Below are 118,228 nucleotides of genomic sequence, written 5' to 3' on the forward strand. Positions count from 1 at the left end.
TATCAGAGGAGTCCAGTGTCTCCCAGGAATAGGCATCACTTAATATCCTTGCCATGCTCGGTGATTGGCTAGGAGCAGCCCATGGGAAGTGTGGCCTCAGTGCAAATGTCACAGTGGGTTTCACGGTGCAGCAGTGGGGCCCCTGGTCAGTTACACTTCCCATAGTGGGAAGTACACAAGGCACATCCTCATGGCTTTCACACAGAGACAGTGTTTACTTCTGAAGTCCTTTCCTGTTCCCCCTTCATTTTCTTCCTTGTTGGTTATAATTTTTGAATTTAGTGATTGTCTTTGCATTCTTTTCCCTAATATAAAAAAATGGAAACAGCAAAGGATTTCCAGTCAGAAGGACCTGGGTTAAATTACTACCACTAGAGCAGGACTTGAGGACAACCTCTGGTTTGCAATTTCCTCATTTAAAAAATAGTGAAGTAGCAAGATTGTGTTGAGAATGAAGGAAACCAGGTCTGTAACTAGACATAATATTATATACTAATTTATTTGTTCTTTGTCTCACTTCCTTTTCCCCTTCCCTAACCTCATGCTCCCTCCACTGGAATGTAAGATCCATGAGTCCCAGGGGCATTTCTGAATCTTTTACTTCTATATGTCACCAGCACCAGAACTATACCTGCCACACTTAAACAGTATTTGTTGAGTGGATGGATTAACTTGTTTAGCTTAACATTTGAGATACAGTAGGTTTCCAATACGTAAAATTTCTCATTTTTCCCCAGAGTCTGAACAAGTACATTTTCCTCCTGTGTATATTATTGTTATTGCACAAACCAAGAATGAATTTTCTGATAGAAAAAAATTCAAGAAAATGGTGTAAGACACTTCCATGATGGCCAGAGATTTCTGAGCCCATTTGAACAGTGTTGTGAAAATCATGAATGTGGATAAATCACAGTGATAATTTTGGGGATTTTACTTTAGAATTTAATCATTTTATAATTTGAGGCTGAATACTGGGATTATTGTTGATATAGAATATTTTATTTCAAACACATTTTTAATTTGCTTCACCATTCAACAAGTACTTCCCACATTTCAGGCACTGTGCTAGACTTTTTTTTTTTTTTTTTGCGGTACGCGGGCCTTCACTGCTGTGGCCTCTCCCGTTGTGGAGCACAGGCTCCAGACCCGCAGGCTCAGCGGCCATGGCTCATGGGCCTAGCCGCTCTACGGCATGTGGGATCTTCCCGGACCGGGGCACGAACCTGTGTCCCCTGCATCTGCAGGCGGACTCCCAACCACTGCGCCACCAGGGAAGCCCCTGTTTGTTTGTTTTTGAAGGATACTTGACCTACAGCACATTTAGTACCTGTTACACACATAATGATTCAATATTTCTATATATTTCACAATGATTACCATGGTAAGTCTAGTTACAATATGCAACCACACAAAGATATGACATAGTTTTTGACTATCATCCCCACAATGTATATTTCATACCCCTGACATTTATTTTGCAACTGGAAATTTGTACCTCTTAATCTTCCTCACCTATTTCTTTCCTCCCCACTCCTCCTCCCCTCTGACAATCACCTGTTTGTTCTCTGAATCCATAATTCTGTTTCTGTTTTGTTATATTTGTTCATTTGATTTTTAGATTCCACATATAAGTGAAATCATATAGTATTTGTCTTTCTCTATCTGACTTGTTTCACTTAGCATAATACCCTCTATATCCATCCATGTTGTCACAAATGGCGACATTTCATTCGTTTTATAGCTGAGCAGTATTCCATCACACATATACACACGTACCACATCTTCCTTATCCATTCATCTATTGATGAGCATTTAGGCTGCTTCCATATCTTGGCTATTGTAAATAATGTTGCAATGTGTCCTTTCTAATTAGTGTTTTCATTTTCTTCAGATGTATATCCAGGAGTGGAATTGCTGGGTCATATGGTAGTTTTATCGTTCATGTTTTGAGAAATCTCCATACTGTTTTCCATAGTGGCTGCAGCAGTTTACATTCCCACCAACAGTGCACAGGGTTCCCTTTTCTCTACATCCTCGCCAGCACTTCTTATTTGTTGTCTTTTGGATGACGGCCATTCTGACAGGTGTGAGGTGATATCTCATTGTGGTTTTGATTTGCATTTCTCTGATGATTATTGATGTTGAGCATCTTTTCATGTGCCTGTGAGCCATCTGTATATCTTCTTTGGAAAAATGTCTATTCAGATCCTCTATTTTTTAATCAGGTTGTGTTTTTCTTTTTGATGTTGAGTTATATGAGTTCTTTGATATTAACTCTTTATCTTATATATTGTCTGCAAATATCTTCTCCCATTCAGTAGGTCCCCTTTTCATTTTGTTTATAGTTTCCTTCACTGTACGAAAGCTTTTTAGTTTGATGTAGTCCCATTTGTTTATTTTTGCTTTTGTTTCCTTTGCCTGAGGAGACACATCCAAAATAATATTACCAAGACCTGTGTCAAAGAGCTTACTGTATATGTTTTCTTCTAGAAGTTTTATGGTTTCAGGTCTTACATTTAAGTCTTCAATCCACTTTGAATTTATTTGTGTGCATAGTGTTGAGAGAGTGGTAGTCCAGCTTGATTCTTTTGCAAGAAGCTACAAGCTGCCCAGTTTTCCCAACACCACTTATTGAAGAAAATTTTTTAAAAATTCCTTGCTGAGTAGTGGTATGTATATTATTGTGGTGAATCTATAATATTTTCCCACTGTTAAAACCTTTTTCTTAGGATAATACACTTTATTAAACTAGCTTTTAAAAAATTATGCTTAAAAAGACAACTTTTGGGGCTTCCCTGGTGGCGCAGTTGTTGAGAGTCCGCCTGCCGATGCAGGGGACACGGGTTCGTGCCCCGGTCCGGGAAGATCCCACATGCCGCGGAGCGGGTGGGCCCATGAGCCATGGCCGCTGAGCCTGCGCGTCCGGAGCCTGTGCTCCGCAACGGGAGAGGCCACAACAGTGAGAGGCCCGCGTACCGCAAAAAAAAATAAAGACAACTTTTTACTACTGAGTAGTATTCCATTGAGTGTATATACCATAATTTGTTTATTCTTTCTTCTGTTAATAGACATTTGGATTGTTTCTAATTGTGGCTGTTATAAATGATATGTTTCTAGTTCAGCTACCATGGTCATTTGTATACATATCTTTTTGTAGACATATGTTTTCATTTCTTTTGGATAAATACCTAAGAGTTGAGTTGCTGAGTCATATGATAAGTATTTGTTTAACTTAATAAGAACCTCCAAATTGTTTTCTAAATTGACTAAACCATCTTATATTCCCTTTGGTGGGATGTGAAATTTTGAGTCCCTCCACTTTCTCACCAACACTCGATATCATAAATCTTTTTATTTTTAGCCATTCTGGAGTATATATAATGGCATCCCAAACTGATACACGCAACAACATGGACAAAGCTCACAAATTTTAAGCTGAGTGAAATAATCATTTACAAAAGAGTATATACTGTATGATTCCATTTATATGAAATTCTAGAAGGCAAATATGATCTATAGTGACATACAGCAGATCAATATTTGCTTGGTGCCAGGGATGGGGCTAAAGATTACCTACAAAGGACACAGTGCAAAGGAACTTTTGAGGATCATGGAAATAATCTGTATTTTTATTAAAATAGTGTATCAATGTAAATATTTGTTAGCATTCATCAAAATATACACTTAAAATAATACGTCCATAAAATTGATTTAATAAGAAACATATTAAATTCGCTTTTGATTATTATCAAAAAGTCTTAAACATATCAGCTTACTATTAGGAATACAAGGCATTTTAAAAATATGAAATAAGTACATAGGCAATCCACAAAATCAGGCACTGTGCTTTCCAGGGAAGCATGTCTGTAAAAGCTATCTGAATATCCTTCATTCGGTCAGACTCATTCAAGTCCTTACACTTACAGAGTAAAATTCTAATCAGATGGTCAGTTGAGTCAGGTTATGATATTTCTAATTTACCAAAATACGAGTATTTGTTAATTATTATTAAATTATTAAATTAATACATGTTCTTTATAAAAAGCAATGCATGGGAGATTATTCATCATTCCACCACCCAAGGGCAATTATCATTCATATTTTGGAGTATTCCTTTATTTTTAATGCAATTTTTACATGTCTCATGTAATATGGTAAGTGATATTTTGTAAGTGCAATTTTACTCAGTATTATATCATTAACATTTTCCCAAGTCATTAAACATTCCATTAAAATCGTTTTAATAACTACATAATAGTTCATCATATGCATGTACCATAATTAACGATTACTCTTTTAATGGCATTTAGGTTTTTTCTAAATAGCAGACACGTTGCCTAGCCCACTGAAATTTCTCCAGAAATTTTATCGAATGAATGAATGAGTCATAAACAATGTTGTGAAGAACATCTTTGTGTCACAATTTTTATATTTTGTGAGAAATTTTAAGATAAATTCCCAGAACTAGAATGTCTGTGGCAAATACATAAAAAATGTTAGAGGTACTGATTCAATTGTCAGAAGCTTTTATCTTGGGAGAAAAGACAAAAATGATACTATGTGTGGATCTTCAAAAATTAACTAAGGCACATTTTAAAATAATTAAATGTATTTTAGAGAGTTATGGTTCACTTTCGACTGGCTATTTCTCTTAATGGTGTTTTAGTAAGATCAATTAAAGGTAAAACTGTGGCCCTTTTCTTTCTTTCTTTTTTAAAATAACCTCACGGTAGTCCTATCTCTAACAACATCTTTTAGATCATCTCTGATCCTACCACATTATTTAAGTCCACTTTATAAATTCCAGAGTTTTTGTCTTGTTTACAGCTTCTGTTCGTACATTTTGCCATTACTGTCTTTTTTCATCCAGTTTGGTCATTATGTAAATTTGTTTCCACTCTGGCACTTACTGAGTAGCAGACGCTAAGAAAACACATAACTACTCTGTTGTGGTGATGGTGACAGAGTTGACACTTTCTACTTGGTGCTCTACATTAATCTGCCCTGGCTTATTTTCCCAATGTAACCTCAAGAATGAAGCCACAATCTCTTTTAGTGTTGATTCCTTTTTACATCTATTTCTCAAGGTAAACTTTCTCACTACCTAAAGGAGCAGGCCTTAGGGCTTACTGAACACATTTCAGGTCTTGCTAGTCAAGCTGGCCATGAAAGCGAGAGTACTGGCTGATGATCTGGCTCCAAGGCTAGAGCCTTGCTCCATGCTGGCCAGTGCTCCTTCCTATTCTGATCCAGATTTCAGCCCTTAGTGGGAGTGGCTTTGCCTTGTGCAATGATATGGAGCTGGAAAAAAGATTCTCTTTCCATATTGCTTCTAGGACATTAATCCCTGGAAAGCTCTTAATTTCTTTGTGGCCTTTTCTAGTTTCTTCATTTCCAGTTCTCCTATTTCTTCATAATTTGGGGCAGTTGCTTAACATAAAAATATTGTGGTTTATTTTCAAAAGCCTGCTTTCCTGGGAGAGAAGTCTCTTTTTCAATACTAACTAGATAATTACATTATGTCATACACCTTGTATAAGTCATGCCTAGGACTTAAATCCATATCCATATGACCAAAATAACCCAACTGGTATGTCTTCTTGATAGTTTGGCGTTATAAGAACCAAATACATATGATGCACACATAGTCTGCCTGGATGACTTTGGTAAAGATGAGTCTGAAAAAAGTAAATAAAATGACTGGAGCAGCTTAAATGCCTAAGTGGCAGCATCTCAGTATTTTCTGTATGTTTCAGTTTAGGAAGGAACATTTATTCTTTCACTTCCTTAAACAGAATCAAGTAATTTTCTGTTATATTGAAAATTTAAAATTTTAATGCAGATTTATAAAACCTATGAGAAAAAACTGGCTCACTGTTTCTTTCTGGGTTATGTATTACAACTGAGGTACCAAAATCGGAATGCTTTTGCAGAAAGTCTCAAATATTTTACAAGTCACATTGCTGAGATGTGGCAGTGAATAAAGCTGTGATACCTTGAAACCCAATTTAAATCTTTTTAGACTAATCAATACTGCTCTTCAATTTTAAAAATGCATTTCTCTTCATCACAAATGAGGTGAGAGTTAACATATAAGTGGTTAGTCAAAAAGTATGGCACAGTTCCCCTGGCAACTGCCCATTTCCTTGACTCCATTGCTATGCACTGCATGAGGGCGTGTCAGAGCTGCAGGCCAAGTAAGGGTCAAGGGTTTGGGGAAAACAGGTGTCGCTCAGACCATTTTACTTGACAGTAGTGAGCACTGAGGTCACTAACCCAGTGGAAGGAAAATAGGCCTAACAACAGTGACAAGTTGTAGATGTGACATTTTTTGCCCTCCTTTTTACTTTCATTTCCTTTTTGATTCACACTAAATCTTTTCTTTTTCAACAACACGGGGAGGAATGCCTTTGCTTCTGGGCCCTACAAGGACTCAGATCTAAAGATACCTGTGGAATTTTGAAATTTCATGACAGGACGAAAAATTATATTAAGCCAGTGTTGGATGATTTGGTGATAAATTCTGGCTTCCATCAAGAGGTGTAAATAAAATAAAATGTACAGATGAATTAGACAATGAAATAACTTTTTTTTCTTTTTTCCTTTGGTTTAATATGCTTTGGCTTTAATTTTCCTAAAACATGAAATAGACACGATGCTTTATTTTTCATTTGACTTCTTATTTACTTGTTTTTCATTTTCTTCTAATTTCTATTTCTCTCTCTCTCTTTATCTTTCACACTCAGGCTCACTTATACACACACACGCACACACACACACACACACACACACAAAATCACATTTCCTTCTTTGAATAAAGGAGCAGGTTTTATACAATGTTTCAAGATTTTTATTTCAAGAGTATTACTTCTCTTGAAAGTTGGGCACATTTTATAATATTCCTTGAAAAATAGCTGTAAGTCATCTTTCTACTTGATGCTTACTGCACAAAATTAAAATACTCCTGCTTTTTACTGTATTTATCAATTTCTTTTAAAGTAGCAGTCCTCTATAAAGGTGCCGTCAGGAGGCATTGTGACATTAAATAATTTTGTAAAATGTCATAAAAAGTAGATATTTCACTAGATACTCCTAATAATATTTTATAGCTCATGTAGTTGGCATCCTTCTAATACTCTAGAGTATTTATGAAGACAACTGGGAATTAATTTACAAGTATTGAGTTTAAACCCACTACAGCATATTGTGTTGCTTGTGTAATACCAGAATAAATGAAAAAAAAAATGTTAAAGAGTGTATCAAGATGCAAATGGTAGTTAAAAAAATATCATGATGTACTGTGATGAAATGGTAATGTTATGAATATCTGTTGGTATATTCTAGCAATTAAAAGAATAAAATATCACAATATACTGTGATGAAATGTTAATGTTATGAATATCTTTGGGTATATTCTAGCAATTAAAAGAATCTGTTTTTTGTAAATGCAATTGATACATTTAATACACATCTGTCAGATTCAGACCTGAAAAGCTAAGGGAAAAAATAAAGGCAATGACAGTGGATTTTTTATATTTATAAGGAAATGTTATATGGATCAATTTGTAAGCTTGCTTCTTTTTTGATAAAATGAGAAATATCAATTGTTTTCTATAAAACAGGCTTTACTTTTACATTTGACATTAGTTCATACGTTTCTTTGTTTTACTTTTCAGGCTCAACTTTCCTGCATAATTAAGAATTTGCAGCTTGGTAATGCCAAGAACCACATCTGCACTGAAATCAATTATCTATTTGGTAAGTGAGGCAGAAAATATTTGATAAATATTTTTTATCTGCAGTCACTCTGATGTTCACAATATATCTATGATTTTATTGAAGATCTTAAGAAAATTTCTAAGTATCACTTAAGATTATTTTGTTCAAACTGCTTTGTATTCTGGCAAAGTAGGGGACCCGCCTTTATGGATATGTTTAATCAATTGTGTTTAAAAATAGGAAGTTTTATATGCTGCCATTCTTAAAAAGTGGGAAAGACTGAAAATACATGCATTTATATAATCCATTTTTGAATCTAGCACTTTAACTTTTTATCAAAGTCAAGCTCAAAGCAAAATACTTCTAATTGATCACATGGAAAAATTAAACCTCACTTGTCTTAGCATGTTCTGGCTTCTATAACAGAATACCACAGACCAAGTAGCTTATAAATATGGAAATTTACTTCTCATAGTTCTGTGGGCTGGGAAGTTCAAGAGTAAGGCACTGGCAGTTTTGTTTTCTGGTGCAGGTTCATAGAGTTGTCTTCTCATAGTATCCTCACATGGCAAAGCAGCAAGGTCTCTGGGGTCTCCTTTGTAAGGGCCCTAATCGCATTCATGAGAGCTCTTCCCTTATGACCTAATCACCTCCCAAAGCCCTGCTTCCAAATACCGACATATTGGGGATTTGGTTTCAACATATGAATATTTTTTTGTGGGGGGGGGCACAAACATTCAGCCTATAATATCATTCTACGGTAATATTTTTTTCATCACTTAATTTTATAAAGATTAGGAATTTAGCAGCCCAGGACGTTTTACTTCAACTGTTCATCCAATCTTCCTTAGAGAGTAAGAACTTCCCAAACACCTAACCTAAGTATTCTCTTGTTATACTTGGCCCTTGGCCTCTGTTTTTCCCTTTAGCATTTTCTGTTAATAATTTTTTTTTTTTTTACTGAAGACTGAAAAATAAAATTGAATGCAATTTTAATCTTTGATAATATCAAATGTATAAAATTCCTCAGTATATTATTGTCATTAGTTAAATCTTTACAAAAATGGTGACAAAGCAGTGAGCAACAGTTTAAAAAGCATTTAGAAAGATTGTGAAGAAATTAATCCAAGACATTAGGATATAGAAACAAAGTGTAAGAAAACAAAAGGTTGAGAAAGAGAAAACACAATAAAATGTAAAAGAATTAATATTGAGTGCTAATCATTTATTCAATATTATTGAACAACTATTTCGTTCTAAAAACTGATCTATTTCTGATTTGCCACTAATCACTTTGTACTGAAAATATTTGATATTAAATATTTTTATATCAAAATAATGGCTTTGATATAAAAATATTTATAAGTAGAAAATTTCTAATATAGAAAAATGTCTAAATAGAAAAATTTTTTAATCTTTAATAATATCAAGTACAAAACATTACTAACATTTAGCATCTTGTCTTTTTTCTGTGCACATAAACTGTTTTTACTGAATTACAAATCTTCTAAATATTGAGCTGTATACTCTACTTTTAAAAGTTAACTTAATTTTTTATTATTTTCCATTATATTAAATATCTAAAATATGATTTTAAATGACTCTATGATATTTCAACAAGTGTAGGTACCAAAATTTATTTAATATTTCCCCTACTCTTGGGCATGTAGGTTGTTTACCATGTTTTGTTGCTTTAGGTGATGTTACAGTCAATATTCTCATTCACAAATCTTTGGTTTGCTTCACCACGTTTCCACAGAATAAATCCCCAAAAGTGTAACTATGAGTGTAAAACTGATATCCAGCAAAATTATGTCAACTTAAATGTCTACCAGTAGTTTGAAATTATGCCTAATTCTTGGTTCCTCCTCACCCGACTAAGTATAATACTGAAAAAAAAAAAGTTATTACTTGAGAAATCTTTGCCACTATAATGGATGAAAACAGAGTATTTTGTTTTAATTTGCATTTATTTGATTACAAACATGGTTGAATATTTTTCATATGCTTATTAAACATTCCTTCTCATATCATAGTAGCTCTTTTGAACTATTAGTTTTTTTCTTATTGATTACAAAGAACTTTTTACATGTTAATATTATAAATCTCTTTTTAATTTGTAACATTTCCTCAAACACTGTTTGCCTTTTATTGTTCTTTATATATATTTAACATACTTAATATTGACCAAACTCAAATCCTTGGAGTTTTCTATCATAATTTTTTTTTTAAATGTTTTTACTGAAGTATAGTTGATTTACATGTTGTGTTAGTTTCAGGTGTACAGCAAAGTGACTCAGTTGTATGTATATATGTATAGGAAAGAATATATATTTTTTCAGATTCTTTTCCTTTATAGGTTATTACAAAATACTGAGTATAGTTCCCTGTGCTATACAGTAGGTTCTTGTTGGTTATCTACTTTATATATAGTAGTGTGCATATGTCAATCCTGAACTCCTGATTTATCCCTCCCCCACCCCTCTCCCCTTTGGTAACCATCGTTTGCTTTCTATGTCTGTGGATCTATTTCTATTTTGTATATACATTCATTTGTATCTTTTTATTAGATTCCACATATAAGCCATATAATTGATATTTGTCTTTCTCTGTTTGACTTGCTTCACTTAGTATGATAAGCTCTAGGTGCATCCATGTTCTGCAAATGGCATTATTTCATTCATTTTTATGGCTGAGTAATATTTCACCATATATATATATATACATATATATATATATATATGTATATATATATACACACACACACACCACATCTTCTTTATCCATTCATCTGTCAATAGACATTTAGGTTGCTTCCATGTTTTTGCTATTGTAAATAGTGTTGCAATGAACATTGGGATGCATGTACCTTTTCGAATTATGATTTTCTCTGGATATATGCCCAGGAATAGGATTGCAGGATCATATGGTAGCTCTATTTTTAGATTTTAAAGGAACCTCCATATCGTTCTCCCTAGTGGCTATACCAATTCACATTCCCACCAACAGTGTAAGGGGGTTCCTTTTTCTTCACACCCTCTCCAGCATTTATTATTTGTTCACATTTTGATGATGTCCATTCTGACCAGTGTGAGGTGATACCTCATTGTAGTTTTGATTTGCATTTCTCTAATAATTAGTGATGTTGAGCATTTTTTCATGTGCCTTTCAGCCATCTGTATGTGTTCTTTGGAGAAATGTCTATTTAGATCTTCTGCTCATTTTTTTTATTGCATTCTTTGTTTTTTTAATATTGAGCTGTATGAGTTGTTTGTATATTTTGGAGATTAATCTCTCATCAGTCACATCATTTGCAAAGATTTTCTCCCATTCTGTAGGTTGTGTTTTTGTTTTGTTTACAGTTTCTTTTGCTGTGCAAAAGCTTTTAAGTTTAGTTAGGTCCCATTGTTTATTTTTGCTTTTATTTTCATTACTCTAAGAGATGGATCCAAAAAGATATTGCTGCAATTTATGTCAATGAGTGTTCTGCCTACGTTTTCCCCTAGGAGTTTTATAGTATCCAGTCTTACATTTAGGTCTTTAATGCATTTTGAGTTTTTTTTATCTATGGTGTTAGAGAATGTTCTAATTTCATTATTTTACATGTAGCTGTCTAGTTTTCCCAGCACCACTTATTGAAGAGACTGGCTTTTCTCCATTGTACATTCTTGCCTCCTTTGTCATAGATTAATTGACCATAGGTGCATGGGTTTATTTCTGGGCTTTCTATCCTGTTCCATTGATCTATATGTCTGTTTTTGTGCCAGTACTATATTGTTTTGATTACTATAGCTTTGTAGTATAGTCTGAAGTCAGGGAGTATGACATCAATCAAATGGTAAATAATAGTATTACTTTCAAATTTACAGGGATAAAATTGAATGAAAACAATATACATTAAAGATATGCATCCCAAATATGTAAAATACATTTAAAAATCAATAATAAAAGAATAATTATTTAAAATGGAAGGATTTTAACCCTTTAAAATTAGTTTTAAAAAATTGAACAAAACATTCACAAAATAGAGTATACAAGCTAATAAGAATATGGAAATTTGATCGACATTTTTTATCCACCAGAGAAATGCAAATAATTGAAACTCAGTGGACCATTCCTTCACACCTATTAGAACAAAAAAACAAAATAATAAATAAATAAAATGAAAGAAAAGGAAAGAAACAAAAGTTGACAGTGCCAATTATTAGCAAAGTTTCAGAGCAATAGGTTCTTTCTTATATTTCCAGTGGAAGTAGAAAACCTAGGAAAACTATTTGGCAATTTCAATCCTATATGTTTATGAAATGAATTAAAAATGTATATTTATACAATACTTGTGCAAGGATATACATAGCAGCTTTATTCATGACATATAAAACCTGAAATCAATAAAATGAGTCATAATATGTGAATTTGTAAACAAACTATGATGTACTCATACAATGAATTACTACTCAGCAGTATAAAAGTTATAAATTACTGAGACATCCAAAAATATGGATGAATCTCTAAAAAGAAGAATTTTTTTTTTTTTTCTGCTAAGGAGAGGCTACATACAAATGCCAGACACAAAAGAGTACTTTCTGTATTCTGAGGACATGGAAATGTTCTATTACTTGATCAATGTTGTGGTTACATAGATGTATGTATTTGTCAACTAGGACACATGTAAGAGTATAAACTAGAGAACTACTAACCCATCTCATTTATTAGTCTTGAGTTAATATGGTAAAAATGTTAATTCTTCAAATTTTGATTATTAAATTTAATGAAATTCCAATAGAACTCAAACAGAACTATTATGTGAATTGGATAAAATGATCTTAAACTGTATGTGGAAGACTAAATAAAGGAATGTAAGTAGAAGTAATTAATTAATAAATTGGACTACTATAATACAACATGTACAAAATAAATTCTAGATGGTTTTTAAAAGAGTCTGCACAAATATCTCAGAGATTATATATACAATCTGGGTTTCTGTGAGAGGTCTTCCTAAGCAAGAATGGAAATCCAGTTACCAAAAAAAATAATAGATAAGCATGTTTGATAATATAAAAATGAAAACTTTGTATAGCAAAAGATTTCCAAAATTTGAGAAGAAATATGAACTTAGAATAAGATAAATGAGGACCTCATTTACATTGTTTCTAATCATGCTCACTAGAATATTATATATTAGCTTTGAACAAATTATTTAATTATTATAATTAGATGAAAGTTTTCAACTCAAATTAAGTTATTATTCATTCATCTAATTTATTCAACAAATATGTTTTGGGCACCTATTATACTCTAGCCATGTCCTAGTTGCTGAAGATACAGCAGTAAATAGAACCAAAGAGAGAAAACCAGCTCTCATGGAACTCACATTCTAAATAAGTAAAATTAATAGATAATAAGTAAAATATATAATAAATAATGAGTAAAATAATAAATAAAATAAGTAAAATAGGTGTTAAAGAACATAATATGTAAAATATATAGTATGTTAGAGAGTGATAAGTGTAGTGGTGCAAAACCAGAGTAGTGATATAGGAAGCATGTCGTGTGTGTGTGTGTGTGTGTGTGTGCACTGAGTTAGACAAGGTGTCCAGGGAGTTGCTCACTGAGAAGGTGACAGGTGACTAAAGAGCTGAAGGAAAGGAAAAAGCAAATCACGTGAATATTGAAGTCCAGATTATAGAGGAATAGGAAACAGAAAGTTTGAAGGCAGTGAATTGGGAGCATGCTCGTTTGTTTGAGAATAACAGAGAAGCCAATGTGGTTATAGGGGTAATGAGCTGAGTTGGCAGGGTAGGGGAAGTTTAGGTAACAAGCCCAAAGAGGTAATAGGGGTCCAAAACAGGACCTTATACATTGTGAAGTCTTTGGCTTTTACTGTGAGTAGGAAAGGGAAATTTGAGCATAAAAGTGTGACGGTATATTCTACCTTATCATGGAATGGCTCTGGCTGCAGTGAGGCATAGACTGTAGGGGGCAACGAAGGAGCAAAGAGAACAGCTGAAAGTTTTTGTAATAATCTAGATGGGAGATCATGGTGGTTTGATTTGAGGTAGCAATGGATTTGAAAACTGTCAAATATTACCTATAGCTGAAATACAATAGATGGCAAGAGTTGACCACTAGATTTGGCAAAATAGAGTTCATTGGTGACCTAGTTTTGGTGTAGTGGATAGTGGCAAAAACTTTTTGGAGTGTTTCAAATGGAAATGGGAGGAGAAAATGAGAGTAGATGTCTTTAAAGGAGGAATTCTGCTGTAAAAGGAAGGAGAGAAATTGGACAGAAGTTGGAAAGGGAAATGGGGCCCAGAGATGGAAGAGCTGTAGAGAAAATAAGATGAGTGATATGAGAAAGAGAAAAGTACTGTTTGAATAATAAAATTGATTAGGCCATATGTGATGCAATCCAATGGCCAAATGGAGGAGTTGGCCTTATGTGGTAGTAAGGACAAGTCATCCACAGTAATAGAAGAAAAGGCAAAATATATAGTCACTAAAGCAGGTTGCTAGAATTATGAAGAAAGTGGGATAAACTTGTGGAAATTGTCTTCCGTGTGTTTTTACTTTCCCAGTCATTGCTGTGAGCGAATATGGGGGAGGAAATACTGGAGAACTGGAGGAGGTGGAGGTGTGAAGAAGTCATCATTCTAGGTGATGGAGAGAGTGGAGTGCATGAAAATATGGTATCATTGAGCACTGAGAACACAATTGAGGTTTGTGATTATAAATGCAAAGTGAGTTCAGAAAGCACTGGGTGTGTGTGTCTGTGTGTTTCTCCAGTTTCATTCAGTACAAACATATGTGCCAGAATAGGCAGAATTGAATCTAACCAGGTTGGTGGTTTTTCCATCCGGTACAATGAATTAAAAGAGGAGCGAGGGAGTTGGAAGTATATGTGAGGAAGAAAATATAACTGGCTGAGGAAGTTAGCTGTGTAAGGAGGAAAGTGGGGACATGAAGGTGATTAGGACCATGATAATCAAGTAGAATCAATGGATCATATGTCCTCTGGGGTCAAGGGTTGTTGAAAATGGGGTTTAAGAGAGTGAGCTGAAAACATTAGGTGTGGTAGTTATAGATTGACAAAATCAGCATGGGGTGATAGAAGAAAACAGTTGGAATTCTCACGAAGTTTAAACAGAAAAATAATATCTTTGTTATTCATGAAAGTTCCAATTCAGTAGTTTGTTTTGGACATAGGTTCCAAGAGATTCTTTGCACAATATTTAGTTGTGCTACTCAATATTGAGCTCCTTCAAAAACCTGCTCAATGTACTATTAATCCACCATAGATCTATTTTTATCATTTTTTCCTAAATCATTTTAGGAGCCATTGATATAATTTTTGAGGGTGACATCATTTTATGACCTCTGAGTATGAGGTTATTTTATATACCTTAAAAGTATTCCTTTCAAGTTTCAATACCCATTTGTTACATATATTTATCTATACATTTTTGTCTATGTCTATGTATGTGTATATACAACAACCCAGGGGATTAGGGGGGCCAACACTCTGTGCAATTAAGAATCCAAGTATAACTTTTCAGTCAGCCCTCCCTATGTATCCGTGTTTCCACATCCGGGGATTCAACCAACCGATGATCAAGTAGTACTGTAGTATTTACTATTGGAAGAAAAAAAAAGCAAACGCATTTAAGTGGAGTTGCGGAGTTCAAACCCGTGTTGTTCAAGGGTCAACTATCTATCTATCTATCTATCTATCTATACCTTTTATGATTGATAATATTTTGTAACATTAATTCTGAAACTCATATTCAAATACTGAAACATCTTTAAAAACATATGTTCCCATAAAATAGCCCTTTCTATCTATTCTCATCTGCTTACGGTGGTTCATTTTTCTACTCTGTTCACTTTCCATCCTTCACATGTGTCTTGTAAGGTTTCAATACCAGAGTGTCAGTCCTAATCTAACATTTGTTTTTGGCTATTGAAGCCAACATGTAGATCTTCTGTTTTTAGAGAACTTAAAGTCATTTTGTTATGCTATAAACGTTTGCAGAAATAAAGATTTCTGTAAGCATTGTTAGAGTTATTTTTTCTATAAAGTTTTAATTTATACTAAACTCCTATTTCCTCTATGCACATGACCTCTAAACAGAAAAACCTCTTTAGAATTTCATAGTTCCATAGGGAGGAGGGAACTTAGATTGCTTGGTTTAGCATTTTGCATACTCTATGCAAGATGATAATAAATGTTCTATTTGTTGTATACTCTATTTTCCTATAAGGTAGAAATGAAATGTATTAGCATGTTAAAAATTCTCGGAAGTCCTATAGTAAAGAAATCTGACCAAATTTGATATAGCTTTTCCAAAATATATTTGATATAAAAATATTACCCATCTTCCTTTTTTTCTGAACACCTATTAATGTCTCATTGAAAGAATGCTTCTCAGAACTGTTTGAGAAATGCTGTTCTCCCTGTAGATGAGTAAACAGAGACATGCTATATTGATAGATTTTTTTTCTAAAGTTAAATGGCTATTTATTGGCAGAAATGATCAGAACTAATTTGGACTCCCAATTAAGTGCTCTTCCTTCCTGCCATTTGTCTTCTGGTACTTTCTTATCCCCAGCGCCATGCTGAGCCATATTGGAGCCTGAAGCAAAAGGAAAAATCTGTAACACTAATCCTGTCTTTATTTAAAATACTGATATTTTGTTTTCCATTGATTTATCTGTATAAATTTTAATTAAGAAAAATATTGTTAAAAATATTATGTATCTTGATTACTGAGTTTTTTGTTGCCCTTTATATTTTGTGCTGGAGAGAGGTCATTTGCCTAACTAGACATGGCTTGCATTGTCCCAACAAAACTACATGTATCTCTAGATTTGGAATATCCAAATCATTCCATATTCCAAATTATTTAAAAGCATGATGAGCTAGTCAAGTCCCCACATCAAAACCCAACCTTTGGTAGCTCCGATTCTTCACATTTATAGATAGAAATGTGCCAACCATCCTCCGCCCTTTTGTTCCTGAGAATTTTAGAGTGTCTCTCCAGTTTTTTGGTATATTAATTTATAAATACTGTGTAGATTATACCATACTTTCTGAAAGTCTGCAATTTTAATTAAATTATAATTAACAGCCCAAATCTTCCATTAACCAGTTCCTATGTACAAGGGAATAAGCTTGGGGCTGAGATTACATCTACTAGTTCCACTTCATGAAAATGCATGTCACTTGCTCAGTGAACTCTAACATTACAGCATTTCCCAAAATGTGTTTCAGAGAAGGGGATGTTAATAGACTCAGGGGAGAAAAAATAATATAGTCATAAAATTAACTAGATGGAGAAAGATCTTAAGGAAACTAAAATGGGTCTTTATTTCAGGACTTTTCAGAGCCTTTAATATGCTAATGTCCTTCAGGCATATACAAAGAACTTAGAATGCAGTATTTTTAAATGTATCTGACTGCAGAATATATATATATATATATATATATATATATGTCTGAATGTGTGTGAGCTTTGGCATAGAACATCTGTCATGGCACTATTATTTCACAGATATCTTTGGAAAGTGCATCTCTAATAGACTAGTCAAGATGGGATTTTCTTTTATAGAAAGTATTTTTTAGATGATGTGTAATTCAGTGTTCAATGATACCGCTTTATCTTCCAGTAATGGTTGACTTATCCCAAAGATCAGCCGAGACTCTTCTTGGGCATGGGAGAAATATTGAAAATTAATTAACTGCTTTACCAAGTGGCCATTTATGAGAATAGATTTTAATTTTCTGATCAATACGCCAACCTTTACACAGCTAAATATTTTTTGTAACTCTCAGGTAGCTATTATCCACTTAATGAAAGAGTTACCCCTAATCAATCATATTTGGAACAGCTTACATGTTTATCCTTGTTGGCTCAGCTATCTCTGACCTGTTTACTTCAAAAGAAATTTTGAATATCTAATCCTCCTTTCCTGTTACACCTTTATTGTTTTCCATATATAGTGCATCCCATCCCTTCTCATCTGACCATCCCTGAGGCCTGGGAGAACTGTTATTTTGCTTTTCTTCCTTACTCTCAGAGATGCTGACAAAAATAATTCCTTGCCCCCAATTACTAATTGAAAAAAATCAATATTGATCTGCTGAAAATTGAATAGAAAGTCTAAACTTGGTATTCCTGAAAATAAATTTGAAAATAATTTTATATTTTAAAGAAATTTTGGCTAAGTGTGGTAATAGTGCTTTCAACTTCAAAGATTGAATAATTGATCATAATTTAAAACCATAGCCTCTAACGCCTTCTCCATCTCTTTTGTTTTAGGTGTAGACACTTACATAATATGTCAAAGTCTGTAGTGATATACTATCTTTCAATAGCATCACAGCAACTACCCATATCATGCCCAGGCTTATTTTCATAAGTTCGTTTCCATCTCTGAGCATCCCGTTCATAGTCCATTCGTTGGCCACACACGTGGACTCTATTTGGATTAGAAAGTAATTTTCTTATCTTTAGCGGCATCTCTATCAGCACACTTTAAGAGTATGAGTTTTTCCAAATGAAATAGGTAATTGTCGTTTATGAAATATTATGATGGCACCGAGTCTGTACAACTAAAAACACTCCGGTGTTTGCTGCAAGGCACGAGGAGACAGTGACACAGCTCATTTCCTCAGCCGAGCTCTCTTTGCTGCCTTGTACAACACTCATTTCAAAGCACGCCACAGCTTAGAACTGTCGTGATCCCCATTAATATAAAATCATTGACCTCTGCTCCCGCTGGTGCGACTAAATTACATTCTGCTGCTCAGCGGCAGCCGCCCATGGGGCCAGGGCTTGTAGTCATCGCCAGGTGCCTTGATGCCAGCACAGCCCCTCCTACACCCAGGGTTTGCCTTTAATGAGGATTAGGCACCTTCAAAGATCTAGGAGGACCCGCTCCCAGGATGGAAGCCTTTCTAATGGCATCTGGGCTTATCGTAGGCAGTAATTTAGTATCTCAGAGGAGAAAGGAGAGAGATTCATTTCTCGCCTCTAAGAAATTGTGGGAATGTGTGGTTTTGTAATTGACATTTTTTTCCTCTTCCTCTCTACCAGCACAAATTCAAGAGCATTATGCCTAACACTATCATCTTTTTATGACACCTGGAAGTTGGGTGTGGTAAATTATGACGTATCTCAGGTAGGGAAATTCCTCTTTGACACTATTATTATGTGATGTGCTACTAACAAGACTAAACCCACTCACAGATGACCCACACTCAGTTCATCTTTGTATTTCTGGTGGTGGAATTTCTTTACAAAAGGGTGGATGACCTGATTCCAAATGTGGTCTGTTTTCTCACTGTGTGGTCTCCTTTGCATCAGAGCCTGACCCTTTCAGACCTGCCCTTTCACGCGGTACATTTGCTCTCTGAGAGTGAGGCCATCAGGGGTCTGAACCTTCCTACAGTGGGTTTGGAATTTGCAGGAATGCTTTCCGCTGCTACAGTAGTCATTCTTGCCTTGATTATTAAGGAACAAAGCAGGAGAGTTAGGTAGAGAAATGCAGAAAATAGCCATTGAACACAGAAAACATTTTATGTATTCAAACTCCTCCCTTACATAAACCTCAGAAAAATGAAAAAACAGAACTAAAAATTACTCATACATATGGTATCAAAATAAGTGTGATTATGTGAATGTACGTACATTCACACTATTATTTGCAGTATGTTTAGATGAGTTCTTTATATAACAACCTGTTATTCAATAAAAAGCTCAGAAATAATTTATCATCAGAATAAAATCTGGTGTTTGAAGTATCATTTGTGGAAAAATCAGATGTTTTTTTCTGGTGAGGGAAGGAATCTACATATTAGAGTAAAACAGGTTTAATCTGGGAGAATTTGTAATCATAAATCAGTTGATTTTCTCTCTGTTTTTAGTTGTGAGACCAAATCATGAAATTTTCTCAATCTAGTAACCTTCAACAGGTTTTAGTTTTTAAATATATTCTGGTAAGAAACTGTGCCTTAGCTCAGCCCATGTGCATGCCGTAACCAGTTAGAGGTGTAAACTGGGACAGAGTTTAGTCAGTACTGTGCTGGTCACAGACTTTGTCTGAATTTTCTACCCTATGATTCCTATCAGAAGAAACAAATTAAGTTTTATGGCCCTAGGGTGTATCTGCAGAGAGTTCTCACTAACTGCAGAGAGGTTAAATGGTCTACACTATTTAATTATAAAATTTACTAATACTATTTGTTGATAAAAATCTGTTTTAAATAAAAATGCACCAAACCAAACAATAATAAGAATTTCTGAAGATTGAATTTATCTCCATGATATATAAATATAGATAAAAGTAAATTTGCTCACTATACTTTTTAAAAGACTTATTTTTTGTTTCCGAAATTATTTTTTCCCTGAGGTTTAATTGTTTCATGAAATTCAGTATCTGCCTTAACAACTTGCTCTTGAAAGCTGATACCCAAACAGAGGGCTTTCTTTCCAGAAGGGTGTCCTAACCCCAGTCACACGTCTGCTAATTTGGCTTTTCTCTTAATCTCGGAAGAACTTGCTGAACAGAAGTGAAACTATGCACGTGCTAATGGCTCGCGCTCTGCAAACTCCCCTCTCTCCCCGAGAGTGTCTGGTGTGCAAAGCTGAGCTGGAACAAAGATACACTAATTATTCCCCATTAATTTGTCTGCTTGAATGGTCCTAAATACCAGAGTGATTAATTAGCGCAAGGCAGCCGGGGCAGGATGTCACACCCTTCTCTGCATTTAAGTGTCGGCAAGGTTGTGCTCAAGTGTTGACAACAGCATATCTTTAATTTTCTCCAAGAAGAAAAGTTTAGTCAGTACAATTAATTTGAGCTTGGCTGGCTTGCAGGAATAAATGTAACATGTGGAATGATATTACTGCTGTATAGGCATTTTTTTGCCTCCTTAGGGTACAGTAAAACTTTTTTGGCAACTCCGCTATTGAATAGTGTATTTCTATAATTGGTTCAGTTTAGCTTAATTACTTTTGTGCATTTTGCAGAAAAAAAAAACAGCATGGATCATAAAATAGAAATTATTATTCATAATAGGTTAAGAATATAGATAAATGAATGCGTAGATAAGAATTAGAAGCAGATAAAGAATGGCATTAAATTTGGTATCTTTTTAATGTATGCAATTTTCTCTCATGAACTAAAATGTACAGCAATGTTATAAAAAGAATTTGAGACCACTTAACCCCTGAAGGTTATAAATCAGTTTACTTAAAAATATATAACTGAAAAGTTGCTTATTTGACCTCATTTTTTGGAAGTGGGTTTTGCTGAGATTTTAAGCTTTATGAACAATATTTTGCCTAGATTAGTCTTCTAACTAGTAACATGTATAAATCACTTGTAAAGAATAATAGAGTAATAGGTGATATTTAGCACTTTCATTCTATTCTTTATTTTTTGTAACTTTATTTGTCAGTGTTTTTCATAAGAAAAAATTAACTCCATTTTAAAACAATTATATACTGTTTAGAGAAATGAAATGAATCAAATAAAGTAGCTGCTTGCTCATACCGTTTTCCCTGTTTTAAGATTGAACTACAAACATAATTCTGAAATAGAAACGTAATACTTATATAATTAGGAAGTAGCATGTTTCATTTGTTACATTATATTTCTTGGCTGTTACTGAAATTTTAAATTAATTCATTTTGCTATGGGCATGCTGTTTTGTTTTGTTTTGTTTTCAAACAGTGGGAAGAGAAAAAAATCAGAGAGTGCCATGCAGCCGGCAGCATGGATGTTCTCATCTTTTCTTTCACAGCCTTCCTCAAGCTCTATACAAACCCAAAAGGCTATTCAGCAGCAGGGGTGGGAGCACCGAGGGAGGGAAGGGGTCACCTCTCCCATCTCTCCATGTATCTCATTGTTCATCACTTGTCAGTGTATTTCCCACACACCATCTCCAGCCACTTGGAGCCTCATCCTGGCTGCTGGTTCCATGACCTCCACGACATTATTCTCTCTTCCTCCACTCCCCACATCTACAGTCTTGTTTTGTTTTTTAATTTTTCCCAGACAGTGGTTGCTATAAGACTGTCACTCTGGGTATATAGGGTTGTAGAAAATATTTGTTGGAACAATTAAGAGTAAAACAAAAGTTTCTCGGTACAGTGATCCCTGGCTTATACTTCATCGTATTCTTCCCCTCCAACTTCACTCTTTCACCTCCAATGTCTCCACAGGTTTTCACAGTGGTTGTTAACTTTTCATTGAAGCAGCATATGTAGTGAAAAAATCCACAATCCTCAGGCTGGAAGTTTTATTTCCAGTAGTAGTTTTACTACACATTAATAGTGCAATTTAAGGGGAAAAAAGTCACTTAACCTATTGAGCCTCTTCTGCAAAATTACTATTTGCTCCATGGAGATGTAAATGAAATAAGAAATATGATTCTTCATCCACTTTGTTTAATAGTCTGTTACTCTTGGTAGAACAGAGGTAGATGTATTTTCTTGGTGCTTCACAGTTTATTAAATATTTGCCATATTTGCCCATCTATGGCAGGGCATAAAATTATTGACAATGTTTATACTTGATTGAAATGAGGTTAAATCCTGTTCGTAGGTTTTGCTAATTCTCCTCTGCCTCAGCAGATAAACATGGAAAGAGTTGGAAGGGTGTTAGACCTCTTTATATCAAAAGAAAGAACTCTTTTCACTGAAATATCTTTGAGACTTTTATATCTTTGAAGAGAGAAGAACAATTAAAAAGTTATAGTCAAGCTAAATACCTTTAATTCCTTGCCTTCCCTGTGTGTATACACTGCTTCCCACATCAAGAGATGGAGTCTAGTTCTTCGCTTCTTGAATATAGCCTGGATTTAGTGACTTGCCTTTTTCTATGGTTGCAGCAAAGTGATGTCCCAGGACTTTCAAACTAGGTTGTAAGAAGCTTTGCAGTTTCCCTGGATCACTTGGTATACTTGTACTTTCGATGTATCCTCTAAGAATCTACATAAGAGAGCTACATGGATGTTATAAAGCAGAAACTAACACACCATTGTAAAGCAATTATACCCCAATAAAGATGTTAAAAAAAAGAGGGAGAGCTACGTGGAGAGGCCACATGTAAATGCTCTAGTCAACAGCTCTAGCTGAGCTCCCATGTGACATCCAGCATGAACTGACCACCATCTTGGATGTCTAGACCAATCAAACCTTTAGATGACACCAGCACTAGCCACCATTTGTTTGCAACCCCATGAGAGCCTCCAAGTGAAAATCATCCAGCTGAGTCCATTTGATCCACAGTAATGTGAGAGATGATAATAAAGTATTACTTTAAACCACTAAGACTGGGGATGATTTGTTATATAGATAGAATGATGAAACAACAACAAAGCAGCATATTAGCATAATTTAAACTTTTTACATCACAGTGGCAAATCAAGATAAAATTCACAGCTAGAACTTGAATAATTGAGCGAGGAATTGTATTTGGGTATATCAGCTATCTTCACTCATTCATTCATCCATCCATCATTTGGCTACCATGAGCCAGAATTTTGCTTGTTACATACACTGAAGAATTTTTATAAACAAAAGGTTTAGTTCCTCGAAGTATATTGGTTCAGAAATGTGTGTTATCAAAATAATTTTTACAAATAACAAAATGAGATTTAAGATGTACATTTTTTAATAAACCATTATAAATTATTTTAAGAACTGATATGAGATACCAGATTTTGAATTGTGGTGATTTATTAACTCTGAATTGCACTCATTCCTTCAAGAATTCTTTGAACAGAGGCTTTAGTTTTGTCAGTGTTTCTCACATTCTAGTGAGAAGTAGAATGGAAAACTCTGGCGAACTATTAGGACAATAACATCTATTTCCCCCACAATTCCTTTATAAAATTATCCTAAGAGCAGTGGTGCTACTCTTGATCTTTTAGAAAGATCAGTGTCAATACCATCTTATGTGCTGTGGACAACACTGGTCACACAAATCATACCTTTTGGGAAAAAAGTAGATGAAAACAATTTAATTTATGGACTTGACTTTTTCAAAAAATACACATTTTTCCTTTTGCTCCTTGCCTTTGGCCTTCTTTGACAGTTCCATCTCCTTTTCTTTATCACCTTTGTGGGCTTGTTTCCTGCTATACCTAAAGTTGTAAAACTCAAAGAGTGGAAATAGTTTATCAAAACAGCCTGTGTATCTTAGAAAGTGGAAGCGACATAGGGTGGAATGTTTAGTATTTAGACACCAGCAGCTTGTAATAGCTAAAGCAATGATACGCTTCCCCTAGTTTCTCTTTAGTGAGTACTTGGCTTCTTGGAACCTGGGAGAGGAAGAGAGATAGAAGGTGATTTTGTGGGGAGGGAAAAAAGAAAAGGCCTAATGGAATGCTGAAAGCAGCAGTGAGCAGTGCAGATGACAACCGTGCTAAGTGTAACCAGACACATCTCTTCAACTTTAACTAACATCCTCCTTCTTCTTTCCCGCCAGATTGTTAACATTGTTATGATGTTAAGAAGAGCATTGCCCAAGTAATGAAAATTTTTCTCTCTTCCAACAGAGGGTATTTAAAAAAAAATTTTATTGCATTATAGTTGATTTACAATGTTCTGTTAGTTTCTGCTGTACAGCAAAGTAAATCAGTTTTATATATATATATATATATATATATATATACCCATTTTTAGATTCTTTTAGAGTATATATACTCTTTTTTAGATTCTTTTCACATATAGGTCATTACAGAGTATTGAGTAGAGTTTCCTGTGCTATACAATAGGTCTTTATTTGTCATCTATTTTATATATAGTAGTGGGTATATGTCAATCCCAATCTCCCAACAGCAGAGGGTATTTTTGAAAAGCATTCACTTTCTTCTGCCCATTGAGAGGCTTTCTAAAAAATGGTTTAATGTCTAGTATTATATTGAAACTAGTATCTGTAAACCTTGATTCACCTGTAGCATCTAAATGTAAATTCAGCTTTAGTATCAGAGATTCTCAAATATCTGTCCAAGGTCTGATGCCAGGCAGTTACATTGAAATCACAGGAGAGTGTGTTTAAAATCTGGAATTCTAGATCCACACCTTGCTGGAATGGGACCTGAGAATCTGCTATTGTTCTCATCTACCATCACATGTGGCCCAAGCTTTCTTCCATGAAACTACAGTGCCTTGAGATGCTCTGTAAAAGGAACATTCTCTCCTAGAGAGACACAATGCACATGGTCATATTAAATTCGGAAATGTATTTAACTTGACTTAACCAAGTATTTCCAGACTTATTGGACCTTCAAAACATTTTTTAACATAGCATTCCATGGAGCACACTTTGAGAAAAGAAAGTTTAGAGGAATGCTGAGATGTTCCTTCAATTAAAATTAAACAAAACTTTCTTTGGTTTGCAAAATTTATATTTTCTCACATACTCATAACATTTCCTGTAAGCTTGACCTTTTTTTTCTTTCCAATTGCTTACTCTCTGCTGTAAACTAATATATATTTTCGAATATAATGGTTTTTAAAAAATAGAAATTACCTTAAAATTGTACGTGTGCCTGAAGTGTTCAGTGTTTTCCAAGGAACATATGTATTACTCATTACTTCAAAGGTCTAATTCTAAGAATTTACAAGAAAGAATCAAAATATTTCATTATAAAGTAAATGGTCTCTAGAATAACTCGCCATGTCCTGGCTTGTATTATAATTAGTTATCGACATGAATTTTCCCTCACTCAACTACAGGCTACTCGAGGGAAAAGATATCTTGCTCACCTTTGTTTAAAAGCCTTTCCTGAGTTGTGTTGATTCCTATAACCAGGTTTCCCTGAACCATGATATCAATGTCCAGATGTTGTTCAATGTGAAGAATTCACACACTTCAGTAGTTTGCTGACCTTATCAGGTTTATGTGTTTTGTTTTGTTTTTCAAAGATAAAGTGATACTTCACCCTCAATTTGCATATTGGAAACATCAGTAACCAACATCCACTCATCATCCACTTCAGTACAAAACCCCAATCTGTCAAATTCTTGATAAGCTCCTTGAGGACAGGGATTATATTTTTACTTCTTTTTGTCCCTCCTAGACCTTCAAAAACATTCAAGAAGTAGTTGTGGAGTGGATATGAATCACCAAAAGGGAAAAATGTTGAGCAATCTGTGACCATTATGACTTCCTCAATATAATGTTTTTCTGAAAACCAAGATCCCAGACTTGACGTTTATGGCAACATAGGTGCCAACCGTGGGCTGCTTTCTGCACTAAATGGAATTTCTCTGTTTGCTTTTTCTGTCCCTTGCTCTTATTCCTACTCATTTCCAAAGCTCTGAATATTCAGCTTATGTAGTTAAAAGTTAAATTTCAAAGATACCGAATTTCAGAGTGGAGGTTTTATTAAGGGCAGTAATAAACAAGTGAGAGTTGCACTGCACTATGACAAAAGTTCTGCAGCTTCTATGGCCCTTGTGTTCATAGATGAAGAGCCAAATGGAAATGTTCAATAAAACATGTGCGAGACTGCACAATGGAACAGTCCTTACATTTTACATCAAGCTGCATCAGGGTCACGGGAGGTGTTTTATTAGCGCAGTCAACAATAATATCGTGATTTTTTATTAGGAAAAGATAGTGAGAGACTCCTAATTATTTTTCAGCCTGAGGGGCATTTTTTCTTAAAATGAGTGTTAATTTGATCATTGTCGTGCAGTTCACAGATTTACATGAACTTATTTCACTGTGACACATGGTTAAGAGCCAGACTAAGATTGTTGCTTTATTAATGGTTTTCAGTAAATGTATTCAAAAGTGCTAACTGTGTGGGTGTATGGATGATATTGATAGCACTCGGAAGGTTGAATCCTTTTGGAAGTAGCTAGCCTGAAGCTCTTTTCACATGATATTTTCTTTGTTCATGCAGTGAGATGTTAAGCCTACAAGAATGAAATAAAATCCCAGTGAAATAAGAATGGCTTTGTCTCAGATATTACCAAAATGGCTTTTCTAGAAATGTTTCCTTTCTTGTTTTCCCCTTCCCCCAGTAAGGCAAGCATTAGAGACCTGAAAAAGCTAGTGATTTTTCAAAACTCTTGCTTTAGCATAATCAACAAAATACTGCACAACGTTTTTGTTGTTAAATGTTATCTAATAAGCATAATCTACTAACGCTTACACTAACAATTCTTGCCAAGTGTATTTCTGAAGCTTATTTATTATGATTTTCTTTTTGATCTGCACAGATTATGCTAAACTGAAAGCAAGAATCTTAAGCTAGTAGCGACCAGGCTCATTTTTATTTTATCTGTCTTTTTTACAAACATCATTAATTTAGTAAAAAATCTTGATACCGTAAGAGATTCCACATCAGACATAATTTTAACGTAGAAAAATTCTTCAAAAAGGGCAAAAGTTTAATATGTAGAAGGAGAGAACCTGCGATTTATTCTGTAGGGTCTTCTATTTAATTTATAACTGACTTGTTCTAAATAATTTAGTGCATTTGGAAAAAAATCCTGAATTGGACTGAGAAAATTGGCAGAGTTTTTTTTTTTTTTGACATAAGAATCTTATTAATTTGAGGAAAAATCCCCATTTTTTAAGATAAATTTTAAAAATTATATTACAAGTATACAGGTGATTTGTAAGTTATAAAGTGTATCAAGATTTTAAGTTACTATCCTTATTTAATGAACTATTAATCTGTATGTCGGCCGTAAAGACCACTTGGTGTCTTTATATATTTTAACATGATTAAAAACTACAGAAAATTTGTCACATATTGTTCATAACAGAGTAATCTTAAAAGAAGTATGGTGATTGGGGCCAGTAAAAAAATTAATGCTTATCCCATGGCAAATCTAATACATAATTGATATTTTTAAGGACATCCTCATTGTTAAGACTGCTTGAGACAGCTGCTTTTAACTCTTACTAATGGGAATTGGATTTGACAAAAAATGGATTGAAACTTAAATTTAACCTTGCTCCAAATGAGTAAATACAGCACAACATTCAAGTATTATTATTGGTCAAAAATAATTTTAAAGTATTGTGAGGAAATAATCCCAATTAAACTTTTGCCTTTCTTTATAGGGGGAAAGGATGACTTTTTTCCCAAGTGCAATTTATATGCTTGGTTGATGAGTAGATTTTCCTTTGAATTATTTTTGCATATTGGGGAATGTACCTATATGAAAAAGAAAATTTTCCATGTGTATATCACTCATCATTAACCAATCCTGTTTTTAAAGCATGTTTAGAATTCCAATTTTCCAAGAATTCAAAATCACAATTACAGATTTTTGGCACATGCAGAGACCTGAAAACTCATTGAATCCATTTGTCAGATTCTCAGCAGGACTTGGGAAATTTTGTTTATTTTTTCATTGCACTTTTCCATAACTCCTTTCGAAAATCTCATAGCTTTGCATTGTAGCAATAGCTTTTGATCAAGGCATCAATGACCTGTTTATACTTGAGTAATATTAGCCTCCTTGAAAAGGTAGACCTCCAATATTCTGAGTCCCATAGAGTCTCTGTGCACGGGACTGGGCCACATCTGTCTATGAACAGTTCCTGATATAATTCACACTCTTATCCTTAAAAAAAAATTTGATTGTGAACATCGTGAAGTCACTTCAATTGTTTCTCATAAACCTCACAATAAATCAGGTATATATTAAGTTTAAAGGTCATCTGAAGGTCTCACCAAAGATATTTTGATAGAGAAAAGCCTGTATTGTACACACTGATTTGGCTAACAAGTAGTCGTGATTGAATAATGCCTCTTGTGTTATATTAGTATAAAAGAGACTTTTAACTTATCCCATTGCTGATGTTGACACATACTTTGTTATTCAGGGCCATTTGTCACCAAGAAGTCTGACTGTTGCAAAAAGAAAGAAAAATTCTTGGCCAAGTCTTGAACCACACTAAATTAGGACAAAAGTCAAAACCAGAACCGAAGCTTTACACTAAGACAAAAACCATCACATAGCCTGCATTGCTTCTAGATTCTTTCATGCACTTGTTAAATTTTCATTTAGTCCATACGCTTAAGATAACTTAGAAACAAGTATGGGTGCTTTGAAAACTTACTTTGACTTTTTATTTACAGAGGAGAGAATTAAGAAGTTTACCTTTTAAATTAAAGAAGCTAATACTACCTAAAATATCTATGTAATTTGGATTTTCGCTTTATTATCACTGCCATTCATGAGTAAAACCTACAAATATTACCACTGTCATTGTATGCTTTCCTTCTAAAGCAACTTTCATTTCCCTATGAGACTTGCAAGAACTGAAGGATGATTTTTCCCGGCATCAAGTTGCAAGGTGCTTTTATCTTGAATATATAGAAGAGCAACAAGAGACAGCTGATAATCACAGCAATAATTGACAAAGCTTTCACTCTGTGCTAGGTCCTGTGCTCAGTAATGTACATTCATTGTTGTATCACATGACACAGACATTAAAATGAAAGAAAGTTCATTCTTAAAATCCTGAAACTCAACTGCATTCAGTGTGATGGTGGTTAGTAATTTGAACAGCATAGTTTTTCTTGTGAACACATGTAAACTTATGCAACATACACTCAGGAAGGTTTGTTTGGCCATCAATATAATCTTCACTTTCGAGCATTTCCTGCACTTGAATAAGAAGCCATGAGAACAGCCTATGTATGTTGCTTGAGGAGGAAAGTTAACAAGCAATGAAGGAAAAAGATGTTTCAACTGTGCTCCAGATGGTAGACAGAAAAGAGAAGTGCTGAAGGGACCACATCAGCAAAAAGCCAGGGAAGAGCCAAAGTCCTTTTCATGAAACCATCAGAGCACCAGGAACTGCAAATACTGTGTTCTGGGAGGACGTTCTTCCATTGCTGTGTCTACATTGTAATGTAGATTAAGAAGTATCTTCAGAGAGTTGGTCTCTCTTTTGCTCTCTCTCTCTGCATTACTCTGAGTTACATCTCTGTAAGGTTATAATAGTGATTTGTGGTCATGTGCCTGACCCTATGTATGGAAAGCAACAGCTACCAAAGACAGACTCAGTCAGGTGTGTTGTAGTAGCAGTGCAAGAATAAGCAGCATTGCCCTAGTTATGAAATATGTTGCTAAATGGTAAATAACTTTTATTAGTCTGGAATAAATAAAGGGCATACTTCCATCACTTTATATAATGGCTCAATTCCTAGAAAGTTCCAGTGATGTTGAAACTATACAAATAATAGCTTGAGTTTATTTATAAAAGTGATGTAGGTTCTAGGTGCCGTTCACACCCATATTAGTATCTTGGCAATGCATTAAAACTTGTGCAGGGCTCAGGGCTATATTTCACAGGATATCTAGAATCTCTAGTCTCTACTCAATGCCAAAAGTCCCCCCCGTCATTGTGACAGCCAAAAAACCCCTCTATGAATTTCCATCGTCACTCTTATTATGACAATGAAACTTCTGATCTATTTGAAAGGATTGGCCACTGATTCTCTTCATGCAAACAGGAAATTTCACTTTCATATGCTTTAAGATACAGTTTCCCTAAGTGGTATTATTTGCCTTTCAGCCAACTTTATCCAAATAATTGAGAGCTTTTGTAAAGTGAAAGCTGCGAAACAAAGTTTACGATAAATTCACTGGCTGATATGGTATTTGGTTTTTTAACAAATGTAATCATTCCAAAGCTCTATAGCTACACACATCTGTTTACCACTCATTCACTTTCTGCTGCATAAAGAGTTATTTATTACAACTAAATTTGTGACAAAGCAAAGAATGCAACTTTAGTTATATTTTATATGAAGAATTCCATGGAAGTTCTATTTTCAAATGTCTCTATTCAGGCAAAATCCAGGGGTGTCACACAGTTCCCTTTGGTCATTAAGATGCTCTGTAATGCATGTTTCTTCTTTTCTCTGGTTTGCTAGTTCTTTCTGAAGGCTTGCCTTTACAACCTCAGTAGGAATTCCTAGATTTAGACTAGTAAGTTGTCCTCACTTCAGGACATCTTGTCAGTCAATATCTTGAATGGGGAAAGCCCTTTATGTGGAAAAGTGTCCTTGACTAAGTACTCCTGCTAAATTCCTGAAATAGCCCTATTTTCTAGAAGTTTCTACTGTAGTGAGTTTCTATTATAAGCATTATATAAAATTGTATTCATTCAACAAGCATTTGTCAAGCAGGTGATATGAGCCTTGAACTAGGGCAGGCACTTCTTAAATCCTTTGCTTGATGGACCAAATAATGAAATATAATTTCAAGTTGATTATTACAATTATTACTAAAAATCGATAGGTTAATTCATAGCCATTGCAACATTTATTATTTATATTCATTGTATAATAACAATAATATAATATAATATAGTATAATATAATAATATGTAATAATATAATAGAGGGGGCAAGCAGAGTGGGTTCAAAGTTTCTGGTGTTTCCAGTGCACTGAGGTGAGTCCTAGATGATTACTAGGGAACAAAATTCCAGCATCTCCAGTTTCTTCTTCTTGGCCCAAAGCAGCCTGGCTGAGACAGACTGACTTAAACATCCAGAGCATTGCAAACAGACTAGACAGACTTACGTGTGGCCTGTAGTAAACATATTTTGAATAATTTATTTTCTGGCCACAAAACTGCAGTGAAAAAGCAAAATTGTCATCTTGTCCTGCCTGCATTATGACTGAGCATATTGTAGCTCAGAAATAAAAATGAAGCAAACAAACAAAAAAACCCACCTTTGCATTATGGGGTAAACTAAAACAAATAAAACAGAAAACCCGTCTAGCGCCAGTCCTTCAAATCAATGAAGACTTTAGTCCTTTCCCCAAAGTGGCCAACTTCCTAGCAAAGTTAATCCTACCTTTGCAGTACTGATACCTACAGATAGGTGAAGACTCTTAGAAATAGGGTAATTATTTGAGGAAATAACTGTTTTTCTTCCACCTTGGTAACCTTACATTTGGATGTTAAGTTTCCCTTTACACATCCATTTCAAACTGTGTTCAAGAAGCCAGTTTTTCAGAAGACTTCCTCATAAACAGTTTGCTTTTGCAAATAAATATGGATTTTTTCTTAATAGGTTTTTCCTTTGACACTAATCTTGTGACATATATTCAAAAGAGAGCATTAATTTATAAACAAATAGAGAGAATTACAAACTCTGTGTAACCTTAACTGTGAATACTACACTCTTTAAGGAGGACCAGCTTTTAAACCTCTTTTCTAAAGTGAATTTCAGTTTATTTAACTCTGTTGAAATATGAAATAAAATATTCTGTTCCTCTCCATATATTTAGGCAGCTGCAGAAAATTATATCAAATTCGGTCTTTTCATCATTTGTTTATTTATTCAACAAACAACAAATATATATTATGTGCCAGACACTATTTCAACCACTGAAGGTGAAGGAGTGAGCAAAACAGACACAGGACCTCTCCCCGTGGGGCTCACATTCTAATAAACTATTAATATATCATAAATTGCATGTAATATTAAGGTTAGTTGATTTTATGTAGCACAAACATAGCTAAGCAATTGGGACTTCAGATTTCATTCAGAAATTACTTTCTACTATTTTCATAGGAAATGTTACTTGAAAAGCAAACTCTGAAGTAGAGGATCTATTAATTACACAGAGAGTAGAAGCACTTAGTGACCCCTTTTGAATGTGATGGCTGTTAAGATGGCTGATACCTATTTTTAAACCTTTGCATTTTGAGATAAGATTGAAAAATGGAACAGTCCAGCAAGGAAAGTCATTAACAAATTAGGTAACAACTTCATGAAAAAGTTTTAGACGTTAGGGTGACTCCATTCACTCCATTAAAACAAATGCTAAGTCAGTTTTAGAAGTATCTAGGAAGCAACTTGCTCACTGACTGAATTTGGCTCAATATTTATGCAGAAATCTTTGCAAACCCCATTTTCATTTGGGGGAAAAAGAAAAAATACTAACACAATGATATTTACACCTTCCCTTATTATGAGCTTCCTGAACTTATTTTCTGAGATGGATATAGTTAGAGAATAGCAATAGTCTTTAGAAGGGCTTGTGTTACTTGAAAAAGAAAAGCAAAGTGATTTTTATTGGCCTTACTAAATGTTAGTAATACAGAAATAAAGCTTATTCAGCCACTCTTTGTGCTTGTTCACGAGATATCCACCGTACAGAGCATAGATGTGCCCGTATAAAGATTATCTTTGCTCATTAGCTGACTAGAACCTCCAGTTTACATCATTCCTTTTGGAGTTAGGGAACTTGGGGTGCAATCTATAGAGTCATTAGAATACTTGCCCTATGCATAAATTGTCTCAATGGCTCTGTCACGTGTTTCCGATTCTTCTTTCCTATCCTAATAGGCAGTCAGATGAGGGCGGCTCTGTTCTTCTGATGAAATGATCAGTGAGGTCAGAGCCAAGTTGTTAAGGATGCCGGTAGGGTCTGGGGGAGTTTGAGGTATCCTGCAGGGCTCTGAGGAGGGTGCTGGAGCTCACAGATTGTTGTAGGTTTCACCTCCGATGGTTTACCGAGCACTTTGGGATGGCTGAGGTGAAAATTACAGCAATTTTAAGAGTCTGACACACTTTCCAGCTGATAGCACTAAAAACATGACTTGTAGCCTCCTCGCCTTTCCTTGTTTCCTTCTTTGAATGAAGATAGCAGAAATGCTCTGTATGAACTATTACCCATTTTGTGAGTTTTTATGAATTGAACTGATTTATCTTATAAAAATCCATTTATTTTTTCCTTCTTTGAGAGCAACTTATACAGTGGAGCAGATCCATGTTTATCAAAGTTATTAGAGCCCTGGGTTTTTAATTACTGGTTTGGACCACAGCCTTTCTAGTAGAATGTGGACTGCATACTGAAGGGGAAAAAAAAGAAAAAAGGAAATAACAGGTTATGCAATATGCAAAGAGGATATCAGCAACTCATTCTCATCTAAGACAATGTTTAATGCAATCATAGTTGCTCTGGACCCCATATCCCTTTTATTTTGCTTTATTTGGGGGAGGGGGATTCTGATGTTACCAACCAGAACAATTAATTGCAGCCTCAGATGACATACTGTTCTTAACAGAATTTAAATTGTGAAGAGTATAATGTTGCCTGCATAAAAAATTGAATGTTTTTAAGTACAAGCAAAAACTTTAGCCTGCACTGGAAGTTTTAAGTGCATTTCTTCTTAGAATGAAATTATATGCCTGAAAAGAATTTATCTTACTCTTATTTTTATAACCTATCGCATCACAGAATTGCATTTGTCAGAATTTACTCTTAATGATTTGGAATTATTCTTTCAAAGTATATGAACAACCTATTGTTTCTTTCCTAGAACTTTAGAATCTATGAAAACCCCCAAATGAGCATGAAGAAACTATTATAAAATGAGCCAGACCTGAGGGCACATTAAGCTATTCCTGTGGACAGTTTTGTGCAATACTCAAAAGTTAGACCTCTAGGTAAATGTGAATTACATTTGTAATTCTAACATTAGAATCGATGTGTTAGTTTGAAAGCTTCCACATCAAGGACTGATTTTTTTCCCCCATTCTTATGGTTCCTCAACAATATAATAAGGTAAATAGTAAGTACTTTATGGGTAAATCTAAAAATAGCTAGTAAAAGCCATATGATTTTTTAAATAATAAAAGAAAACACATTTAATATAAAATACCTTTAGTTATATGTTACAAGGAAGCTGAATTCAACTGTGAAAACTAAATTCAGCTGTGAAAAATGATACAGTTTGTTCTGGTTCTCAACATTCCATATTTCTTATATGCATGGATACATCAAAGAGATTTAGTGAATGAATATCTTATAACAAATGGGTTCTTCCTGCTGTCTACTATGGCTATTTCTTCATCTCTCAACCTTAATTCTGCTCTTTGCTTTCCCGCAAAGTCTGCTAATCTATTAGCTCTTCCTCTCCACATTTCTTTTATAGATTTCTTAATATTAGTAGGAATCAGCCCTCAGCAACCACATCATAAATCTAAGAGTGTAATCTGAAATCTAATTGTTTCACTGTTGTCAAACAAGAATGACCAGTAAGAAAGGTCTATGACTAAAATTTCCACCTGTGAGTGTATCTTCAGCTCTTGATATAGTCAAACATTTTAATTCATAAAATATCAGTACAAAGAACAAAATGCAACTTTGCAATTATTTGCATAGAAGTTACCACTTAAAATGAGCACCAATACCTGTGACATTTGGGCTGTCTAGACAAAGGTTGTTTACCCAAACTAAATCCATTAAAGGTATGTCTCACACTGTTAGCTAAATCCTACTAAAAATATTCATACTGAGTCCGGCATGCCCTGGTGCCTAGCTCCATGGCATAAATTAAGGTTCAGAGAAAGTCTCTTAACTCTTTCAGATCATTAAAGCAGTATTCAAAAGGAGCAATTCAGATGATCATTGAGTTAATCCAAAGTGCAAATATCTACATGTTAAGGTTTATTTATCACTGCAAGTTTTCATCTACATTAAAGACATGAAATTTCACACTTGAAAATAGAGCCACAAAAAAATAGCTATTTACTAAAGCAAAAAGGAGTAAGATTGTGAGTATGTGTGTATGTGTTATAGTTTGGGTAGAAAAAAAGTTTGTGAGGTTTACCCTATAGGAGTGGTTTGTAGACGAAATGGTTGATGATCATAGCAAAATAATAACAGTAAGTACTAAACGTGCAAGAAAGGAATAGCAGGACTTGACAGCTACCCTGAGTTGTAATTGTATATCCTAAACACTTAGATTTACTTCTTTCATGAAATTTAAAAATTAGATGGTTTTCCATTTCCTTGTCCTTTTTTTTTTTCTCTCATGTTCCACAGACTAGTCCTGTAGCTTTTATTTCATAGTTACTGCACCTTGTATCTTGCCATTATTTTCTTGCTGAGAACACAGTCTAAAACAGATGGAACCAAAACTCTTTAACTAAAGTTAAGAAAAGGCTGTTGCATTATCAGTGAATTTAGTACCAGAGGTATTACCATGTAAAAAATCTCACCATTTGACAAAAATGTGATGAATATAGAAAAAGCTGGGCTTGAGAATCCACATAATCTAATTGCTCTTTCATTGTCACTTTGATTTTCTTGCTACTCATTTGATTTTTTTCAAAATATTTTAAAACTGCATTTCTTCCCCCAAATCCTGAACTTCTGGGATTGTCTCTTCATATCAGAACATGCACCAGTGTACCCAGTTCCTCATCTACCCAGACTCAACCAAAAACAACTGCTTGAAAAATATTTGGGTAGAGTAATTGTAATCGTTATTGGTTTGGTTTTTGTTAACCTTTATTTTTTGTTTGGGGAAGATTAAGTCAATCCACCTGGAGTTTAATACTGTATGTTACTATAGTAACTTTATAGCCTGTTTGGCTGTGACAAAGGGGCTTCATCTCGTCCATTTCATGCTCCTGTGTCGACCTACTCCCTCCCAGTGTTTTATTATATCTGTCTTTAAGGGTATCTGCGGGAACCACAGCTGCTGTGCTTTTGTAACAGAAAGCAGCTTTCACTGTGTGAAATGCTGGGCTCTAAGAGGTCTTACAGGCTGATGGCATTATTGAATTTCAAAGCAAAGACAAACAACATCAAATTGTTTAAAGCGAATATTCATGTTTTCCTGTATACCATGTATTTTTCTAGAAATAGTATATGATCTATTTTCCAGAAAAAATATATAATTGCTATCTAATGGAATTATAAATGAAAAGGTAGGAAATAACCCTAAAGTAAGATAAGTTGAAAAAACAAACCCAAAGTATATTCGAGTCAGGATATTTATCAACATGGTATACAGTCTTTTAAAGGGGATGTTTTTCTTTTAATCAGTAATTGGATTGCTTTATTCTTTTCAAGTTTTATAGATATCTAAATGTTGTTTACTGAGCAACTTCTGAATATGTTCTTATAGTTTATATAGAGATGCTGACTAATTTTACTCACGTTAGCACAACTTTGCCTATTTAGGTTCTGTTCTTAGACCAAGTTTTCGTCCTGATCACTTTTGAAAAAAATGATGACTGTTATTCCCCAAGATAATATAGTTTTAGTGTACTCACAAATTATTTTTAGAAATGGACCGAGAAAATACTTTTGATAGTAGTTTTTTTTTCCCCCCTGTTTCTCACATTTATTTAGCCAAAGCATCTGTCCAACTTGAAACTTCAAAACACTCCTCTCCCCAAAGTGGTCCAATATTTATTTGTCTCTATTCCATAGAAGGCTACTTTGGTGAGATTCTTTTTCAGAATATCAGTGCAGTGATCTTCCAGTTGTGTTAATTGCTGTGTTGGAAAAGTGGTGAATGCTCAATGCTATCTTGTTAACTTGCTAAGCATCTGGTCAGCAGGGTAGTTCAGCTCCACCGAGGCTCTTGACACCTCTGTCAAGGGTTATTGATACCTCGCACACCCCAGCTGAGGCAGATTGTTTCAGTTGGGCTTCAGATCCATAGCGTAGCCTGTAGTTAGGAAAAAAAAAAAAAAAAAAGAAAACAACAAAAAAAAAAAACCCCGAGTGATTGACAGCCCACACCTCCTGGGCCCTTCTTACTACCAGACACAACATCTGCTATGCCCTGTGGAGCAGTGAACCAACACACACCGAGAGAGAACTGTTTCTAGTATTGTCAGGGTGGATTTTGCTTAACCCTTTGTAGTTACTCTCTGGAGAAAAGTGTGAGATGGCTTTTATTTGGGGGCAAGGATGGGGGTAAATATAGATTTGGGGGGAGATTAGAATGCCTTACTTTAAAAGGAATTTTACTTAATAAAATATTACTGAAAGTGACAAAAAAAAAGAGAAAGTCTAGTATAAGTGCCTAGAAATAACCTCATTGCTGTGCTTTTTTTTGTTGTCAAATGAAAGATTTGTCATATCCTTTCCCAGCACTATCTCAGAATCAGAGAAACTGAACTCATGCAGAATAATGAATTAGTGGCAAATGGTTTTGGTTTTCATTCACATGGTACCTTCAAGCCTATAAGATTTTCATTGCTTCTAGATTTATAAAAATTATTCTCAATAATTCAGAAGAGATTAGAAAGCCAGTATATTTGTTAAGTAGATAGAAAAGCCACAATGTGTCCATGCCAGACCTTTAAAAGGCAAGGGTACTGTGCATCTAGTATTCTGTGACTTCCGAAGTTATAATGCTGAAATATGGGAGTCTATATATCATTTTAGGAAAACTTGTTTTTTGTTATTGCCAACTCAACTACCCTGCTGATAGAATGCGAAATCCTATATTTGATAGTAAATGTGATTCATTAAAAATGCATCAAGAAGCTTTTGTAGACTGCCAGCAATATATGGGAACATTTAAAGGTTCCCCATAGCAATTTCCAGGTTAAAATTGTTTTGACATTTTTTGAAGGGCTCATTTTTGTGTCTGGATATTTTAAGATATCTTCTGAAACAATTTTTCACACTTTGGGCATATTAGTTAAAAAGGTAAAGAATAGGGAATAATGTTGGGGTAAAATTATCTAATTTCTTTATATATGTGTTCTCTGATACTGACATGAATAAAAATTTAAAAACAGAGCTTACATATTGAAAAAATACAGCAATGGATCTAAGAGTAATTTAATACATCTCTTTTCACGTAGGCCAGTATTTGTCAGACTAGCTCTCCATCATAATACCACGCATCAAGGCTAATACTTAATGGCCATAATATCTCTGTTTACAATGCTTTAAGGATGAGCTATGGTACAGAATAGTTGTAGCATTTCTATTCTGCTTTTATTACAGCAAGGTAATTAGCAATATTATTATTTTTATGCGTAGTCTCACCTCTTGTCAGCATTATGTTACTTCTACATAATTCACCCAATATTACGAAGGCAAAGAAATTGTTCCTTCAGTTATATGATATTATTATATTTTTATCACTTGGATTTATATTAGTGAATGAGTATGTACATATCTGGTATTTAAGATCCATTTGTTTCCAACAAACTTGTTCTCATGTCAAAAGTTTTAGCCAAAGATAGATTACCTTCTAATAATCAAAATTTAAAAATACTTATATGCAGACAATTTAAGTAAGACTTTTTTTTTTTTTTTTTTTACTATTTTGAAACTTTATTATATGCCATGTGCGTGCCCATGTGCACTTATGGCTTACTTCTGTTTCATTGATCTATTTATCCATTACTGATTCAATGCCACACAATTCTCATTATTATAGCTTTACATTATGTCTAGACATGTGCTTGGAAAATACCTTAAATTTGTCCTTTTTTGTCATTTTTTTCTTGGCTGTTTATGCACACGTACTTTTCCATAGAAATACAAAAGAAAGGGAAAAGAAATTTAGGCATAGTAGTTTGGTTTCTTATATGTGATCCCATCATATAGTCTGTCGGGGAATAGGAGAATTTAGCTCATTTACAGTCGGGCCGATCAGCGATTACTATGTCATCTCATTTTGTGTTTTTTCTTTATCATACGTTAGACTCTATGTTTCCCTACTTTTTACTAGAAGAACTGAATTTCATATGGTCCCTATTTTGATAGCTCTATATTCTATTTCTATTCTTTCAGTTATGCTTAATTTTCAATACTCATACTTAAATATATTTTTTGAAAAAAGGTCAAGAGTTTATCATTATCTTCCTCCCTCTTTTCCTTTCTCTCCCTCTCCTTGATCCTGTCACCTTTCCCCAACTCATTTATAACTCTCATCTTGAATCTTATTTTCAGATTAATATTAAAAACATCTTCCTTAGTTTCTTTGCCTCCTCCTCCTCTCTTCCTCTTTTTCTCTTCTTCCTTCTCTGTCATCTTCTAATTTATACTTATTGAGTTTTAACAATCAATTTATTTAATTTTATGCTCATCATTCTCTCTCCTCCTTGTACCCTTATAAATTCATTTTACCTTGTGGAGGAATATTTTTTTTTTTTTAACATCTTTATTGGAGTATAATTGCTTCACGATACTGTGTTAGTTTCTGTTGTACAACAAAGTGAATCAGCCAAATGCATGCATACATCCCCATATCCCCTCCCTCTTGAGCCTCCCTCCCACGCTCCCTATCCCACCCCTCTAGGTGGACATAAAGCATCAAGCCCAAGCTGACTTCCCTGTGCTATGCAGCTGCTTCCCTCTAGCTATCTATTTTACATTTGGTAGTGTGTATGTGTCAATGCCACTCTCTCACTTCATCCCAGCTTACCCTTCCCCCTCCCTGTGTCCTAAAGTCCATTATCTACGTCTGCATCTTTATTCCTGTCCTGTCCCTAGGTTCTTCAGAACCTTTTTCTTTTTTTTGGATTCCATATATATGTGTTAGCATACAGTATTTGTTTTTCTCTTTCTGACTTACTTCACTCTGTATGACAGACTCTAGGTCCATCCACCTCACTACAAATAGCTCGATTTTATTTCTTTTTATGGCTGAGAAATATTTCATTGTATACATGTGCCACATCTTTATCCATTCATCTGTCGATGGACACTTAGGTTGCTTCCATGTCCTGGCTATTGTAAATAGTGCTGCAATGAACATTGTGGTACATGTCTCTTTTTGAATTATGGTTTTCTCAGGGTATATGCCCAGTAGTGGGATTGCTGGATCATCTGGTAGTTCTATTTTTAGTTTTTAAGGAACCTCCATACTGTTCTCCATAGTGACTGTATCAATTTACATTCCCACCAACAGTGCAAGAGGGTTCCCTTTCTCCACACCCTCTCCAGCATTTATTGTTTGTAGATTTTTTGATGATGGCCATTCTGACCAGTGTGAGGTGATACCTCATTGTAGTTTTGATTTGCATTTCTCTAATGATTAATGATGTTGGGCATCCTTTCATGTGTTTGTTGGCAATCTGTATATCTTCTTTGGAGAAATGTCTATTAAGGTCTTCCACCCATGTTTGGATTGGGTTATTTGTTTTTTTGATATTGAGCTGCATGAGCTGCTTATATATTTTGGAGATTAATCCTTTGTCAGTTGCTTCATTTGCAAATATGTTCTCCCATTCTGAGGGTTGTCTTTTTGTCTTGTTTATGGTTTCCTTTGCTGTGCAAAAGCTTTTAAGTTTCACTAGGTTCCATTTGTTTATTTTTGTTTTTATTTCTATCTCTCTAGGAGGTGGGTCAAAAAGGATCTTGCGGTGATTTATGTCATAGAGTGTTCTGCCTATGTTTTCCTTGGAGGAATATATTCTTGAATGTTTGCTCTTTTTCATTCAGAGAGGCTCTCATTTTACTCTTGAGAATAGATTTATTTAAATATTTCCTTATGTACATGCTCTTATATTCTACTTTAGACAGTAGATAAATAAGAATGTTTTCCTCTGTTCTTCTTAATAATTCCATTTATAAAGTCTTTTGACATGTTTCTTCACCTTGATCATTTATTTCTCTAACTTGCTTTTTACCAGTGTGCAGTTGTTGTTCTCTATTTATTTAAAAGTAATTATATTTTTCATACCAAAACTCTAACATTCATTTATGATGATCTGTTTTTATCTCATGAATCCTAGTTTCTCCCTTATTTTTCCACATATTAAAATATACTTATTTTGAAGTTATTTTCTGACTTTTCTATTAACTTTGTTTCTTTGGAAAATAATTTATTTGCATTCTTTGAATTTTCTTTCTTTTATGGGTCAATGACCCTCTGAGTTTGTTTATTTTTTAATAGTATTTCATCTGTATCTATTATTTTCCAGTGCAGTGGTATCTTCGTTTTCTATGGCTGCTGTAACAAATAACCATAAATTTAGTGGCTTAAAATAAAAATATATTGCCTTACAGTTCTGTAATTCAGAAGTCTGAAATGGTTCTCACTAGGCTAAAAACAAGGTGTTGGCAGATCTGATTGACAAAGACTAACATTAATATAATACCAGATGATTATAACCTACAAAAAAAAATATGTATTTTACATAAACAATGCAATCCTAACAAAATTGATTTAGTCCACAAAAAACCTCAAATTCTACAGACTACATGCAGATCACATTCTCTAACCATAATGCAGTAAAAGGAAACGTTAATATAAAATATTTAAACAAAAATCACTCATAACATATAGTTTTTTAAAATGTATTATGAAATTGCTTAAAAAAGGAAACAAAAATATAATTAGAAGCTCTTGAAAAAGAACAAAATAGGAATATTTTTGTCATCACTCATGGAATATTGCCAAAGTTTACTCAAATGAATATCCATAACTTTGAATATGTTATCAAATAAAAATATGGAAATGAATAATTAGACATTGAACACTGGAAAGCAAGAGCAAAAGAAACATAAATATAAAAATGCAATAAAAGACACCAAGCATTCAAAAAAATCCAAAAATATAAAGTTGGTAAATCCAAAAACTTGATTTTTGTAGGGGAAATAGAATAAGAAATTTTTATATAGTCCACACCCCAAAATTTGGTCTAAAAAGAGAATAAATTTTTCAAAATGAGATTAAAAATTGTGGGCCTATGTGTATAGATATTTTCTAATTAATTTGAAAACACGTTATATTGGATTTATTTGTTTAAAATATGAATGACCATATTTCATAAAAAACAAAAATTCAAAAGAGAACTGGAAAATTTTCAAAGAATTACCCCTAAAAGAATGTACCCATTTTTCACAATTTTTCAAATATGGGAACTACTATATCTTATTGTTAATATTGTAGCCAAACATGGAAGGAAGTTGTCATTAATGACACAAGAAATTTATAAAAATTAAAAGGTAGACCTTTATCTTTTGTGTAAATTATTAAAAATCATAAAATATGTCCAGACTACAAGAACCATATATTAAAAAATAATACATCAAGTCCAACTAAGTTTATCTCTGAAATGTATTTTTTAAAAACATTGCCAGTTACTACAATGTAATAATATACGTGTAAATCTTATACAGAATATTTCAGAAAGTTTGAGATGGAGAGAACACTTTCAAACTTATTTTATGAGGGCAGCATTATCTAAAACCTGATTAAAACATTACAAAAGAAAAAAACTAAGACCAGTATTCTTCATGAATAAAAATGTAAAAATTCCTAACTGAATGTTAGCAAAAGGAAACCAGTAATTATATATGAAAGATAAAACATGAGTAAATGTGGTTTCTCAAAAAAATACAAGGTTGTCTTAACACTCAAAAATCAATTATTATAATTTACTATATTAATAGACTGAAGGAGAAATAGCTTGACATCTTTGAATAGACGCAGAGAATGATTTTTTTTCAATTGTATATAGGGCATATCAAAAATACTTACAGCTAATATCATGCATAATGGTGAAATATTGACTGATTTTCCATAAAATTAGAAATAGGTGAGATGTCTGTTTTTACCACTTCTATTCCACATCTTGCCAATAAGGCAATCAAAAGAAATAAATAAAGCTTGGAAACAAAAAATAAAATCTGTCTTTAATTATACATAACATAATCATTTACATAGGAAATCACAAGGAATTTATAAAAGAATTACTAGAGCCAGTAGGTGAATTTAGCAAAGTTGCAGGTACAAGGTTAATATATCAGCAGCATAGAAAATACATTAAAAATCAGTCCCATATACAATTGTGTCTAAAAACATGAACTTTAACAAAGGACTGCAAAACCTCTATACTAAAAATTATAAAGCATTCCTGAAAGAAATTAAGACAAATCTTAATTAATGGAGCAACACACCATGTTTGTGGATTAGAGCATTCAAGTTTGTTAAAATGTTCATTCTCCATCCTCCCCTAATTGGACTATAGATTCAATACAATCCCAATGTAAATCACAGCAGACTTTTTTGCAGAAATATACTCAAAATTTATTTGGAAATGCAACACAGCCAAAAATTCTTAAGGAAATCAAAAGATGGAGTACTTATATCATCCAACTTTAAAACTTGCTATAAAGTTACAGTAATTAAGACATCTTAACTTTGTTTAATAATAATAACTAGATCAATGGAAGGACTAGAGAGTCCAGAAATAGACTCACATTTATACAGTACATTGCATTTCCACAAAGACACTAAAGCAAATCATTGGGGAAAGGATTTTCAACAGAGGAAGTTGAACAACTGAATATCATATGGAAAAACATGAAACTCAAACTCTACTCAACACCAAATATAAAAATTAATTTAAGATACAGTATAATTCAAAATGCTCAAGCTAAAGTCATAATGGTTCTAAAGGCAAACCAAGGAGATTATCTTGGCAAAATGGGTAGACAAATATTTTCTCAGACAGGATACAATAAACAATTACTATAAGGAAGTAAAATGAACAATTTGGAGAATATAATTTGCAGCCATAATGAGATGCCAGTCAAATTACTGAACTTAAAAAAATGAAAATACCAAATGTAGGTGAAGATTTGAAGCAACTGGAACTCTCACACATTGCCACTGAGAATGCAAATGGTACAACCATTTAGGAAAAGACTTTAACAGTTTCTTACAAAGTTAAACTTATACCTACCATATGACTCAGTAATTTCATTACTAGGTACTTTCCAAGAGAAGTAGAAACATATGTGTACAAAAAGATGTTTTAAAGAATGATTTTGGCATTTTAGTCATAAAAGATGAAACAGTCCAGAAAAGCCACTGAGGCATAAGAATTATTTTGAGCTGAAGGCATTTGAAATCCCTTATCTGCCTAAAAGCAGAACTTCCCAAAAGAGCTCAGTTGTCATAAATCCCCTCCCCCAGGAGCAAATCTAATCTTCTAATCTTCTTGAGATAAGAAGTTGTTGGCACCACACTCAACATACATTGTCACAAAACTATCATATCTCCCATCTATTCTTTTAAGGGCCCATTTGTCTTTCCAAGAAGTCATCTGTTTTTCCGTAAACTCTCCTTTCTCTTCTCTCTTCTAAAAAGTCATTTGTTCTCCCAGATGTGCCCTCTGCTCCTTGCCATTCCCTATTAAAATGGTATATAAGCCCCAAATTCTAACCTCCTTGAGTCACATTTCTTTGTGAACTCCCATGTTATATGTTTTCCCTCTTACTAGTCTTCTTTTGTTTGTTTAATTTGCAGAACACCAAAGACTGCATCTAAAAGGGTTCAGGAAAGTTTTACTTCCTGACAAAGCCAAACCAAACCAAACCAAACAAACAAAAAAACCCAAGTGTTCATTAAGAGGAGAATGAATAATGAGTAGTACATTATATATAAGAATGCTAATCAGAAATAAAATGGAAAAAGACTCCTAATAGAGCGAGCAACAGGAACAAATCTTACCAACATTATACTGAGTTAAAGTCAAACACCAAAGAGACATACTGTATATTCCATCATACTTTATGACATAAATATTCTAAATTTTGATAGAAGTGTGGGTTTCATGAGTGTACCATTTTCAAAACTCATAGAATTTTGTACTTATGATTTGTAAATTTCACTGTATATAAGTTTTACCTATAAATTAATACAAACTTTGAATTTTCAGTAGGCTTGCTTTTTACAGTGGTATGGATTAGCAATTCTGAAAGTATATTCTATGTATTCTAGGCATTAGTGAATGAGTAATTATATTAAGGGTAATGGAAGACAGGCTTCTCTGTTGAAGAAGCAAGTTGTAAATACAGAAAGGGGGAACACTAAATGTATCCTGTGGCATTGGATTAGAATTGAAACGTATCAGTATAAAATAATTCCATGTGTATTTTCAATATAAAATACACATATGTATGAATGTATTTACATACATATTACATATAGTAATACATATTACATATAGTATGTATTACATATAGTATGTATTACGTATAAATATACCTATATTTATATATTTATTTATATTACATAAACACACACAGGTGCACACTTACATATGTTTGCTAGCTCTATCAACTAATAGCTAACACTGATAGCAATTATGACAACCTTGTTTTCTAAATATCATTTTCCAGTAAAAAGAACCAGGGATGTTTGGAAAAATGGTTGAATCTTAGGTCTTTGGCAGACAAAGGGCACGATAAGCCTGAACACCTTCTTGCAGCACAATTAATCAAGGGCTGGGAGAATATTGGGGACATGTCCAAAAGACACAAGAGGTAAGTTGAAGTGTCTCAAACTTGGTCAAATCTGGGGCAAATTGAGTATTGTAATAAACTCAATTAATAAATAAATAACAATACTAGTAGATTATAAATCATTGAATGAAATAAGAACCCATAAGTCTGTTTAAATGAATGAATAAACGGGTGAATAAATTCTATTGTAAATAGAACTCTGATGGTTATAGAAGAAATGATGGAGTTGGAAAATCATAACGGATGCTGAAGTTAGTGGATAAAACTTTGATCAGGGACAAAAAACTTACATAGACATAAAGTATCTCACCACAAATTAAATTCAAAGTATCTCCATAGAAGTTACATTACAAAGAAGAAAATAGTAACTTTATCATGGAGAAACCTAATTATATAATTTTGGGGAGGAAAAATTTTCATTCTACCCTTCTAGGTTCTTTGGCTGGTCTAATAACCAAATTGACATAAGACATTAACAGGAGAATAAAAATTAAATACATGTATAAGAGTTCTCCATAAAAATGTAGGACCCAAGGGCAAATCTGGCAATTGAGGCTAGTGTGCAATCCTGAGCTAAGGAATGGGGCCTGGAGCTTCAAAGGGGAGTAGGGTAATTCACTGGACCATGAGAAGAAATGTTTAGTAATTAGATGTTTACCCTGCCATACAGATAGGTCATTCAGGTACAAGTTATCTCGGGTAATAGCTCTCTTTCTGAGCCAGGCCACCTATCTAAATTATTTTAAGTAGTTAAACTCTTCATGAGTCTTTTGGGCCTTGATTGCCTTCAGCTCGAAATAATCCCACATGCCAAAGTGGCATATTTTGGGGAGGCTCATTATGAGCCTCTTCAATAACAGAATACAATATTTATTAAATGATCAAAGTTAACATCACTGATGTTGGGTTTGGGGCTTCCAGTTATAACTGCACTAAGGAAAATACAACATCTGTATTATTCATGCCAAAGATGGAAAGTCTAAATTTCATTATAAGGAAATATTAGACAATCCCAAATTGAGGAATATTTTACAAAATAATGACTTTGTACTCTTTATAATGTCAAGATGAGCAAATAAAAGGACTAAGCAACTCTTCCAGGGTAAAGGATTCTAATGATCAATAGCACTGTGTGATGCCAGACTGCACCTAGACTGGGGAAAAAAGTGTTATAAAGAGCAGCCTTGAGTCAGTTTACAGAATTTGAATATGAACTATTGATTATGTAATAATCATATTATTTCACATTACTGTGAAATTTTGTGGTTTTGATCATTTTATTGTAGTTAGAATGCCTTTGTTCTTTAGAAAACATACTAAAATATTTAGGGGTAATAAGGAACAATGTCTCCAACTCTGTTTCAAACAGTTCGGAAAAAATTATGTATACATACAGATAATAGAACGATAGAATCATAAAATAATTGGGGCAAAAAGTAAGTAATTAGTAAATTGGGATAAAGGGCTCATTGGGGTCTTAGAAATATCCTTGCAAATTTTCTGTAAGTCTGACATAATATTAAAATAAAAACTAACAAGTAATACACAATCCCTCATTTGAGGATTCATAAGTACCTTTCCAATCTTGCTAATTATAATCTTAACTTCTGTGAACACTAGAAAGGGATATCAAAGATCACCCTAAAGCTTACTGATAATTGTATGTAAATTTTATAGGGACATTTTTAACACTGCAGCATATATGCATATTATTTACTGAATTATATTTTTATTTTATTAAAAAATTTGTACTTAAAGGGGGATTCCTCTGTAATTTGCACCTTGTTTCCCCTATAATTTGTCTGTAATATGATGATTTTTTTCATGGACACTATTTTAATATCATATGGAAAATTTAGAAACTGTGATTCATCGTCTGCTAGATTTCCTGTTTTTATATGATTTCCAAATTCAGATTATGTTATTCTACTACTTTTTAATTTATCCCATGCACTTTATTCATTCATAACTTTACTGTTCTATTGTTTATCCAGTAATATATGCTGGTTGGTAATAAAATATGTTGTGATTCAACAATACAGATTTTCTTCAAAACTCAGAGGTCAGAGCAGAACAGATGAGTTGAACAACATTGGATTAAAGAGAACATTGAAATAACCTATTCTTATGTCTCACAATTCTCTTTTCCTAGACCACAACTTCCTTTAGTTGATTCAAGCTAAATAATGCATTGTTTATTAAGTATAGTCATTCGTAAAGCAAACATACAATGCTGTGCTTATTGCATTAAAGTTTAATATGGCATGGTGTATGAGTCAGGGAGTATATTCATAGACAGTAATAGCAATATTAAAAAATAGAAATTAGCATATTTAAACACATCTATGTCTTTTAAAAGTAAAATCGGGTTCATCGTTTTCATTGTTAAGTGAATTAAAGAGATTTCAAAATAACCATTTTGTCCTCCATTAACTTATTTTTCTATAGTGTCCATAACTTGTCATATGTACATGAAGTTATTCTTAACTATTCCAAAATTTGATATTATCTTTGTCGCAGGTACTGCTTCTAAATTGACAGCTATCAAGGACAGTGTCTGTGTCCAGAGCATATGACGTAGATATAGAGATAATTAGCTCTGCTACTTATCATTCCTGAATAAGGAAAATAATAAAAGTACACTAAACATTCTTCTTGACTATATGTGCTATAAGAATATATCTTCACACTCTACCTTCTATACTTAACTCAATTAAATGCTATTGATACATACCTGATAGGTTTTCCTTTTTAGATTCCAATTTTCTACTGTTTCTGTAGGAAAGTAATGATAGTTAAACCCTCATCTCTCACAAGTAATGTTTCTGATGATCAGGGTGACCTTCTCTGATTAATTAATTCAAGATCTAAGCTGCCTCATTTTAAGCTATCTTCATTTATACAGGATATAACTACTTTTATGTTGAGTTCTGTTTTACTTTTTATTTAAATTACATTATATTTGAAGAGTAAAATGATGAGTGTTTTCCCCTGGAAATTACCAGGGGAAATATTATCCTGGTGATATTGGTAAAATATTACCAATTTATGCACATTTTTTTCTGAAATGTAGTAATGGTATACTTGTAAATACAATTTACATTATTAACATATTACCTCACCCCATATTTTCATATTCATGCTATTGCATTATTTTACCTCTGTATGAGGAAGTTTCAAAACTAGACTGTTTTAAGATAGGACCTGTATTTTCCCCATCTTTCACCCTGCTCCTTCTAGCGGCTAACACACCACACTATCAGCCAATTAGTGTCTTCCAAATTGGAAGTTCCTACTTCATTCTAACCTAATTTATATAGTGCTGGGATGTGAAAAGATATCACCATCAAAGCTCAGAAGAAAGTTCTGAAAGTGATGTATAAAGACCCACCAAAACGATTTTGTTAAGAAGGTATATTTGAAATGCCTCTTCATTTAAGTGAAATAGCCTTAGTTCCCAGTATCTTCCATCCAACAATATGTTTATTACTTGGGAACAAACAATGGACACACATGCTTTGTTGGGAAAGACACTATGTTTGCATTTGGTGATATGTCTGTCTATCACAGAGCTTTTCATATCATTATTCAGAAGCTCCTGTTATTTACCGTAATGGAACAAGGAGTAAAGTAGGGGGCAATGACAATAAATTGAGCGCTTAAGCGGCACCATATTTGAGCTAAGCATTTATCAAGTGCCATAATTATTATGTATATTAGGTATATAGTGTTTGATTTACATGCTCAAATTTGAAGAAAAGTGTCCTTTTCATGTAAACTTTTGGGTAACAATAGTCAACATTTATAATTTACTAAATGCAAGCTAAATGCAATATTAATAGCTTCATTTTGAAGATAAGGAAGCTAAATCACAGAGTTTAAATGACTTGTGAATAAAAACTGAAGCCAGAAATCTGTCTCTGGGACTCATGCTTTTAACTTCTAGAATCTCTTGGTCTATCATTTCCCAAAACTAGTTGGAGGAATGGGCAAATGGAAAGATAATCATGCTCACACAATGAAAGAGATATCATTTATTTTTGCAATTTAACATAGTTCAATTACATTTGTAAGCATTTATTAAGAATTTACTATATACCTGGGAACGCTCAAAACAGAGAAAAAAGGGAGAATTTCTTTTGGGGCCACCTAGCATATTTCAATTAAAGCCAATAAGCATGTAATGAAGGCTAACTGTGCGCCAACTAATATCCTCATCCCAATAGATAGAAAGACCTTTGTCTAGTAGAGGAGCTTGTAATGTAGTTGGAGATAAATGAATATCCATCACGTAGAGGGGTAGGTACAGTAGGACATCAGAAAAGATGGGAGTGATCAGGGAAAGCTATGTGAGTCTCAAAGGAAAGATAAAAGTTTTGAGTTGGGAATGGTGGTAAGGGAATACCAGATATCAGAAACAGTAAATTGAAAAGCATAGAAGTGTGAATTAGCATGGCATGTTCAGAGGTGACCAGAATATAGGGTGTTGGATGAAAGGTTAAGTGATTATCAAATAAATCTGGAGAGCAGAGAGGAGCCAGAAATAGCAACCGGAAATAATGAGCCATGGTATTGGTTAGCTTTGCTCAGAAAGGATATTCTGTCTTAAAATGATTGACTGGCAGACACAGTATGGTGGTCAGCAGAAACAGCAAGAATTGACCAGCAGGACATATCCAGCTGGCTGTTGGATACTCAATTCAGTATGCGTGTCCTGATCGTTGGCTTCAGAAAAGGCCAGCAATTCTATAAAAAAGCTAGAAGGGAAGTCCTCTCCCACCCCACCTCAGAAAACGAGTCCCAATACTTTTATTCCTAGCATCTTCATCCAATAAGGCTCAATCATCCCCCGTCTAGACCTAAGGTGCCGACAGCATCTTAGATAACTCCAATCAATTCTCTCCATGAGCCCTTAGGCCCACGATAGTGTTTCCTTTGGATTTAGTTTCTTTGTCTTGTTACTCTCATTGCTTTGAAGCTTTGCAAATGTGACCCCAAACTGTAGTCTTGTCAGCATTGGGACTGTCACACATGTCTTGGTCGACAAATACATGACTTTGAGACTTGGAGTCCATATCACTATGTTTCACCCATGTGATAAGAACTCTGCTATCTCCTCTCAGAAATCACTGAGCTCACTATTATCTCAGTCACCACTAAACTTGCTTTTCAATATGGAATCTTGACACATTCCTTCAAATTTTCTCAGCATTTCCGTTTCACCTGCCCTCGTATCCAACTCTATTGTGTGGGCTGCGTGAAATGACTTACTCCCCTTTCCTTACTTTCCTTTGCTTCTAACGTAAATTATCGTGCCTCATATCAAGTTCAAGATAGGGAAAATTACACTATCTTGTTGTGTGACTCTTGCAATCTCAAGGACATTATGCTGTGATAAATTTGCGTCTTCTTACACCAAAGACATGGACGGACCTTTCCTAGGGCAGATTCCACAACTGGAACAGACAAAAGAGAGTATTACTGGGAATGCTGCCCATCATGACATCAGCTAAAAATCTTCTGCAAAACTCAGAGCATCTGGTAACAGTTTGACTTGCTGAGAAATATCATTTATTACAGAAATATTAATAACACCAACAACAAAATGGAAGCCGTCACCTTTAACTCTTACCAAAAGGACATGGTATTTAACTCTGACCAGAAGAACCTCATGATAAAGTAGAAGTGATCTCAGTATTTTATCTTAGTCTTTCTCACATTTTTATTCTCCTCACCCAGAAGTACAGATAAGTAAACTCTGCTGAGGGCAATTCTCAACAAATCAGAGATAGAAGTCAGTGGATAAACAGAATCTCCCTGTCCTCCAGCAGGACAATTCTGGACAATTCCACATGGTTTCTCAGAGTATTCATAGAAGAATTGACCCCAGTTGCTCATAGCACTAACCCACTCTTCTACAGACATTCTACTGATCTCTCTCTTTCAGGTCTCACTTCTCTTCTCTCACTTGGTAAACCCTGGGATCTTCTCTCAAATAAACCACCTGCACTCACTCATCTTACATCTGTTCTTAAGAGAGCCACACTAAGATAAGTGATTACCTTTGGAGTTAGTGATAACTAGATGGGGGTGCTGCTAACATTCTTGCTCTTACTCTGGGTAAGGTTAAACGAAATTGTTTAATTTATAAAAGTGCACTGACTGTGCATACATAATTTATTCACTTCTTGTTATATTTGGTATAAACCAATAAATGGTTTTATACAAAGCAGTAAATGTATATTAAAATGTGTAGGGGCTTTCCTGGTGGCGCAGTGGTTGAGAGTCCGCCTGCCGATGCAGGGGACACGGGTTCGTGCCCCGGTCCGGGAGGATCCCGTGTGCCGCGGAGCGGCTGGGCCCGTGAGCCATGGCCGCTGAGCCTGCGCGTCCAGAGCCTGTGCTCCACAGCGGGAGAGGCCACAACAGTGAGAGGCCCGCGTACCGGAAAAATAAAAAAAATTAAAAAATGTGTAATAAGAAATGTTCAATTCAAATAAAAATAAATAGTCACATTGGGTGATTTTTGATGTATTGCTTATGGTATTAGAATAATAAAGTAATCTAGCTTATAAAATAGCCACCTTTAATTTTTCATTTTGGATTTTTCCTAAATTTCTGTGAATTAAAAAGAATATACATACACATATATATGTGTGTATATAAGTACATACTTATGTTATTTTTAATTAAATTTAATTATTTAATTGAATTAAATAATTAAAAATTGAATGAGCACACATATGACTCTAGTTATGTATTGATAAGAAATTAATAAGCTATATGACTTAAATTTTATATCCACAGTATTCATTTCAGGTCATATCAAATATTTAATACCAGCTATTCTTTGGGATTTGTTAGCATATCTTTTAAAACTTGCCTGCGGCAGTTACAAGAATGAATGTAAAAAGTGGTTTTGATTATCGTTTTAGATTGTCAACCTTGACAGTTTGGGTGGGATTTATAGGCATGAAGAAAGAATACACAGACACTCACACCAGTGTGTGTACCTTTATCCTTTTCCTGGGAAATATTCTCTCCCAAAATAACCAAAGAGCTTGTTATTTGTTAGAAGAATTAGAGTAGAGCTCTTTAGGAGTAACCTGGGACATGAGAGCCTGGAAACCAGAATCTACTAGTGATCAGTTTGGATCTATAGGCACGTACTAAGACATTATTTTAATTTGCTTTGTAGCAGAGTTAAAACCTCATTTATTTTATTTTATATTCATAGTCAAGAAAAATATGATACTTTAAACTTTCATTTCTTTTTATATTACTCAGAAACATAAGATTTTTAATTCAAAAGTGGAAGACAAAAACAAAATAGGTTAATATGTGTCTCACTCTTAAGGAAAACGAAAACCAAGTCATTAATTTATTGCTTGGATATAATCAGAAAGTGAACTTTCTGCATTCAGATGGTTTAGAGAGGCTACTCAGGGCTATTGTCCCCTCTAGGGAAGGACCAAAAATAAACAGAACTATGAACTTTCTGACTATAGAAATCAGTGTCCCTGAAAGAATGTGTGTATTCTCTTACCTAAGCCTAACCAACGCTTTAATAATTCATCAGAATGGGGGTTCCAAAGGGTTGGCTGTTGAAATGCCCATCTTGTTTTCAAGGGGGTCAGTTTCTGACTAAGCTCTGCTCTGATGTTAAAGCATGAATAAAATATGTTGGGAAGAGGATGATGGTGCCAGAGTAACAGAACTGAAGAATACTGCATTCAGGTTTTTCCTTAAACTCTTTCACAATTTGATTGGAAGCTGAATTTCAAGATTCTTTGTTACTAACACCCATGCATCATAATTGCTGAGGCGTATTATCATCCATCCTTACATTGAGTCTGCATATAGCTTTACACTGAAATCCACATGTCTTTGTGAGGCATACATTTTTTTTTTCTTTTTTCATTTAAGTCCTTTTATTACAGTGGTGCCAGCTACTGCTGCTATCGTTAAATGCCTGTCAGCATTTCCATTATAAACCTTATTTTCAGGGGATTTATAACCTAGCCATTTTAATTCACATTCGGCTGAAAGTTGCCATCGAAATTCTCAACATACAGTAGGTGCTGTTTTCTTTTATCACCAAATTTTATTTGAATCTGTTTATCTGCCTGAGATTTAGCAATGTGTAAAACCATAACACTGAGATGGAAGAAAAGTAGAGATATTTTGGTGGCTGTTTTCTAAAGTAAAGATATACACATGCAAAGCTAGAAAGGAGTTGCAAAAATTGTCAGACCTTTGAAAAGCAAAAGTCTTAATGGAGAATTTGAAACCATTATTATTTGTAGTGCACTAATATTTTATACTCATAGTTTTTAAAATACGTTTTACTGTGAACACCAACTCATAACATGAAAAAGTTATGGTCAATTCTGCATAGCATCCTGTTCTCTATAATAGGCTTATTGGCATCATGAAAAATAATATAAAGCCATATTCCTTTTATAGTAAAATAAAAAGTTTTACTGTACAAATTTGACATCTAATTTTTTTTTAGAAATCCTATCTAACTTTGCTTTTATTCTTCATGAAGGAAACCATGCTTTAATTATTTTTTCCAAAATATAAAATGCTTTTACATCACCTGGCTTCTTTAATTCATTTTTATTGTTGGAATAAGCATACATCAGTCATTTTTAAGCATTCTAAAAACAATAATTCAGATTTTGAATAAGCACAGAAAAAAAAGCAGGTCACCTCTGATCTTATTGCTGCTTAATACAAAAAAAAAAACATATGAACAGGCAATCTAAACTTGTAAAGATTACATAACAATGAATAAAACAGGTATGGTAAACAATGCCCAGGATGAACATGGACAGCTAAATGACTAAAAAAAAATTTTTGTGTAAACATACAAAATAGGCATAAAAAATGTGTTGAAGGGAAATAGATGTGAGGATATTGCCACGTTTGACTTTATTACCATTTAGAATTTGCCCAATGTTTGGAACTGATTATATGCTTTACGCCACCGCATTTAAGAATTATAACTTTTTGACATGGGAATTATTATTATGCTCATTTCACATATGAAGAAACTGAGGCTAAGTAAATTAAAATTGTTGGCCCAAAGTCAGACAGAATGAGGTGACAGAGCCAAAACGTAACCCAGACCAGCTTAATTCTTCAGGCTGTGACCCCTTGGCCAAAAGGTATAAAAACTGAATGCAAGAAAGGTATTCATCTTGCAAATGCATGTGTGTGCATATAAAAGTAAAAGTCAAACTAAAATACAGTTAACTGGCCCTCCGCTTCTCCACTTCTTCATGTCTAGAACACACTGGCTAGACACATAGGTGAGAGCATTCCGCATGAGTCAGTGAACCAGCAATCTGCTGCCCAGAATCCCATGCCCTATTGTGCTTTACTTCATAGACTGTCGAGCATGGAAACTTCTTCTACTGATGTCTTTTTACAAAATTATTCTTTTCAACGTCTGGAATTTGCTTCTGGAATTTGATATTTCCCCACCTATATCTGTACAGATTTCGCACAACCTTGAGTGTTGATTCCTAAACACAATTTCAGGTTAAACCCAATAAAATGAGTTGCTGTCACCATTTTTCAAATCTGAGATCTACTTCTGGCCATTTTCAATGTGGGAACTGAATTTAATTGCAATATTAGGATCAGATTCCTCATCCTTCAAAGATTTTGACCATCCCCCTGAGTCTGTAGATTCAAAGCTTGATCTTTCACAGTACCACATTTCTCTGTTAGACCTATGTCTCTACTTACTTCGTTAGATACCAGACATCTTTGTCCTGATTCTAGAATGGAATTCAGTGAATGCTTCCGCTCTGATCTTTATTAAAAAGTTTAGCTTTTAGAGTTTTTTGGTCTGTTTTCTTTAGACCAAAATTTTCTTTCATGGTACAAAGCAAACTATGTCCTGCTAGGGCTTTTCTTGTTGGCATGTGCTTTAAGATTTTGTTCGTTAGCACAATATCAACGTATATTAACAACTTCTGTATAACCATTTTAAGAACACTGGTTAAGGTCAGAGCATAATCAGAGTTCTTCACCTTGTTTTGAGCGTGTTAAGTTTCTTACATGGTCTCATCAAGTTGATCTTAGGAAACCACCTGATCACTCTCACTTTAGGACTCAGATTATTTGAACAGCACGCCACCAGGGTTAGTCTTACTGAAGACATCTTCAAATCTGCTAAGGCAGTTTTGAGAATCAAAACTACTATTGTAGAGAAGCTATTTATTCTAAGTTTTTCCTTCCATCTTTTCCTCTCTCCTCCTTTTCTCCTTATCCATTTCCCTCCTTACCCAATCATGGTTAGTTGAGGTGCACCAAACTTCTCAGAGCTTTTGATTATATTTTTATCTCAATGAAAAACATGTGGTTATTACACTCTTAGAAAATAAAAAAACTGCTCTTTTCCCCTGACATAATGTATTTTTTATAGTTTTATCACCTTTCTGTCATTCTAATATTTTTCTTATGGAGGTGGGGATTCATATGAACCTCTGCTTCTATAATACTATATTTGTTGTAGACCATCTTGCCAACCCTCCATGGAACTCGTTACATGGTATTATAGTTACCTAAGTAGCTGTTTCTCACTTTATTTTTCATCACTGTAACCATAAAATAGTCTCCGGTACTAAATCAATACTTAAAAACTTTATATTTATTTATTTGAAAAATATTCCCCAAAATGAGGAAAAAAAGAACATTTTAAAAAGCATATATCAGAGAAATGGCTAAATAAATAAGACTACTTTTATAGGATTATGTAACATAAAAAGAATGGAACATATTCCTGGTATATTCTTTAGAGGTAAAGCAAGTTGCAGAATTATAACAGGAATTCATTTGGTTAAAGACACCCATACACAGACATGCAGAGACACAAACACACATCTCATTACGTACCACACACACAAATACAAACATGTATACATACACCTGCTTAATAGTTATCTATAAGTGTTGAACTCGAGGAGTGTGATGTGAGGGCATCCTGCTGGGTGGTGTTGCCTTCTTTTTCTTTCTCGCCAATGTTATTCACGGACATGGTTTTAAGTGAAAATTTTCTGAAGCTTATAATTAAAGACAAGCAGCCCCATACCCCTCCCCCCTTCTGCCCTTTATCAGAGGTAATTTTTAAAAAAGGTAATTTCTTACCATGCCACATTTAGCCATTTCTGTTTCTCATAAAATACAATTATACTTCTAAATAATTTGATAACTATTATTTCATGATTTTTCAGTTTAGTATTAGGTATCAAATTTTTACTGTGGACTTCTCTGACTGCATGCCATCGCTCCCATCTTTTCATTGTAATTACATCATACTTTTGTCTACGTCAATATTCAGTCTTTTCATGATCATAAGTTTGAGATCTGAGGCCTAGGGCAGGACACTGGCAAGGAGGGTCCTTTCGTTTTTCTACTCCAAGACTGGCTCTAATAAAATAGGCAATGTTTACATCTGGCATCCTCTTATCTTCCTTTCTAGTTTGGTCTCCCAACATCAAGTGGCAATGTTTCCCGACACCTACTGCTCTCCTGGGACGGTGCATCTCTTCAGCTCAGATCGGAAATGCAGGGTGGAGAAGGCTCTAATGCACAAAGTGCTCCAGAATCTTGAGTTTCTTTAATTCTTCCCGCTTCTCCCTTCTACGTCTGTCCTCCCTCCTCTTCCTCCTTTTCTCCACCCCTCCTCCATCCCCTACTCACCTTCCTCCCCCTTCCTCTCTTCCTCCTTCTCCTTCTTCTTCCTTCCTGATGCAAGTATAACTGTAAAACCTTCAGTGAGGATTTTGTTAGTTAGACGTTGGGAGGAAGCAGCTTGATAAAGGTTAGTTCATGCAAAGTTTGGCTAAAAGTTCCTCAATAGTAAAAGTACGTTTGCATTTCCCAACAAGGATCCCAGTTAACTGCAGAAAACCTCTGCCTGATTTGATTTGTGGTGGCACATCAAAAGTATCACTAAAGCCTCAGTGGAGAGGTGGAGAGGTACATTGGGACAGAGAGGTATCTTAGACATTCTCGTGGTTACAACAGAAGAGACTCAAACTGATTTGAGGAAATTATAAAAGCTTATCAGTTCATGCAGTCCTGGCTGGATTCAGTGGCTTAATTATGTAATCAGGAGTCCAGCTGTCTCAATGTAAATTGCAACCACAGTGAGACATCACCTCATACCCACTAGGATCGCTACTGTCAAAACAAACAAAACCAGAAAATAACAAGTGTTGGTGAGAATGTGGATAAATTGGAACCCTGGCACGCTGTTAGTGGGATTGTAAAATGGTGCAACAGCTTAGAAAACAATATTACAATTCATCAAGAAATTACAATTAGAACTACCATATCATCTAGCAATCTCACTTCTTAGTATATGTCCCAAAAAATTGAAAGTAGGGTCTCTAAGAGATACATCCACATTTATAGCAGCATTATTTACAATAGCGAAGAGGTAGAAACAACCCATATGCCCATTGATGGATGAATAAAGAATATGTGGTATTATATATATATATATATATATATATATATATATATATATATATACACAATGGAATGTTATTCAGCCTTAAAAACAAAGGAAATCCTGCCACATGCTACAACACAGATAAACCTTGAAGACATTGTGCTAAGTGAAATAAGTCAATCACAGAAAGACAAATACTGTATGATTCCACTCATATGAGTTACTTAGAACAGTCAAGTTCATGTAAACAAAAATTAGAATGTTGGTTATCAGGGGCTGGGGAGAGCGGGGGAAGGGGGAATTGTTGTTTAATGGATATATAGTTGCAGTTTCCAAGATGAAAAAGTTCTGGAGATGCGTGAATATATAAATCTATTTAATACTAATATGTGAATAATGTGAATATACTTAACACTACTAAACCATACACTTAAAAATGGTTAACATGGTATATTTTACATTATGTGTTTTTTTATTACAATTGAAAATTTAAAAGAAAATTTTTTGAAAAGAGTTTATCTCTTATTGACTTCAGTCTTCTATAGGTCTCTTCCATATAGTAACTGGATAGATACTATCCCTCCAATATATGTGTTCTTGAAAACTCATTATTCTAGAAGAAAAGAGATCATCTTTCCTGATGGCTTATGGAAAAGCTCAGGTTAAGAACTGACTGGAGAACCCTGAGACACATGACTGGGGAGGTGGAGTTAGAGCAGATACAATCCTTGCAAACCCCATAGAGCAGCATTACTATGGAATGGGGAGTGTGGTTCTTCCAAAGACACAAATCTACTACGAAGACTAACTTCAGGGAGACAATTCCATTTTGGCAAGAAATATAACCAAAGCCTTGAGTCTTCAAAGCTGTGATGGATCTTGCTTTTGATTCCCTTTTCCCAATTCTTCCTTTCCTAAGTGGTAGATTTACTAATGGTTCTTAGTTCTACCCTCTACTCCCAAGACAATTGAACATTTATTCAACAAATCATTCTAAGTGCTTATTTGTGTCAGACACTGTACTGAGAGCTAAGAATTAGGGGTTTGGTGTTAAAAGTCATAGCCCTGGGAACTGTATCTTATTGCAGTGTAAAAACAAGTAAAGTAATATCTATAGTACAACATCGTTATAGGTTTTGATAGAGATGTGAGCAGAGAGTTATGAGAGCACATAAGAGGGATGCTTCCCTCAGCCAGGGAATGGGGACATTGAAGATGATTGGGGAGGAAAGTTGAACAAGGACTATTAGAACTGAACCTTGAGGAGAAAGGCTTATGTGAGAGTTCCAAAACAGATAAAATGGAGAAGTTCAAAGAGGAAGTTAAAAATGAAGGGACATTTCAGGTAGTATGTGCAAGGCATGGAGAGGTGAGAGAGCAAAGCATATTCAAATATCTTCAAATAGTTCCAACCATATTAAGGTTGGAACATAGAAAGAGTGGGAAGTGAGAGCCAGGAGATGGGATCCAGACCTTAGTCCAAGAAAAGCAACATAGATTTTATTCTGAAAATTATGACAGTTCACTGAAAGTAGAAATTATAAGGAACACCAAATTATAAATGGTTAGCTTAGAAGTTTAGGAAAGTGACATAATCGGTTTCCCAGTGTAGAAAAAGTAATTTCTGTTCCATGGGAAAGGATTTCTTGGAGAAGACAGTGAAACTTGACAGATGCTTCCTGATTCCAAAGATTGTTCTTCATTTTTGCAGGTGCCTCTCCTGAGCTTTCAGACAAAATTGATAGTTTATCCTGGTGCCTTAGCTCAGCTGATAACCATGAAAGAATTAGCTAGTTCCCCTACCCTGATCCCCACCCCCCAGCTCACCCAAGGTATTCCTAAGAATCCTCCAAAAGAGAAAATGGCTTTGTCATAACTACACTGAATCTCTTTGACTTCTGCACAGTTAATGTAAGCTGCAATGTAAGCCCAAGTCCAGAGTCAGATTCTAGTACTTCATCATACCTGGACTGGCTTCTAGAACGTACAAATAAGACCATGCTTGAAGCATGCAGTGTTTAAAAACACCAACTCATTCATAATTTAGTATTCCTCAATATATTTCTACCAGTCTTTTCATCTTTTCTCTACACTGTATGCTTTAATGACTTAAATTTACTTTAGAGTCTGCTTCTCAGTACAGTTTCAAGAACTTATTATTTGAACTCCTTTTTTTTTTCTTTCCAGTTATAAAAGCATTCCCTGGTCATTCGCCTGTGAACATACACATTAATACATACTTAAAATATTGAATGATAAGCCAGGTGGAAAATTTTCAGTAACACTTAACTTTGATAACTTAATATGTTATATTAAGAGACGGAGCCCTATTCAAAATAAAAGAATTATTCCATTGATCCGTAGACAAGTCAGACTATTCATGAACCAAAATTCTGGCGAAAAGTTTAAATTGATGTTCTTTATTTGATCTTTTCAGAAGGTTTTTATTATTTAACATGTGGTGGGATTTATATGAGTTGATAACGTATTGGTTTTCAAACCTTAAATTGGTTGCTTATTGAGCGTGGTAGATATAATGTGTTTTTCATCAATATACTGTACCATAAATCTGCAGTATTTTGCCATTTACTTTAAAATCAGCAAAGCAAGCAAAATACTTGTATATTAGTTTATGTAGTCAGCACTGACCTCCCAAACTGGTCAGAGAGTGAATACATCATTCTATTTGGGATTAAGCAAAATGTACATAAAGTGAGACCCTATATTAAATTAGATCTTTGCTACAGAGTTTCTAAAATAATGCCGTCAATAACATTTCTTGCATGATAATCATGAAAAAGCAATACTGTTTACCCAAGATTAGTGTGATAATTGAACACAGAATTTGGATTTGAACTTGAAATTTTAGTATGGCAAATTCTATTGAAACTTCAATTATTAAAATACATCTAAAAACATGAAGCAAAAACATAAAGAAGTTGTGCTTTAGAAATTCACTATCTTAATATTTTTGGTTATTTTCCAAAATATGGCTTTACTCTAAGGTGAAAAGTCTGGAGAGGTGTGTTCAAAGCCTCATATTAGCTACAAAACAATCTAAAATTAACTGCCTCCTTAAGTCTTTATCAGTGAGAACATTCGTTTTTTTTGTTTTTCTTTCAGGACAGAATACAATTTCAAAAATAGGCATGCTTTTTATTTATTTTGGTTTTGTAATTCAGGAGCTTGAATTTAGAATAAACTAAACTCATTCTGTGAAAACGACATCTCTATTTCAAGTTAATATCTTCTATTTAAATAAATTATTTAATCAAGGGGTACAGATTAAGAAATACTCTTCAGTTCTTCTACTTGACGTGCATAACCAATTGTATCAGCATTCAGTAAGACAGGGATTCCTATTAAAGGGTTAACAGAGAGACATTGATGAATTCTGGCTTCATGATTCTTATCTCCACTATTTTGAATATATAAGGAGGAAAAAATAGGTCAAATAACTATGTTTTCTCCTATTAGTTACTCATTTCACTTTAATTCACAGTGAATTTCACATACTGTGAAATGTCAAAAGCAACCTTAGATTGTTTCATGCAGTAATGATATAGTTACGCAGCTCCTTTAAATAAATGTGTCAAGTTTCATTCATCTTAGATCCAGATGATACGAGAAAACTTCCCATTCTCATGGGGAATGATGGGTGGAAGAAAAATTACTCATTTCTATTGCACTGATGGTAAACACAGATGAGAGTCAGAATCTTGGATTTTAGCCAAAATGGATTCCTACAGTGAAAGAAGAGAAGTGGGTATAAGAAAAATACTCATAAAAGATCAAAAATTAAAATACTCTTAATAATCATCAACGATTACTATCCTAACCAAAAGTTATTATAATGTGTATACCCAATACCAGTAACGTCAATGAGATTGAACCATGCTAATTTTCAAACAAGAAACTTGCAATTATCAAATTGCTATATAAAATATAATTTTTTTCAAAAAAATCTGATTTCTATACTTCAAATGAGTTTCAAATTATAGTAATACTCAGTAGTGATGAAACTGAAACCTCCAAATTATTAATTCATTCTTTACCTCCTTTAAAGGGGTCCCTTTCCATAATTTTTAATCTCTGAAATTTGACCTTTGGAAGATTAGCAGGTAACACATATGAGCCAGAAAGAGCACTTTGTCCCAGAAACTGAAAGAACTTCATTCTGTGTAAAACCATGAAGAATAGTGACTGGTATAACTGTGGGATCCTGTTGTTAGGGAACAACTGATTCATTAGGAACTCGAATGACATAATGCCTTAGTTTCATGTTCCATTGACCAAACCTATTGTCTTCCTGTCTATGATTTCAGGACCACAGATGAGAGAGATTATAGTCATATGCCACTAAGGTAGTTTGTAAAATGGAAAAGTGAAGAAACGTGCTCTGAATCCATTGCCATATTGTTTTATGGGGGAGCTGTGGAGGTAACCCAGAACAATGAAGGCTGATTTATACACTAACATCCAATTCAAAACATCCATCCCAGACCAATTAGAAATCTTTCTTCTACCTCCAGGGCTACCTTTGCACATATCAGTGTGAAGCTCTCAAAGGAAGCCTGTATCTATTTTCTATCCATCAACCTCTTTCTTTCTCAGGAAGTGGACAATGTAAGTAGAAAGTGTTGCCCAGAATATCCTCAAGGTTACAAATTATATAGCAGAGATAATAAGCAATGTCTCAGCTAAAAATGAAGATATGGCTAAAGAGCCAGACTTAAAAGAGTTAATTCCATAGGCTTAAGAAAATTATAATAGCAAAGATTTTGGTGCAGTAGACAAAAATGGTGGCTACTTGAAATTTGATGGATTAATGCTAATAAAATTACTGTAAGACTGCTGATTTTCATGCTTGCAAAAATTTGTAGTTCTAACACTGACTAAATTTAAATTGCAAAATATTGTTTATCCATATTACAGATGAACTGAGGGTTGGAAATAAGAGAGACAAAAATTGATGTAATTTCTCTAATTCTTTCCAAATATTTTAAAGAATATTAAATTATTACAATATTTATGAATTTAAAGATACCAAAATACTATTCTGTTGGAGATACTGGATGTTCTATAAACATATCTACTGTTTATGGTTTATAGTAATACTAGATTAACCCCAGGGCCGCAGAATTTGGTCTTATGTGGTCTTTTATGTACACTATAAAGGACTCACTTATAAATCAATATGGGAGATATGAGATTGTGAAAAGGTTTATAATTATTAAAATGAAAGATTTTCCAACAAACAAAAGCCCAGGACCAGATGGCTTCACAGGCAAATTCTATCAAACATTTAGAGAACCTATCCTTCTCAAACTCTTCCAAAATATAGCAGAGGGAGGAACCCTCCCAAACTCATTCTACAGGGCCACCATCACCCTGATACCAAAACCAGACAAAGATGTCACAAAGAAAACTACAGGCCAATACCACTGATGAACATAGATGCAAAAATACTCAACAAAATATTAGCAAAGAGAATCCAACAGCACATTAAAAGGATCATGCACCATGATCAAGTGGGGTTTATCCCAGGAATGCAAGGATACTTCAATATATGCAAATCAATCAATGTGATAAACCATATTAACAAATTGAAGGAGAAAAACCACATGATCATCTCAATAGATGGCAGAAAAAGCTTCTGACAAAATTCAACACCCACTTATGATAAAAAACCCTCCAGAAAGTAGGCATAGAGGGAACTTATATCAACATAATAAAAGCCATATATGACAAACCCACAGCCAACATCATTCTCAATGGTGAAAAATTGAAACCATTTCCACTAAGATCAGGAACAAGACAAGGTTGTCCACTCTTACCACTATTATTCAACATAGTTTTGGAAGTTTTAGCCACAACAATCAGAGAAGAAAAAGAAATAAAAGAAATACAAATCAGAAAAGAAGAAGTAAAGCTGTCACTGCAGATGACATGATACTCTACATAAAGAATCCTAAAGATGCTACCAGAAAACTACTAGAGCTACTCAATGAATTTGGTAAAGTAGCAGGATACAAAATTAATGCACAGAAATCTCTTGCATTCCTATACACTAATAATGAAAAATCTGAAAGAGAAATTAAGGAAGCACTCCCATTTACCATTGCAACAAAAAAGAATAAAATACCTAGGAATAAACCTACCGAAGGAGACAAAAGACCTGTATGCAGAAAACTATAAGACACTGAGGAAAGAAATTAAAGATGATACAAAGAGATGGAGAGATATACCATGTTCTTGGATCGGAAGAATCAACATTGTGAAAATGACTATACTACCCAAAGCAATCAACAGATTCAGTGCAATCCCTATCAAACTACCAATGGCATTTTTCACAGAACTAGAACAAAAAATTTCACAATTTGTATGGAAACACAAAAGACCCCGAATAGCCAAAGCAATCTTGAGAAAGAAAAACAGAGCTGGAGGATTCAGGCTCCTGGACTTCAGACTATACTACAAAGGTACAGTAATGAACACAGTATGGTACTGGCACAAAAACAGAAAAATAGATCAATGGAACAGGTTAGAAAACCCAGAGGTAAACCCATGCACATATGGTCACCTTATTTTTGATAAACGAGGCAAGAATATACAATGGAGAAAAGACAGCCTCTTCAGTAAGTGGTGCTGGGAAAACTGGACAGTTACAGGTAAAAGAATGAAATTAGAACACTTCTTAACGCCATACACAAAAATAAAGATGTTAAATAAATAAATACATATATAAATATTTAAATACATAAAATGAAATTTTTATTTTATTTAATCATTTTTTTATTTGGTTAACAACTTTATTGGAGTATAATTGCTTTACAATGGTGTGTTAGTTTCTGTTGTATAACAGAGTTAATCAGCTATACCTATATATTTATCCCCATATCTCCTCCCTCTTGCATCTCCCTCCCTCCCACCCTCCCTATCCCACCCCTTAGGTGGTCACAAAGCACTGAGCTGATCTCCCTGTGCTATGCGGCTGCGTCCCCCTAGCTATCTATTTTACATTTGCTAGTGTATATATGTCCATGCCACTCTCTTCCTTTGTCCCATCTTACCCTTCCCGCTCCCTCTATCCTCACGTCCATTCTCTAGTAGGTCTGTATCTTTATTCCCGTCTTACTCCTAGGTTCTTCATGATATATATATATTTTTTTAGATTCCATATATATGTGTTAGCATACAGTATTTGTTTTTCTCTTTCTGACTTACTTCACTCTGTATGACAGACTCTAGGTCCATCCACCTCACTACAAATAACTCAATTTCGTGAAATGTTTCTTTAACTCACAGTGAACCGTATCCTTAAAATACTCAGTGATATGATTAATTCAATTCAATATGTGGCTTTAATCCATCACATATTGCTTGTACTACTCTTTTTTGGTTTTTTTACATCTTTATTGGAGTATAATTGCTTTACAATGGTGTGTTAGTTTCTGCTTTATAACAAAGTGAATCAGTTATACATATACATATGTTCCCATATCTCTTCCCTCTTGCGTCTCCCTCCCTCCCACCCTCCCTATCCCACCCCTCCAGGCGGTCACAAAGCACCGAGCTGATCTCCCTGTGCTATGCAGCTGCTTCCCACTAGCTATCTACCTTACATTTGGTAATGTATATATGTCCATGCCTCTCTCTCACTTTGTCACAGCTTACCCTTCCCCCTCCCTATATCCTCAAGTGCATTCTCTAGTAGGTCTGTGTCTTTATTCCTGTCTTACTGCTAGGTTCTTCATGACATTTTTTTTTTCTTAAATTCCATATATATGTGTTAGCATACGGTATTTGTCTTTCTCTTTCTGACTTACTTCACTCTGTATGTACTACTCTTTTATTAGGATGCTACTGTTTTAATGGCAAGTCTTAGTTTGAAATTAATCTGGAGACTGAATAAAGCAAATTTAAACACAAAGTCTAAATACATAGAGAATAAATCGTTTTATTTTTTTCTTTATCCTTGGGCATTACAGAAGAATTAATTTATTTCACATGATAAAGTGCATTTTTCTACGGAGTAGATATGGTTGTATTACCCATATCTACTGAAATTATTGTTAATGTTAATGTCAAGTGATTCAGACATAGTGTGTCTATGGAAATGGAAATATTTATGATGATGATCATAATGTTCCACCAAACATTAAAAGCTTTGTTATGTTTTTAAAATAAGATATTTATGGTTACAAAATAAAGCTGTAACAATTTAACTTTTTATATAACTGGGAACATTAACATTCTCTGAAACAAATTATACATTTCTATATAAGAATTGTATCCTGGAAGATAATAATTGTTAGAATATTTTGAACCTTCGTTTTTGTAATGTGATACTATGATTCACAATCTTCACCATTCATTAAGTATATCTATCCCCAAGTTTTCAATAATTCTGAAATAGTTTTGATTTTGTATCTAAGGGAATGTGTGGTCAATAGACTTTTGCTAGGAAAAGAGTCATCTCTAAGATAACATATAAAATCACGTGCCTTTCCTCTCTGCAAAAACTAACATTCTGTATAGTTAATGTTTTACACTCTGCTAATGGAGAAGAATGGCATTTCACCTCAAAAAAGAAGTATTTTCTATGACTAAATATTCTCCTTATTAAATGTCAAACATTTCATTTGGCATTTTTAAAAATCTTATTTATCACGTGCAAAAAGTTGAGTTTCACACTTACAACAATGCTCATAATACCAAAGAATTTTTATTTTAGACTGATATTCCTATGCCTCAGAGAAGTATTAAAAATGTTTAATTATGAGTATGAGTTACACAGAAGAGAGAGTTAATGGCTCTTCTATTACTAATTTGTACACGTGAGGAGAAATGGAATAACTTGTGTGATTGCTTCGTGAATGAGTTATTTGTATTTTCTGACTTGTTAAAATAAAATTTATATGCTATTCTATTTTAATAAACTACCTTATATAGGGGTTAATATAAATAGGTAAGAAAAAAAAGAATCAACTTCACATACATGAATCTGTCTGGTAAAGTTGTACCCAATAATACTTAGTAGCAAATTCCCTCAGGATGATTATTTAAATTCCCTTGTATAACTGTTTTGTATATAAAACAGACTTTGATTTTAAGCCACACTCTAATGTTTTTGAGATGGTACTGTGCTAATTGGCCAGTGGGTTTCCCTTTCTGATGATAAATAAGAGGAAAGAATGAAAGAAATAAAGAAAACAGAAAGAGTTATGATGGAAAGAAAAAAGAATCTTTGCTTTTAGTATAAAATCACTGCCTCTTTTCAACTTACATTAATATTGCATTTGTATTCACCATGCATACTATTTTAGCATTTATATATATCATAATCACGAATGTCTGATAACCCAGATTTTAGTTTGCATTGATTTCAAAAAGTACCTCAGTGATTTTCTGAGAAACTAGGCAACATGCACACCTCTCTAGAAAAAAAAAATCCAAGAGTTCTTAGTTGTAGATTAAAAAGCCTATGTTAAGCCATCTTTGCTGAATGTTACAGATATTACTGGTTGCTATTATTTGGAACAAGTAACAACATATGAGATCCATTAAATCTACAATGGACACATTAAAAGACAATACAATTTTTGTTTAAAATGTATTTTAATGATCTAGACAATTTTCTGTTTAAAATTAGGGATTTTTGTGCATTGTTGTATTTTTCTATAAGGGATCCTGTTTGAGATTGTCAAAATACTACTATATTTAGACATATTCTTCTTTTTCAGTCACACTTTGTCCATTGTTGGCATCAGTCTTTTTTTCTTAATGACTTAGAATTCAGACTCAGAATATTGTATTACTACTGGATAAATCAGGCATAAGAAATAGAATTCTATTTATAAATGCATCTCCTGCTACTCTGAAATTAATAGAAAGGAAGTACAGAAAAAGCACATGCCAGTCTTACAGAGAAATATTAATGTGGTAAAATATATTTACTTTGTTACCTAAAATGTGACAGTAGTCCCTTAATCTATAAGAATAATCTCCTCTGCTGTAGCAGCAAATAAAAAGAAAGATACATATTATGGATTCTTTGAGTATCAGCATATCACTCTGCTATAATATATCATGCTTCATTGTGACACATTCCCCCATTTGTCACTTTCTGTCATGTTACTGTATCTCAAAAGACACAACATTGCCCAACCTTTTTTTTTTTAAGTGTAGCAAATGGACATCAAATGTTTGACACTGAAAACAGAACTATTTTAAAATCCAGGTAGTCATAGCCAAAGGCTATTTAAATGGATATTTCAAGGACTGGATACCAGGGAAAGTAGCTATTTAAATGTATATTTGTACAGGTTGAATATACAGTAGAAACAAGTATTTCCCCTTCCTTGTGAGCATTTTATTCTTAAACAATGAAAACTCATTTCCTTCCTATTTGATTGAACTCCAAAAAAAAAGATTATCTTTCTATTTGTTTCCTACCAAAAAACTAAGTTTTAATTTTTATCTGTATAAAAATTCTGAAATAGTCAAACTGCCTTTATCAGCTTTTATATTTAAATATTTCAAGTTAATGTTCTAAAATTGTCCTTTGAAACAATACATAAGCCTATGCACATGTATTAAAAATTTAAGACTTCTTGTTTCAATTCAGGCAATAGAAGCTGTAAGAAGTGCAGAGCTATCAGCCATCTTGCTGATGCCACCACTGAGAACTATAAATTTCATTTGATAGAATAAAATGGAAATACTTAAGTAAATAGAAAGAAATTGTTATAATTCATCTACCTTCCCATTTAATCCTATCTCATGCATCTTTTTGTACAGATTATGATTTTCTAGCATCAGTGGTTATCTCAAACTAATTTGAAACATATTTTGAACTTCAATCACATTATTTAGTCTCTTGGAATTTTCTGTAACCATTCGGATGAGTACCAAGGAGAGCTCCCAGATTTTCTTCTCCCAGGCTGACCATGCACTAACAGTGTTGATAGCTGACATTTAGCCCTCCCACTGTACCAAGTCCTGTGCTAAGGGCTTTGCATAGATTATTTTTATCATTTTATTATTTAAACCTCATAATATTATTGTGAGATCACTCCTAGTATTTTTTGTTGATGAATACCTTGGCTTGGAGAGTTTATCAGAGGCTGATTTTGTAACTTGTACTTTAATGCATGCTGATCCCTTAGAAACATCATTGTACAAATTGCAGTTTTTATTGTTTTGTTAGATAACATGGTATTTGTTAATACAACATATTTATGTTAATATAATATAAATAATTGTGCTAAGTATAGTATAAATGATTTAATTTTGTGTAAATTTAGAACAGAATATTTTTTGGTCTTCATTTCTGAGACTAAAATCTATTGCAAGTAAGATATTTTGGTAAAATTGTCATGAAGAAAATTTCATTTGACTATGGATTTTGTAATATTTACAATGTCCAGCTCTGTTAAAGTCATTCTTCTGTTTGAAAACCTTCAGTCCTCTCCACTGAATATAAACTAGGCTCAAACTATGCCAGGATCTTTGTTTTACACATGAAAATATTTTCTCTGTTGCTTGTCTTTTTAAATTTTTATTTATTTATTTTTATTGAAGTACAGTTGATTTACAGTGTGTTGTTAGTTTCAGGTATACATCAAAGTGATTCAGCTTTACATACATATATAATTTTTTTTCAGATTCTTTTCCCTTATAGGTTATTACAAAATATTAAGTATAGTTCCCTGTGCTGTACAGTAGGTCCTTGTTGGTAATCTATTTTATATACAGTAGTGTGTGCTTATTAATCTCAAACTCCTAATTTATCCCTCCCCCCACCCCTTTCCCCTTTGGTAACCATGTTTGTTTTTGAAGACTGTGAGACTGTTTCTGTTTTGTATATAGGTTCATTTGTATCTTTTTTTTTGGTTCCACATATAAGCGGTATCATATGATATTTGTCTTTCTATGTCTGGCTGACTTCACTTAGTATGAGAATTGCCAGGTCCATCCATGTTGCTGCAAATGGCATTATTTCATTCCTTCTTATGGCTGAGTGATATTTCACTGTATATATATATACCACATCTTTACCCGTTCATCTGTCAATAGACATTTAGGTTGCTTCCATGTCTTTGCTATTGTGAATAGTGCTGCAATGAATGTTAGGGTGCATGTATCTTTTTAATTATGGTTTTCTCTGGATATATGCCCAGGAGTGGGATTGCAGGATCATATGGTAGCTCTATTTTCAGTTTCTTAAGGAAACTCCATACTGTTCTTCATGGTGACTGTACAAATTTACATTCTACCAACAGTGTACAGGGGTTCCTTTTTCTCCACATCCTCTCCAGCATTTATTATTTGTACACTTTTTGATGATGGCCATTCTGACCGGTGTGAGGTAATACCTCATTGTAGTTTTGATTTGCATTTCACTAATAACTGATGATGTTGAGCATCTTTTCATGTGCCTTTTGGCAATCTGTATGTCTTCTTTGGATAAATGTCTATTTAGATCTTCTGACCATTTTTTGATTGGGTTGTTTGGTTTCTGATATTGAGCTGTATGAGCTGTTTGTATATTTTGGAGATTAATCCCTGGTCAGCTGCATTGTTTGCAAATATTTTCTCCCATTCTGTTGGTTGTGTTTTTGTTTTGTTTATGGTTTACTTTGCTGTGCAAAAGCTTTTAAATTTAGTTAGGTCCCATTTGTCTATTTTTGTTTTTATTTTCATTACTCTAGGAGCTGGATCCAAAAAGATGTTACTGCAATTTATGTCAAGGAGTGTTCGGCCTATGTTTTCCTCTAGGAGTTTTATAGTTTAGGTCTTTAATCCATTTTGAGTTTATTTTTATGTATGGTGTTAGAGAATGTTCTACTTTCATTTTTTACATGTAGCTGTCCAGTTTTCCCAACATCCCTTATTGAAGAGACTGTCTTTTCTCCATTGTATATTCTTGCCTCCTTTTTGGTAGATTAACTGGCTATAAGTGTGAGGTTTTATTTCTGGGCTTTCTATCCTGTTCAATTAATCTATATGTTTGTTTTTGTACCAGTACCATACTGCTTTGATTACTGTAGCTTTGTAGTATAGTCTGAAGTCAGGGAGCCTGATTCCTCCAGCTCTGGTTTTCTTTCTCAAGATTGGGTTGACTATGCGGTGTCTTTTGTGTTTCCATACAAATTTTAAAATATTTTATTATAGTTCTGTGAAAAATGCCATTGGCTTGTCTTTTAATTATATGTTTATGTGCCATTGGTCTCTTGAATAGCTGAGTTTATCAGTATATTCATGGTATTTTTGTTCTGTGCTTTGCCTTAGCAGCCCTTCCCTTTCCCAAGAATGTTAGCTTATGCTAATACATTTTGTTCTAATAACACTGTACTTTTATTACTTCATATGTAGCTCTTTCATCTATATCAAAATTTATTGTGGGTATGAATTAAATATACAACTTTACATTTTTCCAAATGCCTCCTTATCTTTTAAAAAATTAAGCCAAATGGATAAATTAGATATTTTTGTGCTACAAAAATGAAGTCATTAAACAGAGTCACAATATTTATTTGCAAGCAAACTGAGACTCATGGGTCAATAAAGTATAACTATCCCCTGTTGATTGCTTGCTGTTTCTACAAAGGATACTCAGATAACATAAACTTCAAATGTTTCTTTTCTAGGAGAGATCTTATTCCCTTAAGTGAATCTAGAAGATCATCTATATAAATTTCGAGCAAATATTAAGTCATTGTCATGCTCAACTATCAGAACCCAGATTCAATCCTAGAATATCACCTTCTGCAGATCAGAAAGACAAGGCTCCTTAGGTTGTGGAGGTCATGGCAGGAGGCCATAGTAGACTAGGGGATGAGCTTTTATCCCTGGAATAAAGAAAAGTGGAGCATAAAAATGTCACAGACATCCTAGAAATGAGCAAACCGGGATGTGCCTGACTCATGACCAAATATAATATACTCAGGTGAGAATTTCATACCACCTTTCTCTACCTGTATTAATCCCTTAAGGATTGCTCCTGACCATCACTTGTGTTCCAAATGTGTTTGGAAGTACACATTTTCTGGGTATAGAGGAAGCAGAAATTTATGTCACCTTCTGACATAAATTCAAGGTGTTACTTCTAGATCCTTATGATTTCTACAAGAAGATGAAAATGAAAAACTAGACCTGAGGCTTCTGTACCCTTTTGTCTTAGAAAACAGAATGTGTAATTAGGGGATGAGAAAGGTAATAATATTTTTTGATGCTTACTGTGTGCTAATTGCTTTCTATACTTTATCTTTTAAAAATTTTGGCAGTAACTTTTCATGTGGATGCTATTATACTCATTTTGGATACAAGGAAACAGAGATTCAGAATAGTCACACAGCATCAGAGTCAGGATTCCAGCCCAAGTGCTTCCAACTGGACGGCTTGGGTTCTTTCTATTACTCTGCCCTACCAATGGTGGAACTACTTCCATTCTCCACTGGCTCCTCCTTGATCATTCTCTAGCTGCCTTCTACCCAAATGACAGCAATCCAAATGACTCATTTTGCTGAATTTTACAAACAGCCCTTTCAAAAAGACATTACACAGTAAAGAGGAAATGTTTGTACCCCTCAGCTCAGATTTTGCGTTGGATATTACACTGATTCATAGAGCACAGCTCTCCTTGTTGCAGCCTTCCTTATAAAACCGACTCATCCTGAGAAGATGAGTCTTTCATCTCAAATGCCAACGTCAAGCATTACATAGGAGATGGGAAAACTGGGGCAAAATTAAAAGGACTTTCTCAGCACCACCATGATTAGAATTCAGGATCCTTCAGTCCCCAGTAAAAAGACAATATCCTGAAAGCATTCACCTACAGAGATATCACACACTCCGTTTCTTTCCCTGGATTTGTAATAGTAAAGCAAAACCTCTCAGGTTCTTGAAAAACCCTATATAATGTGTTTTATGGAAGCAAAATGTCAGTGTCCTTTAGCTCAAGCAATAAAACTCAATCTCATATAGAAACTGGCTGTGTTTTTAAGCATTATTCAATACCATAAACTACTGAGAATCACTCAGTTCATTTTCTTCAGGCAGAGAACAGGTTAGTTTTGTTTTTTATGTTTTCCTTAGCATTCACTCATCAAACTTTCATAAGATCACAAACTGTTTAATTTATATTCAGAGGACTTATTGTTCTAGATATTAATATACTGCAAATGAAAACCAACATAAGTACATTAGGGAAGCTGAGTTTTAGGGAACACCTGCTTTAAATTTTAAAGAAAAGAAACACATGGCAATTCTTTCTATTTCTTTTATTCATTTGTGTATTTTGTTTGGACTTTAAGTGCAGAGAGTGGAATTAATCACAGTTATCTATGGGTCCTACTGACATTGGTTCATGCAGGACTCCTTCTTGCTTCATTCATTCATTCACTCCTTTTGTCCCCATTTCCCATTCCCTTTCATGGGCAAACATTCAAATGTATTTTCATTTATAAACTTTCCTTTGTGTGCATTAAATTTTTATTTAGCTATTTTTAAAGTTATATATTGATTTTGTTTTTACAGTGGTTTTTCTTAATTTGGGACTTACACACATTTACTTACTCTTACTAATTTCTTAAATGTGCCAATATGTATTTATTCTCCCAGATCAGATATTTACTTGGGTATGCTGTCCTGTCTCATTGGTCTTCCTTCACCACTACATCCACAAAGATCTTGAAAATTTCTTGAAATTGATCCTGGTTGCTGTGGAGTCACTGTGGTCTTTCCTTTTCTTCTGTTTAGGGTTTTTTTTTTTTTTTTAAGATAACAATATATTGTCACAAGGCATTTGATTATCCTTAGTTTCCATACATCTAGAAGTACTGTCCTGGATTTTTTTTCTTCTTTTGAGTTCTTACCACATTAGTGTTTTTTATATTAGTCTTTGCACTCAATGCTAAAACTGTGAAGTCTTGTTTGTTTGTTTGGTTTTTACCAGAGACAATCTTCATTGACCTTTGGCTGTATATAAAACCTAAGTTCAACGTTTCTTTTCTATTAATACTGTAAAAATATGATTTCGTTATTTTTGTATCCAGTGTTGCTTTAATAGAGTTGATGACATTCTGGTTCGTTTTCCTGGGGTAATTTGCTCTTTCTCTCTGGGAGATTTAAAATTTTTTTCTGTGTTTCTTTAATGTTCTTAATATTAATATAATGTGTCCAGGTATGAAGTTGCTTCCTTACTCCTCATGATTGCCAATATGAACTCATTGTACTTGAGGTCATTCATTCAGCTCTATTGTGGAAAATTTATTGTTATTCATTTAAAAAATATCTCCTCTGATAATTCTGCTTTTATTCTTTTATGTTTTCCTTTGTATTTCTATGTCTTTATCCCTCCCTGCTGCTTTCTGAGAGAGTTCTTCAATTTGGTCTTACAACTGACTCCTTTGTTCTATATCTGATAGAGGTTCTTTATGTCTTTTCATAGCTATTATCTTGTTCATATTTTTTCACTTCATTCTTTTTTGTTTTTAATCATGTCTTGGTTTTGCTTTGGATTGTTCATACGTTCCCTCATTTTCTTAAGTAGATTTTTGGTGTTTCTTTTATATTTTTGGTCTATCTCTTTCAGCAGTTCTGCTTCAAATGCTGTACACTGTCGCCTTTAATATGCTGCTTTCTTTTTGAGGTAGCTGTACTTCTCAGTTACATGGCTATTTTGGCCTGTTCCTGTTCCTAACTGCTTTGTGGAAGGGCTGAGGGCCTAGTTTCCATCTCGCATGAATTTGAGAAGAGGGGAAGGAATGAGTCCAGGAAGTGGAACCCCAGGTACCACAGAACCTGTTTTGATAACTCCTCTTTGTTACCTGGCACCAGCTGAGGACACTAATCGGGGATGGCTTTAAGGTCTTTAGTAACAGTGCGTTTCCCTGGATTGTCCTAATGCAGGCCTGAATGTTTGGAGTGACTGTGAGGTACAGTACACTGGGTCATGCCATACCTGCTTTTTCCTGCTCCTCACCCTCTCGAGGGCTTTTGAGCTATACTATTATTATCCGTCACCCCCCCCCATATCCCCATATACGCTAAAAAATATCTAAATAAAAAGCAAGATAAGGACATTCCTTGTGAATCCCCAAACTGGATGCAAAGATTTGTAGATATTATTTGATCCTGATTTAAATTTTAAAAATTGTTTAAAAAAAGACAGAGGTAATTTATGAGATGATTGGAAATTTGAACACAAACTAGATATAAGATTAAGGAATTATTGTTAATTTTAGGAATAATGATGGCATTATAGTTAAGTTAAAGTCTTTAATTTTGGGGGGTATTTATTGAAATGTTTAAAGATTAAATGATATAATTTGTTTCAAAATAATATTAGAGACAGAGATTGCAGTGTAGATGAAATGAGGTAGGCCATGAGCTGAAAATTGCTGAAGGCTGGGAGAGGGCATATGGGGACTTATTTAACTTTTCTGTCAACTTCTGTTTATGTTTGAAATTTTTCATTTCATTAAAAAAAATTTTTTTTAAAAACCTGGATGTAGAAAATATCTTGGTATTATCTTTTATTCACAAGGGTTAATGTGGATGGAAAGCAATGAAAACATATTGGTAAGTAAATAATGACAAGAATAAACCATTATTTCAAGATATATGCTTTCTAATCCTAATGTAAAACTTGTACTCTTCCATTGCTTCAACAGCTTTTATTGAAGTCCATCTCTGTTCCCAGCATTGACCTTAGATTATACATTTATACTCATTCCATTAACAGCAAATAACAATGAATAATGCAGCTATAGTTTACTATTCTAATATGGGGAAATCTAAAATATGAACATGAGTATTTTTAAAGATATGTTATTGATTTTCTTCTCTCTTTTTATTTTTCTTATCTATGTTTTGGAAATGTCAAAATTAGTTCCTTCCTATCATCTAGAGAAGAGGTCAACACGCTTTTTCTGTAAAGGGCAAGAGAGTAAGTATTTCAGCTTTGTGGGCCAGGTGGTCTCTGTTGCTGCTACTTAGCTCTGCTGTTATTGGGAGTCACAGATAATATCTAAACAACTGATTATGTTCCATTAAAAGTTTATGTACAAAAGACAGACTGTGGACCAGATTTAGCCTGCAGGCTATAATTTGCTTATACCTGAGTTAGAGATACCTTGATATGTTAGAATACATTGTGGAGATAGAGGATACTTGGATAAATAAAAAAATTACCTGTGTTTAATAACTGAGATTTGGTTCCCTGAGAAGACAGGTACGTGAATTTTTTTTTAAGTTAGGTAATATTACCTGCATTAAACTTAGAACTTGCCCCTAATCCCATCCTCTATTCCTTGTAAACACAGAAATGGACAATTTTAAACAGAATTTTCATATGTATTCTGAGTATTTAACGATGAATTTTTGCACCTACAAATTACTATCTAGGAAAACAAAAAGATACTTTATTGATCTACAGGTATAATATATTTCCAGAACTGCTTTCCTCAGACACAGCAGGGTCTAGTCCAATATGTGTACAGCATTTTCATTATCCTTGCAAAATTGTATAGAAAGACAGTATGATATTATTATTGTTCATATTAATAGAATTATTCATAATGAGTTGTTATTAATGATGTGATGTTATAAAAAGAATCCTTAATTATTAATGGCATTGATATGGCATTATTAATTTTGATACTAAAATGAACATTTCATTATTCCAGATGCAATTATATTGTTAGACACAAGTTATTGCTAATAGATTATACTTTCTGCAGCCTTGTTTTGGCACATAGTAATTAGCTGTAGGTTTATATTGCTGAATAAAAAACTGGCATTGGGGTTTTATTTCAGGCTAGTAGAGGATCAGAGCATTGACTTAGTGGAATGGGGCAGGTAAGAAGAATCACTGACCACACTTTGTTCGTCCCATGTCCATTCTGCTCTGGATGATTTCTCAGTTATATATTTGAAAGGAAAGCATAACTGACAGTACTAGTATGTAAAGATTTGGCTGGTGAAGGGTCTTCTGTCATGTCACATTTTCTACACAGTAAATCAACACAGAAGTCTCTCTTCTGTTCAGCATTGGTTATTAAGATGTGATATTATCCTGTGATTTATATCATGTTGTCACAATGCATTTCATTTTGCCTTGTTTCAATAATACAATGAATTCTTTCATAATTTCTTTCAATTTGCCTCAGGAGTTGTAATATATTCCAGGCTTTTATTTCTTTATATTCTGCTCAGCCTTATTAATACAAGTGAAGAAAGTATATCCCTCCATAATTGCTTATAGCCCATACAGTACAATACAGCATATTACCTCATTTTAGGTAATTCTTTCATAGTGCCATGATATTCTAACACTTAAATGCTCTGCGTAGAGGCAAATAGCCTTGCCAATTACTTTATAATCTTGGTCAACTTCAACTGGTTATTCCCACACAGCACTTTAGTATTTGTCCCTTAACAACCGTCCTGCACTTTAAAAATCCTCAGCCCAACTTGAAGGGCAGTTGAGCAGAAAAGCTAATAGAAGGAATGAAATCTTCTCAGGCAAAGCCTAGAGCAGAATTTCCTAAGGCCTCTCTTGCCCTCTTCATGCCTGCATCCCCTCTTGATCTCAGCACATATAAACACAGTTACTCAGAGCTATTGTGCCTATAATGCTCTGATGCCTGGGGTTCAAGAAATCAGATGATCATTGTCTGACTTGAGACCGTTAGGACACGTTGAATTTTTGTCTGTGCACTTAGAAGAGTACTTATTTTAAGTAGTGTTTGAAGACTTGTTGCCTTTTTTTGTGTCAGTTAGTACTCACCAGAAACTTATGAGAGGAAATTACAATTGCCAAGAAATTGCAATAGATTTCTGTGTAAGTAAACCTTGAAATTCTTGCACATCTTATTCTCAAGATAAAAGTATTACTATGAAATTTGATGATTTGTTCTCAAGATTGAAATATTTCTATTGAAATTGATGATTTTAAAAATTTCCTTTAAAAATAGAAAATAAAAAGGGAAATGAAGAAAAGAAGCATTACTGTATCTTCCTCATAAAACCATGGTAACATCTGTAATATACTTGTAAAAAGTTCAGCATAAACAGTCTGAGATAATGTTTAAGCCATTCTCGAGGGGCAAACAATTATCTAACCAGAAAATCTTACACCACGGGTATTACAATTATTTAATCAGAAAGAAGACCACTGTCCAGAGGTAGTAATAAAAGTACTCTGAGTATCTTTATCTTTCATCAAGACCAGAGGCTTTGCTAATTTGTGTAGAGACTAAAGGAGAAATGGGTTTTCACTGGTGATACTGGTGGCTTATTAATTAGAATAATGGGTATTATAAATGATATTGGTAAAATTAATGTTATTCAATGTAAATGCATTCTCTGGAATATTTTAGACACTTCTTCATCCTTGTGTGGACAAACTGTCAAAGTCATGGGTCCTTGGTTATGCCTTTATGAGTGCAATGTGAGCTTCTCTTTAAGCTTTCTTATGTGCTGCCAGGTCAGAGGACTCTTGGTCCTCTGACTCTGACAAAGGGTTAGCTGAATTCTGCTACTAGAGGTGTATTGCACTTGCCTTAGGTAAAGTTTTTATGCAAGGGTTTTTCAGAGCTTCAGAGATGATGGGGATGTCAAACCTGTTGGACTGACTATATGACTATTTCTTATTAGTAAAGATCTGTGTATGTTACTATTGTTATAAACCTGGTAGCAACTTGTGGGAAGTAGCTAACCTTAACCCTTCACCTACTTCGATCTCTCTGTGGCTTTCCAGATATACTAAAAAGAACCTAACAATTTGTATGACCAAATTAGTTTAGATCAGTCCACAATCAAGTGGGAAAATAAAATACAAAATAATCTAGAATTCATTGTATCTAGGGTTCATGAGATGTTAATTTTCATCTTTTCCACTTACATTTTAGGTTGAAATGGTTCTATCCTAGAAGTCTGGTTTATACTTTTCCATTGATCCTTCCACTTAGCTGACATAATGGAGCTTTTCCTCAGCTTCAGTCCTCTTTGGTATGCTCTTGGGGCACAGCTATGCTAATGGATTCAATTGGTTGGAGGTCAGGAGTCTTGTAATTTGTGTCCTCCTGAGGGGAAAATAGAAAATCTGGCTTTATTATATAACAAAAAGGTAGAGTTATCTAATAAACAGCTTTGTTCTTGGGAAGCTGTAATTATGGTTACAGAATTATTTAAGTCCCTACATCTGTGTTTCCTATATCATGTAATCAAAAATGCATTCTTATTTTACATTACTGTTGCACTGTATTTCCCAAGTGATTTACATTCATAAATTAGCTTCTGTATGTGAGAGTTTGATGTGAAATGAGAGTAGTGACGGTCTTCCCTCACTTCCATGGGGAAGGTTAAAAAATAATATATTTTTATATCATCAGTTTTTCCCTGATTGATTCTTCATGTAGATTTCCATTTGCACAATTTCATTCACTACTAAAGTAGATAAAGTTATTTGAGTATTACATAACACCATTGCAACTACAAATGAGTAATTATAAAAGTGAAATTGTTTATTTTATTGTTAATCAATTTCTCAACCTGGTAAATAGTTTGTTTATTCCGAAAGGCCACCATCATTTTTACTGATGGTAGAGAGGGTAACTTGCCCAGAGCCACTCTGGGTCCAACCTAAGGTTAGAAGTTTTAACACTTCCTATAAACAGAAGAAAAAGTCCAAAAGCTCAATTGAACATGGTCAAAAGATATTGAATAGAAAATTGACAGAAAAGTAATTGCAGGTGATCCTTTAACATATGAAAAGGTGCTCATCCTATAACAAAACTATGTAAATTAAAACTATACTAAGTTATCATTTCTCACTTATCAGATTAAATAAAATAATAAAAGTTTTATAATATACTCTGTCGATGAGACCTTGGAGAAGCAGGCACTCGCACATTATTGGTGGGAAGATGAAATAATATAACACCTATGGGGAATTTGACAATTGCCTATGTATTACACTGTGAACTAGAAATTTTACTTCTAGGAATTTATCCTGAAGTTTCATTGCAAAAATATGAAATCTTATATACAGAGGCTATTTGTTCTGACATTATTTATAATAACAAAAGACTAGAAGCATTCCACATGCCTCTCCACAAGAAATTGATTGAGTAAACAATGATACTATATGGTGATATAGTAGTAAAAATAAGAAACAAGGAAGGTCATTACATAGTGACATGGAGTGATCTACAGGATAAATTGTTAAGGGAAATGCAAGATATAGAACAGTTTATAGTATGCTATATTTTGTGTAAGAAAATGGAAGACAAGGTAAAAAAGAGGATAAAAGGGGTAGAGACAGAAGCCAACATCTGTGAATGTACCTTGTCACATAGCTTTGATTTTGAAACTATGTAAATATTTGGTGTGAGTAAAAAAACAAAAGCAAAGGAAAAAGGAATTCCTAAAAATTGAAAGCAAACTAAAAATGAATTGAACCATATTGCTATCATAACTACACAAAGAAGATAATCACTTTAAGTGATATTAAAATAGTGTTTTATGGGCACATCCATCATAAGAAATAATCTAATGGGAATCTAAGAGGACCAGCAAAGATATGTTCAACTACATTTACTAGACTTATTGTTAATTATAACAGTGACCTTGTTATTTTGAAACAGATAGATGATGATGATAGATAGGTAGATAGGGTTAATGAAAAATTATGTTACTATCATTAGGAATCAAGCTTTCTGAGTAACAGAAAATACACAAAGTTATAAAATCAAAGAGGTTAGCTAAAAACTGTGATGAACTCCTGGCTTATTTCTATCTTTTGAAAAAGAATATAGTTTGTACCTCTGTTTAAGAAAAAGGCCTAGGAACAATGAAAAATCTATATAAAGCACCCGTAGCGGCTAGGGAGAGGAACCAGGACTCCTTGGAAAACAACTAATTCCAGGTCTTGGTCAGGCAATACGCAAACTAAGCTTATTCTAGAAAGTGAAAAAGAATTCAAAGACTAAAGGACACAAAAGCCTCTTGAAGAGTTTCCCTCTGGCCTGAGACAAAGCGAGTGTCAAGAAGGAAAAGAAAAGCATATCAAATACATTAAAATACATGAATTCGTAATGTATAAAAACATTAAAACAAAACTCATTGGTACCCATTAGTAGCACATGAATACATTATCTTAATTTTTATAAATAAAGAAAAAGAGTTAAGCATTTGACCTACCTTTCTTCTATGCACTATATTCCAAGGTAGCCTAATAGTCAATGTGGGAAAGTTCTTTGTTTTGAAAAGAATTCCAGCTAATAAATGCAGAAGAAAAGATAGGAGTGGAAAATTGTTATTTTTGATCCTTAATGAAATAATGGTGGTAGGTCTTGCTGGCCAATGAAAGCTAAATTCATTAGGTGAAAAATTAATTGGGAACTAGTTGATGGTTAAAAACCCCTTAACCCACTGCCCAATCTTGTCATCACTAAAAATGGGAAATCTAGATATTATGTGACTCATAATAGGATGTGATAGAATGCACACAGTATCACTTTTTTCTTTTCCTTTCAAATTAAACTTGAATTTATCCAGGTCTCTAAATCTCACTACAACTTTATTGGAATTAAGAGTTAGAGAGGTATTTATTAACTTTTTTTCATTATATCCCCACTAAGGAGAGCTTTGGGGCATTTTTTTCCTAATTGTCCCACCTGTAAAATGTTAATACTCTCCATATACTGTACATCTGCCTTTGCACTGTGGCCCCTTGGACATCTCCCCTGTAGACACATATCACCCCCACTGAGAACACTTGAGTTAGAGGAACAAGTTAAATGAGATCACAAGAAAGTAATCAATCAAATATTTAATGTGAAACTGTTTTTTTTTTTTCCCCAAGAAATCAATAAAATTAAAACCAAAGGGGGAAGGGCACTAATAAAAAATTACAAGACTTAAGAAACATAACATTGAAAGCAATGTATGGTTGTATAAAACCTAGCATTTTAAATAGCATTTTATAGTCACAATTCGAACAAATCAACTCTGAACAGATTTCTGTGACAATTAGGGAGATTTGAATAGGGACTTGGTATTAGATGATATTAAGAAATTATTGTCATTTTCGTGATATGGGACCATTATGTGATAGATTAGAAGAAATGTGTCCTTATTGGTAGAGATACATACTGCAGTGTTTATAGTTAAAATGATAGGATGTCTGAGATTTGCTTTAATGAACTCCAGAAAAAGAAGTAGGATGGAGTAGAAATGAAACAAAATTGGAAAATATTGATAATACTTTGAAACTAGGACGATGAGTAAATGAGGGTTCATTAAAATTTTCTATTCTTGTGTGTATATTGGAAAATTTCCATTAAAAATGTTATTAAAAATGCAGCATTTAAGCATATTATATTTTATTACATAATCCAATAAGTTGTTTAAGCTATGGGAGAATTATGCCAGCAAGAAAAATTTGGTCTACCTGATTAAAAAACAAACAACAAAAAAAAACCTTTCCACATGGTGCCGAAAAAAAATGTATAAAATCACCCATCTTGGCAACAATATTCATGGACTAATAGAATTTTGTAAGCAAAAATATGCTTGCTTGTTTTTTGGGTTTTTTTTTTCATTCATGGTCAAATGGACAAGTCCAAGTGGTGCTAGTTTTACTATTTTTGGATTCCCAAAGAGTGGCATGTCATAACTATGATTGTGTAGCCTCCTTCCTCTACATCAGTTTTCTCATTGTTTTAAATGTGGTTTTGGTGGGGAAAAATGTCAAACTGAAAAAATGGAAATTGTGATGTGTCCAAAGTTTGGCTGAAAAGTGCTGTGGCCTCAGGTCAAAATAGCTAGCCAAATGTGGCTTTCCCTTTACTATTGATAAACTAGTTGGCAGTGAAAATATTCTACTCATTTCAAACATATTGGTCTATGTATTGGATGCCAACAAAAAAGAATTTGAATATTCTTATGATAAAATTAAATAATAGTGTTGCTAATATGTATAATAGGCATAAGTTGTTCATTCAGTAAAACTTCTCAAGAGAATTGATGTTCGGCATAATATAGTTTCTCAGTAGAATTAATATTTGGCATGGGTCAGTTTAGTTTAATGCCCAGTCTTTGATCCAAAGTTAAAACAAGAATGCTGCATTTTTTTTCCTTTTGCATTCAATAACTTTTTTTTTTGTCATTTTTCTTTCAGAGGAACAGGGAATGTCATTAAAAGGAATGACCCCTTTTGGGTGTTTATTATTGTTGATGGTAGTGTTATCATTTTTCAGCAATTATTTTTAGCTATTTTTTAAATACTTTGCAGTGGAATCAATATATTAATGACAGTGTTTTCTTAAGTTGAAAGTGTGAGTATATATGCTAAGAGAGGAGGGAAATTTAACATATTTCAATATCTGGTACTAAACCAAGATTTATTTTTAAAATCTGCATATCAATAACAGATCAATAATAGAAATTTGCCCAAATGAAAAAAAATGTCAAACTCTGTCAAGTTCCATCAATATTCTATGGACTGATATTTTTTCTTTTAGGTTTACTGTCCATTTAAATTCTATATAGTGAGTATATAGTTGTGAATAGTTATTACAATAGCACTTTATCAAAATAACTTCATATTAGTTTGTAAAATATTACCATTTCTATTACTTCCACTATTATAATAAATAAATTTTGACAAAAGTAGAATTCCCAGAAAGAGGAAAAGAAAAAGAAAAATCTTTCCCCCTGGTAAAACCAAATTGCAAATTAAATAATGTATTTTTAGGCAATGATATTTATAGTAATTTGTTTCGAGGTTTTAATAAAAAATTTATCTCAAAATATGTAATCCTGATTCACTCTTGTTCAATACAAATAGTTTTTCAGCTAAGCTACAAATTTTTTAAATTGTGGAGCTGATTTATAACAGACTATAAGAAAAAAGGAGTTTTTAATAAAAAGGCAAAGTTGAAATTGCAGATAATGAATTTCACACGTTTCGCCATATTCAGCCCCTCTCTCACTGACTTTGGCTTGACTCGGGTGTGGTCTTGGTGGGCAGCTGGATGCGTTGCTGAGGCAGGTGAGCAAGGGGAGGGAGTCAGGACCTGTCTTACATGTGTGATATGCAGATTTCTTCCAATAATTAAAATATACAATTCACAGAAACATTTCTAATTAAGCAAATTTTTATTAAATGACTCATCCATTATAAATTTGGAGACAATTATTCAATATTGAAGTTAAAACTTTAGAAGTCATCAATTCTAACTCACTATGGGACACATAAATCGTTCTACAATTCAATCCAGAAATTGTTTATATATTTTCAAGATTGTGCTGATAGGTCAAAAATAAGAAAAATGAGTTCATTTAAATATTTATGAGCCATCTTGTCTCAAGTTAACCAAAACTTGAATCGTGCTCCCAAGAAGCCTCATTTTAGGTGAGATTATATATACATATACATATATACATATATATCATATATACATATAAAGTATAATATATATTATAAAATATATATAATATGTACTGTATATCATATATATATATAAAATCATGATATAAAGAATAATTAAATGTGGTAAGAGAAGTATAAAGTATTAAAAGAGTATATATGCTATCAGCCAGAACTAAAGCTGGAAATTGGAAGAAGATACGCAAAAACTTAGGCTTTCTTGGAGGAGTGAGTTTTTGACAATAAAGAGAGTGAGGATGTGAGAGGGGGGGAAAAGGTCACTTAGGCTGAGAGAGCACAGACCCTTCAAAGTATAAAAAGGCATAAAACTGAATGTATGTGACCTGATAGGGAACAGTGAGTAGTGCTGGGTGTCTGGACTATAAGCTCTATGAAAAGGTAATGTTAGAAAGATAGCTTATGGACAGACCATGAAAGATCCTAAAAGTCTTTTGAATTTTTCTTTAAGAAATGGAAGATCATTGAATAGGGGAATATGGTAACTAAATCTGTGGTTTAAATTAAGAGGCAATGAGAGGTGAGGATTGGAGCGTTAATAAGCCAGGAGGAAATCATTGAAAAGACTGCTGTCATCCTGCCAGTATGAGAAAATAGCAGCGGGCACAGAAAAGAGAAGACAGAAATGGGAGATATTGTTGAAACTGAATCAATGGGGCCTTGCAAGTGATAAGCTAAGAAAAGTGAATGAAAAAGGGAAAAGGGAAATGAGAAAAATGGCCAAGTTGTTAAATGGGATATAGAAACATAGGAGTTGGGAGAAAAGCGATGGGATCAACTGATAAAGTCTCCCTTTGAGGCCTAATGAGTTTGACTTATCGCTAGAAAATGCAGGTGGAATTCTTTCAAATGTCATTAGAAATGTGGATCTTAGGAGAGAGGGAAGGACTGAAGATGCAGGTGGAGAGTCAGTGGTGAATGGAGGGCAGTTGAGATCACGGAAATAGGAGGGAACTACCTGGACTGAAAGTCAGGAATATTGTGTTTTATACCTGGGTCTGCCAGCTGTCAGGTGGGATCTGGGCAGGTCACCCTCCCTCTGGGCCCCATCATTATACATCTATGAAATGGTCTTGTCCACTTCCCAGTAAGGTTATGGTAGCAATCACATAGGTTGGTGAAGTACAAAGCACAATACAGACTATAGTTCAGAGATCCCAAAATTTTAAATATTTGCCAGCCACTTATCAATTTAATATTTTCATTCAGAATTATGGACAAATGAATATCTTTTTTTTTCTTTTTTACTTTTCAGTTACATTTACGCCCCTTGAACAAATTTCTCTCCATATACGTATGATGTCTGTATTGTGATTTGTAACCTACAGGACATTATATTGAAAACCAGAGGAAGGGTGATGTGAGATCCAGACTAAAGCACGGGGAAGCCTTGGCTCTCAGGAAGCTTTCAGGTTAGCTGGAGCGAGAGCACAGGCACAGGAAGCATGTTAAGAACCAGGCCGGGCAGAACAACTGACAGCAGGTAACAGTCAGGTCACTGTGACTTTTAAATGAAAAAAAAAAAGACAAGGAATTATGTTCAGTTCAAATTGTAAAAGGGGGTGTGAGGCATGGATTCTTAGAGAGAAGTAAAGAAGGTGCTCCAGGCATCTATGAAGGTCTATCTATTCAAGTAGTAGCCATGCTAATGAGGACCGCTGTTGTCTATAGTCGCTACTGTTTGCAGAGAAGTCACTTGAGGAGCTCTGGCCCTTCAACTGGGGGTTCTGACTCAGGAGGTCTAGGATGGAAACTCAGGCAATGTATATATTTTTAACTCTTCCACGTGATTTTGATGTGTCTTGGCCCCTGGCTGGACAACTCTATGGAAGTGATTCGCAAAGTGGTTTGTATGCTGAAATGACTTGGGGATTTAAAAATTCTAAGATCCAGGCCATATCTGAGACCAGCTAAATCACAATAGCTGAAGGCAAGGCAAGGAGACACAGTCATCAATGTTTTTCAAGCTCCCCTGGTGATTCTAACGTGCAGACAAATTTGGAAACCAGTGCAGTTTTCTCTATCCCTTAATCCACTCCCCAGAAGAAGGAGAAACTCTTACACAAGTAAATAAAAAAAACGAACTCCCAAAACCCATCCACATATGCTAATGTGCTAAACAAAGGAGTTTCTATTGGGAAATGGGCAAGCATTCCTCTATCCCCTCCTTCCTTACTGGCATCTCAGTATCTTGGCTCCAACTCTTAAAAAAATAATTTTGTGTTGCTCTCCCTTCACTTCTCCCATATAGCTAGTGCTACAGAAGTGGCCTGGCTCATCCCACAAGGGAATCGTTCCTCTATTTCCTGTAGAAGAACAATTAGAAAAACAATGGCAGACAAGGGGAAGTAGCTATGAAATAGGACCAAAGGCGTAGATGATCTTTACTGTGTGTGATGTATTGTTTATTAAGTTCAACAACAGGTAGTATAAGCAGGTGGCCAGATATAAAGATGCCAAATTCTAGCTACTTTCAGATAGGACTTAACCACTAATTTCATACTCAGGTCTTTTTTAGGGAAGTTACACTGCTCCGTATCATGTTATAATGAGGGATACATGTCATTATACATTTGTCCAAATCCATAGAATATACAACACCAAGAGTGAACTCTAACGTAAACTATGGGCCTTGGTGATAGGGAAATGTCAATGTAGGCTTATTGATTGAACAAATGCACACTCTGATGGAGGACGTTGATGTGTAGGAACAGGGAGGATATTGGAAATCTCTGTGCCGTCTGTTCAATTTTGCTGTGAACTGAAAACTGCTCTAAAAAATAAAGTCTGCTAAAAAAAAAAAAAAAAAAAAAACAAAGCTAGTGGCCTCTTTCATGCTGGTATGCCTAGAGTTCCTTGGCTGCCACTGGCACAGGGAGGTCATATTGTCAAGAGAAGTAAAGAAAACTAATGTTAATTGATGTTCAGGGAGTGGGGCAGTCCAAGAAAGCAGAGCGTCAGGGAACACTGGCTGCTGGAACAGGCAGAGATTCAAATGGTTATATTTATTGAGCAGTCACCTTTGAGCAGGTCCCTGAGGGTGGAGGTGATGGCAGGAGGGGGAGTGCTTTAGAAGCAGTGATCTTTGTCAAAATAGGCCTAGGAAGCAGAGTCATTGTGCAGGGCTAGAGAAGATGGATATTTAGTCATATTCTGTTGAATGTCATTAACTCCAAGGAGAAAGAATGAATTGTGAAAATAACCAGGCAGGCCAAACAAGTCACTTATAAAGGAAGAAAAGTCATACCTACACTAAGCCTGCTCATAACATTAGATGAAAAAAGACAATAGAGTAATATCTTCAGAGTTTAAGGTATAAAAGTTTGTATACAAATGATCTATATCCAGTGAAGTTGTCATTCATGTATGAAGGTGATAGAAATATATTGTCAATGAAATGACATGCTATTCATTTGGGTGGGGAGTAATTATGAGTATAGAGAATCAGAATACTATAAATAATTAAAATATCAATTTTATAAATACGTATCAAATTTTCGGTCCCACAGGCACTACACGCAGCCATTCTCCTTAGAGGTCTTACTACCTCCCTGTCATGTACAGTCTTATATTGCTAGAACAGAGCCAAAGTCCCAAACTTTCCCCCTCTTTGTTTTTAGTCAGAGGAGGTGTCTCCCTCTCTAAGTCTTCTTCAGGGTAAGGTTGCCAGTTCAACAACAACAAAAGTTATAAGATGCTCAGGTATACTTGAATTTCAAATAAATAACATAATTTTAAATTTAAGTATATCCCATGCTATATTTGGGATATACTAAAAATTATTTGTTGTTTATTTGATATTCAAATTTAACTGAGTTTCCTGCATTTTATCTGGACACCCTATTTCAATAGAAGTCTCTCTTTCTCTGTTCCAACCCTACTGTCTCTCCAGGATGCTTAGCAAAACGGACTTAAGCTTCGGCGCTAAAAGTGAACTAGGGAGGAAGTAGTTGGCAGGCAAATTCTGCTTTCACTGAACCCTGAAGTAGTAAGCACAGAGCTCTGTTTCGTGGCTAATAGGGGAAGAAAAAAGGGGAAAACCCCAGGTGAAAACTTAAATTAATAGCTCAAAAGAGATATTTTCTCATAACCTTGACTTTCTTATTGTGGGAAATGTCTAGGTAAGAAATATAATGCTTGGGGAGAGAAAGTCCTCCAAATTTTGTCCTTCAATGAATACCAAGGCTTTTTAATAACAGGTAATGGTGGCGCATAACTTGAATAAAATATTTTTTTGCCAATTATGAAGTAAATTATTCACAGTCTCTGTGTTTGGTGCTGACTTGATCCATGTTTCTCACTTCTCATCACCAGCTTTCAGTGCGAAATAAACCAGATGCTCTTTTAAAAACATATTCCTAAAAATCTATGATTTTAAAAAGGCAATAGAATTTTCTTTTTTGGAATAGCACTGGAAGGAAATGGAGTTTATTTTTTAAAGAGGCAAATAAGTGAGAGAATTTCAGATTGATTTTCACTAATGACTATTGCCAGCAGAGTGTAGTCGGAGACCTTGGAGGGATTCCGCAGCCATTGCTTAAAATGTCACCGCCACAATAACACCCCAAGCCCCTGATCTCTGTCTTGTGAATGCAGATGTTGTTCATGAGGGATTTTAGAGTTTAGTATGTCATTTTCACATAACAAATAATCCAAAGCACTTGTCTCTGTCTCCTACCAGTAGGCAAATAACATATCTTTCACAGGTAAGCACAAAGCAGTTATTACCTGACTCCCTGATTTGTTTCAGCTACCAAGTTTCTCCCATGTGGCAAGACTGTCTTTGAGTCAGCAAGTGACTTCAGGTGTGTATGTCTTTTAGTTGAACTTTCCTTTATCTGGGATTCTGTTCTTTCCCCAGACTCACTCGTCGGCAATAATTGAGACCACTCTCTACCAAGTTGCTTAAATCAGGTAATCTGAGAGTCATTCTTGATTCTTCTCTTTGCCACACCTCTCACATCCAACCCTTGAACAAGTCCTATCAATTCTGTCTCCAAAATATATATTTGATCATCTCTGCTGCCGTATTTCAGACCTGGACTACAACAATAACCACCTAAAAGGGCTCTCTGCTTTCTTTCTCGTTCCTCTTGTATCCATTTTCCATACAGTAGCCAGAATGAGAGTTTTAGCAATGTAAATCAGATTATGTTATCTCCTTGCATAAAACCTTTCTAGGGCTTCCCTTGCTTTTAGACTAAAACCCAAACCCCTGCAAATCCTGTCTCATCTGACATCTGAGTACCTCTCCAGCTTGAGCTCATGCACACTATTCCCCAGTCACATTAGTCTTTCTTATCTTCAAATACAGCAAGCCCTCTTCTACATCAGAAACTTTGCACTTGCCACTTTCTCTGCCTAGAACGTGTGTCCCAGCGTTTTCACTGATTGCTTCTCCTCTAAGAGGCATTCCAGACCAGCTATACTAAATTTGGTTCCCACTTTACTCCCTTTTGGTAACCGTCCCCCATCACTTTTTTGTTTCCCTTGTAGCCCTCAGTAACAATCTGTAATCTACTTGTTAAATTTTTTCTCTGTCTTATTCATCACTGTATTCCCAACATAGTGTGTGTCACAAAATATGTGATGAGTAAATATTTACTAAATTTATAAACTCCTTAATGCTTAGTGTATTGTCCTGCAAACTATGAACGCACAGGACAGGCAGCACAGTGACGGAAATGATATCAACAAGGTCATCCACATCCAGGAGAATAGGCTTCCCCACCTGATTCCAATAGATGTGATATTACTAAATGTGGGGCTCCAAGAGATATGGGGATATATGTATACGTATAGCTGATTCACTTTGTTATAAAGCAGAACCTAACACACCATTGTAAAGCAATTATACTCCAATAAAGATGTTAAAAAATAAATAAATAAAGAGTAGTGAAAACAAACAAAAAAAAACTAAACTAAATTAGTAAATAAATTCTTATGAAAAATTAAAAAAAAACAACTCTAGAATTTATAGTTATTTTTTCTTTGGGTCCATGGCTAAGCAACCTTGTGTTTTCTGTCAAGAGAAAAAGCTGGCAGCTGTCAACATAATCAGCATATTCAACATATCAGCAGAGTTGCATAGGAAAGTTCTCCAAAGACCTTACCTATGACTGGAACTGCAGTTCTCATTTTGGATTTAGCAGCAATCTGAATTGTATCTCATAAACTTCTTGATTCCTAGAGGCATTTTTATAGGGTGTTTTGGTCACAAACTTAAACTTGTGCAATTTTGTAGATTTATGTGTAGTAAGCTTCTAATTGGAGTATTGATTTTTAAATCTCTATAACTATTTATTTTAGATGCAATGAAGCATTATCATAAATAATTGAAACTCAGATAACAATGTCTAATTACAAAGAACATCTTATGATCTGAGATAGTTTTTATTGCATTTACCATCCAGTAGCCCACAAAATATAGCAGTTCAGTTAGCTGCTGCTCCTATAGAATAAAAGATTAAAATAAAATAAAAGTCTACAAGTGCTTTTGATTTCAGTTATACCTGCAGATTATTTTTTAATTTGTACATATTTAATAAGTAAAAATCATAAATAATATATGTATAGTATTTTCTATGGTAGCTTTTCTTTCTCATCCATCCAGGCTTTTAATAAACACTTACCGAGCCACTGTCGTGTCCCGGGCTCTAGACTAGATGTGGGAGTCCCAACAGTAAATAAGGTAGATGGTATCTGGTTCCTCTTGGAGTTTACATTCTAGTATGGCAGACACATAGTGCTACATGACCTTATGCAATTTGTTTAATCTATGAGATGGGAGGCTATAGTATATATAGTGTGGGGAAAAGGTAAGATTGTAAGTGAAGACTTCTTGGAAGAAATAGGACCTATTGAGGCAGAGTGTGGGAGAAATGATTCCAGGTAGAGGGAAGAGCACGTACAGAGGCTCAGAGGCAAAAGAGAGCATGGCTAGAGGAAGGTGCAGAGATATATTCAAAGGGTCCAGATGATACAAGGTCTTATGAGTCTAATTAAAGATTCTGGACTTATTATAAAGACAATGGGATTGAATTGGGAATAATGTGATCAGATTTATGTTTTAGAAGGTCTTCTCTGGATGCATTGTGGAAACTGGATGAGAGGGAGAGAAGACACTAGGTGAGGAAATTGCCAAAAATAAAACCACTTTTTAGTCAAAAATATAATGGGGTAAATTAAAATTAAAAATAAAATGCAATGACAACTCCACACAGATGGTAAGGTTCACAGAGCCAAACTTGGATTAAAATGCATAAAATATATAAAATGTGATCTAATCAAATGCAAGATATATGCTAAATTCATGTTCTACTGAAATTTAAGCTTCTCAAAGAAGGAAATAGAAAAGTAGAGCAAGTGAAGCCACATTAGCACAATTACTCGGTGCATTCCATGTAGTCATATGAAGTACATTTTCCTTTAATAGGAAAACCCAAATGGTCACTGTGGCTGAGCCCCCAAACCCAGGAATGTAATGGCATGTATCTATGGCATTTCTCAACCAACACCTTTGCAGTATTAACTCCTTATCCCACCTGATATATAAAGCCCATTATAATCCTAGTGTTCTATAGAGAATCCAGGGTAAAATTATTTGATCTCAGACAATTATTTAAGGGTGATATATAATGAGATGCTTTTTGTTCTTTTTCTGAAAAATGTCACCGATCATGCACAACGTCACCTTGAACACCAATGACATGGTGTTTAGATGTCCTGGTTTAAAATATAGATAATTTATTATTTCCTTAAAAATTTTACAACTGCATACCCCAGCAATGTTAAAAGACAGCCGTTTTGACTTGTTCCTCTTACCACTTTATGCAACTTTCTCTAAAGAACGGCGAAATACTTCAAATACACCTTCAAACCTGCAGATAGGGCAAGCTTCTAACAGTATGAATTGAAATAAATTGTTAAGTGCATGTTCAGTTCCAGATTTTGAAGCAAAAATAACTTTGAACATTTTGGGGCTAGAATTAACAAATATTATAGAATTTCCTTCCCACATTTGAAATTTTAATTTCATAGTATTTTCAGTCCTCTGGGCTGAAACGAGGACCAGATAATATTTTAGCAAAAAAGGTGTTTTGTTTTCACGCTTTCATCATGCAAAAATAACCCAACTAATTTAGTTCTAACTTTCAAAAAATATTCAGTTTCATACAGAAATCAACTATGTAGTTCTCAGGCCAAAACGAATATTTATCAGAAAACTCTGAAGCAAAGATTTTTATAAAAATATACTCTTCCATAAAGCTTTATTTTCAGTCATTTTTGACATGATGTAAATGAATTACTGTATTATTGCCTACTAGTTGTCTCATCCTTGATCTGCCAGGATTTTGTAAGACTTTTTTGTATAAATTTTGATCATTTTAAATAAAAAAACCTGGGGCCAAGCTTGAATATTGTATATGTTACAATAATTATGAAAATAGTAGCAGTTGACATAGATGTGGTGATCCCAAAATGCCAGAGACTGGGCTAAACGCTATATACACATCATCTCTTAATTGTGCCACAATCTTAGGAGGGAAGTATAATTGTTATCCCCAATTTATAGGTAAAGAAACTAATTCTAAAATGGATTAAATAATTTGCACTGAACTACTGTGTTGGTGTGTGATAGAGCCAAGATTTCCCTATACCCTGCCTTTTTGACTCCAGGCTCACTCAAAAGTGGTACCACCTTCAGAAACAGCCTCTGGCATAGCACTAGTCAAAACAGAGTGAACAGGAAGAACAAGGATAATGAGACACTATCATGTACTATAGTAGATACAGAAGAAAAACAGAAAACTGAAACCCCCTGGTAAGTTACATAGCAATTGGATTTATCCATTGTGTTAAGTCTATGTGGATTAAATCAACAGATGTAAAAACCAACTTAAAATCATTTTTGGTGTTTTAATACTGGCAAAATGTGGTATCAGCTTAATAATAGCAATATGTCATCTTAGTTGTTAGGATACTTCGGCCAGAATCTCAAGCCGTCAGTGGCCATTCTAAAGACTTTGGATCAACACAGAAAATATGTTTTATCCGGTTTCCCTTAAGGTTTTCACTCAGCTAGCTATTCTGAGCACTGCCTCTAAGAGGATACTGGCATTGTTTTAGGTGCTAGAATGAAGGACATTCAGGTGAGCGGTAAATGGATCCTGACCTTAAGGAACTTATATCTTATACATAGAATCAGGTGAATAAAACAGGTAAGGGAATTACAAAGTATAGATTGTCAATAATACAATTATGTATAAAGCCCAATGGGATTTGAAGCAGGGAACACTGGCCTATAAGGCACCCGTGATATGCTCCAGGCTGAGCTCTGACTTTACCTCTTTCCACTCTTCCCCTTGCTCACTTCTCTCCTACCACAACGGGACGATGTATCCTTTTCTTGAAAACTCAGAGCTTAGGAGCTTTATATCTGTTCTTAACTCTGCCTGGACACTCTTCGGCCAGCAGGGTGCTTGGTGAGCTTCTTCTCATCTTTCAGGACTCAACTCTAACACCACCTGCTCAGGAAGGCCTTCCATGACCCTTCTTCCTAAAGTGGTCCTCTTTCATCACTCTTGGTCAGAGAACCTCACTTATTTATTTTGCAGTACTTAAAACAATCTGATAATATAATGTAGTAATAAGTTATATTTTGTACCTTTGAGTATGAGGTAACTGTGAGAGTGATTAGGTGTCCATACCATGGATGAATGGTTAGGTTTGAGGCATCAAAGACTTGATGATCAGGGTTCATGTCCAAACAAAATTGGAAACTTCGGCTACTGCTGGGAGCACTCCTGCACACAGGCTCTAGAAGTCAGTCCCAGTTCTAGATTCAGATGAGAGTTGGAAGGCAGCTGAGAGGTCTATTGTCACCAGGTTCTATCTCAGTAGGTTTGGCTTGCGTACCAGAACCTGTTTTCCCAAAGTTTCCCAAAGACTCTTCCGCTGGCTAGCTTCCAAGTACAGTTCTCTCTGGCAACTTCTCTGTAGGATCGTTATCTAGACACTCCTCCAACATTTCTAATGATCAATAACTGAGGATTTCAAAAGCATGTATTGATTTTAGATACATAAAATCTTGATGTTCTTCCAAAATTTAACTGAAATTAGCCCTCCCATGAACTTGGAACCCTCTCATTCTACTCATAAATGTAAGCCTACACCTCAACACTCCTCTAAGTCTTTTGTTTCACACTATTTCACATATTTAAAGACATCAGACACCTTCCCCACCACACCTTCTATTCTTTGGGCTAAGTATCTTCACTTCCTTCTATTTTTCTTCCATTTAAGTAACAAATATTTGAGTTACTGCTACCTGGCAGATACTGGGATTGGCACTAAAATAACGTTTCCATTCCTTCCGTAATCCTAGAATTTTGCAGCTGCATCAGCAATTTTTCTTTTGCACACTTTAAGACCTCATTGTCCTTTAATGTGGAAAGTACACATCAAATAATGTTCTCTGTTAGCTCATTTGTTGAACTGTACGTTACCTTGTATTCTAGCATTTCCTTAACCTGTCATTCTCATATCTTCATCACAATTTTGCTATATTTAGATACTACCAGTACAACTTGATGATTTTCTTTAAACTTTCTTCCTTTTGTACCTAAAATTTTTTTATAGAAGTTTTTATGTCATTGCCATCAATAAAACACCACTATCACTTTTTATAAATGGAAAGAAATTATAAAATAAATACAATGAAAATGTTACTACAGTTCAAAATCAAAATTAACTGTATGTGTCAATAAATATAATTGATGTTTTAAATGCCTACTTTAAGAAAAAAGGTCCTCAATGAAAAGAATGGAACTATTTTTACTAATCACTAACTTGATAATGAAGAGAGGCACTACGTAAATGAAGAAATATATTTGGTTTTGACATTAATTATCTTCTTGAAGTTTTATTCATATATATCCCTAGACCAACAAGTGATGAAAAATTAGCTATATTGTAATTAAATGGTTAATGACAATAGGGAGCCCTTTGATAGTGGGAAGGATTTGCAAAGCAAAAACTTGGTCATCATTTCCTAGTCATTGAACTTAGCCTTCACTCTTGCTTCAGGAGACAAAAACATAAGAATCCTGTGAAATGAAAACAGCTCCCAAGGATGGCAGGCTGGACACATGCATTATGTGCTCTACTGCTCCCACCATTCCCCAGAAAAGCCCTAGTATAACCTCAGTAAGGGAATGAAGGAGAAAGGCGCTCATGGAAACAAAGAAAATGGGAAAGAAGAGAGCAGAAACAACTGACAATAAATGGAAAGTTTTTAACTGATTTAACAGATCTGAAAAGATGAATCCTTACCTTGCTATGGAAGGAGCCAAGAAGCAATCTGACTTACACTGCCGTGAAAAATTCTCAGAAGGCTCAGTAACTGGGTGATAGCAAATATTTCTGAAAGCATGGATGATGGTGGGGCTAAAAACTTAAAGAATGATTAAAAGATTATTTAGGAAGCAATCAGAACCCAACGATACCCTCCTTAGCAACTGGCAAATGACTGGAAGTTTATTCTCTGGAAGGAATAAAACTGAGGTCACTGGACTCAAAGGAGCTAAGCACAGTTGAGGTCAGGAGTACCACACTGAAACTGGAAGTGTTGGTGAAAGCTTTCATCGTGAATATGGAATCTCGAACCTTATTTCCCACCCAAGTCCTGAAATGCTAGCACCCATGATTATGCCATCCAAGCAGGAGGCTGGAAGGAATTTTTCTGAAGAATCTGACTTTATTAACCAGCCCACAAGAAAAGAGCTAAAGATGCTGACATCTGAGTTTTTATCCCCAAACCCCAAAATGGCTCAAAAAAATCACTTTGACAATGCCTACCTCCACATACAGAGGTTCTATCTGGCTTTTTACTTGCCCACTCAGATATCAGTAGATATTTGAGAAAAGTCTCTAACGGGAGAGGGAGATCAAAGAAAACAATCCAAATAAAGCAATCAGTGCTGTGAGCACCACATAATAGGAAATAGTGATGTGGTCACTATTAGACTCTCTGGTTTTCATTTAATAATCAGTAAACATCGATTAAGCCCCTGCTGTTGGGGTTTGTGAACAAATGTGAGATGAACTGAATCAGACAGAAGGAGATCATGATGTGAATTATTTTCCTGAAGAAGTTAGATTGGAGGACACATCTTGAGGGTCTAGCTGAAGGTGCTTGCTGACACTTTGCTAGCTACCACTCACAGACCCCCCCAGTGCAGACACTGGGGAGACCAGATGGAGGAAACTTTTCATCTGCAGAGCAGGCACAATGCTCTGACCCAGGAGGGTCAACTGATCTGAGGCAGAAGCAAAGAAAGCAAATCTCCAGCAATTACAAGTTTTTCTTTGAATAGTTTTACCCAGTGAGGGGATGGGGACATACCAATGGCTGTCACCCACCAATCTAGTAGCACTTTCTTCTTCCAGAGACAAGTGAGTGAAGGTGGGAGTGGAAACCAGCAGTGCTGCTCCAGAGGAGGTCCCTCCACATGGCAACATGAGGAAGGGGGAATAAGTGTTCCCCTATAACGCCTGCTGTATTCTAGGCTCTTTTGCCTGTGAGCTGAAACCAGACCTATTCTTTTCCATGCTGTCATTATTCAATTTACATTTATTTCAACTCATCTTTAACCTAATTACTTTTGGACAATTTTTTCAAAGTTTTCACATATTTTCAAAATGTAATGATAACCAACTTACCTACCAGTTTTTGATGTACAAATTCGAGATCTTGTCCTTTCTACATATGTATCCAAATAAATAGCTACTATAAGATACAGCTAAGGATAAGACCCTATCCCTCCATGGTATCAATGGTATATCACATGATTTTGGGGGTATGGTCATTTGACCAGTTTATAAATCTACTTACCAATTCAGTTCAAATTTCTTTTCACCAAGATAAGTCAAATCCTCTTATCATGAAGGAAATATTGAGACTTTGATCAAATTTTGTTCTAAAATTCACATATTTGATGTCCACTGCAAATTCTTCATTTATTTATGTTGTTTTCATTTTTTTTTCCAAAAAGAAAAGGATAAAAGATGAAAAAAATGGATTTGTTTAGAATGATTTGTTCTAGGTGAATCCTTTCAACATAGTAATGAGCATCACTTTATTTTCCCAATGCTAAGCTAATAACCTTTTAAAAATCTTTTACAGAATTTTATCAGTGACAGGTCATACTCATTTCCCTGAAGTTTCCAGACTTTTTTTTCTTTTCCTTTTTCTTTTTTTTTTTTTTGGAAATCAGAAAAAGCTTTCCCATTTCTGGTTTCTAGCAAGGTTTTGTCAAAGGTTATCAGTTGAGGCTCTGCAGTCATGTCTGTAACTTACTTCAGTTTTGTAGCATGAAATTCACCTAGCCTAGAGATTTGGATTCGTTTAAAGAATCTCAGTTCTTCCCTACTGTCTTCTCACATTTACCTCTTCATCATTTTTAGCCTTTCCGGTTTGCAAGTCATTCTCCTTGAAGAAAAAGACAAAAGCAAAATACTTGTGTAGTTTTCCTTTCTCTGTGTCAGCTGTCAAGTCAATCTCTTTCCTCGGTAATAGAATGATATAATATCTGTGTAGAGTCTGAAAAATCCTTTTTGCTCAGCATTTGTCTAAAAAAACACTCCTAGAAGAGAAGAAAGAAGAGGTAGCAGACTATTTTTGTACCCTGAATGTATTGATTTGCTTCTTGCCCACTGAGTCATCTATGGGAGAGTGATTAAGCACCCATCTTCTTCGTGTCAGATATTATACTGAATATGGATGATAGAAAAGTAGAGACTATGTCACTCCTGCTTAAAATACTTTATGTTTTAGTCACTGGATGTATGTTGGGGTCAGAGCAGGAAGGCAGATCAGAAAAGTAAACCAACAAAGAGAATATGGAGATTAAGTATTCTAACTGGGTGCCAAAGGAAGGACACTTGGCCAAAGCTAGTGCTTGGAGTGGGAAGGCTGTGCAGAAGAATCAGGCAAAGCTTCCATTAGGAGTCAACTTTTGAGCTGAATCTTAAAAGGTGAGTAAGAAATAGCTTTCTGGATAAGAGGAGGTGGGTCAGAGTAGGTAGAGGAGACCATAAACGGTTAGAGAAGGCATGTCCACTTAAAAATCGCCAAGTGCTGGCATCTGATGAAGTTAAGAGGTGATGAGGTGTGTTCTTTCTTAGTGATGCTTTTTTTTAAAAGTACAATTTTCAGGTAGCTAGTTTAGATTTTCTCAAGTGTTCTTTGTCTCGCTTCCTTGCATGCCTGTCGAGAGCTTGTGTGTAAGAAGTGATTTAAAACTTCGTGCTGATCTTGCCTCGTTCACAGCAAATTTGTAACTCCTTCTGAAAGCAATGTCTTTCTTCAAAGGCTTTGCACAGCAAACATCTTCCATCCTGAGGTGCCCTCGTTTCAGGTGTTTTGTTATCTCTTATACTAATATATTTGTCCCACTGTTTCTAGAACAGAGGGCGTTATATGAGAGAACATTGGAATTACTGAAATCCTGGATTTTAAATAACTCAGAGAGTAGAGAAAAATAAATCATGAAAAACAGAGTTCATAGTATAACCAATAGAGTACCACTATAATTATTTATTCATAATATTTCATTTTGGCCTAAAATGTGTCTTTTGTTTGTACCAGATTATCATTCACAGAAAATGATCTCCTCAGACAGATGACAGAAATGTTCTTCCCTGTTTTCTTCATAAAATTTAGATGATGCTTCCCAATTAAAATGACACCGGGCTAGCAGCCTTCCCCAAATTCCTATTAGAGGACATAAGAAGACATTGAAAAACAAACACATAAGAAGACATTGAAACACAAACACACACACACACACACACACACACACACACACACACACACACACCAGATAGGAAGCCTCTTTATGCATTCCCCACTTTCTTTTCACAATTATATCATCCCTATCTTACTTCAAAAATGTTAGTTTCGGGCTTCCCTGGTGGCGCAGTGGTTGAGAGTCTGCCTGCCGATGCAGGGGACACGGGTTCGTGCCCCGGTCCGGGAAGATCCTACATGCTGTGGAGCGGCTGAGCCCGTGAGCCATGGCCACTGAGCCTGTGCATCCGGAGCCTGTGCTCCGCAATGGGAGAGGCCACAACAGTGAGAGGCCCGTGTACCGCAAAAAAAAAAAAATGTTAGTTTCACCAAAAAAAAAATTAAAATAAAAAATAACCCAAACTGGCATTGTTATTCTGACTGAGGTGGTCAGGGTACCACTTCACCCAAGGTACTGTCTCACTTGCATTCAGAGACAACAGTTCCTGGGTAACAACTCTCCAGGAAGAAGCCAAGTCACAATCTTTGACCTTATGGTAGCTGTGGAAAGAGCTGTCCAGGCCACTCCAGCCCATGAGTGTAAAATGACATCACATTAATTTTTATGCCCACATTACATTGGCTTGAAGCTCTTTCTTTTAACTGTCAAATGTCAAAACAATTCCTCCGTCAGAAATTATCCCACCAGAATTATTCTGTAATTATTTCTTGAACCCCCAGAGAGGGTATATATCATATGTATTCACAAACAAGTTCTGTCAAATTCCATTCCTAAGGGCATCTGCCATGCTCCTCTTTTCTGCTACAACTGTGCCCAGTTGAGGTCCTCCACCTTCAAGTCCATCCTCCACTTTCAAGTCCATCTAGAGAAACCTCACAGTGGTCCTGTTGATGTGACAGTCATAAGACACCTATGTTTAAGCAAAGATCTCCATGTTCTCAAACCCTCCAGAGAATTACTAGATTTTATATGGAAATGAGAAGAAATACCCCTCTGTTAATGTCTCAGCCATATTTAATTAGTTGGTCTTCTAAGCAACTCTGGTTGTCACTTGACTATTATAAGATTATTTCTTTCAGCGTCTATGCTCTGCTCTGCTCTTTTCCTCATAAAAGTAACTTTCAGCCTGCCCTACACACAAGAAAACACTCTCCTGCCCCCACCTCCCACATTGCCCATTTCCATAGGAACAAGCAACAAGCAACAGTTCTGACAAGGTCTATTTTAGTTTACGCTCTACAAAGAAACGTTTCCTCACACTTCTATCCAACTTCCACCCCAACATGCCCAAATCAAACATATAATACCACACACACACACACACACACACACACACACACACACACACACACTCCCTCCCAAAATACAAATGGCCACAGCTACATTACCAACCAGAATGCTTCATATTATCAATAGTGAATTTTTAATTGTCCTCAAGAATATTGGTGGGTATGGGACAGATAGTATTACCCAAAAAGGGGTCACAACTATATCTGTCCTCCCACATGCTCTTCTTACAATGTGATTTTACCACTCCTCCCATTCAGAGGCACGGGCTAGGTTCCCTCTTCTTGCATGGGTGGATTTGTGTCTATAGCAGAAGTGACACTGTGTGGTTTTCAAGGATACGCTGTAAAAGATGGTACTATTTCCACCCGATTTTCTCGGGATGCTTTGCTCCCAAGACCCAGCCAGCATATTGTGAGAAAGCCCAAGCAGCCCCTGTAGAGAAGCACCAGGGTCCGGGTCCACGTCCTGGCTGATTTCCAGCACCAATCTCTCTGACAAGTTGAAACTAGATCTCCCAACCCCGGGTTGATCTACCCTCAACACCCCAATGCAACAGAGATAACGTGTACCTGCTGACTTTGTAATAGTTGAGTTCAAAATTACACATTTTTGAGCAAATTAAATGACTGTGGTTGTCTGAAGCCATGGCGTTTGGGGTTGGTGTGTTATGCAGCAATAGATAGCTGAAATATAGTCGGGTACTGGAAGTGAGGCGCTCCTATAACAAAAGTCCTAAAATATGTGGCAGTGCCTTTGGGATCAGACAGCAACTATACGCTGCAAAAGTCTCAAGGACAGTTAGTGAAAGCTCACAGGGCTTCGAAGAGAGTATTAGCAGAAGCCTAACGAGACTAGAGGAGGCTATCAATTAGACCCTAAAGATCAGTGAAAAAGTGTTATTGGACACTGGAGGGAAGAGGACCCTTCTTATGTAGCACCAGAAAGTTTGACCTAACTTGCTTGAGTTGGGCTTCCCTGGTGGTGCAGTGGTTGAGAGTCCGCCTGCCGATGCAGGGGACACAGGTTCGTGCCCCGGTCCGGGAAGATCCCACATGCCGCGGAGCGGCTGGGCCCGTGAGCCATGGCTGCTGAGCCTGCGCGTCCGGAGCCTGTGCTCTGCAACGGGAGAGGCCACAACAGTGAGAGGCCCGCGTACAGCAAACAAACAAACAAACAAACAAAAAAACTTGCTTGAGTTAACGTGGAAAATAAGAAATGTCTAATGAACTCGATGAGCTAGTTAAGAAGATTTCCAGAAAAACTACTGAAGGTACCACCTGACTTTTTCTAGCTGCCTAGACTAAAATGAGAGATAGAGATGAGCTAAGAACTGATCTGTTTATAGGTGAAATTTGAGGAAATATAAATGATCCAGGACTTATGGGGGTCCCAAAATAAAACTGTTTCTCATTCCCATCTCTCCTGAAGGCAAACCATTCTCAAATTAAGAAACTAATCCTGGCCAAAGATCAAATCAAGGATGGTAATATCATTTATTAAGACCTTAGAAAGACTTAAGGTGATGCCTCAGAGTTGCCCCTTACCATCATATTGAAATTGTTCTCCACCTGTTGATTTCTCATTCAAGGCATTCAAGTCCAGTCACATACCTGAATACAGACAGCCCTTCCTGAACACATACCACATGTTCTCCTCTGGGAAAATTCTATACCATCTCACGTCTTTCAATGAGATAAGCGTCAAGTCTTACAGAGGCTCAATAGATACTTCTGGATACTAATGATGATGACTTAGCTTGTGGTCTTCTTGAACTGTGCCTGCCGAGCCCTGTTCAATTTGTAGATTTGGGAGCTTTTTTTTTTTTTTTTAAGTTTAAGATTGTTTATTATGCAGCAAGTAGATAAATGAAAAAAGGTATTAGCTTTATATTAAGGTTATTTAGGTACTTTCTGATGATTTCCCTAAAATAGCAATTCTCATGGGAGTGGATAATACTAATGATAATAAAAATACTTAAAATTTATCAAGCTACCTAGTTCAGCATTATTTAAATGTTCAATATTGAGGAAAAAGGTAAATTGTATTTTAACTGCTTGCTTGACTATTTTGAAATTTTTTGAAGTGCAGAAATAACTTAGAAAGCACTCGTTTGTAAAGTGTGTGAAAAAAGACATCATAATATTATTTTCACATGTGACTATAGCTATGAGAAAATAAGTATACCAAAAAAATAAAGAGTCAAACCTAAAAACAAATACCATGCAAGGCTAAGTTAGTGGAAATGCATTCAAGCAATTCCCCCAAATGATGTGACTATAGATGGTTTTGTTCATCTTTCTTCTATTTCTCAGTAATTTCCAAAATTTCTAAAATATTTATTATTATATTCATAATAGAAATACACAGTATGCTAGATATTTTATATGCTAGATATGCTAGAATATTTTATAAAAACTAAATTATTTGATGAAACCTCAGCACAAAGCATAATTGTGGCTTTCTGGCTGTTAGTTGTCATTTTAGGATTTCAGGGCAAATAAAACATAACATAGTTATTTTACTTTCTTGAAAAGATTTTTAAAATATGACTAGATAAAACTCTTTTCTTCCTTTTGTTTTATTTTCCTACTATTCCTTGAACAAAATTTAAAAATTTCGTACTAAATACATCTTATTCATCTTTCTACATATATAACTAATTAGCACATGCCACAAAATGGCCTTTCCATAAATATTGCTCCCTGATTCTATGGATCCTTTCTGATGACTCCTCAGCTTTCTCACAGTACCTTCCTGTATAGTATTTGGGGAGATAGATGCAATTTTTTTCTCTTAAAGAACTATGCTTCACAGATGGTTTTGACTACCTTGTCTGTGTAGATAAATCCCCAGTTTCTGTCTTCATCGCTGTCTCCTCTGCCAGTCTTGCCTTTCTCAGTGTTTTGCTAATACCTTCACAGGGCATGATTATGCACTGAAGACTTCATTATTTCTCAAAATTTCATGCTGATTTTTTCACCTCTATAATATGCAAAAGTTTTCCTCTCTTATTCATATTTGCTATTCAGTCATAACCAGACTACTTCAAAATTATTTATCTGCTTCTTCCAACTAATCACTAAGTTTTCTTCATTTCCCTCTTTTCCTGCTGTCCTGGGAGTAAAAATGAGAAAATGTTTTGTTTGGAGCAAATGAACAACTCAAATACCTCCTGCATGGAGCAGACTTTCATTCAAACCTAATTCTTTTCACCCTTCTCTTCCAAATCCATTGTTCTTGTTATGCCAGACAAGCACAGATTTCTTTCCTTCTATTCTCTTCATTGTGGTCAGACTAAATCCCCAGGGTCACAAACATCTTTCTCATCTATCCCTCTGCCACCATAACTCTTCATCATAAATCCCCACTATCTCTAATACAGATGATTGATCTGAAGCTGTAAATTCTCCAGTAGCCAACGCTATCGACTCATCTGATACTCCATGATCAGGCAAGCAAACTTGCTTTCATCAAACAGAAAGAAAATTATTTCAGAATCAGGGGAAAAAATGTTATCTGGGAGAATGAGTGATCTGGAGTTGTCAATAAGAAAAACTAACATTTAAAAAATCATTGAATTTATCTGTTGACAATTTTGTTTTGATTTTGTGTGTTGTTTGTGTGTGCCTGTGTTTGCTTACTTTTTCTGCTTGGGAAGAAATGGAAGATGTAGCCATAGTAAGGAAAATAGACCCATTTGAGCAAATCTGAAAATATAAGTTTGCTTGCTTATGGCAGATGAGTGTAATATGTGATTCCCTGTTTATAAACAGCACGCATTGTTAGGTAAATGAAGCACTTAAAAGTATGTGCTACACTTTCAAGTATGTGAAATACTTGAGTATATGTAGAATAGAAACTACACAAAATAGAATATGCAGAGTAATGCAATAAGTTTGCAAATAAATATGGAACATGTTAAACCTTGCTCAGATAACCAGGGGCAGACAAAGTAAAACAAAAATCAATTGCCGTTTTTTATATTGGGTTATCAAAAATTTTAAATTATGTTACAAATGTAGACAAGGAGGCCATGAAATTATCACCCTTCATTCTTGGTTGGAGGCATTATTGATTGGTACAAGATTTTGGAAAGCAGTTTGGCAATATCTACTAAGAGTAACAAAATGTTTGTAAACTTTGAGCCAATAACTGCGTGTATGAAAATTATTTTGGAAAAGTAATCCAAAAATATTCATTTTTATGACAGTAAAAAAAAAATAAGAGCTAATATTACTTCCCTCAATTACTCAATGGAAATTATGCTACAACTGAAAATTAGTATTACAAATACCATGCTATGAAAAATACGGACATATGGAAACTGATTTATTTTGATACTTTTACTGCATTTCTTCTAGTAAAAAGGAAACCTCAGTCTTTTTTTTGGTTGTTTTTGGCAATATATATATATATATTTTTTCCAAGCCACACAGCTTGCAGGATCTTATTTCCCTGACTAGGGATTGAATCTGGGCCCTCAGCAGTGAAAGCTAGAAGTCCTAACCACTGGACCACCAGGGAATTCCCAGTAAAAAGGAAACTTTAGAACACACTCTAGAAGCCATAGAACACAGTAAAATATAACAATTAAAATTGTACTATCCAGACATAAATGCTATTAGTATTATTTTTCATTTTGTTCCAGGAAAAGATGGATAGATTATTTGATAGATACACAGATATATAAACAGATATTACATAAATATAAACATAACTGTAATTATAGAGCTTATAGTTTGTTGTTTATTGTGTAATACTGATATTGAGTGAGAGGCAAAACAAAATTGAAGATAAGACAATGATAAGAAAAATAATTAGGGGAAAAATGAAGGAAATACTGAAACATTTTAACACTGGATTGGAGTAGTGGAATGTGGTTAATGTTTCTTTTCAGCTTTGCAAGAATTTTGTTCTTTTGCTTTGTTTTTGAGGATTCAATGAATATTTGTGATTTTGACTACCCAGATTCAAACACCCTTCCTCTTTGGAAGAATATCCCAGAATAAGTGGGAGGTAGGGTCTCCCACAACAGATGCTGAAAAGGGGTGGCTGGTTCCTTCCCCAGCAGCCTGGCATCTAATCCTTTAGGAGTGTGACATAGGCAGATCCCATTAGACATTCTTGTCCATGACTCTGAGACTTCGGGAGTGAGTAATGGGTGAATTTAAGTGACTGTGTAAAACAGAGGTATGGTCACGTGTCCAGGGGTAATAATGCCAGTAGCTACAAATTAATCAGACTCTTCTTGTGAGGAATTTTGGCTGTGCCATACATACCTCGGGGTCTGTGGATGAGTGTCCGAGAACTATGAACCAAACAAAACCATAGGCCACATATATTCTCTGCATACATGCATTTTTCTTTAAGAAGAATCCCTGGATTTCCTCAGATAGGCAAAGGATTTCATGACCCAGGATGGGCCAAGAGCCTTTGAGTAGGTCAGCATTACTGAGATGCCCTATTCATTTCTGAGTTCCACCTATTCCTTAGAAGATATCTCTACAAGACATTAATGCTTAACAGGCTGAGGTTTTAATGAATTGTCATTGATCTATTGTTTTAGTCAACGAATGAGGTAAATGGACGAATTCATTTGTTCAATTACTTAAAAAAAAATGTGTTGCCACCTTCAATCTGCGGGCATGGTTCGGCAGAGAGCATACATGCAGAGGAGGCCTCAAGGACTTTCCACGTCAGGGATACACACAGATGCATGAAGCCATTGCAGTCTTTTCCTCCTGGCAATATGGCAAGCTAGATGTCCTGAAAATTTCCCACTACAAAACATCTAAATACTCCAGTTAAAATACATATAGCATCCTCTTGTGATGAATGATGTCACAAGATAGTAATAGAAATCCTCCAGGTCCAGGATGTAGGTGAGTCCTGTAGCCACCAGCAAACTATAGTCCTGGGTGGCCCCAAGCTTTGGCTTTAAAGGACACGTGCAGAAGAAGAGAGACTTCTGCGGTCAATGGAAATCCAACACTGGGTTAACTCTGGGCTTTCCTGCAGTTATAAATATTGGATTCCTGGTGCTGCAAAAGTCGCCTTTCGACTGATATGTTTAGAGTTAAACAAGCCGTTCAAACTCTTTATATCTCAAGTCCCCCACTAATAAAATTTTAATAACAATACTTTCATTACCTTTGCAGATACATAAAAATATTAATATATGTTACATCATTGTATCTATATATGGACAGAATTCTTGCATCAGACTACCTAGTAGGCTCGAGATGGACTACCTTGGTATCAAGTCCTCACCCCAGGTCTGAACAACAGATCATCCATTTTATGCTTAAGGGATCACCTGGGCCTCTTTCCCCTGCAGGAGCTACAGGTAGGAATGCCTTAGAAGGAAGTGTAGAAGGAATTCTGAGGCTTTGTCTGTCCAACTAAGATGAATAAAGGGATAATTCCTAAAAAGAAATCTTTTCTCCATTATAAACGGGAGTGCAAGGAATCATTATTTCTTTTTATCCAAAAGAGTAACTTAAGCTCAATACTGTAATTCTTGAATTACAGTTTTCAAAGTCTAGTAAAAACAATAGAAAGAGAACACTTTTTATGCAATAGAGGATGCGTTACATGGCTTGATGTGTATTTTAATATATTAAAAATATGACTTAGGAAACTAACCCCAATAGGCTGGGAAATGCGTGATGCATCAGTCACTCATCCACATGAAGGCATGTGGATGTTAAGCAAAAGATAAACTATGTGACAATAGACTGAGTGGTGAGACTACCTAAGATTTGTATGTATTCTCTTTTGGGAAAGAGATAAAGGGAAATGGCAAGAGTCTGTATAATATATTAACTTGATTGAAGACTAATAATTAGAAAGGGTAGCTGAATCATAGATTACAGTTAGAAATATCACAAAATTTGGGTGGTTTGCAAGCACTAGCTATGAAAATATATTTATGAACATAGAGAGGTTACAGCTCTGAGTAGGCAATATCAAAATAAGATTAGGTTTTGAAAAATGTAAAGTAATGCATCTTGGATGAAAATTCACAGATAATCAGGGAAATGAAGCTACTGTACTTGGAAAGTAGTAATATTGAATGAAACCTGGGAGTGATAGTTACAGAAAATTAGTATAAGATTGCAGGGGATGATATAGTGGTTTATAAAAACTGTTTGGGCAGCACATGCAGAGATAACACATCGTGAGTCAGAAAAGTGTGTCCATGTATGAAAACCTCAGTAGCAGAAGGGATGTCATCATTCTGGAGGGAATTCAGAGAGCTACAAAAATGATTGAGGGGCTGGAAGGGCTGATGTGAGGTGAGATTAAAAAGAACTAAATATGTATGGCTTTTCCAAATAGAGACTGTATCACACAAAATGGAAGGTGCTCCCATGCTGAGGAAAGGGAGGAAAGTTTTCAAGGAAGTTTAAGCAAAGCTTATTGGGAACATTCTGAGGAAAACTAAAAACGAAAAGTTAAGGTGAAATAAGGGCTCCCTTGTGGGTTAAGTAGAGAAAATAAGTATAGCTTTCTGGTTCTCTAGCCCTATTTTCCTATTTGAAAATAATGCTGTAATCTCCTAGCCCTTCAGTTTCCACATTTTTAAAATCAGAAGTAATGATTCCTCTTTGGCAAACTTAAGAGTTTTGACTGGTAAGATCAATTCTAGCCATATTCATTAAAATATTATTTTAAAAAATATTGAATACAATCCTTAGCATCTAGTATAACAGGATACAGATTTTTTTTCAGTAATCGAGGCTTACTGAATAAAGTTAATCTAATAAATAAAGTTAATCTAATAAATGTACAGTATACTTAATTTACTTATTATTACTTTGATTATTACTTAATAAATGTATTGAGTTAAACATAGGCGTGCAATAAGAAAACTTGAACTTATTATGGTTTCTGACATCAGTTTACAGCCTCACGGATAAGTAAACATGTATTCAAGTACATAGGCAAACTATGGTAATAGTTACAATAGAGGTTCAAAAAAGAGCAGTTGAGATTCCAAAGAATCAAAAGGAGAATGTTTTGAGGTTGAGAAGAAGGAGGTGGCATTTGAACTGAGCTTTAAAGTGTAGGAGGAATTCAACAAGGAGGGATTGGAGGGGATTCAGGATTGAAGAGCCTATGAAGGAAACCTGAGGGAGAATACAAAACTCATGGCAAAAGCCATGAGTGTCCTGGTGTGGCTGAAACAAGAGACCTGGAAAAGTATGGCATAACACAAATCTGGACAGGTGTGCTCTCACTCACTGGAGAAGGACCACGGCTGGGACTCTGATGGGAGTTGAGACCATATATAGACCTAAGGTTTTCAAAGTTTTTAGGCTTTCATCAAATAAAATCTCTTAACAGAAGCCTCATCTATGGAACAGATAAAAGCAATGCTTCTCTGTTTGAAGTAGGTTTGAGGTCTAGACTCCTACCCTCCTGCATCCCTTGGATCTTCCTTCCTCCCCACTCCCAGAAGACCCCAAGGCCTCTCAAAAGACCCCTAGAAACTGTGGAGCAGCTTGAAAAACACAACTATTAGCAAAAGGAACAAACGAGGATTTTTTGAACAAGACAATGAAATGTCCAGTATAGACCTTTAAACAAGTAACTGGGAAAAATGGAGAGGGTAGGTTGAATGAGGGGTAGGGACTGTATGAGTCTGAATCTAGGTGGTAACTAAAGAATAGAAAAGATGTGGCTTTGATATTATAAAATCAAACAGCAACTCTTCTTGATTTACAAAAAAAGACTAGTTGTAAGAAGTAGAATAGATACTAACTCAGATTTTCAGAATGGATGACTGAGAACTTACAATGTCACTAACTGGAAGAGTGTGTGCATTTTTATTTAAAACATGATTTTGGTTTAAGTTTTGAACCTATTGTAGTCTCCCTTAGCATCTCTATTGTATACCAAGCCAACATACAATAATAAACTGTACTGGTTTAGAAGTTATAGATTGATACAGTTCCTTTTTGTTGAATCTTGAATTACAGAATTCTGTCACCTGCACCAGAGGCAGAAGATGTATATAGCAAGAATGGGATATCACTTTTTTAAGTGTATTCATTCATTCCTTCATTTGCTTGTTATATATCATTCACTAATCATTTAAAGGATATCGCATACTACAGTAGATGCTGGGGTAATTGAAGTTTTAATTATTTACTTATATTTTGGATAGATTATGAACCTCTAAACTCCTCTTCCAAATAATCTTTAAGAATAATCCTTTCATGTTAATATTTTTACATAAATACAATATTTTTTTCTGAACATTTCCTTATTTTTATACTTCTTTTATATGTAAAACAGTGACACATATTCACATGAGTATGAAAATTCTATTCCTAAATCAAGGCATTTGGACATGTGTTATTAAATGTACATATATTGGGAAATACTCCAATTAAGAATTGAAATTCTCATTTATATTTGCTTTTAATGGGACTCTAGATTTTTAAATTTCATTCATCTTTATCAAGCCAAAAGCTAGGTTGGCTAATTCTATTTTGTATCAGACAAGCAATACTCAAGTTTATTTTGGGCTAATCTGAAATTTATAATTATTTAAGAGAAATCTATATCCTAAAAGAAACAGTAATGTGATCAGGGTGTTCATTTCACCTATAAATCTCAGCGCCATGATGTAGTCACTTCTTATTTTGTATGGCTAGAATAATTCGCAACAATATTGAAAGCTGAAATAAGTTTTAAAAAGAAATAACTACTATTAACATCTTCTAGACTATCTAATTAGAGAGGAGTTAAAAATAAAGCGACAGGGCTTCCCTGGTGGCGCAGTGGTTGAAGAGTCCGCCTGCCGATGCAGGGGACACGGGTTCCTGCCCCGGTCCGGGAAGATCCCACATGCCGCGGAGCGGCTGGGCCCGTGAGCCATGGCCGCTGATCCTGCGCGTCCGGAGCCTGTGCTCCGCAACGGGAGAGGCCACAGCGGTGAGAGGCCCGCGTACCGCAAAAAAAAAAAATAAAAAATAAAATAAAGCGACAGCATTAGGTATATAACTTCTAATATATGTAAGTGTGCAGAGCTATACATTTTACATCTTATCTCATTTAATCCTCAAAACCTACATGGCAAGTAAAATCACCCATTTTATAAATGAAGAAATTGGAGTTAAGAAGGTTTAACTTGCCCAAGGACACACATCTAGTAATTAATAGAGCAAGGTTTATGCATTTCCAAGCCCGAGTACCTTTCACTAAAAATGCACCCTACCAGTAAATAATAAAGAATTCATTAATAAGCATTTAATATCATTGTCATTGGAGAAGGGGATAGGAATTGATACTTTATCACACAATTATCTTTCCTATCATATCTCTGCAATTGTCATTTACTACTACAATAGTGTAGTCATACATAAATTTGACTTGATGTTTTCCTGCCCATTTTTTAAAGAGTTATCTCTGGGCAAATAGCCTTTTAGAAGAAAATCTTTCAATTTGGATTTCCTGTAGATGAGCATTTGCCAGAAATGTTGATCATCTTAGTCATAATGTCTCAAAATTACCATATAAACTAATCAATATCTTCATCTCAATATTATACAAACTAATTAATAGTTTGAGAATACACATGTTCAAAGAATGTCAAATTCATTATAGATATTTGAGGGATTGGTCTGTAAACTATTTAGAAGTATTTACACAGAAATGCACATCAAACTAGATCAAGGTGTGGATAAATAGGTTCTTAGAGAAGGTAATTGGAGGACTGGTACATTGACATTTACTGCCTAGAAAGTAGTTAATTATTCTTGTTTTTCCAAAGATGTTTTGCCAAGTAACTAGACCAAATAAAACAACAAAATGCAGGCAGTCCCCAACTTACAATGGTTCAATTTAGGATTTTTTGACTTGACAATGGTGCAAAAGTGATACCCTTTCACTAGAAACCATACATCAAATTCTGAATTTTGATCTTTTCCCAGGCTGGTGATATGCAATGCAAATTCTCATGATGCTGAGCGGTAGCAGGAGCTGCAGCTCAGGTCAGCCATGTGATCGTGAGGGTACACAACTGATACACTGACAACCATCTGTGCCCATACATCTTTCCTGTTTTTCACTTAAGTAGAGTATTCAGTAAATTACATGAGATATTCAACACTTTGTTGTAAAAAAAAAGGCTTCATGTAGAGATGATTTTGCCCAGCTGTAGGCTAATATAAGTGTTCTGAGTATGTTTAAGGTAGGCCAGGCTAAGCTATGGTGTTTGGTAAGTTAGGTGTATTAAATGCATTTTCATTTTACAATATTTTTTACTTATGATGAGTTTTTGGGGACATAACCCCATCATAAGTTGAGGAACATCTGTAGACTTTCCTCTTTGTAGAAATTCCCAGGAGTGCTTAAGTTCTGCCCCATGGGTCAAGATCTTAGCTCTGTGACTTCTTATCTACATGTCCTTGGTACGTTATTTAGCCCCTCTGTGTCTCAGTTTCTTCACATATAAGTAAAGATAATATTATTGTCTAATCCCTAGTGTCATTTTGAGTATTAAAATAAAAGAGTTAATCCATATGAGTATGCAGTCCATATGGGTGGAAGTAGAAGAAATTAAGTATAGCTAGAGGGGAGAGAGTAATGAGTAGGGTGACACGGAAGCAGCTGGGCAGGAGCAGGGCCAGGCCATGTGCTCTGGAGGCCTAAATTCTTATCCTAAAGATCCGGAGAAAACCTTGAATCGTTTCAGGCAGGGACATAACATGATCAGCTCTATCATACAGGACTAATGTTGAAGCTCAGCAAAGAAGTTATAATGATGATTATTAAACTTGTTTTTTCACTCTGGAACATACCAGGGTATCTGTTTAGTCATTTGTCATTTTGAAGTGGAGTCTGGATCAGGTTCTGGTAGAGAAGCTCTGTTTCATACCTCTTAAAATAGACTCATCATTGTGTAGTATAAGGAAAAGAGAATAATTAAGAGAAAGGATAATAATGTATCTAAAGAAAAGACAAGTTAAAGCAGGAGGCTAATAGAAAAGGTAGTGTTAATTCGAGCCATCATATCTAGAAACATATGTATGTCTATGTGGTATTCTTTTATAAAAATGATGCCACATAATGCATCATTGTCAATGAGTAGGGAAAGAAAGAAAGGACAAAATTAAAGAATGGAAACATATTGCTTATAAACATATATGCATACAGGAATAATAGATAATAGCATCTTTACCATGTTTTAGCATATGAATCTAGTATTTGCATATCCATGGATTAAAATATATAATTAATAAAAGTTTGAAGTTTTATTAAGACTTTTAAAAGCATATGGCCTGAAACAAATTAATAAGTTTTTTCATATTTTAAATATATATCACTGTAGATGTGACTATATAATGCAACAGATAAACAGAAAAGAGTGTAATAAGGATATTAGAAGTAAATTGAATTGGGATAATTTTGCTCAAAAAAATAGGTATTTGGGGGCTTCCCTGGTGGCGCAGTGGTTGAGAGTCCGCCTGCCGATGCAGGGGACACGGGTTTGTGCCCCGGTCCGGGAAGATCCCACGTGCCGCGGAGCGGCTGGGCCCATGAGCCATGGCCGCTGAGCCGGCGCGTCCGGAGCCTGTGCTCCACAACGGGAGAGGCCACAACAGTGAGAGGCCCGCGTACCCCCCCCAAAAAAAAAGGTATTTGGGTTTCCAGAGGAAGAAAGTGTTTCTGGTCAGCCAGATATCAGCCAAATCCATAACGAGCCAAGCACAGCTCCAATCTATCATCTGGAGTGCACTAGTGCGGAGCCCTAGCCTAGCCAAAAGTTGAGTATAAAATGTACTCCTGATTCCTCTCCAACATTTTGCACTCTGCTTTGGCTAATGTTCATTTAGGTTAGATTGTCACTTTTTTTTTAAAGAAGAAAACATACTTCAATATAAAAATATTCTAGAGTAAGTTCTTTAAGAAATGCAAATGATTCTAAAGTTCAAATTATAGAGTTGGTTATGACTCTAGGTAACATATTTCAAAATATCACGTTATCTAATTATCTGAGTTTATCCAAGAAAGGTCTTTTTCTCTCCCTCTCTCTTTCTCCCTCCCTTCCTCCCTCCCTCCCTTCCTTCTCTCCCTCCCTTCCCTCCTTCCTTCTTTCATCCCTTTCTTCCTTTCTCCCTTCCTTCCTTCCTTCTTTCCTTCCTTCCTCTCTTTCTTTCCCTCCCTCCCTCCCTTTCTTTCTTTTTCTTTCTTTCTTCCCTCTTTCTCTCCCTCTCATCCCCTTCCTGCTTCCCTGCTTCCCTTCCTCCCTTTCTTTCTTTTTCTTCCTCTCTCTTTTTTTCTTTCCTTGGCTAAACTAACCAGGTGGTTGTTGGTTTCTTCCTGTTCATAGACCACAGTCTAACAGAACGTGCATTCTGATAAATAAATAAAAGCTAATTTATCATTGAGGGTTTACATTTTTTACAGCCAGTTCTAGTCACTACATTGCTTAGTCTTATGTTATCAGTTTAGAGAGCACAGGAGACCAACCTTAAACCACTATGTTTGTCTAACACTATATATATAATCTAGGTCTTCAGACTCAACTAATTATTATATTAAGGAAACTGATCATGGGAGATGACTCCATAAAACATTATAGAATTGGATATTTCCCTAACAGAAGCACCTAATGTTTCTGCAGAAGGCATATCATGATTGCATGGTACTTCACAGATCATAGCAGTCAGAGAGTTTTTATATGATTTTATCTCATTCATTTCTTCTATATTAATTTGCTCACAAAACTATTGCATGCTAGCTATATATAAAATCAAAGATGTCCCGGATCTTAAAGAATTTATAGTCTTGTCACTTACTCGTTCCATAGACTATAAAGTCTGCCTCTTATTATCTCAACCTGAGGCTTAAACATTTTAATGATTTAAATCAACAGTGTGGGAGTGCTGGGCAAAGTATTCTGAATCCATGATCTGAGTTGCTGACATAGTTTCTGTTCATCGACCCTTCCTAGTAAGGCCCACAATGTGCTGACAGTAGCTTGGTTTCTGGAATCAGGTGAATGTGAGTTAGGATCCCAACCCTGTCTTTTAATACCTATATGAATGTGAGCAAATTGCTTAACTTCTCTGTGAGCCCATTTGGGATAGGGATTGGTCAGGCCCACCTTACAAGGTTGTGAGGAAAGTTACCTGAGAAGGTGCAGGTGAAACACAAAGGGCTGAGACTAGTGTGAGGTGACTGAGGCACTCACTGTGGGTACAAAAATTTAAGGAGAGAGTGGCACCAATAAATAAATAATATTTTAATTCAATATTTTAAAAATTCAAAGTGGGAAATTACGATTCATAGGCCAGCTGCCTGTTTTTGAAAAAAAAAGATTTTATCAGAAACGCAGTTGGGGCTTGGGTGAGGAAGTGAGTCAGGGTCATACAAGGGCAGGTTTAAATCCTGTTTTTATTTAAAATGTTGATATTTTATTCATCCTTGTAGTAGGCAGAATCTCAAATAGCTGCCCCAAAATGTCCTTCCCAGTCCCCAGTATGTGTAAACATGATGGGCTGTCATTCTCATGATTATGTTATGATATGTTGTGCTATGTTGTTATGTAATTTTATGTCCTGCTATGTTATGTTATGTTGTATGTCACAGTTGGCTTTAAGATAGGAAAATTATCTGGGTGGGCTTGATCTAATCACATGAGCCTTTACTCACAGAGAGCTTTCTCTGGCTGATGGTGAAAAAGAAAGGCAGAAGGCAGGGAGATTCTAAGTGAATCTAGAATTCTAAGGGATTCTAAGGGAAGGATTCAACCTACCAGCACTGCATTTGAAGGCGGGAGCCACAAGCAAGTACTGGGGAGCAGCTACAAGGAATGAGCATAATCAATAGGTTGAGGCAACAAGGAAATGGAGACCTCGGTTTTACAACCAAAGAGAATTGAGTTCTGCTAATAACAGAAAGGAGCTTGGAAGAGAACCATGAGCTGCAATTTGATTTCAGCCTTGTAAGGTCCTAAGTAGACCCAACCATGCCTGTGATGGGCTTCTGACCCACAGAAATTGAAATAAGAAATGGTTATTGTTTTAAGCCATTAAATTTGCAGTAATTTGTATGCAACAATAGAATTAATACAATTATGAATATCTTGCATTAATTTCTATTTTAAAATATATCATATTAAATTATCACTTATCTTGATTATTGAGCTTTTTTGGTACCCTGTTAATTTTTGGACTTGAGTAGATTGTCTCATTTACCTACTCTACTCCTGATTTTTCAATGTTTGACTTCAAGTAGGTATACAATGCATGTTGTTATCTCTATTAGTTCACAGTGTCCTCCAACCTAGTCTTATTGATAAGGAATCTTCTTAATCTTCCCTATTCTTTCAAAGTTTCTCTTCTCCATCTGCCCTCCCCACCAATGGCCAGTATCTATACCTCCATACCCACATCAGAGCCACCTAGTCTTGGGACTAGCCAGGTAAGTAGCTATTAAAGCAGTATCTTAAGGATATCATCAGATATCATGCCATGTAACTATTGGGTTGGCCAAAATGTTCGTTTGGGTTTTTCCATAAGATGGAAAAAACCCAAATCAACTTTTTGGCCAACACAGTATCTTCTTTAAAAGTCCCCTTCCTCTCAAACAATTCAAAAGTATTTTCCTCCTACATCCTTAGACATGTTTTTCATCATTTGGAATGGCACATTGCATTCATATGAATACTAAAATTTACCTCCACTGATTTCACCTTTTTCTTGCTTGCTTTTAAAAATATTTTTGCTAAGTTTAGGGGATTTTGAACATGCGTGTTTGAGAAACATGAGTCTGGATATGGGAAGATAAGAACAAAAGTGGAAATGGCTAATAAATTTGCTCTCTGATCTAGATTACATGTGTCTGAGTTGTTAGATTAACTCTCGCTCAGGAGTTCCTACTTTACTACAAAAGGAAGAGAAGGAAAGTAGCCATAAGAATCATTCATAATCACCCACATTAATGACTGTTTTCACTATGATTGAATCATAGATATTTTATGTCTATAGAAAGTGGTCATTTTTACTGTGCATGTTGATTCATAGTTGCATAACTAATCATGACAACTTTATTAATTGCTTATTATCAAGGGTTTTCTCTTTTATTAGAGAACAAGTGACTTCCTTCCCTTACACTGGTGTGTGTATATTTCTCTGTGTGATAGAGATTAATGCATAAAGCTTTGCAGGAGACTGCCTCATTGATTTTGTTGCCTTTATATTTGTCTTCTTTAGATGACTTCCACTAACATAGATGGAGGATGTATAGCCCATTTCAGTGGGACACCCAGGGCCCTGCCTATGGGGGTTGGAGTTCTAGCTTAAATTCAAGCAGCTGAGTAAGTAAGAGGTTAAAGAGATATTTTTAGAGAAATGAATGCATTGTATCATTGATTATATTTAAAGTCCCCATTGTAGCATTTCTTTGATGGAGGTACTTTTATAAAGTATTAGTCCTTGTGTTTTGTATACCAATTAAAAAATGAATTGCCAGCACTGATGTAATGATGTGTCTTGGAATTTAATTTAATGTTATAAAGAGTTGTACTTAAGTCCTATCTCTGGAATCTATGTGTTTAAATATCCCTATGCTTTATTTTCAAATTCTTCAAATCTCACGTTAGCCAATCCACTGCTCTACGGGACAATTCAGAAATGTTTTCAAAACTCCATGTTGTTTTCATCCCATTATTGAGGTTGAAATTTATTCTGAGATTTTTATGTAGAAAATTCTACTCTTAAACATAAGTTAATCTAGCAGCATCAAAGGTAATGATGAATAAATGAAACCCATTTCAGTTCATGGTACCTCCTTTTAGAGAAAACGTCCCAAAAAAGTCTTTATTGAAGAAAAGTATCAAATCAGTACCTTAAGAGTCTTCTCTGCTATGATAGTGCATTGAATACCAGAAAGCTGATGGGGTAGTTTTAAAAAATGTCCTGACAGAGTCAAGGTGATGGCCATTTTTAGCTGCCCTGCTATCCATCACCTCTTTCAGCCAAGCATACTCCATCATATGCAACAGCCTCATGAATTTATGCATCAAGCTGTGCAGCCAGTCGTGCCGAGGGCGCTGGTGACAAGTGAAATTGCTGTGCGCCTCATTTAGCTGTTTATTGCGCCTGAGTACGTGTTGCAGCTGTCATCCCACGATGGGATGATAGTGCTCGTTAATAGACAAGACAGGCAAATAATGATGGAGGCCACAGCAAGAGAGGCTCATCTGCCAATGGGCTCTGAGCAATATCACAAACACCCACAAAGTTTTCCATCAAAAGCAGCTCTGTAAGGAAATAGAGAGGGCAGGGCTGTTCTTCATAGGCCTAACAATGGAAATTAAACTTTTGAAAAAAGTATAGCCCAGTGGATCGTGTAACTTAGGGCTGGCATTTGGGGTTCCACACTGTGTTTCCCTTTTAAAAGAATCACAGGA

The 118,228-nt window shown here is 34.9% G+C and overlaps 1 long non-coding RNA gene across 1 annotated transcript; it reads left to right on the forward strand.

Moving 5' to 3' along the window:
• Positions 1–7,719: 7,719 nt before the first annotated feature.
• Positions 7,720–117,077, forward strand: LOC114896004. The gene is made up of 3 exons (XR_003793703.1): positions 7,720–7,758; positions 76,130–76,186; positions 117,030–117,077. It is a non-coding gene; the product is annotated as an uncharacterized LOC114896004 (long non-coding RNA).
• The last annotated feature ends 1,151 nt before the right edge of the window (positions 117,078–118,228 follow it).

This window comes from Monodon monoceros, unplaced genomic scaffold (genome assembly GCF_005190385.1).
Source record: "Monodon monoceros isolate NGI ecotype Baffin Bay Population unplaced genomic scaffold, NGI_Narwhal_1 Super_Scaffold_15, whole genome shotgun sequence".
NCBI classification, from domain to species: Eukaryota; Metazoa; Chordata; class Mammalia; order Artiodactyla; family Monodontidae; genus Monodon; species Monodon monoceros.